Raw genomic sequence first — 144,179 nt, 5'->3', positions numbered from 1 at the left:
ATTATTATTATTATTATTATTATTATTATTATTATTATTATTATTATTTCCCAGACCACTAATAAATGAATCTACCTGGCTGCCTACTGTGTTATACAAATGAAAACGTTATCAACGTGGCTATGATTCAGGATCTGCTTTTATTTTTTTATATGAACGTCATATAAAAGCATATAGCCTAAGTATGTGGTTGAAAATTGAGCAAGTTATGTTTATTTAGAATTGTAATCAGTAATCAGAATCAGTAAGATGGCCGCCACGTAGCGACGTCGCTCTCCATTGGCCAGCAGCGCGGGTGAGTCATGAGCTCATGCGTGAGCTGCTTTCTCATTGGCCGAATTTCCATGTAGAGTCTTTCAAACCCTCACTCTCCAGGCTAACTGTGAGACGCAGACGTGTTGTTTTCTGACTGAGAGAGATTGACAAACCGTCCCACAACTGCATTTTTTTGGATTTTCATCTTATCTACTCCGTATAGTATTGTTTTGGTGTTTCTTGTGTGCTTTTGTCTTTTATTTTTATCGTATATACTCCGTATATTGTTTGTTGTGCTTTTGTTTTTTTGGTGTGTGTGCTTTCCCCGTTCACAGGACAAGATTTGAAGGTATGATAAACTCCTTTCTTAATCATCAGTTAAAAGAGTTTCATTGGTATGAAATTAATGTAACAATGAATGCTAACTACACAGCACCACGTGTGAAATATGCCACAACAACACAACACCATTTCAGCGACTCGGCTGTTTCTTCTTAAAACATCATTGTAATTGAACACTGTTTCTGCGTTTTATTACCCCCCCATGTTGCATGAACAACGCAACCGGCTGTTTCTTCTTAAACCTCATTTAAGAGCAACATCACACACACGCGCAACCAACACCATTTCAGCGTGCTGAACGACACACGGGTGTTTCGTCTTACAACATTATGCAATTAAACACAGCTTCTGCTTATTATCCTCCCACACACACGAACAACAACGTTTATACTCCGCAGCACGACGGTGTCGCCAGAGTGTAGAGTAGGAGAGTAGCGACACGCTTTGATCTGCCGCACAGCGTGTGCATATGGGCTATAGTTCCAAACATTACTCCTATGGCTGGAACTATCCCATTGAGATAGAATGAGCACTTCCGCATTCCATCGTTACAATGGGAGTCCATGCTAGTGTGGCCACTCTTACCATATTACTCTCGGCACCCGCTTTGCGGCGAGATCAAAGCGTGTCGCTACTCTCCTACTCTACACTCTGGCGACACCGTCGTGCTGCGGAGTATAAACGTTGTTGTTCGTGTGTGTGGGAGGATAATAAGCAGAAGCTGTGTTTAATTGCATAATGTTGTAAGACGAAACACCCGTGTGTCGTTCAGCTATTTTAGGCGTGCGTTAATAGCAGACCCCAACTCGCGTGTTGTGAGCTTATGGATCTGCTATGCTTTTCAAAAGGTTTTACTGATGGATGTATCCATATAATCTAATAAGGGTCTTCAATGTTTTTTCATGTCAAGGACCCCTTAGGGCCCATTCATACTCCTATTTTACCGCTGTAGTGCCGAAATTATTTCGGCTCAGAAATGTTCAGTAGCACCGAAGAGCCGACTTTAGGACGGTACCCCCCCCCCCCCCCCCCCCCCATATAGGAGTATGAATCGCGCCAATATGTTGAGAGAGTCTCAGACATCACGCAGGGTGAGGGACCCCCACTGGCCACTACATGGGCTATTATATTATAAAACTGTTCCTGATTAAACTGGACATTCTTCTTTGACGGCACTAGTGTAAAACATAATGTAAATGTTTTGTGTTTATTTGTTTCATGTTTTCTATTCACATGTTGAATTTATGTTAGTATTAATGAATGATATTTAATCTCTTAAACCCTCAATACTAAATTGACTGTTGGAAAATAAAAGGAAAATAAAAAGGGTTCCTATCGCACCATATTTGGCAGCCCCAACTTTGAGGACCCTATCGGTCCCGGACCCTCTGTTGTAGACCAGTGATGCAAATAGCCAGCATCCTGCTGCTACATCATTAAGGCTCATACATAGTCTGGATTTTCGGTGGTGAGGTGACCACCGAACTACAACATGACGTGAAGAGCAAACCACCGCTCCAGCCCTTCTCTCTGTTTTTACTCGCCACCGCTCAATGTTATTTCAGCTCCGGTGTTCAGCTCACCACCGGAGCGGTGGTCACCTCACCACCGAAAATCCAGACTATGAATGAGCCTTTAGACTCACTAAATTGAGAGGACGCAATCATGTCGCCCTCCGGGGTCCTGGTATGCATGCTGTACTGTACTGCTGTGGTTCTCAAACCTTTTCATGCACAGACCGCACATTTGAAAAGATATGCCAGGGCAGGGACCCCCATATGAGAATATTTTATGGCTCTAGCAGTGATTCTCATTTAATGGCATTTCTATCTCTGGGACACATCTATATTGTAAAACCAATGTTGATGTACAAAACTGACCCATTAGGGTCCATGTGGTTCCATTTGTACATTCTGAGTTAGACAAGGATCCGTTTGGTTCCTGTCTTATCATTTAGCTGTGGACTCCCTGGAACTCCCTCAAGGACCCCTGGGAGTCCCCGGACCCCACTTTGACACCCACTGCAGTGCTGTACACTGTCCATGTGCACCAAAAACAGCCGATCTACAATATCAGGCACCAAATCTATGCACCACACTGTGAATCTCGTGCTGCCATATGTTGTACGCTTGTAGATTGGCTATTTTTGGCTATTCTAGAATGTGAATGCTGAAACTGTCAAATACCAAATATATATATTTTTCATGAACAATTCACAGCTGCTGACAGCCATTCCACTTCTACGCAGACATCTGGAGACGCTGGTCCCGTAGACGCTCTACATTATACTGAGGTTTGTGTGATATTGATTAAACATTTCGGCTATTTTTCCTGACATGTACACCACGCATGGATGAAAGTCAACTCCATATTGACCCGGATGGGGTCAAAATGAGATCTACAAGCTCGCGACCTTGCAGATCTGCAAATTGGATGCCCCAATTTTTCAACAGCAACCTGTTATAGTGCCACCTAGCCCCTTTTAGCACCCTCGGTTAGCTTTTCTGAATTTTAGACGTCGCTACCCTAGGGTCCCTGACAGCTTATTCCACCCTCCATAGGATGCAGATGTACATACACTGTTCACTGAGAGCGGTGGCGCCGCTTGAGTGTTGGTGAGATGTTTCAAAGATGCATAAAACAGCTATAGGAGACCGCCGCAACATGTAAGAAATGGCATTAACCGCCGATGCCGTTAAGTATTTTTTATCTTTTTTTTTTTAAAGTTTTGGCTTCTCTGAAATCCTCTCTTCCTCACTTCCCATGTCCCGCCTCCCACGACACAACAGCATTATAAACATCCTGTATGTCCTGTATGTCAGAGGCAGTAACTAGGACGTGCAGCTAGCCAGTCGGCGCTCGGGAGGCGGTACAATGGGAAGTCAATAAGTAAGTCAAGGAAGAGAGAGGAGAGAGAAGTTCAGCGAAGCAAAACTTAAAAAAAAGATTAAAAATACTTAACAGCATCGGCGGTTAATACCATTTCATACACATTGCGGCAGTTTCCTATAGCTGTTATGCATCTTTGAAACATCTCACCAACACTCAAGCGGTGCCGCCGCTCTCCGTGAACAGAGCGTATGTACATCTGCATCCTATGGAGGGTGGAATAAGCTGTCAGGGACCCTAGGGTACCGCATCCAAACTTCAGAAAAGGTAACCGAGGGTCCCGAAAGGGGCTAGAGTGCATGCACTAGGAAGAGGAAGAAGTGCCATTTTCAACATCGCTCATGGTCCTGCTATAACTGGCCCATTCAAGTTTTACCTAGAACTGCACCGATCTGTGTAAAACTTTGTATGCACACTCTGTAGAGGCCAAGGAAAACAAAACATTGAAATGCATTTATTACTCCTTCAGATTTTACCCAAATCTCACGCATATCGGTACACATTATCTCTATAGTCATGTGATCAAGACGGGTCTTTTCAGGAGTGGCCTGTTTTGTACAAAATGCTGCAAATCATTATCGCAGCGTTAGATTGCAGTGAAACTGCACGCATATTCCCACTAGGCTGAGGAAGAAATGCTACTTGACATTTTTGTAAAAAACAATCTTATCCTGGTGGAGACCTGTGCCCCGAGGGGCGCTTTTTGTAGTTTACAACTGAATTACTTATAGACGTGGTAAACCTCCATATCCAGAAAATCTTCACCAACAATGGCCAATCTACAAGATCACGCAGCGACACTTTCTAAGCTTTAACATTTTTTTATTTACAGCTGGTGACCTCCAGTTCCACTGCTCGACAGACGTCCTGGTCCAGTGGATAAGTTACCAGTCTACTGTACTCGCACAGGTTTGTCACTTTTAATATTTCTCTTGACGTGCACAACACAATGCTGTAATGTTGGCATATGAGCACTGTTTTGCTATCAAGCCATTGTCAGTTAATGCGGTGTCGTCACTTTAGCAAGACGGTCTAATGATTCTGTACCTACTAGCTTCCATGTGGATGTTGAACGTCACATGTCAGTCTATGATTCAAGTCAACTATATTTGGGCAATGTTCCAGGCCAATCTAATTTGTCAGTTTTAATGATCCCAACCTGATCTTTTTGCTAAAGAGCTGGACCCCATCTGAAAATATGTTGTTCCAGAGACTCTCCAGAAGCAAATATTTGAGTTAAAAACGTTTGCTCTGAAAGATATATTCAAAGATGGCAGATCTACAAGCTCGTAGCGTGGGACTTGGTGCCGCACTATGAGCTTGTAGATGTGCTATTTTCCAACAGCTAACGTATAACAATGCTTAAAACACAAGCTTGTAGATCTGCTATGAGGTGTCATCACTTCACAAGACGGGGTCTAATGATGCTGTAGCTTCCATGTAGTCCGGCAGCAGACAGGCTTCTTTTGTTTAAAGTGGGAGATTTGGTATAGTAAGCAGCCATCGCCACTTGCCCAAATGTGCTGACCTCATCACATTTGTCATGACGTCTATGGCTGTTTTTAGCCCAAGGAGTGTATTTTGTGCAAATCTAATGCTTGGAATGGATTCAGAATCATGAAAACCCCCTAGTTTGACATGTCACATGCTACTTAAAACCTCTTAAGCCCAAATCCCCCGCCGGCGGGGGCAGCGGCTGTCTACCTCATGAACAGCTCTCAGCGGGTAAATGGGTCTGGTCAAGGTCTCATCTGAAAATATGTTGTTCCAGAGACCCCCAGAAGCAAATATTTGAGTTAAAAATGTTCGCTCTGAAAGAATATATTTTCATTTTTCAAAAATAGCAGATCTACAAGCTTGTAGCGTGAACGTGGTGCCGCGCTGCGAGCTTGTAGATCTGCTATTTTTCAACAGCTAAAGTATAACATAATGCTTAAAACACCAAAAGAGGTTCCCACTTCCCATCCTGAATGGGTTAATGATCCCAACCTGATGTTCTGTTTGCTAAAGAGCTGGACATTCACAGAGACCACTGTTACTGAACGAACACTCTGTATCAATGGTTACTAATATCATTTGAGCTGTTTTTACCAGCAGCTTTGCAAAAGCGGCTGGTTAATATGTCTAGGTGTAAAACTTGCAACCGGGAGACTAACACCGCTAGTCTTGCTGCGGAGTGGGTTGCCAAGTCCGCATATTTCAAAAGCGCACAAAAATTACCTTTCAACACACTACTTACACACACAACAAATCACTCACAATTCACGGACCTGGCAACACTGCATCTAGTCTCTCCATTGGCTCCAACACACACGCACGCACGCCTGGAAGCCACCGCCCACTCCACAAAGTGTGATCTCGCCTACTAGCTCCACTAGAGAAACAGCGGGCTGGAGGACGAGGACTTGGCACATCACGACTTTGCTTATTCCTTCTAAATGTCTTTATATAAAATATAGCTAACTCATCAAATCTCTTAGTTACATCAATATTGTTCTTCGCCAATAGTTTGTTTGTGCCAACAATTATACAGTTCGCATTGGCCATTTAGACTGCCAGCCACATTCCCAGGCATTTCCCATGATCACGGTGGTTTGACCCAGAGCCATCTAATAGAAGAGTTACAATATTGAGGGGGCAGAAACCGAGCGCTCGAGCACTGTTCATGCAGCCTGAACTTAACAGTTTCGCTTGACAAACAGCAGTTACTTTTGAAAGCTTGATGCTACACAGACCATGCTAATGGATGCTAAAGCTAATGTTGATAGCCTGACTGTGTGTACGCACGTGTGTGTGTTGAGTTTATGCTTTCAGCATATTTTCCCTCTTCTATGGATAAACCAAGCATTCTCCCATGTTAAGACTATTTAAAACTTGAAAATCACTAAAGCAGTGGTTCTGCACCTGTGGTCTGGGGACCACCAGTGGTCCTTGAAGGGGTTCCAGGTAATCCCCAGCTAAATGATGGAGAGTTAGTAACCAAATTAACCTTTAACTCTTGAGAGTGTAACATTAAACCATCTGGGTCCATTTGGTTCAATTTCACTCTCAACAGTTGAATAATTGTTGAAAACATCTGCATTACTTACGTTATTTACTAGAAGTCTACACAATTTGAGAATGTAGAAAACATGTTATTTTGAGCAACATTGCCCTGTTAAATCTCCTAATGGTACCAACATCAATACAGTTCTTTAGTTTGGGTCTGGAAGGCTAAATGTCATCAAATGGTGGTCTGTGGCTCAAATGCAGAATAAATAATGGACCTTGATATGAAAAATCTTGACAACCACTGACTTAATAGAGAGGGAGAGACGAAGAGCGTTCTGACTACGTTCAAGACTGTTGCATCCCCACTCAAAATGTGCTGGTGTCAACTCTCTTCCATTCTCTGGTTTACTTAACATTTACACAATCTTCAGTAAACATGCTTATATATTGCTTCACTCCAATTGTACTTTTCCACTGTTATCTTAAAGACGAGAGAATGTCACATTAGACAAAATGGTGGTTGTTGCAGCCATAATGGCATGAAGGATAGATGTATATCGATTATCAAAACAAGCACCATACATACAAATACAGATGTTAATTTGATGACACACCAAAAATGCACATTATATATATATATATATATATATATATATATATATATATATATATATATATATATATATATATATATAGCACTCATTCTTGAGATGAGGGACAAAAGTGGAAAAAACATGTCCCACACATAAGAGCCTTTATGTTAAAAATAAATTAATTCATACAAATAAAAGCACTTGCAAAGTTAAATGTAATACAGTTGTGTATTCTTATGCCATTAATTTCATTATATATTTTTTCATATGCCATCTGAATTAGTTAAAAGCAGGCACTGTACCCAAAAAGGCCTGTATTTAGCCTGTCCCCAGCAAGTTGTCACAATTTCAAACTGCCAAAAAAGTGTCTAATACTGTCACAATCACATAAATATACATACTAAATGAAAGTAGATTGTCAACAACATAGCAAACAATATACACAGTTAATTTATATTTTAAATTAAATATCTCATATCAAATGTGTGTCTCCGTCAACTCAGTCAGGTTTTTTAAAAGTCTTAAATTAATCAAAAAATATTGTCGACAGATTTAGCCTGAATACTCCTTTTCCAAGTCCTGTTTATATTTGTTGCAACAGTGGAGCACCTGGTCTGACAAGCATTCAATTGTTTGATATTTTAAACAAACAATGTTTATCAATGTGGTCACAGCTTTTTACATGTCAACTCCGTCAGGACATTATTATGATCTTTGTTAAGAATTCCAAAATAATGTTTAGTATTTTAGTTTAGGGTTAGGTTTAGCTAACAACTGAAGAAAAAACTAAATGGCTAAATTGTACTACAGAGGGTTAAGATGAAAACAAATGCCCTTTTGTCAACTCCGTCAGACGTCAACTCCGTCAGGTTTTGTGTCTGATGGAGTTGACATGTATGGAGTTGACAAGTGTTCCCAAAACGATAAAATTATAGTTTTTGAATAATGGGAAGTATTCTAATTTGGCAGACAGTTAGAGCATGCCTTAAGGAACATTTTTGGCTATAGGGCCATCACAGATTTGTCTCGTGGTGACCATGGCAGCCATTTTCCAAAATGGCCGCCACCTGATGTTATTTTACAATAACTCAAGTTCTACACCACCTAGGATCTTGATTCTGGTGACTAATATTACATTTTCAAGGGTGAGGGATACAGTGGTACAATTTAGATTTTCCCTGTGACCATGGCAGCCATTTTTCGAAATGGCCGCCACCTGCTGTTTTACCAATAATTCAAGTTATAGACCAGCTAGGATCTTGATTCTGGTGACTAATCAATGTAATCATACATTTTAAAAGATGAGGAATACAGTGGTACTATTTAGATTTGTCCTGTGACCATGGCAGCCATTTTTCAAAATGGCCACCAACCTGCTGTTATTTTACCAATAACTCAACCACCAAGGATCTTGGATCTGGCGACTAATCATTACATTTTCAAGGATGAACTTTGCCCAAATGTGCTGACCTCATCACATCTGTGATGATGGCTATGGCCGTTTTTTAGCTCAAGGAGTGTTTTTCGTGCAAAACTAATGCTTGGACTGGATTCAGAATCATGAAAACCCCCTCGTTTGACATGCCACATGCTACTTAAAGCATAATGAAATTTATAACATTTAGCCTTATATTGGTTGTTGATGGTACCCAACTTTCAGCAGCTGTCAAAAATGCCCCTAGGGTGGTTCAATAGAAACCAATGTGGGATATGTTAGTAGACACCTTTTACAAACAAGGAAGTTCTTGGTAAGAAATGTATTCCCAGATTTGACATTATTCTGATAATATTCCCTGACTAATTGGTAAAATAATAGAAGGTCCGCCATTTTTTAAAATGGCTGCCATTGTCACTGGATAAATCTAAATAGTACTACTGTATTCCTCATCCTTGACAATGTAGTATTAGTCACCAGAATCAAAATCCTAGGTGGTGTAGAACTTGTGTTATTGGGAAATAACAAAGTTGGCGGCCATTTTGAAAAATGCCTACCATGGTCACAGGACAAATCTAAATAGTACCATGTATCCCACATCCTTGAAAATGTATGATTAGTCACCAGAATCAAGATCCTAGGTGGTGTAGAACTTGAGTTATTGTAAAGTAACAGCAGGTGGTGGCCATTTTGAAAAATGGCTGCCATGGTCACAGGGCAAATCTAAATAGTACCACTGTATTCCTCATCCCTCAAATGTGGGATTAGTTACCAGAATCAAGATCCTAGGTGGTCTAGAACCTAAATCAGTTCAACTTGTCAACTCCGTCAGACGTTGGTCACATGATGTTTTTGTTAATTTCCAAAGAAATAGATGATTCAATGTCAAATATTTTGTGCTTATGTATTGAAACACCAACTGAAATACTACGTAATGATGCTTTTTATTTTTTTAACATGGTTTTTATGTTATAATGAAAGTAAAGGTTGAAAATGAAGGACTTGAGAAATGGGATATTTCATAATAGTGTGATATTGGAATAAAACAATATTAAATTAATTGTATTACTTAACTTGACTACTAAAAGCCATAAGATAACTGAGGACTTTATAGTATTGTTGAAATGATCAAATTAAAATAAAAGGGATTTTAGTGTGTCTGACGGAGTTGACATAAATCGGTTATAAAGTGCATAAATGTCCCATTTTAGAAAGATGTTATGCGAAAAACCTGTTCCTTCTCAAGATTGGTAGTTGAGACCTGTGTCTACAAATACATCCCTTTCATTTTAATGGTTCTTAAAAAAAAAAAATCTGATTTGAAAAAGGTTTTGTCCCTTATCTCAAGAATGAGTGATATATATATACACACACACACACACACACGGTATATGGAGCAATTCCAGGGTATACACTTTTACTACTTAAGACAAACACTTTCACCCAAAACACGTCTGAAATATATATATATCTTTTTTACTGCTTACAGGTCTGAACGGCTACACCATTGAGTGACTTCATATTTAACGGTAAGTAAGTTCATTCTTGTTTAGAGTTAGACTGCATATATTTAACGGTAAGTTAATTCTTGGTTAGTCTTTAAAAGTTTAGATCTAGTCATTTTGTCACATAACATTGTGACATCATGCCTCGTCCCAGTCCGAAATCTGTCGCTGCAAAGAAAAGCCGGGCTGCTAATGCTGCTAAGGCGAACCGTTCACCAAACGGTAGCGCTACAGTAAAGCAAGTCAATGCAGAGAAACGGCAGACAATTGCTCCACTCATGAAGCCTTCTCCAAAAAAAGCTCTGCATCATGAAGTTCATGAACAAGACGGCGGTGTGCAGGCCATGGACCTTTCCAACAGGGACCCTGTACAAGAACCATGCATTCCACCACCCTCTGTGATATCTGTTCAAGCATCCAGAAGTCAGGCTCATCGTTCATATAACAAAATGTCAAGAAATCATCAGTGCACATGCATGGCTCTCACATTTCTGGCACACCAATATGAGGGACTTGACTTGAAGAAGGATGATCTGAACAAGATACTGGACATGGGTGACCGTCTGTATAGAACAACAATCAATAGACTAAAAAGACTGAATCAGTTTCAAAGCCTCTTCCTGACGATGGAGGAAACGCCTCTCAATGTGGAAACGGAACACAATCGCTACTCTGTGATCAAATCGAATGTGGAGACGGGATACATGAGAGAAGCAGGGGATACTAGACGGCAGCATTGGTTGCTGAATCTTCATGCAAGACTCCAGTGTTTGTCTGCAGGTGTGACACATGCACTGCTAACTGTATCGCCATACACAATTGCTGTATTTAGAGACGCGTCTGGAAGATATGGAATGTTTGACTCACACAGCAGAAATGCTGATGGCCTACCTTTACCTCCGTGGAGAGGAGGAACAGCAGTAATGATGACCTTCACTCATTTGGATGATCTGGTTGCTAAAATTGACCATCTAAATGCCAGCGTACATTCCATACCGATTGACAGAATGCTGTTTGACTTCATGCCAGTGACATTTGTACGGACAAATGCCCCATCACCCCATGTAGAGACAAATGCCCCGTCACCCTCAACTAGCAGACATGAAACAAACACTGGGCCGTCAGGCATTTCATCACCCACACAAGTGAGGTCCAACACTTCATCTGACACTTTTCACAAACTGAACAAACGCCGGCGACAGAAACTGAGAAGAACAGATTCACAGAAACCAACAACTCGGAAAAACACAATTGAAGATATTAGGGCCAGGAAGAAGGAATATATCAGGAAGTACAGGGCAAAGAGGTGCATCATAGATACAGAATTCAGGGCTAAGCAAAAAGGATACAACAGCGCATACTTCAGAAGCAAATACAGCAAACAGCTGGATTTCAGAGCGAAGGAACTGCAGAAGCACAGGGACAGGTACAAGACAGATGAGGTGTTCAGAGTGAAGCACAAGGCATATTACAACAGTAGGTACAATACAGATGAGAAGTTCAGGGCGAAGCGCAAGGCATTTAGCAAGGCATATGTCAACAGGAGGTTCCATGTAGATGAGGAGTTCAGGGAAAAGGTCAGGAAACACATGAAGTTTTACATGGCCCACAAATGCAAAACAGACGCGTTCTTCAAGATGCGCCGTGACATGCGCCAAGCCTTGAAGTTAAAAAGAAGGTACATGGAGTTATGTCGAGTGCAGCTCAGACTGCGCGTTGAAGACAACAAGAGGCGAGTAGAAGATAGGCGCGTTGAAAAGGAAGCAAGGAAAGCTTTACAAGAAAAGCAGCTCCAAGACTGCTGTATAGCGAAATTCCACGCAGACATAGAAGATGGACCAACATTTGTGTGCACAACGTGCCACCGGGCGCTGTTCTCTGGTCAAGTGGACCCTTGTCATCGGGAAAAGTACAAGACAAACCCTGACGTAGTTGCAGCATGCTTGACTGGAAAATACGTTCATTTCTGTGACGATGAATGCGGAGGCCCAGAAGAGTGCACTGTACCCAAAGAAAGACATAGAGAGTGGATATGTAAATGCTGTCACAGAATTGTACTAGCAGGAAGAATGCCAGACATAGCTGTTGCAAACAACTTGGAGCTAGCAGCCATTCCTCCAGAGCTTTGCCAACTGAATGTTCTGGAAAGACAAATGACAGCATTAGACATCCCATTTGCCAAGATTCTCACTCTCCCTAAAGGCAAACAAGGAGCTGTACATGGTGCTGTGGTGTGTGTACCATCAAACGTGGAAACCACCATAAACGCCTTACCCAGAAGGCTCGACTCATCTGGTTTGTACAGAGTGAAGCTGAAGCGACGTCTGCGGTACAAAGGCCATCATTTGTTTCACACTGTCAATGTGAGGAATGTAGTTTTGGCTCTGAGGAAACTCATCGAGACACACCCCGACTACAGGAACATCACAATCCGAGACGAGGACGACATCAGTGGTGAAGCTGTGGTAGACCCGCTTGAAGAACTACCCGCTTCTGAACAGACGGCCACAGACGACGGCATGGACAGTTGTGATGAGGCCGAAATGATGGAAGTGGCTGATTCTACGGAAGCTCTCGACTCATCACGGACAGTGGATCAGCATCCACCCAGTGCTGAGGATGAGCAAGATGTGCTGAGACCTGGACATGGCCTAGACAGTTGCCTGCAACCGGACGACATTGGGCAGGACATGATGACATATGGAGATGGCATATTCACCATAGCCCCAGCGGAAGGAAACAAGCCTGTCAGCTACAGCACAGTCCCTAACCTCGAAGCAAAGGCCTTCCCGACATTGTTTCCCACTGGAGAGAACACGTTTGATCGGAAGAGAAGGGTCAAACTGTCCCCAAGCAGGTACTTCAACGCGAGACTTTTCGGTGTTGACGCACGTTTTGCAAGAGACCAAACCTATCTCTTCTTTGCACAGTTTGTCTCAGAGACACACTTGGCAAAAAACACCATCTCAATCCAATTGAGAAAAGGCAAACCCAAAACCAAAGATGGTCGCCGGATCAACAACAAGATGTTGCAGAACAAGTCTGAAGTCGAGCGACTGGTCAAAAACCGCGACGCAACAAGATTCATGTCGCCAATGAGGGGGACTCCAGCTTACTGGCAGAAGACCATGTTGGATTTGTTTGCCATGGTCCGTCAGATAGGTCCACCCACCTTCTTTTTGACCATAAGTGCTGCAGAGTTCAGATGGCCGGAGGTTATAAAGGCAATCAAAGCACAGCAAGGCCAAATAGTGGACTTCGACAAGCTGGACTGGAATGACAAATGCGACATCCTCAGAAGCAATGCAGTGACGACCATGCGCATGTTTGACAAGCGAGTTAGTTCGTATTATAGAAACGTGCTGTTTGATAAGGAGGCTCTTCCAATTGGACGCGTCATCGATTGGTTCCATCGCGTGGAATATCAAGCACGAGGGTCCCCACATTTGCATTGTTTAATGTGGATAGCCGACGCCCCCGTATATGGAGAAGACTCAGACGAGAAGATTTGCGAGTTTGCAGACCGCTACATTAACTGCCAGCTGCCTGATCCGAACGAAGATCCCATACTCTACAAAATTGTCACAGAGGTTCAGATGCACAGCAGAAACCATACCAAATCGTGTAGGAAAGGTCGCAAGACATGCAGGTTTGGATTCCCAAAACCACCAGTGGACAAAACGTGGATCACAAACCCGACGCCAGTTGATCCAATTCAGGAAGAACTTGAAAAAGATTTGGATGATGGCGCAACGGCTGGAAATGATGCAGCAAATAAGAGTGCAAGAAAGGAGGCAAAGGACGGTGCAAAAGGCTTAGGCAAAAAACGGACGGCACAGACGCAAGCTTCTATGGCCAAACTCAAACCACTGTTTGATATGCTGATTGATGGCACATCAGAAGTGACTGACCTAGCGGACTTGCTGGCAAAGTGCAATTTGACTCGGGAAGAGTACAATGCCTCTCTTCAAGACATGAGGAAGACACATGTCCTCTTGATGAAGCGTGGAGTGAAGGACGGCTTTGTGAATAACTACAACCCAGTTTTGCTGAAGGCCTGGAATGCGAACATGGATATCCAGTTTGTCCTGGACCACTATGTCTGCATCTCCTACATGCTGTCCTACATATCCAAGGCCGAAAGTGAGATGGGCGAACTTCTCAAGCAAGTAGTGGTTGGAATAGACCCCACGAAAGTGAGCGAGAGAGATGCAATGAACCAACTGGTTCACTCCTATGTCAAAAACAGACAGGTTAGTGCACAGGAGGCAGTCGCCCGGACTTGCAGTTTGCATTTGAAGAAATGCTCCCGGCAAGTTATCTTCCTCCCCACGGATGACAATGCCATGAGAATGAGCCTCCCGCTCAGCACGCTGCAGAAAAGACCAGACGATTCAGAACACGTATGGATGACAGGATGTCTGGACAGATACAATGCCAGACCCAAATCCCCCGAGTTTGACAACATGTGTCTAGCTGAATTTGCATCCGACTACAGGGTTGTGTACGGTGATGAAGCTAAACAGCGGGATTGCGTAAAGCTCGCCGACAACATGGGAACCATGAGGAAGCGCAAAAAGGTTGGCTACCCCGCAGTCATCAGATATGCGAAATTTTCGGAACAGAAGGAACCCGAAAAATACTATGGCACCCTGCTTAAAGTCTACCTTCCCCATCGCTACCAAACATCGCTGAAAACCGAAACCTTCCCCTCCTACACAGAGTTCTACCACAACGCGTCTGTGAGATTACCTGGAACAGATGAGGTTTGGGGAGCCAATATAATTGTTGCTAGGAACAGGAAGAAGTTCGAGAAACACAGTGAATCGATCGAAGAAGCCATGGAGGAGTTCCTGAAGAATGGCCCTGCTGAAGACGCGTGGGCCGACATTGCAGCAGAAAATGAGCTCGATCGATTGGAATGTCTTGCCCAACAAGATGAAATTCCGCTGGATGATGAGGAACGAGACGACGTGCCAGAGTTCAGTGCTCAAGACGTGCCTAATATTACACATGTTGCTGTATCGGCCCCACAGGTGAGCCTGGATCATCTGCTCACTATGTGTCGAAACCTCAACCAGACACAAGCCTCCATCTTTCACTCTGTACGTGACTGGTGCTTGAAGAGCGTGAACGAGCAGAACCCCGACCCGTTCTTTTACTTTGTCACTGGAGGTGCTGGAACTGGCAAATCACACCTGATAAGGTGCGTCTACGGTGAAGGAACAAGAATTCTCCGTCGACTCCCCAGACTGTTTGAAGACACTGATCCATCTACGCCCACAGTGCTGCTGTCTGCGTTCACTGGAACTGCAGCATACAACATCTCAGGGAACACTCTGCACTCCCTGTTGAAGTTGCCAAGAAGCCTCAAACCCCCCTACACAGGCTTGGGAAATAGATTGGATGACATGCGAGCGAAGCTGGGGAATGCGCAGATCATCGTCATTGATGAGGTGTCGATGATTTCCAAAGACTTGTTTGCCTTCGTCCACTGGAGACTGCAAGAGATTAAAGGCAGCAAGATGCCATTCGGAGGCATGTCTGTGCTTGCAGTAGGTGACTTTCACCAGCTCCCTCCAACGTCACAAGGGAAACCGCTCTGCGTGCTCGAGGAATGCAAACCGGACCTTTTGCACGAACACTTTCAGATGATCACGTTGACGGAGATCATGCGACAGAAAGATGATGTGCCCTACGCAGAACTTCTCAATCGGCTGAGAGTCAAAGGGAAGAAGGATCCGCTGAGTGTTGCAGACAAAGATCTTCTTGCTCAGAGAGTGACTGAGCATCACCTTTGTCCCAAGGATGTTGTGCACATCTTCGCAACCAACAAAGAAGTTGCGGCACACAACAACAAGTCCTTGTCTGAGCTCCACACCCACATCGTTGACATACCTGCAGAAGACTACAGGAGAGATGAGCGGAATCACCAGATGACTCGTCTTAACAGAGCCTGTACAGGACAGCAAAAGGACCTTCTTGACAATTTGCAAGTTGCAGAAGGCGCCCCTGTCATGATCATCAGGAACATAGATGTGGAAGATGGCCTTGTCAACGGGACATTTGGCAAGATCGATAGTGTCGAGTATCTGGTGAACCAGGACGGCACTACGGTAGCCAAGCTTTGGCTTCTGCTAGACAAGCCTGATGCCGGGCTGAAATATCGCAGAACTACACCTGGCGCTAAGCAAGTGCACATCATAAGGGTGGAGGAATACCTGAGTGACCAGAAAGTGATTCGCAGGCAATTTCCCATCAAGTTGGCATATGCTTGCACAGCTCACAAAGTCCAAGGCATGACTACGCAATCCGCCGTGGTTTCCCTGAAACGGATCTTCCAACCAGGCATGGCCTACGTTGCCCTCAGTAGGACAACGTCATTGCAAGGATTGCACATCATCGACTTTGATGAGAAGAAAATCTACGCTGATCCGGAAATCACAGCCGCCCTGGAATCCATGAAGACCGCCTCACTGGACAGTGTCATGCCACTGTTGCATTTTCGAGAGAAGATGGGCCAAGCGCAAACGCTGACGATTGTCCATCACAACACGCAAAGCTTACGGGCTCACATTCAGGACATCAGGCAACATCACGAATTTCCACTTGCAGATGTCCTGTGCTTGACAGAAACCCATCTCACTGGCTCTGTTGTGGATGACGGTCTGCAATTGGATGGGTACACCATGTTCAGCCGCAACAGACACGTGTCATACGCAAGCAACCCTGACCGTGCAGAACAGAACGGCGGAGGTGTGGCTGTGTATGTGAAGGACCATTTCCAGGCTAGTGAAAGGCGGAACATTTTCAATGTGACAAACATGGAGTTTGTGTTCGTCAAGATCGAGTCCCCTGTCAAGCTTCTGATCGCTGCGGTGTACAGACCACCACGTTACGGTGACCCGTTCCTGGACAACCTGAAGGCCCTCCTGGACGGCTTAGAAATTATGGACCACCATCCCATCGTACTCTGTGGAGATTTTAATGAAGATCTACTTCAAGGGCCCACTTTTGGTGGGCCCATAAGCAGGCTGCTAGACTCCAGAGGATATGCACAACTCATCAAGGAGGCGACCACAGACAAGAACACGCTGTTGGATCACATGTACATCTCCAGACCACAGCAATGTCTACAGTCTGGAGTGCTGCGTACTTACTACAGCTACCACAATCCTGTGTATTGCGTATTATCCTCCGAACATGAGTAGTGAAGCCACACGATTCTCTGGTGTCCGATGAGAAAATATGATTGATTGATTGATTGGTGGGGGGGATTCAAGTTCAGCTCCATTCATTTGTTTGATTTCCTTGGAGGAGCTGCGTTGGGTCCCCAAGTCGGCTCAGTGGCCGTACCTTGAGTTGGCTGTGTGGCCGTGACCGTCTCTTGTGTTGTCCTTGCGTTGGGTCCCCAAGTCGGCTCAGTGGCTGTACCTTGAGTTGGCTGTGTGGCCGTGACCATTTCTTGTGTTGGGTCCCCAAGTCGGCTCAGTGGCCGTACCTTGAGTTGGCTGTGTGTCCGTGACCATTTCTTGTGTTGTCCTTGTGTTGGGTCCCCAAGTCGGCTCAGTGGCCGTACCTTGAGTTGGCTGTGTGGCCGTGACCGTCTCTTGTATTGTCCTTGCGTTGGGTCCCCAAGTCGGCTCAGTGGCCGTACCTTGAGTTGGCTGTGTGGCCGTGACCGTCTCTTGTGTTGTCCTTGCGTTGGGTCCCCAAGTCGGCTCAGTGGCCATACCTTGAGTTGGCTGTGTGGCCGCGACCGTCTCTTGTGTTGTCCTTGCGTCCGTGTTTGAGGGATTCCGATTTTACAGGGGCCAGTTTCGAATTGCAGCCGTCCGTAAGTGCCCTTTGAGAGCGGTTTTGAAGGAGTCAAGGGATTCGCATGTCTTAATGACTGTTGGTAGGGCGTACCACATTTTGGTGGCATAGGAGCGAGAATAATAATAATAACCACCGCAACACGTTTCATCTGACACGCTCCACAGACATGTTTTCGCACCGGTTATGTTCTTCATAGCCAGACGGTGACCATGCTCTGGTGTCCGATGAGAAAATATAATAATGATAACCACCGCAACACGTTTCATCTGACACGCTCCACAGACATGTTTTCGCACCGGTTATGTTCTTCATAGCCAGACGGTGACCATGCTCTGGTGTCCGATGAGAAAATATAATGATAACCACCGCAACACGTTTCATCTGACACGCTCCACAGACATGTTTTCGCACCGGTTATGTTCTTCATAGCCAGACGGTGACCATGCTCTGGTGTCCGATGAGAAAATATAATAATAATAACCACCGCAACACGTTTCATCTGACACGCTCCACAGACATGTTTTCGCACCGGTTATGTTCTTCATAGCCAGACGGTGACCATGCTCTGGTGTCCGATGAGAAAATATAATGATAACCACCGCAACACGTTTCATCTGACACGCTCCACAGACATGTTTTCGCACCGGTTATGTTCTTCATAGCCAGACGGTGACCATGCTCTGGTGTCCGATGAGAAAATATAATAATGATAACCACCGCAACACGTTTCATCTGACACGCTCCACAGACATGTTTTCGCACCGGTTATGTTCTTCATAGCCAGACGGTGACCATGCTCTGGTGTCCGATGAGAAAATATAATAATGATAACCACCGCAACACGTTTCATCTGACACGCTCCACAGACATGTTTTCGCACCGGTTATGTTCTTCATAGCCAGACGGTGACCATGCTCTGGTGTCCGATGAGAAAATATAATAATGATAACCACCGCAACACGTTTCATCTGACACGCTCCACAGACATGTTTTCGCACCGGTTATGTTCTTCATAGCCAGACGGTGACCATGCTCTGGTGTCCGATGAGAAAATATAATAATGATAACCACCGCAACACGTTTCATCTGACACGCTCCACAGACATGTTTTCGCACCGGTTATGTTCTTCATAGCCACACGGTGACCATGCTCTGGTGTCCGATGAGAAAATATAATGGTAATAATAATCTTTATTTATAGTAGTGGGATAATGTGGTCCCTTTTCCTGGTGTTTGTTACAATTCTGGCTGCTGCGTTTTGGATTAGTTGTAGATGGTCTATACAGGGTCCTCCAATGAGAGGAAAGGTCTGACTCTTGCGATGTTTCTTAGGTGGTAAAAATATATTTTTGTGACATTACTAATGTGCTTTTCAAGGTTTAACTCGTGGTCTAGAATAACACCCAGGTTTTTCACAGTTGTTTAACCTGTGAGGACAAGTTTCCGAATGTATTATTATTGACCTTGTGATGGTAAATGTAAGATTTGAGAGTATTGTATTATATGTATTGTATGGTTTCAATAAATCAATCAATACTGTAATGTTTGTTTTGACCTTGTGATAAGTTTTTTTGACGTTGTGATGTTAAATGTGCTATATCAATAAAGATTTGACTTGAGAGTATATTTCATATTATGGCCTTGATTTGTGTTTAACACTTTTGCTTTTCAGGAGTAGATAGTAAGTATTTATATTTATGTGAATGCTGAATCGTTTGCATTTGTTAGAAAACTAACACTTCTTTCTCTGTTTTTCAGAAGCCGTTGAGTGATTCTGCAGTGCTGACAGTGTTTGATTTTTTTTGCCTTTAACCTTTTCTACTTTTCAGGATTTTCTTTTTGTTAATTGCATTCCATTTAGGTTGCAGCTCATGAACCTGTAGTAGTCAATTTGTATAAACTCCCATAATATCATCCCTGAATTTAATATAACACACACCCCCCACACAACACCATAAAATGATTATCTCTAACAAATACTTAACACCATTTTTCATTGTATACTGCTTGTTCATGAGCCACTACCTTATATTTGCATGTTCATGTCATAATGTTTTTACTCACCTTTTGTTTTTAGGGCTGTAACACTTTATTGGACTAAAGTAGTTTGGGAGATTAATAATCATAATAACATGGTTAAAATAATTCTAAACTTTAAATAATGTATTAATAAAATAATGGCTTAACAGAATACATACTTATTTCTTTAAAAAAAATCCTATTTGAAAATTGTAGACAAATAAATGACCTTTAAATAGGCTTAAGTGCTTAATTATACTAATACATTTTCTCAATATAGTTGCAACCCTATAGTTTTACCTATCTTTCAGAAAGTTAGATTTATTAGCTTGTTTGTAGAATATATTTTCCAGGAGCTTGCTTGATCGCCTTTTTAACAAAGGGGTCGGTGCAAGAATTTTTCCCTGTGCACTCCTAAATTGGCTGAAATAGGAGGCAGGTTTTTTGCTTCACTCTGGAAAATGTTTAATTCAGTAAAAGGTTAGAATATAACTTGATAATAGTAGTAATAATAACCATGATAACGTCTAACATAAAATATCGGTTTACTGGCATTATAATACTTACCATTATATATAACTATAATTTGCCTATATATATATATATATATATATATATATAATCTTAAATACAACCATATATATATATATATATATATATATATAAAATAAAAGTACAAATAATACATTTTTGTTAATAAACATTTTAAACTATATCTGCTGTGCTTTGTCTCTACTTATTTTTACTATGTGTTTGAAATGTGAAGTTTGGTAATTGTTTTGTCTAAATATTTACAATGAATACAGATGTGTTTTGGGTTCTTTTGAAATTACTATTCACAATCGGAAGGGTTCATCAAAACTGAAGCTGAACAAAAATGTTAACTTTGGAATAAATGCTATGTCATTATTGCATAAGCCCATACACACAAAGTATAACCCTATACAAAATGAATTACAAGGTAATTCATATATTCTCAAGCTGGAAAAATAAAGTACTTAATCTTTTAGTCATACATTACTACAGGTATTTTCTCACTGGTAATGGCTGACATGCTTTTATTGTGAATGTTACCAGATGTGTGTATATTATGATTCATGCTACGAACAGAAGACATGGTACAAGAAAACTTCTGATATGTTAACCAATTACTATATAAACAGGGTACAGTCTTATTTACCCACAACACTAATTCACATGAGAACAATACGGTTCGAAATTTGTATTTTGAGACCTACAATGAACATGAGTAAACATGTTCATTGATTTGCCTTTTCAAATAATATTACTGCATTCAGTGCATTGGTCCATATAAGAATCACTATTTGACACTGAAATGGTCGAGGACAGTTGCTGAATGCTGGAACAAGACATCCTTTACTATGTGTGAAATGGTGGAGCTCTTCTTAATGTGGTCAATTTAGGCAGAACAATGAGCGACACCAGTAGATCTTGGACACTGTCTCTGTCCGTCGGTATGACAACCTTGTAAAGTAATTTTGTGTACTAAATACATTTCAATAAAAGAAGAAATCACACCGATTTTGAAATAAACATCAATAGGAGAGCAATCCCCTTGCCCATGCATCTGACAGTGCAGACATGAACTACCTCCAGCACTGAGGTGGGGATGGAGGAGGTGATTGGATGCTGACTAAAAGGACAAGATGACAGGCAAGAAGCAGGGATATTTGAAACAATGGTGGAACCCGATCGCTGATTGGATGGCTACAGATTGGGTAGTAGAATTTGATTTGTTAGTATAGTGCTCACTGACAGCATGGGAAAACATGAAAGCATGATTAAGAAATTACTGGGAGGGTCCTATATTGGGGATTGAGGCAACCACACTCTGCAATTTTTTAAAATTGCGACCTTTCTAGTTCACCTCTGTAGAGGTGAAAAAAAGGGAATACAGTCACCCATCCGTGTGTAAAGTAATGCAGGAAAACACTAATCTGGAAATTTGCTGCACTAACTTTGTGAAGCAGTCTGTCAAGTGCATATAACAGTATTTGGCCACTGTCAGTCAGCAGGTACAGTATATGTTTTCTGGGGACAGAAGGTTGTCAGAGGTTGTGTCGTACATTTCAAACCATGCTGCTTGAAATGCCTCTTGGTTCTGTTTCTAAGAGTGGGAGTCCAGGCGGCAGTGTGAAGAATGGCATGCCATAGTGGGTAAATGTCACCGACAGACTTCTGTTCCATATCTGGAGAAAAAACTAAAAACTGTTCTTTTAGTTCACCTACGTCTACTAACGATGGCAGTCGACACTTTTTCCTCATTGGCTGCCTCTAGGCTACCTCTAAGCCAATAGGGGCGGCTGTGGCTCAGGAGGTAGAGCAGGTCGTCCAATGATCCATGGGTCGGCGGATCGAATCCCGGCTCCTCCTGTCCACATGTCGAAGTGTTCTTGGGCAAGACACTGAACCCTACATTGCCTCCAATGAGTCGGTCGGTGTGAGCTTGCCACCATTGGTGTGTGAATGTGGGAAGTGAGGACGCTGGCGTCGACTGTTCGCCGCTTCACCTCCCAATGTATGAATGAATGAACCATTGTAAGCGCTTTGAGTAGGCACGTAGTGCATAGAAAAGCGCCATACAAATGCAATTCATTATTATTATTAAGACTTATCCAAACAAAACCATAGTCTGAACGGCATAAAATCCATACACTGAGCGCCGCAACGTGAAGCCGTGAGCTGAGGCAGAGGCTGAGGCACACAAACTGATTAGTAGATGTTCATAAACGAGAGCTTGCTGCAGCTGCCAATTATGACTGAGTCATTCTGAGACAACATACAGAGTAAAATATGGTTGGTTGGTGTTGTTGATGTACATGTGAAATACATGGACTGTTTATCATATAGGATTACAACTTTACACCAAAGGCCTATACATTTCATAATTTCCGTATGGCATTTCTTTGTAACTCTCTGAAAAGGAACACAATGACACTACAGACCTCATTCCACATGATTGACACGGTGTGAACATGGGAAAATGGTCTGCAAATTATTTTCTGTTCATACTGCACACAAATAATCCCACGTCATGTTGATGGATCAATTTCTAACCATGAATAGTCTCGGGAGAAACTCTCTGAAACGACGCTCCTTTGTCCATTCGTAGCTTTGAAACACTATTACAGAGAATATAGAAATTGTGCTCGTTTCAAGAACATACAGTACCATTATGTCACTTAACGAAGTGAAAATGAAGGTTTCAGATACATGTCTGCATCACTTACCATTCCCCTCATTCTTATTTCTGTCAAGGCAAGCACCACACACACACACACACACACACACACACACACACACACACACACACACACACACACACACACACACACACACACACACACACACACACACACACACACACACACACACAATAGTGAAAATAGCAGATCTAGAAACACACACAATGTGTCCCGCTGTGATGCGGTGTGAGCTTGTAGAAATTCACTATTTTAAGATTTTTGACTATAATGACATTACAACATTTGCAATTTCGATATATATATTATATATATATATTTTTTTAATATATTTTTTTATAATAGATTCAATCAATTAGTTATATTAACTGTTGCACCTCTACAACACTTCTAGTAGGGGGTAATACCGTCATGAAATGGCTAAAATCGTTACGCGGTGGATAAAAGCACCACATTTGGTACACGCACTCTTTAGGGTGTATCTCACCATCTCAGAAGGGGTGCCCGCATTTTTAAACACATTAAAGGCTTTTTTTAGGGGAAAATCCAAAATGGCCGCCAGAAATGACCTATTATACCTAAATGTGATATAATTCTGAAATGTTGACTGATTGTGCCAAGTATAACCTTCACATTTATAGTTATTAGACTAATATTAAAATATTTGGCAAAAAGAACCCCTGACAAATGTCTTAAATATGTTTTAAACAACTTTAAATGCCAAAAATGTACTTAAAAACCACTCGGAATGAGATGACCTTCCACATTAATCCCTTTCCGAGTGATATATTGTCAATGCCAAAAATATATAATTGTTTTTAAAAACTTTTAAAAGACCATATGAATGATTACCAATAGATAATATATTGTAAAAATCTTCATATGACCAGAGATAAGCCCTCTATTGGGGCACAACTCCTATCATCAAAAAATGGCCAAATCGTTACGCGATACAATCGATACAAGCATGACAATCGATACACTCGATACAAGCATGACATTTGGTACAGATGTCCCTTGGGTCATCCTAAATCATCCTAGAAGGGGTGCCCAAAAAAATCTTTAACAGGAAGTGAGTTATGTAAAAGATTCAAAATGGCCACCTAAACTGTTGACAGTTGACTCAAAAGACACCAAAATAATCTCCAAAAAGCATACAATTTGGCACACATGTCCCTTGGGTCACCCTAAGACATCCTAGAAGGGGTGCCAAAAACAATCTTGAATAGGAAGTGAATTATTGACAAAATTGAAAATGGCCGCCTACAGTGTTATTGGTGATTGACTCAAAAAGCCTATAGAATCTCATAGAAGCATACAATTCAGCACATATGTCCCTTGGATCATCCAAAGACATCCTAGAAGGGGTGCCCAAAGGAATCCGAAACAGAAAGTGAGTTATTGACTAAATTGAAAATGGCCACCTACAGTGTTGTCGATTGTCTCAAAAGACGACTAAAGAATCTCGAAAAAGCATACAATGTGGCACACATGTCCCTTTGGTTATCCTAAAACATCCTAGAAGGGGTGCCCAAAATAATCTGAAACAGCAAGTGAGTTATTGACTAAATTTAAAATTGCCGCTTACCCTACGCTGTTGACAGATGAAAAGTGAGTTTTTTGCTAAATTCAAAATAACAGAGACATCATAAAAGCGTATAGTGCTCGTTCCTAAAAGGGATTATTTGTTTGTTTGCATTTGTTTATTAAACCTTTTAGGAAGGGGCCATGTTGAAGAAATTCTAAATGGCTGTTTAAACGGTTGACAACTGCAGTCTGTATAACCTGGTACATTTACACTACATCATCATATTTATTTATTTGTCTTTACTTTACTCTTTGAATCTTCTTTATTCATCTAACTGCATATCTTTATCTATTTTACTCAGCATCTTTATCTTACTCTGAATATTGTTATTTTACTCTCTCCATACAAGCAACACATCTTGTACACGCACTCTTTAGGGTGTATCTCACCATCTTAGAAGGGGTGCCCATTAAAGGCTTTTTTTTAAAGGAAAGGAAAGGAAAAATCCAAAATTACCTATTACCAAAATTACCTATTATTTATAAAAGGTGTTGAAGAAATTAGAAGAAATTCTAAATGGATGTTTAAACTGTTGACAACTGCAGAATGTATAACCTGGCGTATTATGTTTAAATTTACACTACATCAGCATATTTATTTCCTCTTCTTTACTTTACTCTTTGAATCTTGATTCATCTAACTCTACTCAGCATCTTATCTTACTCTGCATATTGTTATTTTACTCTCTGCATCTTAGTTATTTTGCACTCATCTTGTTGCTTATGTTGGACTCTATCTTCTTATTTATTTTCTTCTAGCAACTGTGTGCCATTTTGCAACTACCAGCACATTGACATAATGCTGTGCAAGGTAACCCAGCATCCTGGCACCGTCTTTCTCAAGAGTGAATAAAAGTGTCCACAAATCAGCAACTTTAATCCGTCCATATTTCAGACCAAAAGCTTGTGTGGGAGGAATGTTTTCCATTGAGAGACATTTTTGAGCAAACAGGTCCTTCCTTAGATCATTAACATTTTCAATGTCAGTTGTCTTGCCATACAGAACACATGTGCATATTTCAAGCACTGCAAAACTGTTTGATTCCTGCCTAAGCACTTCAAAAGGATTAACCATCAGTTTTCTTTTGTATCACATGCTTTAGGTGGCCATTTTCAATTTAGTCAATAACTCACTTCCTGTATCAGATAATTTGTGGTACCTCTTCTAGGATGTCTTAGGATGACCCAAGGGACACGTGTACCAAATATTATGGTTTTTGGAGATTCTTGGTGTCTTTTGAGTCAATCGACAACACTCTAGGCGGCCATTTTCAATTTTGTCAATAACTTACTTCCTGTTTCAGATTTCTTTGGGCACCCCTTCTAGGATGTCTTAGGATGACCCAAGGGGCATGTGTACCAAATATTATGGTTTTTGGAGATTCTTGGTGTCTTTTGAGTCAACTGTCAACAGTTTAGGTGCCATTTTGAATTTTGTCAATAACTCACTTCCTGTTTAAGATTATTTTGGGCACCCCTTCTAAGATGTCTTAGGATGACCCAAGGGACATGTGTACGAAATATTATGGTTTTTGGAGATTCTCTTGTTGTCTTTTGAGTCAACTGTCAACAGTTTAGGTGGCCATTTTGAATTTTGTCAATAACTCACCTCCTGTTTAAGATTTGTTTGGGCACCCCTTCTGGGATGTTTTAGGATGACCCAAGGGACATGTGTACGAAATATTATGGTTTTTGGAGATTCTCTTCTTGTCTTTTGAGTCAACTGTCAACAGTTTAGGTGGCCATTTTGAATTTTGTCAATAACTCACTTCCTGTTTAAGATTTTTTTGGGCACCCCTTCTGGGATGTTTTAGGATGACCCAAGGGACATGTGTACGAAATATTATGTTTTTTGGAGATTCTCTTGTTGTCTTTTGAGTCAACTGTCAACAGTTTAGGTGGCCATTTTGAATTTTGTCAATAACTCACTTCCTGTTTAAGATTTTTTTGGGCACCCCTTCTGGGATGTTTTAGGATGACCCAAGGGACATGTGTACGAAATATTATGGTTTTTGGAGATTCTCTTCTTGTCTTTTGAGTCAACTGTCAACAGTTTAGGTGGCCATTTTGAATTTTGTCAATAACTCACTTCCTGTTTAAGATTTTTTTGGGCACCCCTTCTGGGATGTTTTAGGATGACCCAAGGGACATGTGTACGAAATATTATGGTTTTTGGAGATTCTCTTGTTGTCTTTTGAGTCAACTGTCAACAGTTTAGGTGGCCATTTTGAATTTTGTCAATAACTCACTTCCAGCTTAGCATGCTGCTTGGCTAATTCAGGTAACCATCAATGGCGGAGCCATCTACGGCAAGTATAACTGTATTCCATTTGTTGCAATAAATGGTTACATATATCTATGTGTGTGTTCCTGACTGCTCAGTATTATTCTTGTTATAGACAGACCTTATGCCTTTTGGCACATACTATGTAACAATCTGAAGAACCCTTAAAGGTCTATCAAACCTCTTTTACAGAGTATTGGGTTGTCACGGTAGCAGTAGCCATGGCTACGGGGCCTAATCAGACATGGCTCTGCAGTGACTTCAGAAAGAGTGAGTGAGTGATAGAGAAAGAAAGAGAGACGAGGAGGGCTAAGTCTGCTCTCACACAATATTCCACTAGACTCTCAAGTTTAGATGGGGGTTGTATCTGCCTTTATTCGCTCTATCTATTGTTTTCTAAAGACTTATATTTGAGGCACTTGCAGCTTGATTTTGAAAAGACAGCAAGTAAAGAGAAAAGAAAGACAGCTGGGGCGACATGTTCCAAGGTGATCTAGATTCGAAGCCAGGACACCATGACTATTAGATTCAATAACCAGGCTGTATTAAATTGTTTGTTCTTTGTTGTTTTTTTAATAGGAGAGTGGGCTGTTCAACCCTCTTGTGTACTCTTTTTATTTACAGAGACAGATGTTAACAAAGCTGAGAGGGAGGCAGCAGATAGGCGGCACAGGAGAGTAGACTGGTGGGATTCCATTAAACTCACTGCCTCTCAGCGTTTAGTGAATAAAGGATATCGGCAAAACAGACGGATACACACCCTTTCCCCAAAGAAAAGGGGAAAAGTGTCAATGTTTTTGCACACAGTATTTTATCCCCCATCAGCATTGAAAGCAATAGAATACACCCGCACACTGTGTATTTGCTCGGTACATGAGTATTTTCTTATTTTAATGAAGCAATCAGCATAGAATAGTAAAAAAAAAAACTCCCGCTGACCCTATTGAACGCTAAACTCACCATAACGTGGTCGCATATGGCTGTGTTATAGGAGCCTTGATCCCTGCCAAATGTCCCAGCCTGTCTCCTTGGCTGGATGCCCAGGGAGTGCAGGGAACAGGATGGATGCATCGGCAAAACTAGCCCAAGGAAAGGTTAAGCCCCCCGCACGCACGCATGCTCGCACACGCACGCACACGCACACACACACACACACACACACACACACACACACACACACACGCACACGGTTGGTCTTCGTAATTTGTACTGTACGTCAATTAAGGCCAAAACACTAAGGCTCAACCATGCTCGTGGTAGTGTAATGGTTAAGGACCACCCTGACTTCCCAAACATAATTCTATTACTTTGAGTATTGGTTTCCCTAGATGCATTAAAACACTTCACACTGACCTCATTGAATGTTACACCCACATAACATGGTCGCGTATGGCTCTGTGATGGGAGCCCTAATCTCAGCCAACTCCCCCAGTCTGTCTCTGGCTGGCTGCCCAGGGAGGGCAGGGCCTAGGGATGGATAGATGCATAGGGCCCTATCAAGCTCTCTGGTGCCCAGATGGCCCACTGCCTCAACAGGCGCGCAGCCAGGAGGCGGGTGGCGCCCTGACGTCAGGCTGCAGCCAGGAGGCGGGTGGCGCCCTGACGTCAGGCTGCAGCCAGGAGGCGGGTGGCGCCCTGACGTCAGGCTGCAGCCAGGAGGCGGGTGGCGCCCTGACGTCAGGCTGCAGCCAGGAGGCGGGTGGCGCCCTGACGTCAGGCTGCAATCGGACATGCCGACTTTCATTTACTTCCCCATGCCTCAACACCTGTGGACAAAGTGGGGAAAAGAGTAAGACATTACAAGGGTTTTGTTTCCAGCGTGTGTGTGTGTGTGTGTGTGTGTGTGTGTGTGTGTGTGTGTGTGTGTGTGTGTGTGTGTGTGTGTGTGTGTCTGTCGGTCGTTGATGGTACACGTCGACGTCACACATGCTGCATTCGTAATTGGATTAATTCATGAAATGGGTAACACATGACAGTCTGGATGCAATCTAATCATAGAGCAGTTACCAATTTGTATTGAACTACAACATGGGGTGAAGCATCATTGGGTGTCGTGAGTGCCAGCCTCCCATGACTAACGATCAGAAGAACGTCTTCTCTGACATTCATACCAACACGGCTAATGTGATCAGTGGGCTTGTTAATTATAACAGAGTAAACACACCTCTCTTGTTTTCTGTCGCTTACAATGACACTGATTTAGCATTTTAGCGCTATAACAGGTCAATATGGAAAATGAATGTGTGGTAGAGCCTTGGCCTCAGGAGTGTGCATGCAAACTTGCAAAGTTTCACACCGTTCGGTCCAACAGTGCTGGAGATTAGCTTCTCACTGATGGACACACACACACGGACGGACGGACAGTCGGACGGACGTACGCAAAAACATAACAAAATTGAATAATATGAAAATAAACCTAAGCCCAAGAAGGGATGGGGGGCAAACCAGTGCCCAAGAAGGGATGCCCCAGCAGCACTCTCACTGACTATACAGGCCAGTTCCGCCGACGTTGCATCTCATGTAATGAAGATCTTTGAGAGAATGGTCCCGCTGAAGCACCTGAAAACCCTGGTGAGTGACTCCCTGGATCCCTTCAGAGGTTCTCAGTGAGTGGAATAGAGAGCACGTAACACTGGCGATCCCCAAGGAGCCGTTGCTGTCATCTTGTCTGTTCACCCTCTACAGTGCAGAGGGTGAACAGAAAAGATGACAGCTTCCTTGGAGAGCACCAGTGTAGTCTACACCTTGTAGAAATGCTACCCCAACACTCTGCCTGTTATATACTGCCTGTCAGAACTCGGCTACGTTCTGAATGTTAGACCCTGCGCTCTCAGAGTCCTAACAGGATCTGTTTATTTGAATCAATCTCTGACGTCATTTATCGTGGATATTCAGTTTCAGTTTTTCATTTCCTGAAAAATTAACATTTTGTAGTTAGCTGGTTTCTGCCCGACAGCAGACATAGACAGTATAGCTTAAGTTTTGCATTCTATTTAAAGCGGTACAATATGTCTTTATATTTTACATGTATAATTGTGTATGCATTCCCTTTGTAGTTCAAATTTAACTGCCGCCAGTTTTCTGACTGGAACACGCTTGCTGGGGAGTCGAGTTGCCGTGAGGGGACATTCTATTCTGCTAAAACCCTCTTCTACTTAAGCTGATAATCATATCAGTTTTAGCGGGAATTATAGTAAAGCTACACAAATCCGTTTAGATATAATTCTACGTTTGAGTCACATTTTTGATGAAGCTTTTTACTTGTATTGTTGTTTACCCAAACAAATCTCCCCATTACCCAGAATCCCTCTAGGCTTGGATCGTGCACGCACGCACACACGCACACACACACACACACACACACACACACACACACACACGAGTGAACCAAACAAAAGTAAAAATCAGACGACATTATAATGCTGGCAAATCAACTGATGCAAGGAAATAACTTTTCCAGCCGGAGTCTTGTTTCCAATGTATCACAGTAAGTGCACTTCTGACTCTCAGACCATGTAATTCAGCTGTCCACGATGGTACAACATCACAGTCTGAAAACATGTCATTTTGACTTTTAACTGCATTATGTATTACCACACAGCGTGACTGGTTGCCTGACCTATTTCCTTAGAGTTTTCAGTTAATAGATTGCCAACAGCATGAATTCTACAATAGTGGTTCTGAACTCCAGCCCTAGTGATAGCAAATTAGCAGATCTACAAGCTTACAAGAAATCTCAATGTGATGCTTTGTGAGCTTGTAGATCGGCTAAGTTCTGTTAAACGCTTTTCGATTATTCATTTAACAAGTAATCAATAGAATAATGGTCTAACACAACAAAATAATCAATAGTTAAAGCTCTGCTGGTTTTCTATAGCATTCCAATCAGGGATTCATTTAGACCAGTGGTTTTCAACCTTCTTCATACCAAGGCCCATTAATTATTCAGCATTGAGCCATGGACCACCATTTGAAGAGATGTTGCCTCGCAGACCCAAATTGGATACAATTTTGTCCACAATTCCATGCTGTATTGATGTTGGTACCATTAGGAGAGATAACAGGCAATCGTTGATCAAGATAACAATTGTTCTACATTCTCTAATCGTGTATAGACTTCTTGTAAATTAAGTAATAGAGATGTTTTAACAATATTTTAACTCCTGAGAGCGTACAATTACCCTCTCAAGAGTTAAAGATCTATAAGGGTTAAGGGTCCATTTGGTTACCAACTCACTATCACTTAGTTGGTGGACCACCTGGAACCCCCTCAAACCACTGATTTAGACCTGAGACACCATGTAGTGTAAATGCACCTGGCTGCCCTCAGTAGCCTACTCTGGGTCCTGGAGTTGTGAGCCTGTGACCTGTTCTAGAATGCAGCGCAGCCACAGTGGAGCTGTGCCATTGTGGCTTCAAAGCCTCTTGGTTTGGAAGTGATTCGCTAATGGGCTTTTCTGTTCCATTATAGGGTCCTAAAAAGCAAAAAAGACCAACGGGAAATGAGCTTATTGTGTCGCCAATGTGGTTCACTTATGAAACGGACAATCCCTGCATGCAATCAGCGAGGTACTCAGCCGCTCATGTTGAGCAATAACAGATTATTCCCTGAGACACCTTTTTATGCTATTTATGCTTTGTGATGTTTTGTGATTTCTAGTATTTCTCCCTTTTTAGTGTTTTTTAAAGGAGAATTCCATGCTAGAAGACTTTCTTACCTTTCTTTGTAGTTGTTACGTCCCCACCAAAGAGGTCCAGGTGTTTTTTTATATAAAAATATAACTCCTTATAGGCTATTTCCCCTACCATAAGCCCTCAATGAATTGCATTGAATGGAATGGGAATTGAATGGGGCTATGGGGTGTTGTGCTAATTCGCTTATTTCCATCGAAATAAGTAGTAAAGTCTGCCGCTTGGGATATTATTTACATTATGAAGAGAGGATATATACAAAAAAATCACACCCGTGTGAACTGAGTGGTGCAAGGTCTTATATAGCCTGATCAGCTGTGGTCTGACGTAATGTCAGTGACCATAGTAACCATGCTCATTTTTTTGGTACAAACACGGGTACAAAGCCAGTTGTCTGAGTGGTTTACACCACTCAAAAATAATAATTTTGAGCGATGGAAATAAGCGAATTAGCACAACACCCCATAGCCCAATTCAATTCCCATTCAATTCAATGCAATTCATTTAGGACTTATGGTAGGGGAAATAGCCAATAGGGAGGTTTTGCACAAAATAACACATGGACCTCTTTGGTGGGGACGTAACAACTACAAATAAAGGTAAGAAAGCCTTCTAGCATGGAATTCTCCTTTAACCATCTTGTGTTGTGTTTCTATCTATATATCTATCTATCTATCTATCTATCTGGACTAATCTCCAACATACACAGACATACTACCAAGTGAACCAAGATGGCTGACGGATTGAGCCTATTGTCAAGGACTTACCACCGGACTGGGCCGGGCCAGGGCAGCGGGCTTCAGCAGAGGCCCAGTAGCTGACATCAGACTGGCTCTAGGGTTCAGCAGGGACTCTGTAGAAACACACCAGCTACCGTCAGGCTGGCTCTAGGGTTCAGCAGGGACTCTGTAGAAACACACCAGCTACCGTCAGGCTGGCTCTAGGGTTCAGCAGGGACTCTGTAAACACACCAGCTACCGTCAGGCTGGCTCTAGGGTTCAGCAGGGACTCTGTAGAAACACACCAGCTACCGTCAGGCTGGCTCTAGGGTTCAGCAGGGACTCTGTAGAAACACCAGCTACCGTCAGGCTGGCTCTAGGGTTCAGCAGGGACTCTGTAAACACACCAGCTACCGTCAGGCTGGCTCTAGGGTTCAGCAGGGACTCTGTAAACACACCAGCTACCGTCAGGCTGGCTCTAGGGTTCAGCAGGGACTCTGTAGAAACACACCAGCTACCGTCAGGCTGGCTCCAGGCTGCAGCAGGGACTCTGTAGAAACACACCAGCTACCGTCAGGCTGGCTCTAGGGTTCAGCAGGGACTCTGTAGAAACACACCAGCTACCGTCAGGCTGGCTCTAGGGTTCAGCAGGGACTCTGTAGAAACACACCAGCTACCGTCAGGCTGGCTCTAGGGTTCAGCAGGGACTCTGTAGAAACCCAACAGCTACCGTCAGGCTGGCTCTAGGGTTCAGCAGGGACTCTGTAGAAACACACCAGCTACCGTCAGGATGGCTCCAGGGTTCAGCAGGGACTCTGTAAACACACCAGCTACCGTCAGGCTGGCTCTAGGGTTCAGCAGGGACTCTGTAGAAACACACCAGCTACCGTCAGGCTGGCTCTAGGGTTCAGCAGGGACTCTGTAGAAACACACCAGCTACCGTCAGGCTGGCTCTAGGGTTCAGCAGGGACTCTGTAGAAACACACCAGCTACCGTCAGGCTGGCTCTAGGGTTCAGCAGGGACTCTGTAGAAACCCAACAGCTACCGTCAGGCTGGCTCTAGGGTTCAGCAGGGACTCTGTAGAAACACACCAGCTACCGTCAGGATGGCTCCAGGGTTCAGCAGGGACTCTGTAAACACACCAGCTACCGTCAGGCTGGCTCTAGGGTTCAGCAGGGACTCTGTAGAAACACACCAGCTACCGTCAGGCTGGCTCCAGGCTGCAGCAGGGACTCTGTAGAAACCCAGCAGCTACTGTCAGGCTGGCTCTAGGGTTCAGCAGAAGCCAGCTACCACCAGGTAGGCCCCAGGCTTCAGCAGAGAAGCAGAAAGATAAAAGCAAACTGGCAACAAGCACTGTGGGTATTGTGTGCATTTCATGTGAGTCTCTCTGTGTGTGTGTGTGTGTGTGTGTGTGTGTGTGTGTGTGTGTGTGTACTGGTTGCATAATGTACTCAGTACTGTATGTGTGAATGTGTCATCCAGACAGACCGTCAGACACACACACACACACTAGCTGTGGATTTAGGTACAGAGACAGGGCATGGGATCAATAAACAAGAGGTAGCTTTCATCCGCCTCGGTAGAAGGAATCCCCTGAAACCACACTAAGAGGGAAAAGGGGGGAGGTTACAAAGCTCCGAGTTCCTTTAGGGAATCGGCTTCTGCCATCGCAACATTTCTTCATTAAACCTCCCATCCCCCCCGCCGGAAAATATTGCAAGGCGTTGCAATTTCTACCTCCTTCTGCACTTTTACTGCAAAAGAGCATCGATGTCCTTTTAATGGAACGACAGTGGCCGCGGTGTTTTTAAACAAATTGTCTCAATTTTACAGCCACGAGAAGAAGGGACTGAATGTCAAGGTTTACAGGTGTGTGTGTGTGTGTGTGTGTGTGTGTGTGTGCACATAAATGCGTAAAGGAGAAAGAGTGTGACAGTAATATGCCTGTAATGAAATTGCATAAAAAAGCACAAACACAGACATCACCACAACAATGATAAAATCAACATTTATTATAAAAATACAATCGATAGTGTTACAAGTAGGATAATTATTCAAAATGACCATCAGAATTCAAGACACGAAAGAAGTCAACAGAGGAAGTGTGTGCCATTACATTCATATGGAACTAATTGAGTCAGACAAATCACACAGAATAGAAGGACAATGTGATTGAGCTTGAGAGCACAAAGGATGGGATATAAAAATAGATAAGGACATGGGGTTCCGTCTCAGACAGGAAATGTAGGAGATGGACCGAGTTGTCATTCACACATCACAGTCATTATCCGTTCCTCTCAGTACCTCCCAGCCCCACACACACACACACACACAGTCACACACACACACTTAGACCCTCTATATAACACTGAGGGTTTGGACAGACCCAGAATCAGCGGGGTGAAAGGAGGTCATTAATTGCCTCGCTGACGGACAAATCACCTCTAGTACCCCATTGACGTACCCATGAACCTAAGCACACATTCTCTTTTTTCTGTGCACGCACGCACGCACGCACGCACGCACGCACGCACGCACGCACGCACGCACGCACGCACGCACGCACGCACGCACGCACACGTTGCTAAAGGGTTGCCATGACAACTCTTTTGAGTTCCCTGTGTGCGTGCGTGCGTGCGTGCATGCGTGAATAGGGACGGGTGGGCGTCATTGGTACAATTCAGCGGGATCTCGCAGAGAAAAACACTTTCTTGCCTAAAATCTCTCAGATCCGATGACATTCACAAGCTGGCTATAGCTGGTGGGCTATTCTTCTAACATCATGCAGCTGTGGCTGTTGAGATGACTGCAGACACTGCTGGGCCCCATGATGGTGTAGCAGTGAAGAGCCACATGTCTTTTTACCGATATGATGGGGCCCTGCTGGTCTCAAATGAAAACCTGACAGGCTTTCCCTACTCTTCCTAGGGCTCTGGGTCTTGAGCGCAAACATTTCCTAGGGTTCTTTTCTTGGATATGAAAAGAACACTCTTCCCAGGGCACAAACACAAACTCATCCTAGGGGTTTAGAGCATAACATAAACTTGTCACAGGGTTTTAGCGCATGAACACGAACACTAACTTCCTAAGATTCTAGGGCTTGACCACAAAATACTAGGGGTTTAGGCTGCATACTGCAGCAGGGTATACAGTACAGTAGGCTACATCAATAGCCAGGATATACATGGGTACACACCGGGTATAAGGGCAGGTAGTCAGGTGGATATACATGGGTACACACCAGGTATAAGGGCAGGTAGTCAGGTATCTACCTACTAAGTAAGGTACACATGACAATACACATGTTCAGTAGGTGAGCTTGCATAGTATGGTTCAAATATTACACCAGTTGGCACAAAACAAACTGGCTATAGTATCATTAAAGGTGATTCAGGAAAACATCCTCTACGTGGTACACTACAGACATTGCGGGAGGTTCAATAAACAACATTCCTGATCCTGAATCCAACGAGACAGCAGACATTCAATAGAGGCCCAGAACCAGTCAGCAATAGTCGAATAGTAGCCTCGGTCCCAGGCTTACTTTTCTGGTCGAATAGTGGGTAACCTTGAGTAGGTTACGAGTAAGTGTCCTACATACAGGTAAATAGATACAGGTCCCGACCTCCTGTTTTTAGTTTCAACAGTGAGTCATCCTTGCGAAGAGGTAGTGTATTTATGGTTTAGCACTCAACTGGTTATTTAGTTTATTCGTGGTAAATCTGTTCCAACAAAGAACATGGAGGAGTGGAGGAGTTGGAGGAGTGATATGACCACCATTGGGAGTCAGTGTAATTTCACTGCCTGGTCTTTTTAATCGTCTATTTCAATACCTCACCGTATTAAACGACTGTTTGCATAAAAATTTACATACAGATCTAACAAAACACTATTGTCTGCGAAGAATCCCTGATCCCACGTGAATAACACTTTTCAAATCTGCCCGGAATGAAAATAGCTGAATAGCCCTGACGAACAATCACAGACCATTCCTTCCAATCTCGTGTTGTCACTGGTCCAATATGGCAGCACGTTCCCTCACAAATCACTCCTAACCACCCTACTCTACACATTCTGTAAACGGCCTCTGATGACAGCTCACTCTGTCGCCTTTGTTCAGACCCAACTAGAGAGATACCAGCTGTTGGGTAATCAAGGAAAATAGGTAATTATTGCAAGAACATTCGCTAGTGCCAAAATCGATTGTAAATCTTCAACTCAATTCACAGTTTATATTGCCGCCATCAAGGTTTTGACCCCCCGTGGGGGATCAAGTTGACAACTGATTTAATCACTGCTCAAATATACATTCCTCAAATCCGCTAGTGTCTGATTGTGCCCTGCTGAAAAGGAAACAGCTGCTTAAATTATCCCTTATTTCTCCCCATCCTCATCCTAATAAAAAGGGGAAATCTAAAACGGTAAACGTAGTCCTAGTTACCACAACAGAATCATGGAGGGACACAGGAAAAACAGGTCACCAAATGGCTACTCCAGCACTCCGGCTCCTCCTCCTCCCGGTGCTGTGGACAGTGCCTACTCAGGCCTACTGAAGCAGCTTGTGGAGGTCAGCGTCCATACCGCCGGCGCTCAGCTGCTCCAGGCTGTAGTAGCGGTGGACCACGGCCTCTGCGGTCACCACCACCACCCTCAGCCCGTGCGTGTCCTCGCCCAGTTGGCAGCCGATGGCTGAGCTCACCACCATGTCCAGCCCGTCGTGGAGGCCCCCCGCATTGCGGTGGTAGTGGCCGGAGAAGACCGCCTTGACGCCTGCGAGTGAGAGAGAGAAAGAGAGAGAGAGAGAGAGTTAAACCCATTTAGATTTGATTCTACACGTCTTCTAAATCAGTAGTCTCAAACCGCACCGCGCCAAGGACCCCATCTGAATTTTTTTTGTGCCAGGGACCTGGCCTGGCCTGGCCTGGCCTTGCCAAGTCATAGAAGAGACTCTCCATCAGTCATTTCCACTGCTTAGTTCAATCAAGGGGCCAGTGAGGCTATTCAACGTTGAAGCTCTCCTCCCTAGTGGTAGGAGGAGGGACCTCAGGCGGACCCGTGGATTCATGACCGGGAAACCCCGTGCAGCTGGGCTTTAACATTGAGCGCTCGGTTGCACTTCCGCATTTGACCACCAAAATGTGGTGGTCAAATGCGGAAGTAGACGTTCTGAGACGGTACTTCCGGCAGTCTTCCGGGTGCTTCAAAACGCCACTGAGCAACTTCCACTGACATGAATAGCTGGGGGGGCGGAGCTTCGCGCCAGTTCAGTCTCTATCCTTTTATATACTCTATGAGTTCAATGAGTTGAAAGTGTTCTTTTCAACCAAGACAGGATGTCAGCGTTAATTGACTAGAGTTTAAAGGGGGAGAGACAAGAGGAGAATAAAATGGTAATCAATATCAGAAATATAATAATCCTGATAAAAGATATATCAGAGTGGCTTCGTGATATAATGTCCTGTCTCGAGTTGGAGATGTTAAGGTTTTCAATTGCCGGCTCTGAGAAAAAGTTTTACAAGACCTGGGGCCCATTTATGACATTCTACCACAACACACAAACTGCATAGTGTGCCGTGCCTATGCCTCGGCCAACGCCAAACCACAACAGAAACAAAATCTGCTCTATGAAAAATCTGCTTTTTTATTTTATTATATTTTTATTTTTTGTAATGTATGCATGTATTTTGTGTATGTGTGTATATATATATATATATCTATTTTATTTCCTCCAGACTGTTCCGACTATCCTTGGGATTGTGGGTGGGGGGAGGGTGGGATAGGGGATTGAGTTTTATTTTTATATTTTATATATCTGTCTAATACTTGCCCCTGGGCTACTGTCGAAAAACCTGAATAAAAAGATTTTGAAAAGAAAGAAAAGATATATCAGGATAAATTAAAAAAAAATGTAATGGAAACATTTATGGAAAACAAAACGACATCATAGAAAGCAGTGTACAAAGATGCTAACGCACACCAAAGTCCTTGTAGCGGTGCCGGCACACGGGAGAGAACTACACGCCAATAGCCAGAGTGCCAATATTTTATTAGGACGTAGCAAGTAAGACAAATGAATCCAACGTTGTCAGTTAAGCCTTCATCAGGGAAGATGAAGGCAGCACATAAATGCAGTACTCTCATTGAGGCCTGCATAGTGCATACCTGGATATCAAGGGAGCACTTTTTGAGGGGCGCTAGCCCCTCCTATATACAGGTTTAATGTTTGCTTTTCCTTAAACAAACATTAAAAACGCCATTGAAAGTTTAATGTTTGTTTTGTCCATGTTTGTTTTGTCTGATAATTACGTTCATAAAAGATGTATATATACACATTGGTAGCGATGTTGGAAGATAACAGCGCTTATTACACAGGTGTGATTTTTAAGTTCAGCACTGCCCCCTATCCTCTCCACCGCCCGCACTGCTCCTGGTGTAAAGACTAAGTTCAGCACTGGCCCCTATCCTCTCCACCGCCCACACTGCTCCTGGTGTAAAGACTAAGTTCAGCACTGGCCCCTATCCTCTCCACCGCCCACACTGCTCCTGGTGTAAAGACTAAGTTCAGCACTGGCCCCTATCCTCTCCACCGCCCACACTGCTCCTGGTGTAAAGACTAAGTTCAGCACTGCCCCCTATCCTCTCCACCGCCCGCACTGCTCCTGGTGTAAAGACTAAGTTCAGCACTGGCCCCTATCCTCTCCACCGCCCACACTGCTCCTGGTGTAAAGACTAAGTTCAGCACTGCCCCCTATCCTCTCCACCGCCCGCACTGCTCCTGGTGTAAAGACTAAGTTCAGCAATGCCCCCTATCCTCTCCACCGCCCTCACTGCTCCTGGTGTAAAGACTAAGTTCAGCACTGCCCCCTATCCTCTCCACCGCCCTCACTGCTCCTGGTGTAAAGACTAAGTTCAGCACTACCCCCTATCCTCTCCACAGCCCACACTGCTCCTGGTGTAAAGACTAAGTTCAGCACTACCCCCTATCCTCTCCACAGCCCACACTGCTCCTGGTGTAAAGACTAAGGCCCAGGCCACACTACTCTGGATCTTTTGCAAAACGGATATTTTCGTCCTCCGTTTTAGAAAGAATCCCTGGCCATACGACAGAGATATCTGAGTCCACACCCAAACGCAGAAACGCATTGAACACAGGATAAAATCACTGCAGTAGCAGGTTTCAATTGTAGGCTATATTATATTTGATTTTATATTTACACTTATGAGGTGCCACTGCCAATCATATTTGTTAATGAAGGAATAAGTACTGCATTTTAAAAGCCACCTAAATTGTGAGTGGAAGTGGAACATGTTTCTTTCATTGTCTGTCAGCATGTCACACTATGTGCATAAATCTCCAGATCCCGACTCTCGACTTTTCTCTCCATATAATTTAAAAATGAATGACACTTTACCATTGCTCTGGCGACTTGGCAAGTCCTGCACAGAAAATAATAGCAGAGTCAGACCTATAGAAGTGTCCACAACCAGTTGTGAGCTTGTAGAGTGGCTATATTTTCGAGCTGTATAATAAATGTCACGTTATAATGTAGGCTAATACAAGTTCACGCGCACATTGTCAGCATGTAGGCACGTCACATGCAGTCAATGGTGCGCCCTTAATTACCTAAACATGAGAGAGATGTGCCATATATGCGCGCCGCACGCACGATGCGATTCCATTCACACCTCTCTCTCTCTCTCTCTGCACCCTCTCTCTCTCTCTCCTCGCATGACCATGACCATGAAATGGAGAGCAAAATACAGCACGATATAGTTTCACATGCGGCTATGCACACACCACGCATAGACTTGTGGTGTAGGCTACTGCACAATGGCATTTGGCCTGGGTCCTTATTGGTAGGTTAATATCCACAGTTTATCTGTAGCGGTCCGCAATTAGTTAGTTATTTCTAACTAATTGCGCGTTTTTCATCGCTAGAAATGCCAAAACGCGCCGATGCGTGTTTTTCATCGCTAGAAATGCCAAAACGCGGCGATGCGCGTTTTTCATCGATAGAAATGCCAAAACGCGACGATGCGCGTTTTTCAACGCTAGAAATGCCAAAACGCGACTGGTCCATACTATAGTATCATACTATAGTATAGTATCATATAGTATCATATAGTATCATACTATAGTATGGACTATAGTATGGACCATACTATAGTATGGTCCATACTATAGTATGGTCCATACAGTATGGTCCATACTACAGTATGGACCATACTATAGTATGGTCCATACTATAGTATAGTAGAGAGACTGTGTACCAATTTGCGTGATGTTTGGACAAAATCTGTAGGTGTACTGTCCAAAAACTTGTTTTGCACAAAGCGGCCTCCTGGTGGCGCTATAACAGGCCGTTTCCAAAAACCTCCGTTTGAGTGGCCGAAAACGCCGTTTGCGTGTGGCTGAAAGGCCCAAACGCACAAAGAAATGTGCGTTTTGCAAAATATCCATATACGTGTAGCCTGGGCCTAAGTTCAGCACTGTCTGCCCCCTATCCTCTCCACCGCCCGCACTGCTCCTGGTGTAAAGACTAAGTGCAGCACTGTGTTCCATTAGGCATGATGTACCTGTCATTCTGTCTGCAGATGCATATGTTACAACAACGCAGCGCTATGCAAAGCGACCCTTAATCCATTGAGACCTGGAACACATCCATGTCACGTTAGCGTTAGCGTTTTAAACATTATGTTATAATTTAGCTATTGAAAAATAGCAGATCTACAAGCTCATAGCGCGCCACCGAGTGGCGCGCTATGAACTTGTAGGTCTGCTATTTTTGAAAAATCGTTAAAATGTGCCTCAAATTTTTCCGAAAATTGTCATGATTTAGATTTTTTTTTTTTTTACATTTCGACGTCAGGCCTGAATGGGTTAAAGGCAGTGGTCGGCTCCACGCAGAATAGCAATGCCTTCGTATTAGCTCTATCTCAATGCTTAATGAGAATGTCACATTAAGAAAGCCTCTTAAATTCACAGACAGACAGATGGAGGGGGAGAAAAGTAGAGAAGAGTCCATACTAAAAGTAAAGAGAGAGGAAACAATTAAGAGGCAGCAGTGGCTTTATTTGTGACTGAGCCAATGGACTGATGATCTCACCTCTCTTGGTGATCTCTGTGATCTCTGTCTCAGCTATTTAAACTCACTGGACGTAGAGGTGGTTTGGCTGCCATTTTTTAAAGACAGTTTTAAATGCAGACAAATGCCAGTAGAGGATTACTCAACTTTTGAAGTCCAACTTTTAATGATGTCCGTTTCCCAGATAGTTTAAAACAAGTGGGTTGCGCACATCCAATCCCTCGCTGGTGCTGGACAATAGGTTGATATACAGTGTAGAAGACAGAGACGTCCGCAAACTCCGCACACAGCTCAGCTCCACAGTGTTTTATTTATTTAAAACGCCAACATTTCAAAGACACAACATTTCGGCCATATCTGCCCACAGCCCTCCTATGAGACAGACTAGTAGTAGCAAAGGGCACCTACGGACGGCTGCAATTCGAAACTGGCCCCCAAAAAACCGGACTTTTACCGGGGCACCGGAAGTTGTTGTGAATGTCTGTGTAGCAGCTAACAATAGCCACACCACTCTAGAGTCGATCGACAACAACGGGAGGTAAGAATAAATCTATCGCGACTAGCGTCTGGACAGCGGAGCGCCGTCTAACACAGGATATTTTTTCATAATTAGACGGGATGATTTAGATCGCGAGTTGTGAACGTTTTAAGATTTTCGTTTTCGTCCGCTAAACAGGCAGGGAACATTTTCGATGACGTGTCACTGTTGTGCAACACCGAGGATTGGGCAACAAGCGCTCCTAGGCTGTGGAGCGATGCGACCGGTTTTGATATCATTAATCTCCGTCCCATTTAGCAATCTCCGTCCTGGGCACTTGACCTTGAACTTGAACTTGACGGTGATCTCAGTCTGGGGCCCTTAAACTGTTAACAGTCTTTGTATTGAGTTGTGCTTGAAATGTACTGTAATTCTGCAAACTGTTAATAAATATTTCAATCAATCAAAAAAGCAGAAGTGAGTGTCAATTGTGTTAAGATTTTAAGATTTTAGTTGATTCAAAGACATTTGATTTGTGCTGTGCAGTACCATTCGCTCCAAACCACATACCATTCGCTCCAAACCACATACACATACAAACCACAAAGTTGATTAATCCATTGCGCAGGAAATAAAGAACGGATTGCAATAATATAACATTCTCTATAATCAGTAACATGCATTTCTGTTCTTTTTTACCAAATACTCCAATATACCTGTATATACCGTGATGATATTATCTGGTTGTAACGATTCCCCCCCCCCCCCCACAAATTTACACAAATTAAATTTGCATTGTGATCACTAAATGACTCATAGTTTTTTCTTGTCTTCATAGTATTTTCATTACATGATGTTATTTTATTGTTGAGCAATAAGGGATAGGACTAGATACGTTTTTAACTTTTCGAACATCGAGTACAACATGTATTTGTTTTCATATTTCTTATCTTAAGTGTATTGTTTATTCGATGTATTTTATTGTATTTTAAAAGTGTCCGAATTAAACAAATTATTCATTCAAAAGGTAGCCTGTGCATCGGTCTTCCCAGATATCTGCACAATAAAGGCAAGGAACACAGCACCACCCCTTCCCTGTTTCCACTCTCTCCTAGAAGTTATGTACATTTCATTACTATTACTGCCACAATGTCAGCATCGTACAATTGCTCTGAATCGTCAAATATGACTCTTGCGCAGAATTGCGCTGCACCAGAATACAAATATGACCCACATTTATATGAATAGTCAGAAAGACATGAGGACAGCGGTGGCACACCCTGAACTGTTGAATAATGAATCAAATACAGATGCAAATGGGTGATCTGGGAACTGTACTGTATGTGCACCTAGAGTACTGTATGCTCAGGATTAATTAATTTGCAGTCAAACCCTGTGGGCTGTGGTTATACTGTGTGAGTAAGGGCAGCACGGCATGAAGACCACCCTGCTGTGCGCTGAGGGTGGGCCTGAAGCGATATAATTTGGAGCACTTCCACCATTTTTTACACAAAGCTGACTCATACAAATAGAGTGGGCTTCACGGGTAGGTAGTTTGTGTGTGTGTGCGACTGTGTGCGTGTGTGTGTGCGAATGATCTCATGACCTGGGAACCTCACAAGCTAGCCAAGGGGGGCTTCCACATCGTTTTCTATCTTTAGGTTTTAATAACGTCAGCTTTACTATATATATATGCTCTAATTTACATTATGTTAAGTTCTGCGGTTCCTCAGTTGAGTCCAGCAGATGAAAACACAAACTAATATACAGTACAACAGAAGCAAAAGAGAAGAGGGAGAAAAAACTATCATTTGATGATCACTAAATGACTCACTCGGTGACGTGGAAGGGGGTGAAACATCGGTTACAGTAGTCTTCATGCGAACGCTGCCTGTGACTTCTTTGTAACCCCAATGTGTGTGGTGTGTGTGTGAGAGAAGGGAATTTAGGTCTGTAATTATCACGAGAACTGAAGGACTGCGTGAACCAGCTGAAACGAAGCTCAAAGTACTTGGATGGATTTTCTTTTACCTCTAACGAACCCCCACCGAGAACTGTGCAATTACACTTTTTGAGGGCCGCTAGCCCCTCCAATGCATGGCTTTCCGAAATTACACCATGTAGCAGCCAAGTCTATGGACTTTTAATGTTTGTTTAGAGCACTAAATGACGACGTGAGACTTCATATGGCCGATATAAATACAACTCATAAGTAATTTAATTTCATACAATAACACAATGCATTCATGTCTCGTGGAGGACGATGAAGATGATGGTGTGACACCACTAAAGCATTTACTTTTTGAGGGGCAATATCCCCTCCTATGTCCAGCTTTTAGTGTGTGTGTGTGTGTGTGTGTGTGTGTGTGTGGCAGACCCCTGAGCCATCGGATGGGAAACGCAAGGTTCCCAGTTCAAACCTGGGCTCCCCCAGAGTTAGTGTCGAAGTGTCTTTGAGCAAGACACTGAACCCCTAATTGCTCCCGATGTGCAGGTTGGTGCCTTGCATGGTTTTTTCCGGCATTGGTGTGTGAATGTGTGTGTGAATGGGTGAATGTAATGCACAATCTCTGTAAAGCGCCTTGGATAAAGGCGCTACATTGCGTAACACAAAGATTGAAGGCGAAGGTGAGGACGCAAATTCATGAGATGATGTATGACTATGATGATGTACGATAAGAGCGCCCCTCACTTCACACAGGAATTGCAATTACACTTTTTGAGGACTGCTAGCCCCTCCAATGCATGGATTTCCGAAATTACGCCATGTAGCAGCCAAGTCTATGGACTTTTAATGTTTGTTTAGAGCACTAAATGACGACGTGAGACTTCATATGGCCGACATAACTACAAGTAATTTAATTTCATACAATAATACAATGCATTCATGTCTCGTGGAGGACGATGAAGATGATGGTGTGACACCACTAAAGCACGAGAAGGACATTTACTTTTTGAGGGGCAATATCCCCTCCTATGTCCAGCTTTTAGTGTGTGTGTGTGTGTGTGTGTGTGTGTGTGTGTGTGTGTGTGTGTGTGTGTGTGTGTGTGTGTGTGTGTGTGTAAACAAAAATGTTGTCCTAACAGAAACATTAAATGCCATTGACAATGAATGGACAATTTTGAGTGTTTGTGTAAACACACAAGCCACTGGGGTGGCAGACCCCTGAGCCATCGGATGGGAACTGCAAGGTTCCCAGTTCAAACATGGGCTCCCCCAGAGTTAGTGTCGAAGTGTCTTTGAGCAAGACACTGAACCCCTAATTGCTCCCGATGTGCAGGTTGGTTAGCCTGGCTAATAAGCCAGACTCAAATCACACTGTCGTGTGGTATTTGAGTCTGGAGATGCTGTGTATGGATCTTGTTTCCGGGCGGGTTCAAACATTTTCTCTTTGACGCAATTGGTCAGAGCTACTGTCAGTCAAAGGTCTCAAGCATTGAACGTCACTGTACCAAAGCCCGCCCATATTGCATACCGTGTCCCGATTGGCCACACCAGTTCTCTGGTGTAGGAAATGGGCGTACAATTGAGCCTCTCCAGACCGTAATCCGCCGGCAGGCAATTTTTTTTGGCCAACGGCTGATTCGGTCTGGCTTATTAGCCAGGCTACAGGTTGGTGCCTTGCATGGTTTTTTCCGGCATTGGTGTGTGAATGTGTGTGTGAATGGGTGAATGTAATGCACAATCTCTGTAAAGCGCCTTGGATAAAGGCGCTACATTGAAAAACATTGAAGACAAAGGTGAGGACGCAAATTCATGAGATGATGTATGACTATGATGATGTACGATGATAAGAGCGCCCCTCACTTCACACAGGGTGTGATTTTATTATTTATTTCTCAATTATCCATGACCATGCCACCCCACAAATCAGCATGACCCCCCCCACCTTGTGATGTCATGGGGCAGTCACAGTGGGCGCCCCTCACTTCACACAAGTGTGATTTTTATATCCACACTCAAAACTCCTCCTGTGTGCCTTGTCAAGAAGTAGGTAAATAAATTGAAACAGTGCAAAATAATGCATCTGGATTTTCTTTTAGACATTAGGAACATTAGGAACGTAAGTAACATAATTTATTTCATAACATAACAAAAACTGAGTACTTGAAAGGCCATAAACCATGGAAACTCCTGTCATATTGATTACAGTGTCCCCCCACAGGGGATGAGGCAAGGTTGTGTTATATCTGCACTATACTCTTTAACCCATTTGACCTGAGATCAGATTCTAAAAATGTCTTCTACATTCTGACAGTTTTCTGAAAAAGCTATGTTTCTATGTCAGTCGTTCTTGTGCGCTATGAGCTTGTAGATCTGCTATTTTTCAATAGCTAAAGCATAACATAATGCTAACACCAAAAGGGGTTCCCGCCCAAAATGGGTTAATTTAGTCATAGACTCTGCAAAAAGAGCTGGGTGAAAGAAGATGGGAGAAATGGATAGAGTATTTAGCTGGGGGGGCGGATATGGAGTGAATATGGGCTGTGTCTTTCCGGTTGTCAATGAATCCAAAAGTCTGTAATATGTATTGTTGTTGCTGTACATCCCATGACCTCATTTGTTTGAGGTCCCATGACCTGTTTGTTTTTATTTTTATTCTGTTTCTTCTGTTGATGTTTTTTGTTTTAATGTATGCCTTGTCTGTCTTTTGTGTCTCGTGCATATTAAAAAATTCAAAAAATAAAGAGTTTAAAAAAAAAAAAAAAGTCATAGACTGCGTGATGAGAAGAACCACCGAAGACAACGGGCATCAGATGGACTCTCTTCTCACAATTGGAAGATCTCGCCTTGGCAGACGACTTGGCTTTGGTCTCTCACACATACCAACTAGCAAAGCTAGTAGGACTGAAGATAAACCAGCATGTTGGAGAACGACAGAAAATGATCTCAACAAACTGTCAGCCTTTCACACCAAAGGCCCCAAACCATATCCAAACAACGTCTTCGTAGCCTGTGTAAACAAGACAACATGATATGATAAGGTGGTGGAATTGGATTGGGCATGTAATCCAGAGAGAGCAGAACAACATCACCCAAACTGCCCTTCACTGTACAGTTGGGTGCCACCGATATTGTCCCTTATCATTTGACCCATTTAGGCCTGACCTCAACATTTTAAAAAATCCTTCTAAATCCTCCAGTTGTCTGAAATAAATATTTTCACGATTTTTCAAAAATAGCAGACCTACAAGCTCGTAGCGCGCCACTCGGTGGCGCGCTATGAGCTTGTAGATCTGCTATTTTTCAATAGCTAAATTATAACAATGTTTAAAACACCAAAAGGGGTTCCCGCCCAAAATGGGTTAACTGTCCTTTTGCGCAGATCACGCAAACCTCAGCAAAAAGAAAAGGACAATATCGATGGCCTCCAACTGTACATTGGCCCAGAACATACAGGAGTGCAGATCCTTTGTTGCTGCCCTACATGCCAGCTGGCATAAAAGGCAGTAAGTAAGTAAGTAAGAGGCGGACATCAAGTCAACATGTGAGCTTGGAGATTTTGTGGGGAAAAAAGTAGTAGACCGATGGTTCCCCAGTTATTTTTTTGTATCTCTAGGAATCAAATCTACACTGTAAAATCCATCCATCCATCCATCTTCAACCGCTTATCCGTAGTCAGGTAGCAGGGGCAACAGCTCCACCAGAGAGCTCCAGACGTCCCTCTCCAGAGCAACATTAGTAACTTCCTCCTGGGGGAGCCCAAGGCATTCCAAGGCCAGTGTGGTGATGTAATCCCTCCATCTCATCCTTGGTCTGCCCCGGGGTCTCCTCCCAGTGGGACGTGCATCAAGGACCTCCCTAGGAAGACGCTCGAGAGGCATCCTAACCAGATGCCCAAACCACCTAGGCTGGCTCCTTTCCAGGCGAAGAAGCAGCGATTCTACTCAGAGTCTCTCTCGTGTGACTGAACTTCTCACCCAACTCTAAGGGAGATGCCAGCCACCCGTCGGAGAAAACTTATTTCGGCCGTATTCGCAAACCTTATTCTTTCGGTCATGACCCACACTTCATGACGATAGGTGAGAGTAGGAACGAAGATTGCTCGGTAGACAGAGAGCTCAACCGTCTGGGCACCTAGGCTGCTGACTCCCGATCCCGACGGCCTTTGCCACGTGTCTTCCCCCCATCTCTCTCCCTATTTCCTGTCAGTCTACTTTGAACCTATCAATAAAGGCAGAAAAAGCCACAAAAAAAGAAAATCGTCGTAAAAGTGTGTAAAAAAAGATTTATTTAGCCCCATGTTCAAATGCCCCCGCCCCCCTGTCAAAAATAGCTAAAACGAAAGAAAGCAAAATTTACACTCATCTTTTACTTTCTCTAATAACAACCTAAAACCTTGGTTGAAAAAAACTAAAGTTGTCCTTTAAACTCCTTCATCTGGAAACTCCTTCATTTCCTACTTGGACTGCACAATCCATCGGTTTCCTGCTGAGAACCACGACACTCTGCCACGACTTCGCCTCGAGATCCTGTCCATGAAAATCACAAACAGGATAGGTGACAATGCGCAGCCCTGGCGAAGGTCAACCCCAACCGTAAAAACAAATCCGACTTACTCCCGAGCACACGGACACAGCTCTCGCTTTGGGTGTACAGAGATTGGATGGCCCTCAATAAGGTCCCCCTCACCCCAAACTCCTGCAGTACCTCCCACAGAACCTCCCAGGGGACCCGGTCATATGCCTTCTCCAAATCCACAAAACACATGTATACCGGATATGCATACTTCCAGGCCTTCTCCAGGATCCCTGCAAAAGTATAGATCTGATCAGTTGTTCCACGGCCAGGACGGAATCCACATTGCTCCTCCTGAATCTGAGGTTTGACTATCGGCCGGACCCTTCTTTCCAGTACCTTGGCGTAAACTTTCCCAGGGAGGCTGAGTAATGTGATACCTCTGTAATTGGCACACACCCTCTGATCCCCCTTTCTAAAAAGTTGGACCACCACCCTGGTCTGTCACTCCTTCGGCACGGTCCCAGACTTCCACGCAACTGTAAAATCCTCTGTTAATTTGACTCAGCGTGTACAAATGGATTTGGTTGCATTTGTACAAAATCCATAAGCCTGTAAGCATTATTATGTATTCAAAATGTGTCAGACCACAGAATAATTATGTTATAAACCACTCATACAAATTAAAATTATATTATTAAAAAAAATAAAAAGTCCAGACTTGGCTGCCATGTGACATCACAATGAAACGCCAGGGCTCCTCAAAAGTCAATCAAAAACCTAAACATAAAGACATCGTTGTCGTGTTATCTATGCAGTGCTTGGAAGTGGCATGCTGTATGTCAGTGATTTTCAAACTTTGAGCGGTGCTAACCGCTCCAATTTGTGGCTCCATGTGTGTTTATTTATTCCCCCCTGCAAGACAGAACTCAACTGTATTTCTATTTATCAGGATGACCGACTTATGGGCAGTCCCTACGAAAACTATACCTAATGTGGCAAAATGATGCCTAAAGTTGCAAAATTATGCCCGATAAAAAAAAAGTAGTGTAGTAGAGAGTGGGAATCGATCCCATGTTATTGTGACTGGAAGTCTAACACTGAGCATAGCACGCCACTGAGGCAGCCGGCAGAATCGGGTTTCGGTAGTGATTTGAATGTCATGTTGGTGGACAGGCGGGAGAATCATTGCCCAATGAAATGCTGCCCTCAGAAATCACATCTCCGGTGTGCACGGCCCAGCACATCGTCCGAGGTGAAATTCCCTTCCTCCAGGACGTGAATGCCAATTAGATGTGCCGTGTAGTCAAGGCTAAGCAGATCATCACACACTTCCCCTCAGCCAAAATCTGTCCACGCTGCTATAAGCCAAGAGATATCACAACATCAAATGCCTTAACAAAAAGACTACAGGATTGTTTCTATGGCCATCGAGCTGCTGAATAGGCATGTCAGTCATATAAGCTCCCATTACACAGGCACTAACACTTCACTGCCTGTTTGTGTACACATGTTTATATTCGATACAGTTTTGAGGTTTTATTATAAGTAACTGCAATTCCTGGGAAGCTAGTACAAAAAAAGAATTCCACCCACACATTTACACCTGTAATCGTGTGATGTAATTACTTTAAGGGCTGGATCTGCTTCTCGACCCCCTCCCACCTACTGTATGCTGAATATATCAAGGGCATAAGGTAGCCTAAGGGAAGTGAGCCGGGCTAACGTGCCTAAAGTCTAGTTGGTGTATAGGGATCTCATTAGCAGATGTTAAGTCACCGCTGCTCAGGGAATGAAGAGACAATCTAGTTGGAAACCACCAGCTACTGTAGCTCTCTCATGGAAGGCTGGCTATGCAGATCTTTAACTTAATTACCAACATCGTCTCTGACCCTATTTTTTAACACCCTGGCCTGCGCTGCTTCCACTGTAGGCTACAGTACAGTACAGACCTTAACTTAATTACTTATCGTCTCCGACCCTATTTTTGAGTGGTGCAACCACTCCAAGGAACAGCAATGTCCGTGTTAATGTGACTATGTGTGTGACTATGTGACTATGAGTACCAGTAGGGGCAAAAGTGGCGCTGTTGTGCCAGAAACAAAGAGAGAGATAGTGCTGCACTGTTGCCTGCTAATGAGAGAGAGAGAGAGGGGGGAGGGGGGGGGGGGGGGGGAGTTGCACACGGGTGTGATTTTTAACATCCTGTGCTGCTTCCACTGTACAGTGTAGAGAGACCTTGAGCATGTACAGTGTTTCTCCGAGGCCTCCCCTTAAGGCAGTTGTGGAACAGTAAAACCGTTTCGTTGTCACTCTTACAGCATGTTTCCTCACTGCCACTGGTAAGCACCCTGTAACCAAAAATTGCATGCAAAGGTCTCTCGGGGTCACTTTGCTGGGCTTTTAGCGAAGCCATTTGAGAGACACAATCTGACAGTGGATCGGTGACAACACCATACAATGTAGCGCAATCCATAATTCATCTGAGCATGTCTGTTGCAAAGCGACATCGTTATGCATTGTCTAGAGATCGTACCACTAAAAATGGGCTCTTTCGTTGAAAAAAAAAGATGGGGGGAAGAAAGAAAACGGCAACAAAATTCACAAGGGTCTTCTCTAGAGCAAAAAAGAGAATTTCAATCTCACCAATATTGTGTGCATGAAAAGAATATAAACAATATGACGACAAAAGGGACGACAGCAAAATAAAGAGAATAGCAGAGGTGAAAAACAAATCACTTAATCCATTGAGACCTGGAACGCATCCATGTCACGTTAGCGTTTAACCACATTAACCATTAACCCATTTTGGGGCGGGAACCCCTTTTGGTGTTTTAAACATTGTTATAATTTAGCTATTGAAAAATAGCAGATCTACAAGTTCATAGCGCGCCACCGAGTGGCGCGCTATGAACTTGTAGGTCTGCTATTTTTGAAAAATCGTTAAAATGTGCCTCAAATCTTTCAGAAAATTGTCATGATTTAGAAAACTTTTTTTTTTTAATTTCCACGTCAGGCCTGAATGGGTTAAAGATCTAAAAATAAAAGAAAATATCTGATTAAATTGTGCTAGTACAATATTGTGACAGAAAGGAAGTCAGGCAAGGACTCTCAAACTGGAGGGATATGTGATGCATCATAATGTAGATCCTATTTCCACTTCTTTCCTTTTTTAAAGGTACCCGGTAAGTGATTTTCTTTGGTTAAAATAAGTGTTAAATAGCTCCATATTGTGATAGTCTCCATGTCTCTCCAGCTTTTTATTAAAGAGAAAATGCATTTTCAGGTCGGGATAACAATTTTATCCAATCAGGATAGAGAACTCAGTCAGGATACAAGGGGAATTATAAGTGATGACTTATTAAAGAGAAAATGCATTTTCAGGTCGGGATAACAATTTGATCCAATCAGGATAGAGAACTCAGTCAGGATACAAGGGGAATTAGAAGTGATGACTCAAAGAAATGAGCAGACAAAATTGGAACTGGAACACAAGCTGATAAATGAAATTTTGTCACCTATCTGAAAATGTATTTTCTGTTTATTAAAGATCAGGCAGGGAGACCCCTGTTATTGAACACTCTATAGCAATGAGTACTAATCGGCATATAATATAATGATTTGACCTTTTAACACAAAAAAAACATTTTGTTTAATAAAAATCACCCGTGTGAAGGGAGTGGTGCAACTCCGTATGTGTGTGGGGGAAGGGGGGATGGGGAGTTCCAGACCCACAGGAACGCACCCAGGGTGCCGGCCCGAATTCCGGCGAGCCGCCCCGCGTCCGAAACGGTTGAGAAATGACAGTTACCGGATGGGGGTCCCTCTACTGTACCCTGTACTGTACTGTACTGTACTGTACTGTACTGTACTGTACTGTACTGTACTGTACTGTACTGTACTGTACTGTACTGTACTGTCACTGTGCACCCACCCACCCAGCCAGCCACCCACACACATAGCTCCGTAAGGGAGAGGGTTGCACCACTCAAAAATATCACTTACCCTACCTTTAAATATACATTACATTTACATAGGCTTGTAAAAAAAAGGTTAAAGCTCTACATTCTGAAATTAAAAATCATATATAGTGTTTGTTCATCAACAGGGGTCTCTCCAGCTCTAAACAGGAAATCAGGAGAGAGTACTCATTTATAAGCTTTTTTCTTTTTTTTAAACCATTATTAACCAGTAACTAAAACACATTGAGACTGAGGCCTGGGCTACACTACACCTATATATGAAACTGATAAATAAGTGAAGATTTTCAAAAATATACAGATCAGTGGATCTGTGTAGTCATGCGAAACGGAGCTTGGAGCTTGCACAGATCAGTTTATCTGTGTAGTCACACGAAAAGATGAAATTACCTACCTATAGGTTCCATCCTGGAGGCTAATCTTTCCGGTGATAAAATGGCCACCAACGTAATCAAAAAAAGTCAATCAAAGAACAAGATTCCTTTACAGGATCTCCTCACTGGTCAACAAAAACACCTTGAAGACCACTCTTGGTACCACAGCACCTCAAAAGGCCCTTAAAACAAGGCTCCAGACCTCCCAAAACAAACTGGTCAGGCTCCTACTTGGCCTCACCCCCCGAACCCACCTCACCCCTGCCCACTTTGACAGGCTGGAATGGCTTAGGGTTGACGACAGTACAGCATCTTGCAATGGGTCTGGTCCACAAGATTCGATACACCACCAAGATACTCATGTACCTGTCGAAATACTTCCTTAATGTTAACGAAGTCCACACCCACAACACCAGAGGGAGTGCAACAAACCATGTACAACCCAGATTCGGCACAAACAAGGGACTAAATTATTTTCGCTCCTATGCCACCAAAATGTGGAACGCCCTACCAACAGTCATTAAGACATGGGAATCCCTTGACTCCTTCAAAACCGATCTCAAAGGGCACCTACGGACGGCTGCAATTCGAAACTGGCCCCCGTAAAATCTGAATCCCCCCCACCGCCGTCCCCTTTTTTCCCCTCACTGTATATGTTTCTTTTCCCTTTTTACCCCTCCTTTATGATGAATTCCTGTTCTGTTCTTTGACTATATAGTAGTGTCTATCTGTACGTCTCTAAATGTTTTGATGAATTGAACATGGTGGACCCTCTTGTAAACAAGTGTAATGCTTAATTGGGTCGTCCACTCACAGTTAACAGTCTTTGTATTGAGTTTGTGCTTGAAATGTACTGTAATTCTGCAAACTGTTAATAAATATTTCAATCAATCAATCAATGCAAAACGGAGCTTGCGCCTGCATGAAAACTACACGGATATCTATCCGATTATTCATGTTTTTGTATCACTGTTAACAACTTTAAAACGTATCATATGTTGCATCAACTGCACCACTTCACCAGCGAGCAAAGGCTCTGCTCTGCTGCATCCAATAATAAATAATATCACCAGTCCAGTGCGGACTGGTGATTTCTTTTGTAGGCTATTGGTGCCGAGTGCGAAGCTTGAACAATAGGTTAATTGCGGACCGCTACAGAGAAACTGTGGATATTAACCTACCAATAAGGACCCAGGCCAAATGCCATTGCGCAGTACACCAACAAACAAGTCTATGCGTGGTGTGTGCACTGCATAGCCATGTGAAACTATTCTCGTGCCGTATTTTGCTCTCCGTTTCATGGTCATGGAGGGGGAGAGAAATAGAGAGAGACAGGGTGCAGAGAGAGAGAGGTGTGAATGCAATCGCATCAAATAGCGTGGTTGGTGAGAAAGTATACAGTGGGTCATATCCAGTCGCAAAGCACGCCGTGCGCATATATAGCACATCGCTCTCCTGTTTAGGTAATAAAGAGCGCACCCGGGGCGCCCGCTGGCCAAGTGGTCCAGGCGCATGCCACATATAGGCTGTAGCCTGACAGCGCGTCGCGTGTCCGAGTCCCGTTCATGACGACCTTTGCTGCATGTCTCTCCCCTTCTCTCTCTCCCTCTTTCCTGTCTATCTTCACTTGATACTATCAATAAAGGCAGAAAAGCCAAAAACAAATCTTTAAAAAAAATTAAAATAAAGGGCGCACCCTTGACTGCATTTTGTTGTCACTGTGCCTGCATGCCGACCATGTGCCCTTGTGAACCTTTATTAGCCTAAGAACGAAAATACATCGCTTGGATGCACCTGGGACGTATCCTCAGTGATGTATCCCATCACTGACCCAGACCATGAGGTCATCTGGGTTCTCGCGAACATCATACCCCTCACTCGGGTGACCCAGCCGGGCTGATCAAGTCCCAACTTCCCAGTATAGCTACCCTCGATCAGACCCACTAGGGAAAGACCAGGGACACACAATCCGTTGGATCCACTCCGGAACTACTCTGCCAGGACTGGGAGGTACAATTCTGGCATGTGGAGGGACTAGGCTCTGTGGGTTGACTCCTGTCCGGGCCCCTCCTACGTCTCACCAGGTCCACTCCAGCTCTCACCAGGAGTACCGCCAGGACCTGTGCGTTGCACCAGACTCCAAGTAGCCTACATTATAACGTGATTTATTATACACCTGTGTAAATATAAAATCAAATATAATATAGCCTACAATTGAAACCTGCTACTGCAGTGATTTTCTCCTGTGTTCAATGTGTTTCTGCATGTGTCGTATGGGCAGGGATATTTTTTTAATACGAAAATATCCGTTTTGCAAAAGATCCATATACAGTAGGTATAGCCCAGTCTCTTTTGCAAGTGGGAACTGGCCAAGAGGCAGAAACAAAATTACACTTCAAAGCTACATCGTACAGTACATGTCAACAATAGCCAATAATACATCCATGACAATACCTCAAGAATCCAATACATTATTTACAACGAAATAGTAAACTAACAATAACCGGGCACAAGAAAATTGTGCACAGAGCAAACACACAAAGTACATTATGGACAGGAAAAAATAAATATATGGGCCTATGCAAAGGCCCACAGTAGTTTACTAAGCTGGAGAGATGGGGAGTGTGATGACCCATCCTGGTTGTGTTTGCTGTTAATACTGTTCTCTGTTCATGTGCAGGAGGAGGGGACCAGCCTGCAGGGGTGTGTCTAGATGATGAGGCACACCTGACTCCAATTTGGCTCAGGAGTATTTAAGCAGGCTGGTCAAGGCCATTCTCCCTCTCTCCCCTGCCAAGGAACATTGTTTGCTCTTTACTACTTTGGGTTAGTTTTGACCTTAGTTACTGCACTTGCACATACATTACACTTTCACACATCCACACAGGCACTACACTACTGATTCAACTGATGACTCACACCCCACGTTACAGTAAAGTATTCTTTGTTTTGATTAAGTTTATAATAAATACCTGTTTTTGGCATTTACTCCTGTGTGTCGTCTCCCATGTTTGTCATGGTTAAGTCCGTTCATGACAAGATGGGGGCTCGCCGCTCTAGCTAAGTTTGTTGGTAGATATGGTTGTTATCTCCGAGTGGAGTTTTTTTCTATCAATTGTTTTGATGAACTTAAGCTTTGTTTGTTTGTTTGGGAAACAAATTGTTTGGGGGACACACATAGGAGTTGGTATTTTGTTTTTGGGGGGGGGAGAGCATTAAGAACCTTTTCGTTTTTCTTGTATTCTCTCTGTGTGCAGGTTTGATGTTTTAAAGTGCTTAGTCCTTGGGGTTCCAACTCCCATATAGCTTTTGAACAGTGGGTCTCCATATGGGACTCACTGTTTTTATTTTCTGGGTTTAGACTGTGTTCCACACAAGCTGGAATGCGGTGGTACCACTGAGAGGCCCTTGTTGGAGGGGGGGACTCGGGAGGGCCACTGAAGACTAGGGTGGAGACAGTCAGTCAGATTTTGTAGGCAGTTTAGGTAGGGGAGTTGGGCTCTGGGGTCTTTTGCTACTTTTGGTTAAAGCCTGTGCACAGTTTTTTTTGTTTGTTTTTTTTGAAAAAAAAAAGGAAATATGAGTTCAGTTGAAGAATTTGTTCAGGCTCCATCTGTGGAGCTGCTGGATAGATGCACAAAAGAGCAGCTATTAAAGATAGCAGAACACTACAACATTCCTGTCCGGCCTACACAGTCAAAAGTTAGGGTAAAAATAGTTCTGATCGACTGTTTGGTGGAAAAGGATGTATTATCAGAGGAGGCGGTCCCATCGGAGGATGAGAACCCAATTGAATTGAGGTCTGGTAAAACCTTTTCTTTTTCTTCAGGGCAATTAACTTTTGAACAACAAAAGGAATTGCTTCAAATTAAACTTGAACATGAGAAAATTAAACTTCAACATGAGAAAGAGATTGAAGAGATGAAGCAAAGAACTGAATTGAAAAGGTTGGAACTGGAGCAAGAAAAGTTTAACATGAGTGCTCATGAAGCCAAGCAGTTTAATGTTGGTTCTAACCTACAATTACTTCCCAAGTTTTCAGAAAAAGATCCGGATTTGTTCTTTTCCCTGTTTGAACGTGTGGCAGATGCCAGGAATTGGTCTGATGGTGAGCGCACTCTACTGCTTCAATGTGTCCTCACAGGTAAGGCCCAGGAGGCCTATGCTTCTTTATCAGTGATGGATAGTCAAAGATATGAGGTTGTTAAAGGAGCAGTGTTACGTGCATACGAGTTAGTAGCCGAAGCCTACAGACAACGTTTTAGGAATTGGAGAAAAGAGGAACACCAAACATATGTGGAATTTGTAAGAGATATGTTAGTCCAGTTTAACAGGTGGTGCGTAGCATCAGAGGTTAAAACCTTTAATGGGCTTCGTGAGTTGGTTACTCTGGAACAATTCAAAAACTGTGTGCCAGTTAACATTGCTACGTATATAACTGAGAGGAAAGTGAAAACCCCCCAAGAGGCAGCCATTTTGGCTGACGAATACTGTTTAACACACAGAAGTGTAGTTGGTGACTGTATGTCTCAGTCTGGTGGTTCCCTTCGTACAGGAAAGTGGTTTGGGGGGCAGGGGGATTCAAGTCTTTCCAAGTCTGAACATGGTTCCGGGAAACAGGACGATGCTAATGTTTGTCATTTTTGCCATAAAAGTGGACATTGGAAAAAAAATTGTTTTGCTCTTAAAGCTAAGGAGAAGATGTTAAGTGGTGCACCAATCAAACCATCCGCGTTGGCTGCACCGGCAGTTCCCTCACCGCAGCTAATGGTTAACATGGAAGGTGTTTCTGATATCAGGTGTTCCACTGGGGGTGACCATAACGCTGAGTACACAGCATTCCTTTCGGAGGGTTTTGTATCACTGCCTGGTGGAAAGGCAGTTAAAGTTAACATCTTGAGAGATACAGGGGCATTACATACTTATGTCCGTCACAACGTCATTCCATTCTCCTCCATTTCAGACACAGGCGATGTCATTTTAATGCGAGGTATGGGTATGCAGGTAATTCCGGTACCCCTACATAGAATGAACATTGTCTGTGGGTTGGTCAGTGGGGAGGTGGTGGTGGGAGTCCGTCCTGAGTTACCAGTGGAAGGGGTGGATATAATCCTTGGAAATGATTTGGCTGGGGATAAAGTGTGGGCTGAGGCTAAATCTCCAAATGTGGTTACCCAGGTCCCATTACAGTCTTACACAAGTACCCACCCAGGGGAAACTGAGGTTTTTCCGGCATGTGCCGTAACTCGCGCTATGAGGAAAAAGGATGAGTCTGCTGAAGAGGGAAAAGAGGGTGCAAAAGTGTTGTCAATACCTGTACCTCTTCAGTCCATTTCAATTACGGAGTTAGTTCAAGAGCAGAAAGCGGATACTTCCGTGAGTGTTCTGTTTGACTCTGTGTCCCCTGCAGAAGAGATGGATGCTGCAGCACAGGGTTATTTTGTGATTAATGAAGTACTCTTGCGTAAATGGTGTGTTCAAGGAGAGACTGGCGTGGGGGAGCCCATTTTGCAAGTTGTGGTGCCTACCAAATTCAGAGAAATGGTGTTGAAAAGCTCCCATGATGGAATAGCTGGGCACATGGGGGTTAGGAAAACATACAGTCGCATCCTGCAACATTTCTTTTGGCCACGTTTGAAGAAGGATGTATCGGCCTTTATAAAAACCTGCCACACTTGCCAACTGACGGGTAAGCCCAACCAGTCCATAAATCCAGCACCGTTGTGTCCTATTCCAGCGTTAGCTCAACCATTTGAGTATTTGATTATGGACTGTGTAGGGCCTCTACCTCCTTCGAAATCTGGTTGCCAATACTTATTGACACTGATGTGCCAGGCTACTCGGTATCCAGCAGCTTATGCGCTACGGTCTATTACAACAAAAAATGTGTTGAAGGCCTTGACTCAATTCATTTCAGTCTTTGGCATTCCGAAGGTCATTCAGACTGATCGTGGGTCAAATTTTTGCTCGCATATGTTTGCACAGGTCATGAAGCAGCTTCAGATTAAACACATACTGGCATCAGCCTATCACCCTGAAAGTCAAGGGGCTCTGGAACGTTTTCACCAAACTCTGAAGTCACTTATGCGGGCTTATTGTATAGAGCTTACTCGGGACTGGGAAGAGGGTCTGCCTTGGTTGTTGCTGGCTGCAAGAGAAGTGGTACAAGAGAGTACTGGATTCAGTCCTAATGACTTGGTTTTTGGACATTCAGTGCGTGGACCTTTGGCAATTTTAAAAAGTGGTTGCAAACAGTCTGAACCTCCCAAGAATTTGATAGAGTATGTGAATGGGTTTAGGCACCGTCTGTATATGGCCGGGCAAATGGCAAAACGTAATCTAGCGCAATCGCAAAAGAAAATGAAATCCCTGTTTGATCGTAAGGCAAAACACAGACAGTTCAGTCCTGGAGATCAAGTGATGGTTTTGATGCCAATGGTGAATTCTCCATTTCAGGCGCGCTTTACTGGTCCACTGACAGTGAAAAAGCAAGTCTCTGACCTGGACTATTTGATTGTGATGCCTAAGGGAAAGTCTAGGGTGTGTCATGTGAATCTGTTGAAACCATACTGTGCTCGGGTGTCGGCGTCTCAAAACTCCAGTGACGTCCCTTGCGTTGAGCCTTCATTGTGCGTAGGCACGGTTGGGTTTTCTTCAGTGGGGGAGGTTCAGGGAGGGGGAGATTGGCCGGCAGATGAGGCTGTGTTACAAGTACGCCTGAACAACTCTGAAGCATTAAAAGCTTTACCCAAAGTACTTGGACACTTGGATGAGACAAAAATGAAGGAGTTGGTCTCTATGGTTAATAGCTATCCTTTGCTATTTTCAGATACACCATCACAGACACATCTGATAGAACACGATATTGATATTGGAGATGCAAAGCCAATTAAGCAGCGATTTTATCGTGTTTCTCCCGAAAAAAGAGCCCATCTGGATAAGGAGGTAAACTACATGCTAGATAACAATTTGGCAGAACCCTCCAATTCTAGTTGGGCCTCTCCATGTCTCTTGGTTAAAAAACCTGATTCCACTTTTCGACCTTGCACCGATTTTAGAAAAGTCAACAGTGTTACAAAACCTGACTCCTTCCCATTACCACGCATGGAAGACTGTGTGGACCAGGTGGGGTCCGCCAAGTTTGTGAGTAAGTTTGACTTGCTTAAGGGATACTGGCAGGTCCCATTGAGCCCTAGGGCCCAGGAGATAAGTGCTTTCATAACACCTGCCGGTCTGTATTCCTACAAGGTAATGCCGTTTGGTTTACGTAATGCTCCAGCCACTTTCCAACGGCTGATGAACATTGTGGTGTCAGGTTTGTCGGGTTGTGCTGTGTACCTCGATGACGTCGTCATTTTTAGTGACACTTGGGAGGAACATGTACAGAGGATACGTGCACTGTTTGACAGGCTGGCGTGGGCACGGTTGACTGTAAATCTGGCTAAGTGTGAATTTGCCAGAGCTACTGTTACATACTTAGGCAAGGTTGTGGGTCAGGGTCAAGTGCGCACTGTGGAGGCTAAAGTGGCAGCCATCAGGAAATTCCCAATTCCATTAACAAAGAAGGAGTTAATGCGTTTTTTGGGAATGATAGGCTACTACCGAAGTTTCTGTAGAAACTTTTCTTCAGTGGTGGCACCTCTTACTGATCTTCTGAAGTCCAAAGTAAAGTTCATTTGGTCAGATAAGGCGCAGGATGCTTTTGATAATGTAAGAGCTCTTCTGTGTTCTTCACCTGTTTTGGCAGCACCTCAATTTGACAAATGCTTTTTGTTGCAGGTAGATGCCAGTTATGTGGGTACAGGAGCCGTCTTGTTACAAGCTGATGATAATGGGGTTGAGAAACCACTAGGTTTCTTTTCTAAAAAGTTCAATGCCTATCAGGTAAATTATTCAGTCATTGAGAAAGAGGCCTTGGCCTTAGTATGGGGGTTACAGCATTTTGATGTGTATATTAGCACTGGGAGTCCTCTGGTGGTGTACACAGATCATAATCCCCTTACCTTCCTACGTTCCTTGCAAAACCCAAACCAGCGTTTGATGAGGTGGGCATTGTTTTTGCAGCCATACCATTTGGACATCCGGCATATAAAAGGCCATGAAAATGTAATGGCTGACGCTCTGTCGCGTGCATTCTAGGGTATCAAGGTTGCAGAGGTGATGATTGGAAGGATGGGTCAGGTATCTGTATAATTGATGGGTAACTGTAAAGTTAAAGTAAAAGTTACGGAGTACCTGCTTGGTCTCCGATCTTATGGGGGGGGGTGTGATGACCCATCCTGGTTGTGTTTGCTGTTAATACTGTTCTCTGTTCATGTGCAGGAGGAGGGGACCAGCCTGCAGGGGTGTGTCTAGATGATGAGGCACACCTGACTCCAATTTGGCTCAGGAGTATTTAAGCAGGCTGGTCAAGGCCATTCTCCCTCTCTCCCCTGCCAAGGAACATTGTTTGCTCTTTACTACTTTGGGTTAGTTTTGACCTTAGTTACTGCACTTGCACATACATTACACTTTCACACATCCACACAGGCACTACACTACTGATTCAACTGATGACTCACACCCCACGTTACAGTAAAGTATTCTTTGTTTTGATTAAGTTTATAATAAATACCTGTTTTTGGCATTTACTCCTGTGTGTCGTCTCCCATGTTTGTCATGGTTAAGTCCGTTCATGACAGGAGACCTCTTTTACTTAGCAAACACTCTATAGCAATTATTAACCAAATAAATAAATAATGACTCAGTGAACATAAAACAAATGCCTTTGTGAAAATAATACAATACAAAAGCAAGACAGCCAAACAGAAACTGGAACATAGAAGCAAAGAGCATTCTATTCCCAGGCAAAGATCCCACAAAAGTCGAGAAGTAGTTGAAATTCCGCAAAGACCCCGCTAAAGTCGACATAACAACAGCCAAGCTATAGGAGGGTATAAATACAACCTGGCAGCATCATTTAGCGAACAAAAGGAGATGCAGGAGGAAGTGATTGGCGACGATCAAGAGACTTGCGGGGAGCCGTAATGGGGGAGATTGTGTGGCTGATTAGAGGTCCTACTCACATTGTCATTAAAGCTATTAGTCAGCGGCATGGCAGGCTCACTAGCGAGGGGGAAAAGCCTAATGGAGGCATGAGGTGACAGGTTGACAGACAGAATGAGGAAACAGCTGAATTACGTAGGGATGTGTTGGACAAAGGCTTTTGCAGGGGCAGTCAACCTAGTGCCAGGGTCCCGATTACATCACATCCTGTGCATTGAAATGAAAATAGAAAAAAGTGCACCCTTCGGGGCACTTTGCCCTTTCTCACATGAAGGCCCCCCCCCCCAATACCTCCCTGAGACTGCTGGGCAGCCTCCCAACTGTCCCCATTACCTTTGAAGGTAATCTATATAGATCATGTACATATATTGTACAGATGTAGTAAGCGATGCAGAATTATGTATGAAATTAAAAGGTTGTGGGAGAATTTGTTATGTCTGAAATTTCAGACATGTTTTAACCCGTTTTTATATGGAGTGTACTTTCATATCTTTATATCTTTTATGTCTTGTCTTTGTTTTGTTTGTTTGTTTGTTGCACTTGAACAATGACAATAAAGAGTTATTATTTTAAGATGTATTTGCACATACACCTAGCTTGCGTTTTTTTGTGCGTTTAGCAGATCCGAAATCGCAAAACGTCCTTGCACACTGGGAGAGAAATCTAGTAGAAACAGTAAAGTAGTTATAGTACGAGTGCAATGTGAATTATTTAAATTAGTTGCAATGTTTTCGCAGAACAAAATCAACCCCTGAATTTACCATGATCCGCAATTTATATAATAATCAATTTTTTATATGTTATTTGGATGACCAGACGGATTATTAAAAAACCTTGAACGATTACTATTGCAATTTCTTTTTGATTGACTGGCCTAATAGTGACGGCAGGATGCCACCCAAACAAACATTATCCTGCTAGCCTAATGCAGATTTGATTACGCCTCAGCTCCCTGTTTGTATGTGCATCATCAGAGAGATGTGGAGAGAGAGATAGCCGCCACCTCGATTTCATATAATTTGCTTCAAGCCAGAGAATAAAAGTAGAGACCGAGCAGAGGGGCTGTTTTGGCTGTTGGCTGGGGGGGCAAAGGGAAGGGAGGGTGGCTTATCTGGCTCGTCAATGTGTGTTCAGAGAGTGTGAAATAGCAGTATCAAATATAGCAGCGGATTGGTGAGCCCTCCCTTAAACACGCACCTATTCTTTTGCCATGCTTCACTGCGTCCCACACACACGCACGCACGCACGCACGCACGCACGCACGCACGCACGCACGCACACGTCATGCTTCACTGCACCCCCCACAATCACCTCTTCATGGCCCCCCCCCCCACACACACACACACACACACACACACAACTAATCCTTGGTCCATACGTGGCCTCACGTACGTATGTACAAACAAATAAATAAATAAATAACCTCGCTGCACATAATAACTTCACATCTTGTTTTCTGCTTTTGTGGAAATCCCATTTACCTGTCAGCCATTCAAAGTGACGCTGACTCCTTTGTGCTTTTTCCTTGCGATAAAGACTCCCACCTTGGGACCAAGCCTCTCGCTGCGCTGACAAACCGTGTGTGTGTGTGTGTGTGTGTGTGTGTGTGTGTGTGTGTGTGTGTGTGTGTGTGTGTGTGTGTGTGTGTGTGTGTGTGTGTGTGTGTGTGGGGAGTGGTGGTGGCAGTGGAGGGGAAGCGTGTTCAGCAAATACCCAGAGTAAGCAGTCAAGAGAAATAAATACATATTGAAAGCAACAGAGGAAAATGTACACAGTCAAATTGAATTCAGGGCAGTGTGTGTGTGTGCGTGCGTGTGTGTGTGTGTGTGTGTGTGTGTGTGTGTGTGTGTGTGTGTGTGTGTGTGTGTGTGTGTGTGTGTGTGTGTGTGTGTGTGTGTGTGTGTGTGTGTGTGTGTGTGTGCGTGCGTGCGTGCGTGCGTGCGTGTGTGCGTGGGGAGGGGGGTAGTTGTAGGTGGAAATTGCACAACAAGGACTTGGGGGAATCCCGTCGAGAACACATCTGTGTAGCCTACTTTCTTATTTACATGTTTACCGCTTTTGCCTGGGCTGTGCTCATCTTAATTAACCAATGGCTCTATTTGAATATTCTGAAACTGTAATCATTCAGCGTTATTAAAATGCTAATAGTGCTCGGAGACGCTGTGCCACCACAAAAATAAAGAAAATGTCTCTCAGCGTCTCATCGTGTTTGATGTAGACCCATGCTGCTCTCCTTCCTTCCTTCGATCCTTTCTTCCATCCCTTGCTCTTTCCTTTCAATCTGCCCTGCCCTCTGCCTTGATCTCTTCCCCTCGTGCTTTCATCCGTCATTTTCTGGCTAAAAGACTGGAGGCTTAATTGTGAGTGGAGTGTCCATCCTACATATCAGTGACCATGATGTCAATGTTAAAGGAGAATTCCATGCTAGAAGGCTGTCTTACCTTTATTTGTAGTCGTCCCCACCAAAGAGGTCCAGGTGTTATTTTGTGCAAAATTGCATTATTGGCTATTTCCCCTAAGATAAACCCTCTTTGTGCTAATTCGCTTATTTTCATCAAAATAAGTAGTAAATTGTGCCGCTTGGGATACTATTTACATTATGAAGAGAGGATATATACAATGCAATTCATTTTATGGTAGGGGAAATAGCCAATAATGCGCTTTTGCACAAAATAACACCTGGACCTCTTTGGTGGGGACGTAACACCTACAAATAAAGGTAAGAAAGCCTTCTAGCATGGAATTATCCGTTAAGGTAGTTTCTTCTTCAAGGCTCTGTACACTGTACATAAAATAGAGAAAGACAAAGAGATACTGTACAGTGTACAGTATCTCTGCGTCTTTCTCTATTTTTTATTCTCTCATCTCTTGCTTTCCTCTCTCTCTCTCCCCCAATATTAGAGTGTCATGTTTCTATTTGTTTGCATCTCTCGGTCTACCTCGCCTCCATCACTATGTCTGTATTTTTGTCACATTTCTCTCTCCGACAGAAATGACAAACTAAGCTCTGAGCAAATAAGCCACCACGTCGGTGGCACAGCAGTGAAAATTGCATGTGTACACGTATTACAGACAGCTTGTGTTCGTTCGTAATGTCTGTGTTTTAGTTTGTATTGTGCCTGTGTGTGACTTTGCATGCGTGCTTCAGAAGGCGGGTTGTCATTGTCATTAATTATTCTATTGCTGGCTAGCAGTTTTATGAAGTTCCCAATGCCACCATACGCATTCACTTTAAGAGAAGGAGTTTTCCCACCCCCCCGCCCCCCACACACACACTCACTACACACACTTTAGTATCATTGGCACAAGCACACACTGTTTACCTTTCGTCAGAAGTGTTTACATGGCAGGATCGACGCAGTAAAAAAGCACAAATGAAATCCGAAATTTGGATGGCAGAAGATTCACCAAGGACAGCTCTCCTAGATTCCGAATTATGGACGTTTGAAAATCCATCTTTCAACTGCTTTAAACGGTGATTATATTTTCCCTCCCATAGCTGGAGCGGTGGGGCATTGCCATAGCAACCGGACTATGTTAAAAGTGGGGCTCAACCATTATTTACATGTTTGGATCCATATTTATACGGACCTGGCTTATAAATCTGCTAGCATCCTCTAGTGGCGGGTCCGTATATATACAGACTTAGCAAAAAAAAAGAATTAAAGTAAAGGCTTGGCAAATAATTGTCAAGGGGAGAGAGTATGTTTTGCACTCCGTCCGTGTGTGTGTCCGTCCGTCCGTCCTTCCTTGCTTCCGTCCGTCCGTTACCAGCTAATCTCCGCCACCGTTGGCCCGATCCATGCCAAACTTTGCGCACACACACACACTCCCTGGATGCCAACGACGAACCTCTGCCCCAAATATTCAGGCTGTTATAGCCTGTTATAGCGCCACCATGAGGCCGATTTAGGCAAAACACATTTCTGTAGATTACTCGTACACATTTTATCCATGCATCACACAATTCAGTATACACTATCTCCATAGTCATGTGATCAACTAGGATCTGCACCATTTCCCATCTTCCATCCTGATTGGCTAAGATTGGCTTCCAAAGCTCACATGATTGGTCCGTTTCGGACCAATCATGAAATTATACACGCACATTTCCACTAGGCTGAGGACGACATGCCACAATTTTTTCCCCAAATCAGCCTCACGGTGGCACTATAACAGGCCAATTCCTGTTTTTAGTATAACTGCATCAATCTGTATACAACTTATGTATGCGCACTCCCTAGAGGCCATGGAAAAACATTGTCCCTGCATCACTCCACATCTGCCGGTTATAGCGCCACCATGAGGCCGATTTCTGCAAAACATATTGCTTATTTTAGTCGCACAGATTTCATCCAAATGTCACGCAAATCAGTACACATGATCTCTGTAGTCATGTTTTCAGGAGTGGCCCATTTTGTACAAAATGCTGCACATGTCCTGCTCATCCAGAATTCTATCCTCATGCTATGAGTGATCTGGCTCTGCATTTCCTCAACAAAATGAAGAAAATTGTTGCAAAAAATTAACAAACAAAAAAACATTTATATTACTCCTAAACATTTTGCCAAACATCTCACACAGTCCTATCCTCCTGGTGCCCAGAAGGGCACTTTTTCTAGTTCATTATGAGTTGCTGGCTGTGGATAATTTGCATGACAGAGCGAGATACAAAACGATACAGCGGTCCGAGACCTCTCGCCGGCCCATAACTCATAAATCTCTTTCACCCGTCGGTCTCCATGCAGCAGCACCCTCCATTGCTTTGCCCTCCTCTACAACATAACCGCACGTTGCGGTTGTACAATTACAGCACAGTAACAAGCAATCATACTTTTCTCGATACTGTGATTACGATTATTAGTCATGATTATTAATTCTGATTTAGATTTGGGGGATAACCAAATCATGTAATTGCTTTTTTTCCCCCCACTTTCTTTTACTCCAGCGAGGATAGAGAATTAAACTGAGTCCTTCAATATTGCCAAGAGGCTGCGATTATTAATTAATTGAAGACTATTGAAGACCAGATTAATTAAAAGAAAAAACCTCGGTTAATTGTGCCACCCTAACACACACCCACACAGAAAACTGGCCAAGTTCATCTACATTGCAGTAACAGGGTCAAAGCAGGTTCAGTAGTGCTTTGTTGTCACTTTGTCATCCATCTGTTAACGTATTAGCATTGTTGACTGGGTCCCACTTATGCCCACATGGCCACATCTACAAATCTATATCTGCCTTGTGCATGTGATAACATGTCCTTGGGAATGCATTCTGCAGTCTTGATTATGCAGGTCACAATGTACATCACATCTCCTACAGAGAGAGGACATCCTCCATAATAGAAGAAAAAGGACATTAGAGGACAGAGAAACATCTTTAGAAGGTTAGAAGGCTGCTGTTGAACGTATGTATCTTTACTTAAGCCAGTTATTGAGTCAACATAAATTGTGCACGTTTTAGGCAAATAAAAAGCAAAGTGGTATTGGGTTTTCTAGTTCCCATGGCCAACTCCTTGGGTTATCTTAGTTGCACCTTGCCTGAAGCACATTTCTGTGACTTTCCCTGACATGGTTCTCTGGTGTTGGCCTACGCCTGTTGCTCCTCCCTAACATGCTGGTTGGCACTGATCAGGCGACATTCTCTTAAGTGGTCACCTACCATCGAAGATGCACTGGACCTTTTCATTGAAAAGACCGTTATCCTTCATCTGCCACATGGCACCTGATCTCTGAACAACTCAAGATCAACAAGATCTCTGAACAACTCAGTTAAGCATAGGCATTATTGATACAGCTTTTGTGTTAATTGTGGCTCTGAATTACCCAGAGCACTGCAGGATTAGATTACTAAAGCTTTTCTGCAAGATCTACCGGCTCTCACACAGCCCTCACAGACGTATATCTGCCAGGCAGGCCTGCTGATGGCATCAATAATTCATAAGAAGAGGAGAATGACAAAACCCTCGCTTTACAAAAGTCCAGTCCCGCCCTGAAACCTCGAAGGAACAGGAGGTGCTACGATTCCACCACAGTCATGCAATGTTAAAAAAGACTCAGGAAGCATGCATACCCTTTGAGGAGTGGTACAATGATGCAGCTTATGGATGTCACACATTAAATCACTTCGGACACTGGGAGTTAATGCCACATCCTGACAAGGATCAAGTGGAAACCAAGACAAGAATACCGGTACCTCAGTCAATTAAACAGTATGAGATGGTGTGATGTGCACAACTGTTGTAAGTCCCCCACGGACTCTGCCGCGGTACCACGTCCTCAGCCAAAAGCACAATGACATGTACAACTGCTGCTCTGCTAGTTCCACTAGTGCAATAATTCATCACCAGCCCCAACCTCTGACAGTAAGAGAGCGGGGGGGGAAGATTGGGATGGAGCGAGCAACAAGAATGAGATGGAGAGAAAAAGATTGAGAGAGAGGAGAGTGCAAGAGAAAAAGAGAGAGGCTAGGAGGAAAGAAAAGCAAGCGTGAGGGAAAGCGATAGAAAGAAAAGCGTGAGCATTATTCACCCCCCTCATCATTAACACAATGGGGTTAAAGGCTTATCTACTGCCTGTTATCGAATCCCCCGTGGCTGATGAATGTGTCTTCAGCTACGAACAGAGCAGGACCCTCACAGATACACAACCAGAGCGAGAGAGAGAGACAGAGGGAGAGAGACCGAGAGAGAGAGTGAGAGAGAGAGTGAGAGAGAGACAGAGGGAGAGAGACCGAGAGAGAGAGTGAGAGAGAGACAGAGGGAGAGAGACCAAGAGAGAGAGTGAGAGAGAGAGAGAGATAGCAAGGAAGGGAGGGAGGAGAGGATAAAAGAGAGAATCAGAGTTGAAGGAGAATGAAGAGAGACCAGAGCAACACATTTTCTTACAGGGCTTAATTAGCCATGTACTATACTGTACTACTGTGCAGCCGATAGCTATGCCAGAAAAGTGCTTTCCTGTTTATTATCATTATTATTACTGTATTTTTATCAATACAAAAAATGGTATTGAATGCTATCGAAGAAAGGTTGAAAGTGTGTCATGTTTGTGTGTACACGTACCGTATATACGTATAGTCATTCAGTTTCTGTATGTTAAGGCAATGGGGACCTAATTACTGTCATCCATCTATGAGGAAAGGCATTGGAAACAAGGAGGGTAGCTGAGCATATGGCTGGGAATCCTGCTGTTTTTTGTTTTGTTTTTACAACTCCCTATTTTGGGAATGTTGAAAAAACTAAAAATAATAGTCCCTTTATCTCCTAACCCTAATCCTTATCTCAGGTAAATCAAAAAGACTTGGTTGCCCACCACCTCTGAAAGAACGCCCAGGCCCAGGTGCGTAACTACTGTGACGACACAGACAACGCAATAGCGCTGGAGCCCAGAGGCATTTGGCCCACCCGTGCCGTCAGCAAAATGCAATTATAAATACATACAGAGATGCAATGACAGTCGAGTTGATCAAAGTTTGGCGGAGCCCAGTGGTGGCTGCTGCTAGCACACACGTGCCCCGCCCCCCAACAGCTCTGGTGGAGTGTGTCAGCTATAAGGCTAATGACGTGGAGGAAGTCAGAAGAGCTGCTCTGTTCACAATCACAGAAGGTACTGTACATTCACAACTAGGTTACTGTACAGTGCCCCGCTATTTAAGAAACAAAAAGTACTTTGGGCTTGTTTACACAGGCTGCTGCTGCTCTGTTCACAATCGTGTGCAGTGCCCCGCTCTTTATAAACCAAAACGCTGTTTGAGCTGTTTTCGAGCTTGTCAATCAGCTATTTTCAGCCAAAGCTTTCCCCACCATAACAGAAAACTGAAAATTCACTAGTATTTAGTAGGGGTGAAATTATGACCAATATCCGATCTCCGATTATTTGCAGGGTTATATCTGCCGATACAGATTCTGACCGATTCCGATATTATACAGAGGACCACAATGGAAACAAGCTTAGGCCCTAGGGGCTTGGCCCAAAGCCTATTAATAAAGTATTCAATCAATCAATAAATAGCATACTCTTGTATCTGTGTCTGTTTCACAACTGAATGACTACTGAACGACATGAGTACACAAATTAAATGTAGATTTTAATTTTTTTTTTGCTGGTGAAAACCGATTAAATAATCTGTATCATTTCGAGACTGTTCCGATTTGGCGAATTCCGATTATGCTACCGATTAATTGTGCATCACTAGTATTTAGCCCTGAGGGACTCCGGTTACCCATAAGGGTTTATGTTATGTGGTTAAACAAAGCGTGTTTGGGTCCCTTTCTTTGCTCCAGAGGGATGGACAGTGTCAGGCCATGGGGGTGTCTGGTATAGGAGTTGAGTAGGCAGTCAACATTTCCCAGGCCTTCTCTGTGACAAGCCAGGGGAAGACTAATTGGTGTCACACCCATCCCCTTGCGCAGCTGCTGAGTCGCGATAACATATACACGCTGACAATATATCACCTTATTTTATGCAAACGAATGCATCGCTGCATTCAAATGTAAAGGTACACGCATGCGCGTGCATGCGCGCAGGCACACACTTAAGCATGAACAGGAAAAACTGTGGGGGGAAAAAATAAGTACAAAAAAAGAACACTAAACACAAACACATTCACACAAGCCTATAAAAGATTAAAATGTCTCACGGAGGGAAATTCAATTAAATGTTATTATTTGTCTGCAGGGGCCTGTGTTCTCCATTCCCATTACATGTTGCTGGAGCGTGTGTGTACGTATACATCTCTGCACAAACTGTGTGTGTGTGTGTGTGGGGGGGGGGGGGGGGGGGGGGGGGGAATCCCAGCAACAGCAATAACCACCTCACAAATGCTGATCCAAATCCCCTGGGTAGTCAACCAATTCCAGCGAAAAACCTGAGAAATGGGGATATAAGGACTGAGCCACACACGGCTGGGCCTCAACGCCACGTCGCATGACTGATTTGATACAAAAAATGTCTGTCTGTCTACAAGGTCCAGGTGTTCCATTTCAGAGGTGCCGTCTGTGGGGGTGAGAATTACACACCATTCAGGCCTGTCATTACTGCCCCACATCTGTCTGCCTCTGCTCACACCCCACCCTAATTGACAAGGGAATCATCACACTGTGAAATCCTGAGTGTTCATTTAACTAAGGGTCCATTTGGTTTTCACCTGTGTACACTTTAAGATTTTTACAAAGGGTGGCAGCCGGTGCAGCGTTTAATTATTTCACCCTTAGGGCTAATTCCTCTCAAAAGGGGTTCAAGGAGTGAGAGGACCGTTGGCAGCCAGTACAAAACGAGAAGCAAGACCTTGCAAACCCCCCCATTATCATCAATGCTTAATTCATACTCCAGCAGTTCAGCTGAGGACTCTCTCACCTTGCATTGAATTGCAGTGTAGTCTCTGAAGACTTTTGCTCAGCCATTAGTAAATTAAAAGAAAGTGAGAATCTATGTGTTTTAACCATCCGGGGTGATGTTCTCTTTTAGTTATGTTTTTAATTCACGTTCATTCCATAAGGTGTACAGTTGGAGGCCATCGATATTGTCCTTTTCTTTTTGCTGAGGTTTGCGTGATCTGCGCAAAAGGACAGTTAACCCATTTTGGGCGGGAACCCCTTTTGGTGTTTTAAACATTATGTTATAATTTAGCTATTGAAAAATAGCAGATCTACAAGCTCATAGCGCGCCACCGAGTGGCGCGCTACGAGCTTGTAGATCTGCTATTTTTGAAAAATCGTGAAAATATTTATTTCAGAAAACTGGAGGATTTAGAAGGATTTTTTAAAATTTTGAGGTCAGGCCTAAATGGGTCAAATGATAAGGGACAATATCGGTGGCACCCAACTGTACATGTTGAAGTTGTGGCAGGTGGGCGGCAGCAACAAGGCAGGTTGATAACATGGCACAACGTGCTGCATTATTGGCCCAAATATGAAAGCGAGAGACACAAAGACAGACAGTCAGACAGAGACATAGATGGATACATCTATATACAGTTGGGTGCCACCGATATTGTCCCTTATCATTTGACCCATTTAGGCCTGACCTCAAAATTTTAAAAAATCCTTCTAAATCCTCCAGTTTTCTGAAATAAATATTTTCACGATTTTTCAAAAATAGCAGATCTACAAGCTCAAACAAAAGAAAAGGACAATATCGATGGCCTCCAACTGTATGCTATCTAGAAGTAGAACAATTCAATTGTAAGTGGCTGTAGGGTCAGGGTAATATGGCTCGGATGTAATGGTCTGTATTGATCAATGACGCACAGACGTATTACAGAAGTAGAACATCTGGAGGGTGAAAGGATCAAAGCTTCCGCTGCGAGGACACATTCAACATCCAGAAGAGGAAGTTGGATGAGGGGTGGGGTGCATTACACATGAATAACCCAATGTGTGGGTGGGAGGAATAGGGGGGGGGGGATGTACGTAGGCATAGCCAAGTTATAATACACATCCAAGAGAGACGTCATTCTCCAAGGATGAAAAGAGAGACGGGCAAACGAAAGCTCAATATTATCCCTCTCTCTCAATGTTCAAGAACACATTACTTCCTCTTCTCTCATTGGTTTTTCCACTCTAACAAGCACACTATATGCATCCGTCCACCCAGCAGGACCACGGAGGTATATCTTTACATGCATGCCCCGGAGGGGAGATCCCAGCATGTTCCACACATCTCTGTCTCTCCTTCCATTTCACCAATAACCGCAGGCCTGAAAACATCTCTTTTCATGAAGTTCAATATTCTCCTTACAAACGCTACTCGATCCAAGAGTATACAGTTGGGTGCCACCGATATTGTCCCTTATCATTTCACCCATTTAGGCCTGACCTCAAAATTTTAAAAAATCCTTCTAAATCCTCCAGTTTTCTGAAATAAATATTTTCACGATTTTTCAAAAATCGTGAAAATCGTAGCACGCCACCGAGTGGCGTGCTACGAGCTTGTAGGTCTGCTATTTTTCAATAGCTAAATTATAACATAATGTTTAAAACACCAAAAGGGGTTCCCGCCCAAAATGGGTTAACTGTCCTTTTGCGCAGATCACGCAAACCTCAGCAAAAAGAAAAGGACAATATCGATGGCCTCCAACTCTATAGTGTGTTCTACGACATTATGTGGATGTGGATTAGGCGTCTAAAATAAGTCTAAATGGCAGTCAAAAAATGGGTTATAAAATGGTCCAAAAATGTTTTTTAGCAGTCTAGGCTTAGATTAAACATTGAAACTTTGTTGTTTCAAAGTCTATATATGGTCTATATAAACGTTTAAAAAACTGCTAATCAACGTCTAAGACCTTAGACCTCTAAAAAACTTATTATAACGCATTTTTAGACCAGTTATTATAACCCATTGTTAGACAGACCCATCTAATAGCCGACTATTGCTCAGTTGGGTATGTCTGCTTGTGCATGAGGGTATGCAACTAAACAAAAACAATGTGTAATACAAAACAAGTTAAAAGTGCAACTGTTCTTGTAACAGCACCTAACACCTTCTAAATCCTCCAGTTTTCTGAAATAAATATTTTCACGATTTTTCAAAAATAGCAGACCTACAAGCTCGTAGCGCGCCACTCGGTGGCGCGCTATGAGCTTGTAGATCTGCTATTTTTCAATAGCTAAATTATAACATAATGTTTAAAACACCAAAAGGGGTTCCCGCCCAAAATGGGTTAACTGTCCTTTTGCGCAGATCACGCAAACCTCAGCAAAAAGAAAAGGACAATATCGATGGCCTCCAACTGTACTCAACTCTTGCTATGTTCTCAGGTGACTAATGGACCTTTCGGTAAGCGCTTAGTAGCAGGGCCGCGTGCTCCACCTCCATATTGTAAACACTGACATGTGCATGTGCGCACCTACTGGAAAAGGAATAAAAAGAAAATGCCCCAAACGTCCTGGGTACCTATGAAGTACTGTTGCAGGACGCCCAACGGCAACGTTTCACCATGGCGTTATTATAGTATGGATGTTCTTGATATGAATACTTCTATTCCTCTTTGGAAAACCGGCGACATATCACGGTCCTCAGTGTAGGAGCAGCAAGCGTGTCCTGCTTAGCAACAGTAACGGGGGAGGGGCGGGAGCGGGGTGGCGCTTACCGAAAGGTCCATTATGTCACAATTTGCACACCTGAAGAGGAAATCTTAAGCTGTTACGTTGGGCTTGTTTATCTGTAAAGACAGACCGATTAATCAGACCGGTCTGATTGATTAATCGAACCGATGCCGATTAATCTAAAAACAACTAGAATCGGCCGATACCGATGTGTTTGCCGATTAATCTCCCATCACTACTTAAAAGTTAGAAGAACCCCCCCCCCCCTCTCAATAAACTCAAACTACACCACCAACTATCTTTCCATCTGTTTTGATAAAGGAAAAAATATATTATATAATATAACGTGATGTTGGGCTGCCCTCTCGATTCAGTGGTGATTTGTTTTTAATCCTGTGCGCTGGCTTTCACAACATAATCATGTTCATTACATCAACTTAATGACTATAATGCAAATTATAACATGTGCATAAACAGAATGTCGACCCATATAAATGATACGCTCACAACTACATGTAATTACAATATTGAAAACTCCATCACATTTAACTTGTATGTAAAGTTGGCTGATCTCTTTGTTCAAATCAATACATAATCTCCCCTCCCTTTTAAAAAAGAAAAAAGAAAATACTGCGGCATTGTTGTACTCACACAAAATACAATCACCATAATTGTTACATGTCTCCATCTTGAGGAGGCTACGGGGCATGTTTTTAATGTAAAATGCCATGTTCATGAATGGAACATCGTAATTAGCATAACATCATAATTGTCCATGTTGAAGGGAAGACATTGACAGACCAGAGCTTCCCTCGGTCCTCCTCTTGGGTCTCAGTAGAGAGCAACCCCTCTCTACTGAGACCCTCCTCTTGGGTCTCAGTAGAGAGCAACCCCACAGAAATAGAATCCAAAAGATAGTACGCACAATACAAAATGCTACAGGTGCTGAACAAAAAGACACATACAGCTACATCCTGTAGTCTGTGTTTAGATTTGTTTACCCTTTTTGCAATGTAATATTGTGTTTGTTTTGCAGCCTTACCCTCGACTTCCTTAAAGTATTTTAACTTAACAGTTGGCCTTAGTGCCACTATTAGCTCTATTCTATGAGTTCTTGGCTTGGGCGGCGGTGGCTCAGGGGTAGAGTGCCTGGATGGTAACCGAAAGGTTGCCAGTTCGAACCCGGGCTCCCCCAGAGTTACTGTCGAAAGTGTCCTTGAGCAAGACACTGAACCCCTAATTGCTCCCGATGTGCTAGTTGGTGCCTTGCATGGTTTCTGCTGCCATCGGTGTATGAATGTGTGTGTGAATGGGTGAATGTAATGCACAATCTCTGTAAAGCGCCTTGGATAAAGGCGCTATATAAATGCACCATTTACCATTTTTGACAGTACTCTGCTCAGCCTTACTCTGTAGATGTGGTGGGTGTGTCAGTTTAATTACCCTCATTGCAAAAACGGCTTGTTCATTGTCAACTCGCCCCTATGCTGTGTATATACCACACCTACTTTGTTGTTGTACCCATACCTGACGAAGACCCGTTTGTGGTCAAAACGTTGTCATCCTAATTAACCCATTTTGGGCGGGAACCCCTTTGTGTTTTAAACATTGTTATAATTTAGCTATTGAAAAATAGCAGATCTACAAGCTCATAGCGCGCCACCGAGTGGCGCGCTACGAGCTTGTAGGTCTGCTATTTTTGAAAAATCGTGAAAATATTTATTTCAGAAAACTGGAGGATTTAGAATATTTTTTTTCAATTTTGAGGTCAGGCCTGAATGGGTTAAAACTACGTCTGGGAGCTGCAGCTGTGCGGACTGCCTTCCTTCTTTTTCCAGCAAACCCACAGGACCTACTGTGTACTGTACGGTACAGTAGATAAGAGTGTATCATTACAGCTGCAGATCGCAGTTATGCATGCGATGGGACTGGGTGGTCAGCAGCACCACCGCTGATACCGAATACCAAAACCGCAATCAAATCCCTCCATTCCGACACACTATTGGCATCAGCTGCACGCACGCACGCACGCACACACACAGTCTTACAGACCCAAACATACACATATCTCGCACCGTACAGTACTGTACTTCCTGCGGTACACAGTGCTGCCTGCACGTGAGCCGTAGCATGTCAGTGGTCAATAATTAACCAGCATGCATGAGCATGCCCTGGCCCTATACGTACGGTGAGAATTTATCATTACCGACAGGATACGTGTAAAAGACGAGACGTGTGAAGATGAGGAGAGGGAGAACAGGGCTTTGGGCATGTTCCGGATGGAGCGCTACATGCATACAGTAATATTAACCTCGGTGGCCCCAAGCATGTCGGAAACGCCTGTACGCACTCGCTCTTAACCCATTCAGGCCTGACGTCGAAATAAAAAAAACGTTCGCTCTGAAAGAATATATATTCAAAGATTTGTGCCGCATTTTTACGATTTTTCAAAAATAGCAGACCTACAAGTTCATAGCGCGCCACTCGGTGGCGCGCTATGAGCTTGTAGATCTGCTATTTTTCAATAGCTAAAGTATAACATAATGCTTAGTTAAAACGCCAAAAGGGGTTCCCGTCCAAAATGGGTTAAATGTTTAACCAGCGCTCCAGAGGAAGAACGAGGGAGGAGCAGTGATCCATTATGTGCGAGAGAGAGAGAGAGAGAGAGAGAGAGAGAGAGAGAGAAAGAGAGAGAGAGAGAGAGAGATCACGACAGGCCATAGCGGTTAAGTGCATGTTGAAATAGTGGCTGGATCATTCAATTAATGCTATCTCTCAGCCTCGCCAGTCACCTTGCTTCGTGTTGGAAAAGCACAGCACTTTCCAAGATGTCCTGTCAATCAAGTGCCGTGGTTGGGAGTTGGCCAGCAGGCCTGAGAGTGTGTGATGTATTTGTGTTCAGGGAGTTAGTTTGTCTCCCATATCCCACGTAGCAGCCTCCTGCCTTTAACACTGGCTGGCTGTACGGTTTTCCATACAGCCAGAGCTTTGATTCATTCAATTAGGGGGTTTGTTTGTGTGTGCGTGCGTGCGTGCGTGCGTGCGTGCGTGCGTGCGTGCGTGCGTGCGTGCGTGCGTGCTTGCGTGCGTGCGTGCGTGCGTGCGTGCGTGCGTGCGTGCGTGCGTGCGTGCGCCAATGATGCCAAAAGCATGATGTAATCTAAATCTATGGCGTTTTACTTATTCCAGATTCAACCTCGAGGTCATCAGCGACATTCAGGACACCATTACAGCGGTGGGCGGTTCAGCCTATTTGTATGGATTATCTGAGTGAGTGTCATATATATTATATTATTATATTTATAACTGCAATCTCAACTGTAATGATACGCACTGTAAACGAGATAGATGTACAGTACATGCCCCATTTTGTTGGGTTCTCTCTCCACTGAGACCACGATGGGAGCAGGAAATCTCTTTTTATTACAGTAATTAAATGTAGTGCTGAGATTATTGTTCATATGGGCTGACATTCTGCTTATGCATAATGGTAATTGTCCTTAGTCGTTAAGCTGAGACTCCTATTGACCACAGACTACAATGATTACAGCCACAAGATAAAACAGGAAGAAGAAAAAAAATAGAACAAAAGAATATCCACCATTATCTGGATGCTCAAATCATGGGCTGACTGTCTTCTCTTCCATCTAAATGTTCCTGCTGCTCACTGCTTCATCCCCTCCTGGCCATGGAGGGTCATAGAAAACGATGCTGTGTAGGAAACCCGCCTATCTAACTCTAGCGTGCGTGTAGTGACTGTAGTCTAGTCTGACCTGGAGGCATGCGTTACGAGAGCCTGGCTGTGATGATCACTGCCGCATTATGAGTCACGCCGGGATCATGTTGTGACTATAATGTTCCTATCAGATAGCATCGTAATCAGCGGGGGGTTAACCCCTTTTGACCTGAGATCAGATTCTAAAAATGTCTTCTACATCCCGACAGTTTTCTGAAAAAGCTATGTTTCTATGTCAGTGGGTCTTCGATTTTTCAAAAAATAGCAGACCTACAAGCTCGTAGCGCGCCACTCGGTGGCGCGCTATGAGCTTGTAGATCTGCTATTTTTCAATAGCTAAAGCATAACATAATGCTTGAATGCATAAACACCAAAAGGGGTTCCCGCCCAGAATGGGTTAATGCCAGGGGCAGAGGACAAATACACCGCGTCGAGAGGGCTGCCCAACACCACGTGACATCGATTTGGATGACACATGGAATTACGGCGGTTTACTGGAGGGGATTATAGATACATTTATGATTTCCTCGAGAGATTTCCTCTTCTGTTACTTTGTAGGTTAAAACATATGCAAATTATGAGACATCCTGATAACATGGCGAGAGATTCAGTGGGTGTTAAAGTTACAAGAACGACGGCAGAAAACTATTCTGGTTTTCACCACATAATAGACGAGGAGGGGGATATACACTTGGAGACTTGCAGCTCTAAACATGAACATATATTTGGTAATATCAATTCTGATATACTGTAAAATGCGTGATGTTATGTAACTAGCATACACATGGATGATGGAGTTCTCACTGTTTAAGAGGCACTGCACTTTTGTTCCTTTGAAAGACTAACAGATTTGACAGTCTGATGTTGCTATATGCATGTACTGATTTGGTTCAACTGTATAATTCATTCAAGAAATCCAATTACAATTTCGGCATTTAGCAGATGCACTTATCCAGAGCGACTCACGATAAACAAGGTAATTAATCCAGCGCTTATCTTGATTTCCCTCCACTCCGTGGCTCCGCTCAGTGCTCGGATAAAAAAAGAGAAAAAGAAATAAAGAAACAAAAGCTGTGTTGTAATTGGCTGCAAACTTTGCTGCCATTTGGAGGCCGGTGTCCAGAAACAATTGCATTGTTTTGACACAAATACAATACACCCCCTTTAACCCATTTTGACCGGAGATCAGATTCTAAAAATGTCTTCTACATCCTGACAGTTTTCTGAAAAAGCTATGTTTCTGTATCCATGCACTATCCATATGTCATTGGTACCTCGATTTTTCAAAAATAGCAGAGCTACAAGCTCGTAGCGCGCCACTCGGTGGCGCGCTATGAGCTTGTAGATCTGCTATTTTTCAATAGCTAAAGCATAACATAATGCTAACACCAAAATGGGTTAATCAGTGTAGAGACAATAGATCATGGGCTACACCTATGAGCCCTTCATGTGGATGCAATGTGTACCATGGACAGCAACTATGTTGCAAAACACACACCATCCCAGTTTCCCCGTTTACAAATGCGGACCTTTTTGAAAGTCTGCCACACGTTCCAGTCCAAATGTGTTCGCTCACGTGCACTGCCTGGAACTGGCTGATAAAAGTAAGTCTCCAGCAGCAAAACCCCATATCTACAGAACTGGGCAATGGTAGCATTTCTCTCTTTCTTTCTTTGTTTTGGGAAACAAATGTACTATCTTGAAAAGTTACTCATTGGAGCTTTAATGAAATTATTCACCCAAGGTGGACAATACAGATATATTATAAAAAAACAAAAACAAACAGTGAAACAAGAAACAGAGGGCAGAGAGAGGGTGGAAACTGTAAAGGACACAAGTCCCCGTCCGGAATCAAACCCATTATCTGGTCGCCTACGAGCACATCACCCAACTACTGTTTTTTTGTTTTTAAGCTCCTCACCTGCGTTCTTGAACCTTTCCAGCAGGCTGCGTCTGACATCCTTCTGCAGGTTGAAGTAGTCATCCTCTTCGTCGTGGCTCTTCAAGTAGAGCGGGATGTGCTGGAACACCAGGACGTGTTTGGGTTTGGGCTCCTGAATGGACACACACACACACACACACACACACACACACACACACACACACACACACCACAGAGATCAATAGCTTCAGGCGGTAATTCAATTCTGACCCACTCTACCGAAATGACTGAGCAAGACGCTCCCGAAACTCAATAATAAGGTACACAGTGTTTTTTGGCAACTTCTGTCATGTTTTTGGCAGAGCAGGTCACTGTTGTGGCACAGGAGCAGACGGTGGCCATCATCCATAATGCACAGTCTAGACGTCTATGTCTGAAGAAGTCAACAATTCATCCCAGACCAGGATGTTCTCATTATTTTGTTATCTATCTTCAAGGTAACATAGAAGATCAGCATGAAAACAGAGCGTGTTGTGTAATGTGTATGCAACAGGCGAGAACACCCACAATTAATTGTATTTCCTCTCCCGTGTAACTGTTGCACACTTATGTTGTTATTGTTGCGTCTTTTGCATGATGAAATAGAATCTGAAATCAAAATGCAGAAATACAGAGCAATCGACAAGCATGCCCCTGAATCTTACCGTTGCTGTAGAGGAGGAGGCTTTTTGTAGCTGCTCCTCCAGCCATTGATCCTGTGACTCCTTCAGGTCGGGACAGCCCGACGAGTCGTAGAACAGCTGCGAGTTCAGCACTAGGCACAGGACCCCACCCACCTGGGACATGCAGGAGAGAAATTAAACGAGAGGGCTTGTCACGGAAATGCTTGTGGGTTACACGCACGCACGCACGCACGCACGCACGCACGCACGCACGCACGCACGCACGCACGCACGCACGCACGCACGCACGCACACACGCACACACACACACACACACACGTAATTCAATAGCCTCTCCCAAATCTGAATAACCACTGAGCAGTGTGGGGTGAGGAGATTGCAAAAATTCTCCTAAGTGACCCTGTGACCTCGATTTAATTAACACATTTCCCATGCGAGCGCGTGGGGTCATGCGGATCGCAGAAAGCAGGCAGGTGAATAGCAAATGCTGATGGCTGACCCACGCCGCACATACTGTACAATACATCCCATGGGCCCGCATCCCCACCTCACACCAACGCTCCCTCCCTGTGCCCTCGCTCACCCAGAAGCTGAAGAAATGGTCACCCCAGGCTTGGCAGTACTGCTCCACAGTGTGCGGCGTCGGGGCGTTGCCCAGATCGTGGTTCCCACTGACAAACACCAGCGGAATGGCTGGGTCAATCCCCCGCAAGGCCTCCTTCAAGCCTTGCTCCTGGGCCGCCCTGAAGGGGGTGCCTAAGGGCATAGAAGAAGAGGCGATTATAGTGCATTAAACCTATGCTTAACATTTTCTCTAAATCTGAACTTTTTACTGATTATGGTGTAGTGCTTTTATCATTTTAAAGCAGCACTAGCTTTCCTCTTAACAGCACTAGCTTTCCTCGTAAGCTAGCTGAGATGAAGGTGAATCCGATTTTGATTAGAAGGTATTAGGCCACAACAGGTGAGATTTAACTTGGCGCTCTCTGATAAGGCAGTAAGCAGTACAGGGGCCCCCCAGGGGACTGTTAGTTCCTCCCTTTCGTTTACCCTATACACAAATGGCTGTTAGCTCACAACCCAATCAGTGTGTAGTCAAGTTCTCTGACGACACATGTTATCCTAAAGCCCAAACCACACCAAAGGGTCGGGTTGGGACAAAACGTTTTTTTTAAGGTAAACCACACCAATGCAACTCATTGAGTTGCAATGAGTTACATTGGTGTGGTCTACTTTCCCTGCCAAAATGGCAGGGAAGATCATGGGTATGTCTACACCTCCCATCACCCCCCAGATCATCTTTGAGCAGGCCACCATTGGGCAGGTTAAGAAAATTGTGTCTGACCCCTCCCATGTACTACCCTGAGTATAGGAGTATGTACTTTGTCCCTCTGTCAATCACACTCCTTAACCGAGTCCTTGCAGAGGACAGACAGTAGAAGGTTTTGAGGAGATGCTAAAGTGCTGCTCTCTCTTTTTGCACTAGGTACAGTATGTCTGCTTTTTGGAGTGAGATCTTACAAATACTTTATAGAATGCTAGATGTGAGGATACCATTGGATCCAAAACTCTGCATATTGGGATTGTACCCGGTAACCCTGGTTACACCAAGGAATAAACAAATCCTTATAGATATGTCACTACTCCAAGCAAAGCGCACAATTGCTCTAACATGGAAAAATACTCAGAGACCACGAGCGAGTCAATGGCTCAGGGAAATGACCAGCTGTTGTGCTATGGAAAGGATAACTTATATTTTGAAGAAAAAAAGTGAAATGAAGTCTGGGGACCCTTCACCCAACTCTTAACGAATGTTGATGTGTTGAATATGCTTCGTAATGATAATGGAAATACCTCATAACACTGTAGTGATCTTATGGACTCTCTCGGACACTGATACATCTCACCTGTGAGGACCTATACTCTCACCTATACTCGAATAACAGCCTGTCTAGAGGGTGACATGTAATATCTGGGAGACGGCAAATGCTGTGGTTCTGTTCGAGCAATAGTTAGGTTCAATAGGTTCAGAGTGCTGGGGAGAGAGGAGAAGGCAAACTGCAGTGGGTTCAGAGTGCTGAGGAGAGAGGAGAACAAGTGTTTTTTTACAAGCCTCTCAAAGTTCATCATGACTACTGAGGTCAGTGCTACTGGGCAGTAGTTGTTCCAACCAGATGGGGTTGGTCCTCCTTTATATATATATATATATTTTAGTTTTCAATTCCAAGTGTTCTTTGCAATCTTTTTTTCAGCACCTTTTTTGGCCCATAACCCCAGACACAAGTTTTATATGCTACGGGCATATTGATTGGACCAAGGTTTCTGATTGGGGAAAAATATATATTTTTGGCACAAACTTGTCCACCAGTGTTATGAAACCGGTGGACAACCGGAGACGCTGACATCACTTCTGGAATTCTATTGGACTGGGATCCGCTCAGAATTCTGACGGCGCATTAAGGGCCTTTCAAACGGGAAGAGAGGAACGCAGGTGTTGTTGCCTGGATCAACGACAGGTCTCCTCCAGGTCGGCTACAGGTCTGGATCAACGACAGGTCTCCTCCAGGTCTGCTCAAGAGGGGCGCAACAACGCAAGCGTAAAAAAAAGCGAAACTGTATCCAGGTCTGGTGACCTGGATACAGTGTACACGAAACAAGCACGCACGCAACAAATTCACGGGACCACGCTCACGTAAATACGCTTGCGTTGTCGCACCGCGACTGCTCCCCAGTGCTCCGCACAAAAACGCAGGTCTCATTGAAAATGAACTATAGAGGCTTGTTATATCGCTTCACTTTTGAAAGGCCCTTTAGTTCGACAACATGGCTTGGCGTGCGGTTAGGGTTAGGGACAGGGTTAGTAATGTGGCGAGTTGGACCAACGTGCCGTCGGAATAATAACACTGACCCCGTTGGAATGCGTTGGTAAAATGTGGCATGATTTTCTTTACATTAGTTCTTTTAAAGATCCCTAAAATCTCATCATGAGCTAGGGCTGCCCTAGTGTAGTGGTTAGAGCATATGCCTTTCATGCGGAAGGTTGTGGTTGTTCAAACGCGGCCTGGGGTCGACGTCAGCAAGGGCAATGCGGTCGCAACGGGTTCCTAACGCCAATTCAAATAGGTTCAGATCTGAGCCAAGTCTCCTGAGGAGGCGCGTCTGAAGCCTGTCCTGGACGGGGTATCTGGACATAGAATCAAATCCAATCTCATCATGCAGCTACAGAGTTTAGCTCTTGTGGAAGATAGGATGGGTGGCTGATTATAGATAAACAGTACACACACACAAGGTTTAAACGTGTAACATGGACTTACAATATAGCTGTGGCAACTTAGCAGGCCATGTCATTATTGTACTCAACAGTGTGGCCAAAATAAAAAATAAAAAAATGCAATATAATAAGCAACAAGCAAAGACTCAATACAAATAGCATAATGGAAAAATAAATAAATAATTAATAATAAAAATAAAGTGAACTGACATGAGAAGCAGTGAGAATCAAAAGTATTCATAATTTAGAGTATGTATCAAACAAATCTATCAGCCACGCTGTGAAGTTAGCCTTTCTCTCTGAATTGTAAAATAATTACACAGAATAATAAAAGAAGAAAAAGGGTGGGGGGGGGGGGGCTTTTCTTTTATTATTCTGTGTAATTATTTTACTGGCCTAGTTTTGAAAAGAGTGGCTTCCTTTAGATGTTTGGACAGGCTAAGAGCCTTTTACAGCAGAACAGCTTATGCATAACAGAGACACAGTTATTACAGAACGAGAGAGAGACAAGAAATCACCTGTCTCTCTTAACCTAAATGGGACAACATTGCATTCAAACTCCCCGCCTTCTGTATCATAAACCAGTAAATCTACCATGCTATCATCAATATCTGTATTCAAGATAGAAAGCGATTATACTAATGTTATGACTAACACTGTAGTCACTGTTTAGCTTTTGGTATGAATCGGAAATTTATATGAAAGTGAAAATGCTTTACAAAAAAAAAAAAGCTAGTAGAGTAGTACAGTTTGGATAAGCCGGTAATGCGTAGTGGCATTTTAAGCGTCATTCCCATTCTGGAGTGCCTTTATTAACATTTGGCCAGTCCTCTCGGGAACTAATGGAACGGAACAGAATCCTGATGGAAACCATGGCGACAGCTGGGACCTCGGCCATCTGGACTCATTATTCCAATCAACAAATATTTGACCAGTAGTAGTACCACTATTACATGCAAACAAAGTCTCCCCAAACGAATCAAGCTAGTGGAGCGGGTGTTCACTAGATGTAGGAGTGTTCCAGGTGATACTGTTGCAGACAGGCTAATTGGCCCCTGTACATCAAGAACAAAAGAAAGGCTTAACTTGATTGTCCTCGTCTTTTCTGTTTTTATCCCTTAGCTTTTAGTGAATATTTATTTTCTAATAAAGTTGTTTTTATTTTATTGCAAATATTTTAATGTAAAGTGTCTTTGGGAACTCAGAAAAGCGCTATATAAGTTTGAGATGTTATGATGATTATTATTATTTTCTCTCAATATAGCAGTGGTGTGCTGATTTCAACTTACTGTATAAATAGTAGAGTAAGAGGTGTGTACTACTGATTGCCCTCTTTAGAATGTTTAGTCATTGCACAGGCAAAACGGAAATTGCCGAAAGCATAAGCAGAACTGTAAAGGGTAACTGCGGTGCCCATATCTCCACCAGGATGAGTGTCTTAGCCAGGGCTGGGTAAGTCCTAAAGGCAGAGGCGGATTTACCGTTGGGCTAGGGTGGGCTGAAGCCCGGGGCCCCCCAAAAAAAAAAAAAAATTATAAAATTGTAGAGTGAAATCCAATTCAAGTGAAATGTGTGTATTGTTATTGTATTTAGTTGTATTATGGTTAAACCATTGAGAGCTACTGCCTGCCTGCCTCTCTTTTTAGGGGCCTGGGTACCCCAAAATGAAAACAAAATAGCCCAAAAAAAAATCGGCCTCGGCGGCTGCGCCGCTCGGCCAACTCGCCCCAAGGGGGGCCCTCAAATTTGCTCCAGCCCGGGGACCCTCAGCAAGGTAAATCCGGCTCTGCCTAAAGGGTAACTGCGGTGCCCATATCTCCACCAGGATGAGTGTCTTAGCCAGGGCTGGGTAAGTCGTGGGTTGCAGCCGTGGCCAATCAATGTCACACAAGTCTCTGAGTAAGCGTAGACAGACATAAGGTGGAATTCTTGTTAGTCTATTTTCCACCGCTTAGTAATATGCTTAATTTCAGCGGGTCCTCTTGTCTGATCCGAGGTCGTTAGAGTCGGTAGGGGTCAGGAATGACTTAAATAAACACTACGAAAATGAGTTGTGATTATTTTACTTCGAACTTTTATTTTGGTGATGCCGTATTCATACAGGTTGATGATTTTATTGGGGCTGAAAAATCGACCTAAATCGCCTGGTTCTAATCATGCTCTGTGTGCATATACACAGTACTCAAAACACAAACAGCAATTTAAATTAATGCGAATTAATCACATGAAATAAATGCTCCCGGTGTGTACAGACCTTTTCAGTGCAGCATGGTTGGAGAATCTGACAGGCATCCAAACATACTGTTGTATACAGCCACAAATAAATGCAACAATATGTAAACTATTTAAAAAAAAATCTATTTTGTAAAGGTCTACATTGAGCACTGTGTATCATTTAACTCCAACATAAATAGGTTTGTAATTAAGAGGTGACATATCAAGCAATTTAAAACAAACGACAGATTTGCAATGTAGGTTAGATGCAAAATCAGACACCTATTTAACCACTTAAAACATATACTTACTTTGTTGACCAGAGTCCAGAGGGCTCTATACACCTATATATACACCTTTTTCCCTCTCCACCAAATTTGTTCATAGAAAATAGCTTATGTACAACCTTGTGAGATTGTAGATCGTTTATATTCGTTGAATGTTTGCCTCAGAATAGAGATGCTATGCTAGGGTTCATGTGGTAAAGAGGCAGAGGATGTGAGCGGAACGGAGTGGGGGTCAAATGCTGATCCTCACTGCCGATCCTCACAGGCTGTTGTCACGCTCGCTATCCACTCATGTTGACCGCCCTTGACCAGGCATAGCAACATCAGCCATGACAAGACTTGCCAGAGTATGGAGAAGCAACACCATCAGCTTCCCAATGAAGGTCAGACTGTACAAGTGACTTGTACTCTCCACCCTACTCTATGGTTGCGAGCGCTGGACAGTGGACACACACAGCGGAGACTGAGTGCAGGATACAGTCCTTCGAAAACAAGTGCTATAGAAGGATGCTACATAAATCATAGAACACCGGACAAACGATTACGTTAGACAGATAGTCACCACCCATGCTGGAGAACAGAATGGTTGGCCTCTACTCTCAACAGTAAAGCGTCACAAACTGGCCTGGTATGGTCATGTTACAATGCATACCTCGCTGTCAAAGACCATCCTACAGGGGTGGTCTTTAAGGGCGGCTGTGGCCCTGGGTCGGCGGTTCGAATCCCGGCTCCTCCTATCCACATGTCGAAGTGTCCCTACATTGCCTCCAATGAGTTGGTCGGTGTGAGCTCGCCGCCATTGGTGTGTGAATGTGGGAAGTGAGGACGCTGGCGTCGACTGTTCGCCGCTTCACCTCCCAATGTATGAATGAATGAACCATTGTAAAGCGCTTTGAGCACTTGGAAAGGCACTATAAAAATGCAATTCATTATTAAATACATGTTTGTCACTAGCAGCTCAACTCAAATAGCCTCAAAGAGTTGTGGCAGCTGCCGTTCACCGAAAGGACCTGGCAGAAACAGGAGTGCCACACACCACACATCGTCCTTCAGCCCTTCAGCCCTTCTGCCCGTTTGCTTCACTGCCAGCTCGCTACCCGTGAGCCACCAGCTCACATGACGCACCCATGAATCATCCCTCTGCCGCCACAGACCTCAGACCGAGCCACGGTCGTACCCAAACCCCATCAATCTGAGTTTGAGACACCTCGCTTCAGATAAACGGAGGTCGCCTCTAAGGTGGGACACTCGCTGCCGCTTGACCCTGTTGAGGTGAAAAGTGACAGCCGTGTTAGTACAATATTCCCCGGCGGCTCAGAGGAACATGGCACAACTGTGTTTGTGAAGCGAGTGCTCGTTTTGCTTCGCCTCAACTGTGAGGCAGCTGCATGAGGATTGATCTGTTACCTCAGGTCAAGCTACCTTTGTTTTGAACAGAAGAATGTTCACATTGAGTTGTCAAGTGTTCTGTTCCATGGTGCACGGCTTGGCTCATCTTTCATCTGTTTATCTCTGTGCTTGTTATGGCGCCAGGTTGGCTTGAGGCAGATATTTTGCCAACAGGACGGACAATTGCTGCGGTGAGCTGGCAACTAAAGGGTGGCAGGAATCACATATTTGGCACTCACCACCGCTGCCCTTGAGCAAGGCCTTGAGCAAGGCACCCAAATAACTGCTCCTTGGCTCTGAATTGTGATGGATGTGTGCTTTGCCACACCTAAATTGCCTTTGTCTAGCTTAACAATATAAAGTAATAAAGTAATCTTGTCTTTCCTTGTCCTTTCCAAAGACATAAAACATCCAAGCACAATAATACCCACTCTCTGTAGGCTTGACTCAAAGTTGTGGATGATTTCCAAAGCCATTTGGCTATTATATGCCATTATAATACCTTGATCAGTTTGCGCTGAGGCCACCCAACATGGCCCTCCTCTCACTCACACATTTTCTAAAGCCAAACGATGGGATATTGAAATAGACAGGAATCTCCTAAATCTATGACCCGCAGTGGAGGAGGAAAGCGTTAATGCTGATGTTGTGCTGATGTGGCAGAGGCCTGAACTTCGTGATGGTGTGCTTAGTTGAGATGAAGTAGCGTAAACTCTCCTCTACCCGCGGCATTCCTCTCAGTCTGCTCTCTGCCCTGCTCCTAAGCTGTCCTCAGCCCCCACAGGAGCCTATTAGGAGTACTCCCCATTGGATAGCAGTCCTATCACTCATACACACACACGTACGTGCACACTCACGGCACGCATAATCAATATACAATGCATTATGTCGCCATTCGTGCAGAAAACAAATTCCCCGTCTGATGTCTCTCCTTCAAACTCGTTTCTCCTCTGTGCCCAAGCGTCGCAATTCCTCTGAGAGACCAGCATGGAGACCCACTTTATCTGGCAATTAGGGGGCTTCCACGGTTGTGGAGAGAGGGTGAGAGCTAGTTCTAGGACAACCTCCTTGTCACCTTCGGGAGGTTGCCGAACGCATAAACATACACACATTCAGTGATAATACTGTACGCACGTGCCTCATGCACATGTGTGCGCATGAGGATATGCACACATAAACCGTACCTTCCACTTCACCTGCACACATGCAGTAAAGCACATGTATGGGTGCGCGCACGCACGCACGCACGCACGCACGCACGCACGCACGCACACACACACACACACACACACACACACACACACACACACACACACACACACACACACACACACACACACACACACACACACACACACACACACACACACACACACACACACACACACACACACACACACACACACACACACACACACACACACACACACACACACACACACACACACACACACACACCTTTCCAACAGTGGAACACGAGTACACATGCACATGCGTGCGCACATGACACACACTATACACGATTTGCCACGCTGTATCATCACCCCACCCCAACTCAGGCCCCATAGGGACAGGGCTGCGATGCTTTGTAGTGCTCATTAGGAGAGCGTTAGGGCCAGCATGCTTCTCTAATCTTATCACAGCCCTCCATCTCTCCTCTTCGTCATGCCCCCCCACCCTCCCTCCCAAGACTAAGGGGAAGAAACAAGAGAGAGAGAGAGAGAGCTGAAGGAGGTCCTTGAGATGAGAGGGCATCTCCTGGGGGTAAAGCTTGGAGCTAAGCAGTAAGCAGGGACGGGGTGGGGATCACGGAGCTGTCTGTCAATAATGAGCCTGGATAATACCCCCCTGCCCCCACCCCCAGCTCACATCCAGAGAGCAGTTTCATAATGGGGGGGTGGCCCACTGGAACACCATGACTGGAGGTAAAATGAAACCTTGCGGCATCAAAGTATCACCGGCTATAGGGCCTATCAGTGCGCCCACCTGCCTGTGTGTTAGCGTGTGCTAGTGCAATGCTTCCAATCACTAGACACGGTATATCTGCCCGCTCGTAGCCTTTGCTTTGATAAAGGAGAAGGATGTATTGATCCAACACTGAATCCCTTATAGCTCAATTTCCCTTCTTGCAAGCTCTTTTTACATCAAAGTATGCCCATGTGAATGCACAGAGCTGATTGTGGTCCAGTCTCAGCTGGACCACAATCAGCTCTGTGCATTCACATGGGCATACTTTGATGTAAAAAGAGCTTGCAAGAAGGGAAATTCTTGCAAGCTCTAGATAGGCGTGCACCTATCTACTGTACATCGATGGCATTGCAGTGGAACAGGCCTGCGACAACATCGACTCTATTGCCTTCCGGCACCTGAAGAAGTTCAGAGTGAGCCTCCTCAGATCATTCTACAGCAGCACCATCCAGAGTGTTCTGACCAGCGGCACCACTCCCTGGTTGAGGAACTCCACCGCCGCGGAACCCAAAGCACTGCAGAGAGTGGTGCAAACAGCACAGAGCATCGTCATGGGAGGGGAGCTTCCCCCCTCCAGGAAATACACAAGAGACGTTGTGTGGCTGAAAGTATCATCAGGGACATTCACCACAACAGCCTGTTCAATCCACGGCCGCACCCACGGCCAGGCAAGCATTGCCGGAGCATCGGGAGCAGTACCACTGTCCACCAGACTCTTAACAGTTTTTACTCGTCACCAATTAGCCCTTCGCTAATCCCCACCCCAAAAAGCGAATGTCCAATGCCAATCCAAATAATTTAGCAACCGTTGCTATGCAAGACAAGCTTTCGACACCTCATAGCTGTCAATGTTATTTTGCATGGCTGTGCTAGTGCATGCTCTTCCAATCACTAGCCACGGTATACAGTATCTGCCCGCACGTATAAGCCTCTGCTTTGATAAAGGACAAGGATGTATTGATCTAACGCTGAATCCCTTATAGCTCCATTTCCCTTCTTGCAAGCTCTTTTTACATCAAAGGATAGCATGCATGCCCACGTGAATGCACAGAGCTGATTGTGGACGTTAGAATGTCCACACGTCATAGGGAATCTAACCGACGCATGCATTGGACGTGTGTACACACGTCCTAACACATCCTCAATGATATCAGGCGAGGGGAGAATATTCGATTTTTTTTCCTTTTGTCGGACTCTCGGCCACCGTACTTCACTCTTCAGTCATATTAGCTTACCATGTTAGCGCGGCAGAAAGAATGCCTCGTATCTGCTCATCTAGGGCGCTCTCCGTGGTTTTGATCTGATGGATATACTAGCGCTTCATTTCTGCTCCTCATCTGTGTCAGCGGTGGCCGAACGGATAGCGGAGCGGTCTTGATACCGGAAGGTCGCCAGTTCGAATCAGCTGTCCGACACGTTAAAATTACCACCGCTGAAGTGCCCTTGAACAAGGCATTGAACCACTACGATGAAATGTGTTCTATGAGCAGGGCCTGGCTGGAAACAAGTTCTTGAGCTTAGCCCAGATACCCTGGGTAAATATAGTAATCATCAATCATCATCATCATCTGCCTCTCATTCAAAATATGAACTAGTCGACCTTGTTGGTACTAGTTGACTAGTTGATTTTTTGTTGTATGCCTCAAGATCAGGTAGATTATAGTTATAGACACCAATGTACACAGTTTTTAAATGTACAAATATATATATATATATATATTATTTTTTTTACACAATAGGTAGTTAAACAACTAGTCGACTAGTAAACTAGGCAACTAGTCAACTAGTAAAAATGACTAGAAGTGAATGCTTTGGCGTGCACCTATCTACATCGATGGTGTTGCAGTGGATCAGGTCTGCAACATCGACGCTTGCTTCCGGCACCTGAAGAAGTTCAGAGTGAGCCTCCTCAGAGCATTCTACAGCAGCACCAATTAGCCCTTCGCTAAACCCACGCCAAAAAGCGATTGTCCAATGCCAATCCAAATAGTTTAGTAACCGTTGCTATGCAAGACAAGCTTTCGTCACCTCTGTCAATGTAATTTTGCATGGCTGTGTTGTTGAACACTATACACAGCTTAACGTCGGAAGAGTTACACGACTGACCCACCCAGGTGATGGCAATAATACTAATGACCGTAGTCTTACCGTGCAATATGAAAACTCCCGTTGGGCGGTCGTTAAAGTTGGATTGGATATCGTTTCTCCCTCTGTCATTTCCTCTTATTTCTAGTTTATTTAAATAATGGCATGCACATTTTGTCCAGTGCATAGCCTACTGCAGGCCTGGCCGACTAGATTTAGAAGACATTTTGATGCTCTTGCTACTGAAATGATTGATTATTTATATGGAGAAATCCCATCATTTAACATGCATCTCAATGGGTGAGAAGGAAAGCTTGCCCTGTCTCCTCGCTGCTAACGTGCCTATTGGACAAGGACAGCTTGGGGAGGGACTTAGCGAAGGGATAATTAGACTGCTGAACAAGAGCCAAAACTGGTGACTGCACAGACTGAACTGACTTATGTTTTAATAGGGACCTTTTGTATTTTTGTACATACATTCATGAACTATTTATTTATTATGCGCTCACAATAATTGTATCATGCAGATTAGTCTTATTATGCACTTTATGCTATCCCCTCTATCCTTTTAACTGCAATGATGATTAGATTCTGCACACGCACGCGTGCTGCAATGATGAGCCTGCACAAACAAGTGTTTCACCCACCTAACTTGTATTGTGATGTGACGCGCTCTTGCACGCGCTCTTGCACGCACGCACGCGCACACAGTTAAAATATACCGTATTGTGCCGAATATAAGGCGACTATGATTATAAGACGACCTCCATTTTTCAATACTCATTTGTGGAAAAAGAACATCAAATGTAAAATAGTCTAGTCCCCGATTATAATACGACCCCGTCTTATATTCAGCACAATAGAGCACCGAAGTCTGACGTCACTTTCAGTAGAGGGCACCAACACACAGGTTCATGTATTTTTTTATTTGCATTGAAATCTCCATAGGGCGATTTTAGGTCGCTTCATATAAGAACTGTGTTTGAAAAATAAACCGACCAACCCGGCCTTTCTGTCAGGGGAGTGGCTGTGCGTCGTTAATGATGTCCATTCATATTTGATACAGCCAGTTTCTAGAGAAAATGGAATTAATGTGACCGCAAAAGCCTTGAAACTACATATGAAGGCAATGTCGCTGCTAATATACGTCACGCCCAGCTGTCAACACATTGCGTTCCTGAGATTTCAGTCGATGCTTCATATCCATATGAGTGAAAAGGCCGGGGTGATTTTCAAACACAGTTCTTATATGAGGCGATCTAAAATCCCCCTATGGAGATTACAATGCAAATAAAAAGTACATGAACCTGTGGACTGACGCCCTCTACTGACAGTAGAAGGCAGTGACGTCAGGACTTCGGTGCTCTATAGGGTATGCTACATTAAACCGTGTTAAGGGATGGCAGCTATACTTACTAAAGACAACAGACAGAAGCAGAGAGAGGATGGAATTGCTTACAGAAAGACTAGGGGGGACACAATAATATGAATACGATAAAGACAGCCAAATGGCCAGTGAGAAAGGCGAGAGAGCATGCAGGAAGAAATAAACAGAATGAGAGACGACAGGGAAATAGAGAGCGAAGAAGCACATGCGAGAACCACACGTGTGTGTGCGCGAGACAGAGAGGATCAGTGACCAATTTCCTGTCAGCAACAGGCAGCAGTGTTGACGATGCCATTTGACAAGCCAGTTCCGCCCGGCTCATTCTGGGCAGTAAATAAACACTTATAGTCCCACATGAATGTTCGTGAGCTGAGAACATACGCACGCACGCACCCACGCGCACGCGCACACGCACGCGCACACACACACACACACACACACACACACACACACACACACACACACACACACACACACACACACACACACACACACACACACACACACACACACACACACACACACACACACACACACACACACACACCTTGGATAAGGCAGGGGAAACAAAATATCTGTTTCTTTTACTCCCTGCCTCAACACACGGGCGCCGGGCGGCTATGTTATAATAAAATATGGCTTTCTTTTGGCTCAATCGCAGAGTCCCCTCTCTCCCTCTCTGCCTGCCTGCCTGCCTGCCTGCCTGCCTCTGGCCTGAGTGCCTGCCATGCATGCGAGTGGCGTACCTGCGCATGTGAGTCTTACAAGCTACGGCGGGGCACTCACTGATCAACTCCGAAAAAACTAAACATGCAGACTTGAACCAGTCAATAGTTGAATTTTTCAAGAAAAAATATGTGTCAGACATTTTACAACTGGATGATGATGCTCGGTTTGCTCACACTGAATCCACGGAGACAGCAGACACAGAACATGTCCCCAAACACTGAGGTGGTTGTTGTTGTTTTGTTTGATTCAACATACTGTAGAGTGCCACCGAAAAATAGCTTCCAATAGCTGCTTGTTATTTTGCGTTGAGCACATATCCCCAAATACTCCCATGTGAAACCTGGTATATTCTTCGTCGTACGACGTCTTGCATGCTGAAAATAGCAAATTTACAAGCTCACAACGCGTCGCGTCCACCACACGTTGTGAGCTTGTAGATCAGCTATTTTCAGCACGTGGAAATATGCAGGCTGAGACGTTCAGAAACATCAGCTTTCACATGTTGGGGCTTCATTCCATATAAAGACGGAAGCAATTAAAGTGGGCAGGGATTACGTATTCGGTGGTATTTCACATTGCAAAAGGGTGCAGGAAGAGTGGGCGCGTAAACATTGTGGGCACCTCAGTGTTAACCCATTCAGGCCTGACGTCGAAATTTAAAAAAAAAAAAGTTTTCTAAATCATTACAATTTTCGGAAAGATTTGAGGCACATTAACGATTTTTCAAAAATAGCAGACCTACAAGTTCATAGCGCGCCACTCGGTGGCGCGCTATGAGCTTGTAGATCTGCTATTTTTCAATAGCTAAATTATAACATAATGTTTAAAACGCTAACGCTAACGTGACATGGATGCGTTCCAGGTCTCAATGGATTAAATATCCTTATTGGCCATGTTGAGGTTGAATAATGAACATGCCCATGCAGAAGGTAAGGGGTGTGTGACGTGTGTCTCATTTCTGTTTCATATTGCCAAATGATAATAACGATATGGAAAAATGCACTATAGGTTAATTCTAATAATTTCCTATAGAATTTTATGTTTATTTAATGCCCAGGTAGGTAGCTTATAAAAACACACATAACACGTGTGTGTGTGTGTGTGTGTGTGTGTGTGTGTGTGTGTGTGTGTGTGTGTGTGTGTGTGTGTGTGTGTGTGTGTGTGTGTGTGAAAAAGTGAAAAAAGTGTGTGTGAGAAAAAGTGAAAAAAGTGTGTGTGAAAAAAGTGTGTGTGTGAAAAAGATGGTGCTACCTAATTTGTGGTGGCGCTACCAACTGAAAAGGTAGGTGGCAACAGTGCTACCTGTGGAAAAAGTTAGTCTGGAGCCCTGTACATTCCATGAATAAACATGGTAAATACAGATATCCATCTATAGTAGACACACATATATACTGTAATACACCACATACAGTATACTATGTATGTACAGTACCATATGTGCCTGGTAGGACACCATCACAGCAATGGTGTGTGTGTGTGTGTGTGTGTGTGTGTGTGTGTGTGTGTGTGTGTGTGTGTGTGTGTGTGTGTGTGTCAGACGTGAGGCGTAATGGAGATGGCACACACAACTTTCCCCCGTTGGGGGTGACAGCAACGATGGATGGCCTGGGCAGCCACGGTGTCTTTTTTTAAAAAAAAGGCCCCCGAAGCCTGCCGGTTTATAAATGCCCCCCTGACGGGCAGCATCTGCAGTCCCCAGTGCGCGTGTGAATGGTGTAAACCCGGGGCCTTGCAGGCATTCTCTGTGAACTACACATGCTACTGATCAGGCAGGGAAAGGCCAGGGAGCATGCAGGAGAGAGATTGAGAAAAGACACAGACAGACCGACAGACCGACAGACCGACAGAGGCATATAGATAGATGGAGTAAGTTGAAAGAGAACCAGAATGGTGCTTTCAGGAAGATAAGGATATGTGACCCTCTTGAGAAAGACTAGAGAAGCGACAATACCGGTATGTTGACTTTTGACTCCTGCCCAAATTGACTAAAAACATTGAAATTTAAAACATATACATAAATGTAATAAAACATACATATATGTACTGTATGTCAGGTCGCGTATGTACAACATGAGTTACGTGCTGCAAATTTAACATAGGAGTGTGATGTGGGGTTAATGACAACTACAAGAAAAAAACGGTGCATTGCAAAATATGCAGTGTAAAGTTTGTGCATCACGCTCTCTATCCGCGATGCTACATCACACGATGGCGCGTGGTGAGCTTGATGTGCTATTTCCATCAAGTCATACCTTCACAGTATAAATCAAGACCGTGTTACCAATGACAAAATTGGTGTATAAATCAGTCACTGTGTGCAAGCACTCACGGATGGATTATGATAGCAGCAATACTTCCAATCTGATGACACCTTTAAAGAAGGCATCACCCCATTGTGTCCAAAACTTACAGCGCAAGGAGGAAAGAGGCGAGTAGGAACGTTTATAGTAAAACATACTGTATGCAGCCCGATGCTTTGGCTGTGGGCACTGGGCATCAACAGTGGGTGTAGATAAAAATAACTTTGCAGATGATTAGATTAGGCTTTAACCAGGTTGAGGCACAAACCGTCAAGATGTACAACCAATGAGTTAAGTTGGGTAAATCATACTCTCACTGAACTCAGTCAGGAGAAAAGCAAAAACATATTCCCCTCGAGAAAGGCTGTGTTGTTTTAGTTATTTTTTCTATTTCCTTCCCAATTTTGAAATAGCCAAATACCCCATGTGTACCACATTCTGTGTCACTGCCAACCCCTAATATTGGCCTGGGGAAGGGGTAAACAACCACATGCCTCATGGAGTCAACAGAAGCGTCCTTTCTCCTAACAGTAAGGAGTTTAACTGGGAGGGAGGTACTGCTGACAGTAAGCAACGGTGGTGGGAAAGTCGTGCCATCAGGAAGACCACTTGAATTTATCAAAAATCTAGATTTTTGAGTGGCCACTAATCACAATGAAAGTAAAAGAATTGAAGACCAGAAAGGTATTTCTTTTGGTATTCAGACAGCCAGCAATGAGTAGAACGCTCCGAAAAAAATGTAGTCTCTGTGACACATCTAGGGGCCACAATCTGCATTCAAAGATGATCCTAGAAGCTTTGTCATTGGTCGGGGAAAAAAATGGTCGCAATGACTAACCATTTAGGAAGTAGACAGGCAAATCGACCAAAGCTTCTAGGAAAATCTTTGAATGCAGATTGCAGCCCCTAGATGACAAGACAAGTTATTTTGGGAGCGTTTTACCCATTGCTGGCTGAGTGAATACAAAAAAGGGGAAAAAAAGAAAAGGTCATTACATTTTGACATATTGCTTATAGCAGCTTTAAGTAGACAAACAGGAAGAAAAGAGGAAGGTAGTAGACTAAGTAGAGTCTCCCTTTTGACCGATACCTGTCCATTCAAACTCTAGTCTAGACGGACCCGCAGCCGCCGAAAAATAGAGTTCTCATCTGGCCCAAAAATTAAGGCCCAGCCCGACCTGGGCCCTCATCAAACCCTGTACACTCAAGACACTGCCCCCGCTGCCACCCTTAGATCTCCATATATGGAGCTGACCTGTTCTGTATTTAATATTTTTATTACGTTTTTTCAAATAAAGAGACAAAAAGGAATTAAAAAAGGAAGAGAGTGTACAGACAAAAAAGAACACGGCATGATTTCATTCAGAACGAGTCATTACAATAAGTTACACTGCTAGAGTGTGTATGAAGAGTGGAGCTAAATACTGAGTAGGTTCAGTGTGACATTTGAGCAAGGTGAATGGCTGCCAACATAACATAGAAGTTGCTTGAATTGTACATCATATCATAGCATATGTAGTATACAAGTAAGTTCAGTTAACCAAGTCTTGTAGTGAGGTACAACAACTGATTTCCAGAGTCAATCACTTTGTTTGCAATTACTATACCACATACATCATTGTATTTTGTACAGAAACATTGTGATTTGACAGAATTTGAGAAGAACCAAAAAGTGCGGTCTCTGGGTCAGGTTCAAACACACATCCATAAACATCAGAAAACCATTTAAATATACTGTATCACACCAAAATGTATATAGTTTTGGGCATGTCCAAAAGAGGTGGATCAGGGTAAATTTGTTTTCGAGTAATGGAGTCTATGTACTGTATAACTTTAAATGATTGAAGTTGAATATTAACAGAACAAGACCGAATTCTGCGAATAACCTCCTCCCAGACCCAATCTGCATATATCTAGTTATTCCTGCCAAGCATTTTTCAAAGAGTGTGTCCCAAAGCTGATTTGTTCAAAGAGTGTATTTATCACTTTAGAGATTAACTTTTTTTAAGCTGACCTGTTCTGACATTCCATTTGTTGATCTGACCCCCATGCCAAAGCGTCAGTGCTCGCCCAGCAGTCTGCCGTCAACCAGGCGGATGAGTGCACACCCTTTAGGGCGAGGTCGCTTCTCGCCCTCAGGGCGTCTTACTGATACTATGAATGAGCTCAATTTAAATATGTGCTGTGTATGAGTAGATCTAGAACATTTGGGTAATAGTTTTAAAAACAATGACACGTGCATCACATTATAGTTGAAAAGTGCTCTACTGTAATGTGCACAATGTTGCAATCCAGTCCAATCTTTATCACGGCAGAGTTAAACATGTAAACAGAGATACAAGAGAGAGGAATGAGAGGCTTTCCTGCTGACTTTTCTCTTTGTATCCATTGCTTGAGGCCTTGCAGATAGGCCTCATGCTAGCACCCTAATTGTCATGCAAAAGGCAGTCTGCGTTGGTTAGCAGCTCGCAGCTCTTTCTTTGCACTGAACATTAGCAGCACATCTTGTTACTTTTGTGTGCCGTTGTTATCAAATTAAGCAGCTGGACATGAAGCCAGTGTCCACTATGTCTTAGCCACTCATTTAATTAGCTTCACCAAAGGCACCTGTTGGCTGCTAATGTGACTCCAATGCGTGTATAAATCTATGCCCCACATAAATATTCAATTTAGCTATGACTCTTTAAGAAATAATTCATTGCATCATGACATTTCTAATTTCACCATGATTTGATTTAATTATTTTGATGTGCATTATTTATCAAAATTTACACACAGTATATTTCCAAATAACAGCCCGTACTCAAATAACGCCCAATAACAGCCCAGCCCAGCCCAATCCAATAAAGAAATGGCGGTGCCTCTTGGAAGCTGTCATTTTAAATGGTAATACTCGGTAGGAAATTGTAGTCCTCAGTAGGAGATCAGAGTGGGAGATTGCAAGAATCGGGTGTATTAACCCATCAGAGATCAGATGTCTTCTACATCCTGACAGTTTTCTGAAAAAGCTATGTTTCTATGTCAGTCGTTCTTCGATTTTTCAAAAATAGCAGACCTACAAGCTCGTAGCGCGCCACTCGATGGCGCGCTATGAGCTTGTAGATCTGCTATTTTGCAACAGCTAAAGCATAACATAATGCTAACACCAAAAGGGGTTCCCGCCCAAAATGGGTTAAAAATGAATCCTCTGTGTTAAATTAACAATGAGAGTGTAACACATAAACAATAATTGTGTTACACAAGAATTGTTTTTATATCCTTGTGTTGCAGAAAAAAGGAAAAACATTGAGCAACCGTGTATCCTACAATACGTTAAACACACTTCAAGCAGAATGGGAAAATATCACCAGCAGGAATGGTTCCGTGTCTGAGGTTGCATGTTTCCTCAGGCAGGTAATAAAGCACTGTTTCGGATTTGCTTCCACGCTCCATTCTCCTCTCTTCCATGAAGGAAGATGTCTTGTTAGACTTTCTTTCTTGTTTATTCCAGGACTGGGCAGTGCACTCCCCAAACATACTCTTTGAGATAGAAAATGGGAAAGCTTAAGGTGCTTGCAAACAGATTTCGACTGTCTTATGTAAACGATTCATTGTGCAAAATGTAAAATTGCGATTTTCTATATTTTTAGACTGTGCAAGTTGAATTGATTCTACCTGTGACATTGTGCGACAAAATTACAGCTAGCTGGTGGATGTTGAAGTAATGTCATACCTTGAGAAAAAAACAGGACAGGAGGTCCGGTGTTAACATGGCAGGTGTCAGCAATAATTGCTGACCTGTATGTACTGTAATGCAACAGCGCATGTGCAAATTGGTGAGGCACGAGCAAAGTGGGCTACAATGTATTCATGCTTGTTATTAAATTTGTAAATGACCAGTAAGACGCCCTAAGGGCAAGAAGCGCGCATCTGCCTGGGTGACGGCATGGAATGAATTATGTACTGGCCATATATGGAACGTGACTTGAGTGTTCGGGAAATGCAGGTTTTCATAGTAAACTGCGACCTCGCAATTAAACTTAAAAAACATGAATAATGGTCATCCCTATGCCATTGTCTTTGTACAACCAACCATCAAATAATACTTTAACATTTATTTTTACATTTAAATATTGAATATGTCCCAGGAGCCACAGGAACCTTACCCAGGGGCCGGATTTTGTGTATGTATGTTTTGTGTATTGTGTATGAGTGTATGTCCTTGATGTTGTTGCTATGTACAATATATACTGTAGCAACATACATGTTTTGTAATTTTTGAATAAATATTTGAAGTTTTTCAGAAAACTTTAGAAGGCATTTTCTTTAGAATCAGCTAAAAGAAAAGTCTAAATGGGTTAACCCATTTAGACCTGAGGACGCATGTGTGTCATATTATAGCTTTAAACCCATTCTGGGCGGGAACCCCTTTTGGTGTTTTAACTAAGCATTATGTTATACTTTAGCTATTGAAAAATAGCAGATCTACAAGCTCATAGCGCGCCACCGAGTGGCGCGCTATGAACTTGTAGATCTGCTATTTTTGAAAAATCGTAAAAATGCGGCACAAATCTTTGAATATATATTCTTTCAGAGCGAACGTTTTTTTTATTTCGACGTCAGGCCTGAATGGGTTAACAGATAGTCTGCCCTTGCGCCCAATAACTCAACGTCAGAGAGGATAACACTACCGGAGTAGATTTATCATAAGAATAGATGAAACAATACATTGCTCCAGGAGTGTAGGCTAAGCACATTACTTACAAGCTAAAGTCATATATCAAAAAGTCTTCATATGCCCATTGGCTGCCTATAGCCTACAGTATATTCTGCAACAGAACCCTTTTCCAAAGCTAGAGCTTGCCTTTTATTTAAACAGCTCAGAGGCATCCAGGTTCATAGATAAACATCACATGCTGTCACTGTAAGTTCAGTTGTTTACCAATTGGGCATTTCTATTAGAGACAAGGAAGAAAGAACAATAATATTTTACCTTCATTCTTGCCTTTGTATTTTTCCTGTTTTGTAGCTGAACACAAGTTACCCAACACATTACAGGCCTTTGTGTTGTTAAACACATCAACAAATACTTAAATTCACGTTGATTCCATGTGCGACTGCAATCACAATCTTTTTGAGGCATTTAGAAACCTTCTTTAGGTTAGGACATGGGAGAGAGACAGGAAGAGGTACAGTTGGAGGCCATCGATATTGTCCTTTTCTTTTTGCTGAGGTTTGCGTGATCTGCGCAAAAGGACAGTTAAAACCCATTTTGGGCGGGAACCCCTTTTGGTGTTTTAAACATTATGTTATAATTTAGCTATTGAAAAATAGCAGATCTACAAGCTCATAGCGCGCCACCGAGTGGCGCGCTACGAGCTTGTAGGTCTGCTATTTTTGAAAAATCGTGAAAATATTTATTTCAGAAAACTGGATGGGTAAAATGATAAGGGACAATATCGGTGGCACCCAACTGTAGTGATGGCATGTGACACAGATCATGAACTGTGAGATTTACCGGTACATTCAAATACTGGTTGGTTATCTACTAAAGTGCCTGGCAACAACCAGCGTTACACACATAGCTCATTGTGAAACAGAATTAGAAACATTGCAACATACCCTGGTGTTCAAGGGCCATTTCAATTAAAGTTATTTTACACAGGCGTATTAACCCATTTAGGCCTGACGTCGAAATTTAAAAAATGTCTTCTAAATCCTCCAGTTTTCAAAAATAGCAGACCTACAAGCTCATAGCGCGCCACCGAGCGCGCTATGAGCTTGTAGATCTGCTATTTTTCAATAGCTAAATTATAACATAATGTTTAAAACACCAAAAGGGGTTCCCGCCCAAAATGGGTTAAGGCTAAGAAGTTCGAACATATTCAACAGAGGAAAAGTGTGTCATCTAGTACTGTAGGTTGTGACGACTCCATGCAAACGATAACATTCAGATCCCAGCCATGCCTTCACACACCCATGAACCTAAGCAAAGATAACTATTGTGTATTGTATTGCAGGCTGGTGTTTCATAGCTACAGAAGAAGATAATTCTGTAACTAAAATAGAGTTACAGAATGTTTTTATTATAGCCCGTGTCTCCTCCGTAGATCAAAACGTTCATCAGTAGGTACGGCATCTGATTGTGTCTAAGAATAGCAAGAAAGTCAGGTTCTGCTTTTCATAGATAAATATCAGCTGCTCTTATGAGGGAGTGGGTCGTTTATAGATTTACAGGGCAGGGATGTGAAGCATACTGATATGTTAAGTTAACATTCAAATTATATTCAAAGTTAGGGATGTGCCGATGAGACATTTTGGCCGACATCGATATCCGATATAATTAATTGCTGTTATGGCCGATAACCCATATTACCGATGTCAATATGATCTCATTCTGTATTGAAAAATTATAATAATTTTGTCCATTCTGAAAAATACATGTAACAGGGTGTCTGCACTGCAGGCTTAGGCAAGTCAGATTTAACTTTAATACCTTTATATTTAATATTGTGAGCTTAGCTTATAGATCTGTTCAAGCTGTTACTTTGGGCTTGTGTATCTGTAAAGACAGACCGATTAATCGGACCGATTCATTAATCGTTCTGATTGATTAATCGAACCGATGCCGATTAATCTAAAGACAACTCAAATCAGCCGATACCGATGTGTTTGCCGATTAATCTCCCATCACTGATTCAAACCTACCAAGACAAGATATTGGACAATGGCTGCTGGAACAACATCATGCAGCCATTGTAGAAGGTATTCAGAGATCTATTATAAAACTGCAACTGGATTAAAAAAATAAAATAAAAAAACAAACAGTGATAGACAGTCTACTACAGTGGTCACCAGTGAGTGTTCTGCATTAGACAGAAATCATGTCTCTCACCAAAGCAGATTTCTGGATAACTCTGGTTGTTAAACTAGTTCATACTGTCTTTATTCTACTATCTATGGAGGGCGTTCAGAACTTCAGACATCATTTAGGGATTCAAACAATTCCTCTTACTGTAGGGAATGGAAATAAGATGACACAGTACTTCATGCAAGCCTTTGATGCAGTGAATTTGCGGGGATTTCCACATTAAAAACAGCTGTACGGTATTTTGTAAGAGCCCAGTGTCCATGTACTGTAACTGACCCTGGACTAATACTTTATCTCCTCACAGAGTATATTAATTAGATTAGGACAATGTCCGCAGGGGGAGGCAGGATAAATTAATCATTATACTACAGACATTTTATATTCCCTTTAACCCATTTAGGCCTGACCTCGAAATTTAAAAAAATCTTCTAAATCCTCCAGTTTTCTGAAATAAATATTTTCACGATTTTTCAAAAATAGCAGACCTACAAGCTCGTAGCGCGCCACTCGGTGGCGCGCTATGAGCTTGTAGATCTGCTATTTTTTAATAGCTAAATTATAACATAATGTTTAAAACACCAAAAGGGGATCCCGCCCAAAATGGGTTAAAGACAGATTGGGTATCGGACAGGCATGTGTCAGACTGTCAGCTACAGTAGTGAGAGAGTCTGGGGTAGAATGTACAACAGTAATACTGTAATACTCTGGTTCACTGGTTCTAAACGTCTGGTCAAGGTACTGTACAACCAGCGGCCCAAATGGACGCTTATGGGTCTGTAAATCCATTTGGGTCAATTTGTACACTCTCAGAGTTAAATTAACACTAGCCTGATGCATATCAAACTGGGGGTCCTTGAAAATAATACGGTTGAGAATCGCTGCTTTAGCTCGTTCATTCGTCTCATTAGTTTATTTTTCTATGGAGCACATACAGCCTTGATGATTTGTGCTTGTACTGTTATGCTCGAATGTCTCAACAGGTTAATCTGCTTTATAGTCACTGATTAGCTAGGTGTATTGATTTCTGTAGATCAACATAACCCAGATGCTGTCGCAGGTGTTTTCAGGTTAACAATAATCAATTCTGCCTTCCGGCACACACAAATTACTTCTACATCTGAAAAATAGAATGCGTAGTGCGTAGTCGTGGCTGATTTCAGACACAACCAGAGAATATCTGACGCACAGGCAGCAGATCTGCAGAATAACTATCAGACAGTCAGGTACATTAGCTGACACAGACATGTACAGTTGGAGGCCATTGATATTGTCCTTTTCTTTTTGCTGAGGTTTGCGTGATCTGCGCAAAAGGACAGTTAACCCATTTTGGGCGGGAACCCCTTTTGGTGTTTTAAACATTATGTTATAATTTAGCTATTGAAAAATAGCAGATCTACAAGCTCATAGCGCGCCACCGAGTGGCGCGCTACGAGCTTGTAGGTCTGCTATTTTTGAAAAATCGTGAAAATATTTATTTCAGAAAACTGGAGGATTTAGAAGGATTTTTTTAAATTTTGAGGTCAGGCCTAAATGGGTCAAATGATAAGGGACAATATCGGTGGCACCCAACTGTAGACAGTGTTTTGTTCCTACTCTACCTGGCATGGCATGCACCAGGTCTCCACACAGCGCCATGAACCGGGGCCTGGGGTTGAGCTGATTGACAGCCGCCACGGCCTGCTTGGTGAGCTGGATCTCCTCCTCCCACTCGTCCCCTCCACCATCACAGTCTCCCTCACTCCAGGCCTTCATCAGACCCAGCTGGGGGTCCGCGGCCACGATGAAGCAGAACGGTCCCTTCCACACCCTCTCCGCATCTGGAAAGCGGGAGGAATAAATTAGTTGGATAAACACATTCGGATCTACAGGAAAGAGGAGATTTCTGCTTCATCTTAACCCATTTACTGTAGGCCTGACATCAAACATTTTAAAAAAATCTTCTAAATCCTCCAGTTTTCTGAAATAAATATTGTCATGATTTTTCAAAAATAGCAGACCTACAAGCTCGTAGCGCGCCACTCGGTGGCGCGCTATGAGTTTGTAGATCTGCTATTTTTCAATAGCTAAATTATAACAATGTTTAAAACACCAAAAAGGGTTCCCGCCCAAAATGGGTTAAGTAGTTTTCTGTGAGGTTGATCTTTTGTTTGTTTAGAGTCTATGGATTTTACAAGCACTTGTTTAGAGCACTTTAACTAAAAGTAGTGAGAGAAATCAATTCAAGAAACGAGGCACACCTCACTCCAAACAAGTGTTTTATTTTATTTTAAGTTCAGCACACTGCTTTTATTTTATTTTATTTGTAGTCATATTGTACTAGTAATAGTTGTATTAGTATAAATAGTAGTAGTAGCAGTAGTACAGTCAGTAGTAGTACAGTAGTAGTATTGCTAATAATTCAGAGGGAACACTCACCATGTGCAATATGGTGGAATAACTCCCTGGGGCAATGTGGGGCACTGTATATGATCAAAGGATTCCCTTTGATATAAAACATCTTCAGTCCAAATCCTCAACACACAATTTCTACCTTGGAATGGACTCGAGCCAAGAAGAAACAAAGATTCCTTCCCCCAGCCTTGGCTTTGAAAAGCAGTCTGACATCCCACTACTCTCTTTTAACCCATTTAGGACCGAGGACGATTTTTGCCCCGCCTGAATGGGTTAAAGAAAGAATGTTTCTCATTCAAACCATACTCTTTGTTGTAGCTACAATGTAATGGTACACCAATAGTGAACGCTACTGGGTATGTAGCCTGGGACCCATACCATTTTCGGGTTTCTGATCCGGTCGGGAGCGGATGATAACTTACGTCATGTTGTTACTGGTTTGTAGTCATCCAACCACCAAACCGGAATCAGAATTACCCAAAATAATTCCCTGTGAATAGGGCATCATCCTTTTAGGGCCTACCTACCCAATAAAAGCTTTGATGCGGCGTATGATTCCGACAAGTTTCTTCAAGTACTTCTTGGAATAGTTTGTTTGGTATATCCATCTTTTATTCCAACTCGTAGCGACTGGCGAGACTAAAAACAAACGGGGGGGGGGACCAAAACAAAGCAACGCCAGAACCACCTTACCGGAATACGATTTTATTAATTTTTATCATCTGGTCTAGACCACGCCTAGACCGGATCACACTTATTTCCCCCTCTAATCACCCTAATCATTGCTATAGATTAATTGTATCTGATTTGAGCTACTGAAGTTTAGAAGCATATATATTTGTGACGCGTTGTAAGCTTGTAGATCAGCTATTTCCGCATTTTGTTTTACCTTTTACAAAAAAAAGTATAAAGATAATAATGAATATGTCTGTAATTTCTTTGTATATTTCACTTATTTGTCATATCTGCACTGGGCTTTGTTTGATTACCAGGCAAACAGAAATATATTCTTTATTCATGCGTTCCAATGTTCCAATGTTCATTGCCAAAAACACAATTCAATCGTTAATCGCAATTATTTGTGTGACAATTAATCATCAACTTAAATTTGTAATCGTGACAGCCTACATGTCCTACATGTCAGAGTAATTGCTGACACGAACAAGTGTTTTAAATGGTAAATGGTGCATTTATATAGCGCCTTTATCCAAGGCGCTTTACAGAGATTGTGCATTACATTCACCCATTCACACACACATTCATACACCGATGGCAGCGGAAACCATGCAAGGCACCAACCAGCACATCAGGAGCAATTAGGGGTTCAGAGTCTTGCTCAAGGACACTTCGACACCAACTCTGGGGGAGCCTGGGTTCATACTGGCAACCTTACGGTTACCATACAGCCACTCTACCCCTGAGCCACCGCCATGATCCATAATACATAATCCAGCAGTACGGAATAACATTACAAAATCAATTTGCATATTCAATATTTAGCATTTTCTTACAAAAAGTATAATAAAATAAAATAAAATAAACGCTCTTCGGTGCTACTCAGAAAACTGAGTAGCAGCTGAAAAAATCAGTACACATTATTACTTTGGAGTCATGTGATCAAGATGTATCAGTTAAAATCTTCCATGTTCCATTTAGATTGGCTACGAATCCCTGCGATCGACTTCCACATTTTGCGGAGATCTGCACTTCGAGAAGCGCACTTTAAAAAATATATAATTCAATTAATATTCAAATATTGAACCATCATTTGACAGGCCTAGTTCACCATGAGTGTGTGAATGCATGCATGTGTATGTGTGTGTGAGCGAGAGAAAGACAGTGAGACAAGCACAAAGCCACAGATATGTAGACACTACACACACTCACAAATCCCCCCTACTTGCACACAGCGGGGAATTCTAGCTGATCCGCATCCTCGGCGCTTAACATGCTCTCCATGTCTCTCTCCTCATGTGCTGATGATAATTCTTTCCTCCAGAGAAACTCGGGCAAAGAATCAAAAGCAAAGAGAGAGAGAGAGAGAGAGAGAGAGAGAGAGAGAGAGGGGGGGGGGGGGGGGGGGGAGGACCCCACTCTGGAAAACCAGATGAGTAAAGCTGATAAAAGAGGTTTCTGTCCAGCTCGCCTACAGTTTTGATCTTAAGTAATGACTGCAAAGTACTTACTGTAGGTCAGGGCTCGAAATCATAAATGGTCCACTGGTCCAGATTCTCCGGACATACAAGAGCGCCCCTCATTTCACAAGGGTGTGATTTTTTTAATTGACGTTTTCAGGCCTGAAACAGAGCTTCTTAATACGGCACAGTTGAGAAGCACGAGGGACAGATGTCAGATCGATATATTGATGATCTCAGATTGACATGGAGACAGCCATACTGTATATCAGGGTTCCCCAATAGGCGGCCCGCGGGCCATTTGCGGCCCGCAGAGCGCCCCCTTGCGGCCCGTGGAAGAATTTCAAAAATATATATATATATATATATATATATTATTATTTTTTGGGAGGGGGTCCCAGATATAAATGGCATTAAATGGGGGTCAGTAGCCTATGCATGTCAAACTGGGCATCCTTTTCAAATGGGGTCTTGCCCTGAAAATGAATTTTCAGGGCAAGACCTCGACCTCACGCGTGCGGACTCGGCCCCCAGCCTGGTACCCTAGTCAAAATATGGCCCTTGAGGAAAATTAATTGGGGAACCCTGCTGTATATGGAGTGTGTCATGAGGCGTGACGTGTCACGAGGCATTACCATATATGGAGGCGTCACGTGACACGACACGACTGGCGGGAAATGTAGGCTTTCATAGCAACTTGAGATAATCTATTGATTCCGTTATAAAACTCTTTTTATCTTGTTTCTTTGTCTTATTTTGTCATTTCTGATCAGTATGTTCTGTGATGTTTTTTGTTGTCTTAAGTTATTTTCTTATACTTTATGATCCGTTTTAATTTATTTATTGTTTTTATATAGACTAATACATGCAAAGTGCATGTAATGTAAACGGCGAGGTTCTCTTATAAGCCCTCCTAAGGTTTCTTACCTCACTGGCACAACACTATTCTGACAGCTTTCCTATGAAAGTAGCAGTATACTATGTATATGTATAGGATTCCTGTTGTGCAAATCAATAAATCAATCAATACTAGTTTGAAACAAAAAGCCCACAAAGAGCACCTTCTTGTAGATAATGATATGCCTTTACATGTTTAAACTGCTATAGCACACAGCTCCAAAATACACCGCCATCTCCGAGTCCAAATTATGTCAGAGAGCGCTGATTCTGAATTCTCATTACCTTGTGTATCATCCTCTGTGGAGTGTCAGTACTGTATGTTGTGATAATGAATGCATAGAGCTTTAGTTGCAGACCAGTGGGTGAGTCACGTACCAATTTAAGGCACGAGGCGGGCACGGAATGGAAAAACAAACAAACAAAAGACGTGGGTGATAGTGTCTAGTAGGTCAAGTGCTACACACTCACACACCACACCACTGACCAACAGCCCTGCCTTCTCATATTCATAGCAGCAGGATTTTGTGTGACGAGGCAGAATGCACCAAATTAACCATATGCATAGCTGGGGCGCATTTATGTGAGATAGTCTTTTAGTAACGTTTTTACTGATATCATAACTATGCCATCAGATTGGTTAAAAAGTTGGCGAATGTTCCTGGTATAGTGGTCACAGTGGCGTGGTCACTTAATGAATTTCACAACCCTATCAAAACCCTTAGGTGAGGTTATTTTAGCTTAGGTCAATTCAACAAACACCACTAGGTCATTAAACTCATTCAATTTGAGGTTTAGTAAGAGGTGTTTTTTGTTAAAAAGTCTCTCCAACTATTTAGTAAACAGATAATTTCATCCAAATCAGGACAGAGACACCTGCAAATAATTTACACTTATCGTATATGCCTGATTGCCTGTGTTCGAGTTCCAATTGTGTTTGCAATTTCTTTTGTTAGTTTCATACTTCCATTTTCACTTGTTTATCCTGAATTGATTAGATTGGCATCATAACCTGAAAATGAAATTTCTGTTTACTAAAGAGCTGGAGAGATGGAGAGACACCTACTGAACAAACACTCTACACGCTATCGGAATATAACAATATTTAACACTAACAAAACAACATTATCACTTAAATCACATTTTATTTGTACCAGTGGAAGCCACGTGATAACCATATTTAAATGTGGATGAAATGTGGAAGAAATTGTTTCAACATACAGGGATGCACCGATATAAAAATGACTGGCAGACTGCAAATGTTACTTTTATCAGCCAATACTGATATACTGCTAAATATTTCTCTTTGGACAAGGCTATTGGACTCAAAAGGTTTCTCCAACATACCTTTAACTCCAGCAGCTCAACACAATACTTTCTGAATTTGGTCTCCGCTCACACATCTATTTATCTATAACAAAACAGCAACCACCTTTGTACAGATTATGCCCTCACTTGTGTGAGGGGATTTGTATTCAAACTACACACTAAACGTGCACTCTGCAGGCATACAACTTAGTGAACATTGTATGCCAGTGTGTTCATATATTGCTGTATGTTATTGTTTGCATGTGTGCTTGCACGTTTGTGCACTTTCAATGTACACAAACGTGCAAGGATGCAAGCACAACTGCACATACAGGAATAGTATAACGATTTATCAGCCATCTTCTTTGTAGACGCCTGCAACAAGCGACACGATTTGTCAAGCTTTCATAAAGCTCCTACATATTCTGTGTGTGTGTGGGGGGGGGGGGGGACTCTCAGAGCTTTGTGTTAGGCTGAACACACCCTGCAGTACAGCATCCAATCTTGCGCTCTCTCTCCAGTCAGTTGTATGAACTATTTCAGAGACCAACTTTGAACAAGAGAGCGCGTGAGAGAGAAGAAAAAATAAATGACTTGAAAAGGAGCTTCCAAAGCTCCCATGACAGGAGATAAGAAATGGCAGCTTTGTGTGGCTTCATCTGGGCAAGTACAGTACAACTTCAAAGATAAATCACAGAGATTTCTCAGGTGGCAGATGGTGCATTCAAAACAATACTAATCATCATTCATTCGAGTCAAATGCACAGGGGGCTTGTTTTCAAAGAAAATAACGTAACACTGGAAAAAGTGAATTTCTCCGCCTGAAAAGCCCTTATGCAATCAACTTTCCCCAATACAGGCACTGGCAACACTGACAAGAGGTAAAGCAATCAATGAATCAATGAGTTGATGAGGGTAAGAGTGCATCGCTTAATGTGATTATCACGCTTGGAATCCTGAAATACCTTTTGCTGTCGGGCTTTGCAGTATTCTTTATCTGTGATAGATCTACAGGAAATCTGTTGCACTACTATGCTCAACTTGCTCTGGGTCTCTACAGCAAAGATACTAGGACCGCAACTACTCCAAACAAAGCTATTATTATTCTTGATGAAACAGAATAGCCTTTGGCTCTAGATAGTATCAATGTTAATATACATCTATACCCTACATTGTACAAGGATGAATATAGATCTAGTTGGCTAGCCAGCGAGTTTAGCCACAAAGTGGGTGTCAGTTGGCGGTGTCAGTGGGCAGTGTCAGCTGCGGACGCGCAGATATGCCCATATACGGACTGGACAGTCATGATGCATTGTCAAATGTCAATGCAATAACCCCAGCAATGACAATAAGCATCACATTATCAGCCCAAATACCTGGTCAACCTGGGCATCCGAGAACTATAGCCCCTCCTATATTCAGCTATTAGTGTAGATTTTCGTCTTATACAAATATCCAATTCCCATTGACAGTGAATAGAGAATTGTACGTCATAGTGTCTGAGCAAATTGGCTTAGTGTCTATTTTACGTCATGATGACATAATAATAAGAGCACACCTCGCTTCACACGGGTGTGATTTTAAAATGTTATTTAATATTTACATTGCTTTTATAAACGGGGTGAACCAAATACATAATCTTTTGTTATGACCTGTAAGGCCTAATATTTCTACAATTGCTACAAACCCTGTGGATAACCAATCATTTTGGGCGTAATCAAGAAGTTTAAGGGTCGGTTTAGGTCTAATAATGATGTTCACATCATGTATACTGTTTTTGGGGGGTTTTTTGTCCATTTTCCAAAGCATACATTTATTTTTTATTTTTTCGTTTTAATTCGTATTTTGTTTTTAGAATCATAATCTGGGTGAAATTAATGTTTGTGCATCGTTTACATTTTGGAAAGTAAATGTAACATTGAGGAGCCCACAATGTTTAGGTGCCCACTCTACTTGTATCCATACTGGGTAACAGAACGTGAACACGCCGTATTGTGTTGTCAAAACAAAGCCTAGGAAGCACACGTGGTACGAAAGGACATGGGGGCAGGTCATTTTTCTTTGGTTAGGTTTTAGGGTAGGAATCTAGGATATATTTGTACACTTGTTTGTAACGTCGTAGATGAATGAATTATAGGTGCAGTATATATGCAAGTATAGGTGCAGTTCTTTTACATGAAACATATTGCAATTTTAAAAAAATGTAAAAACTATAAACAAAGTATCTGAAATGCTCTTCATTCATTACAGACAGTATTACAGAAATACGCGGAGGTTGGTCGTGTGAGAAAGAAGGTTCACATGACACTTGATTTTTGTAAACAAAAAGAAAACAATTATTGTCCAGACAGTGCAGAGACGCATAGAAATAAGACAAAGAAGGATTATTATTATTATGCACGTCTGAACGCAACCAGTAACAACAGTGTTGAAGAAACAGCTAGACCACAGTGCATAGAGGGGAACAGTGCGTTAGGCTAGCTTTAGCGTCAGAAGCTAACAGTCAAGAGTCAGCTACCTTCGTCCAGTCCGCAGAAAGTTCGGTTTTTGGCCTTCAGGAAGATGTCTTGTTCACTCCCGGTCCCGGACATATTTGTTATCACGTTGTCCAAAACCAACGGCTTTTATTCATGTAACACTTTTCAAATAGTACTGGCGTTCGGATTTCTAACTTGTTTCTTGTTGTGCTGCTGTGTCGAGTGTCGAACTCGCTATATCGGTGATCGACTAGAGTGCCTGTTTAACTAAAGTCCAGATTGCAAATCTGTGTCGGTTGTTTTTTGCAAATACTTGTATATCTGACACATTGTTTAATCTTTATATACCTGAGATGATGATATGAGATATAGCCTACTTTATTAATCCCCAAAGGGAAACTGAGACGTTACAGCATAATGTGACACAGTACACGGTATAAATAAAACTAAAGCTACTGGACAAACAAAACAAACACTATCCTACAGTTTGCTACCATATTAGTGAGGCCGCGGCGTACTACAAAAGAAAGAAAGAAAGAAATTAAGAAAGAAAGAAAGAAAGAAAGAAAGAAAGAAAGAAAGAAAGAAAGAAAGAAAGAAAGAAAGAAATAAATAATTGATCATTATTATTATAATATAATAATATATTAGTAGTATATTATAATAATATAATATACAGTTAAAAGTTCATTTAGCAAAATAATATTTTTTCATAATTAGTAGACTGTTTAGGCTACCCATACCCAATCCGTTTTTTCTTGTGGTTATTATTGCCTCCCCCCACCCGGTTGTCATGGCGGTCGGGGATTTGTGGGCTTTTCAGAACCTTGGACAGAGAGGCAGGGCTCTTCAGCACCTGGACAGTTACAGCTGTTTTGGGGCTTTATCAGAACCTTGGACAGAGGCAGGGTCGGGATGTTCAGCACCCTGGACAACCTGTTGCCTTTATCAGAACTTTGGACAGAGGCAGGGGTGTTCAGAGTTCAGCCCTGGACAGTTACAGCCGTTTGTGGGCTTTATTCGAACCTTGGGCAGAGGCAGAGCTGTTTAAGCACCCTGGACAGTAATGCAATTGTTTTTGCCTGCATGGTTCATTCATTGGTTAAGGTTAACACGCTACCCATGAGACTGGTGCTGAATGGCATGTTGTAATCCAGATTGGTTTTGCCCCAATTTACTACCAAACTATTTCAGTTGTTGCCTTTTCAATTAGGCTACAGTATTTGACAAACACATTCATGCCATTGACATTCATAAAGCAAAGAACAACCTTTTTATGGCACTATCTCATATGTCATCACTGCATGATGTTTCAATGATGACGTTTTCCTTGATATGAACTGAAGCAAATCCCTTCCCATGCACCTGTTCAAACAAGGGGATATATTGTAGATGCATAGGCTCAATTTATGTAACTTAAATAGCACTTTATGTATATATGGCACTCTATAGATAGTTTTCTTTAGATAGATATTCCACTGTTAGGTTCTTAAAGGACCACTTCACCACTTTTCAACATCTCTTCATATAATTGGTCCTCACTAATGTTCATGATAAAACACCACCATTTTTTCCTACTCAGTCTGTTTCTCATAGGAGGGCTTTGGGCAGTTCGGACACCCGTCCACCAGTGACATCATCATTAGGCAGATTTTTTTTTAAACAAGATTTGTTTTAAAATATATTTAGATTGTTATTATCGTGAGAACGATGGCTTCAACTTTTGCATTGCAACTTTTCAGGAAAAGAAAGCCTGCTGTTTCTATTAGCTTGGATTCACCATCGATGATGTCACTGGTGGACGGGTTTCTGAACTGCCCACAGCCTTCCTATGAGACACAGACTGAGTAGAAAAAAATGGTGGTATTTTATCATGAACATTAGTTAGGACCAATTATAGGAAGAGAAGTTGAAAAGTGGTGAAGTGGTCCTTTAAGCTTACGTATAGGATTCATGATGACTATTTTTAAGTTTGTATGTATTACCATGCATGTTTTTTATCTTGCTTACTGTAAATCACTCTGGATTAAGAGCGTCTACTAAATGCCTAAATTGTAAATTGTATAGATAATCATAATATATTTAACATTTTACATGACCTGTAATTTCAACAATATAGGAGTATAGGTGTGTCCCTGTATACATAATGCAGAATAAAAATGCACCATGTTTAAAATTAGTTGCAGGTATAGCCTACAGTAGGCCTATAGTAGTAATGTTTTAGGCTACTGATGATGATTTTTGGCTGGGGACCCCCAGAAATGCTTTGGCCATGTCTCGTGAGTCGTGAACCCCGCCCCACCCACCCTCCTCAACAAACTGACTGCAAAAATAACCTTAATAATAGAGAAAATATATCATAAATTAATACTGAAACCATTGTGTGGCCTGTCTCTTTTGTTTGTGAAAAGTCTCAGGGCCCATGGGGTTTCTGGTTTGGTTGATATTATTTATTTTACATCTTTCAATAGTTTTAATAGCAATTAACTTTCAAATGGATTACCACTATTTGCAAAATAACATCAATCTCATTTGGTTTTATCGCTGTCCTTGTAATTTTGGACAAGAATATGGCGGTTGTGGAAATCTTAATCCTTTCAAAAACAGAAATCATTGAAATCTTTAAAAGCGTGCCATGCCTCCGGATGCAAACATCTGGGGGAAGCGCCTGTTTTCCAGATTTTCGCCTCTGTCCCTGGAAGAGTGCGCTTGCGGCAATATAAGCTTCTTATGGATTTCTATAACAAAGACAGCCTACGCCTAGAACTGCATGAAGTGGAAAAAAAAGAATCTCCCACGTTTTTCTTAGACAGCTAAAATGAACATTTGTGTGCATGCATTTTAGAGAGGATTATCATCTGATGTCACGATAGTCTCTCACTCACTCATTCGCAATCCTTCTTTCCTCCCCCTGTTCTCTCTCTCTCTCTCTCTCTCTCTCTCTCTCTCTCTCTCTCTCTCTCTCTCTCTCTCCGCGCACCCCTGATTATTTTATGCGCTCTCTCGTCGTTGGTGCGGTTTACTTCTGCCTCTACTGTCGTGCGCAAGAGCGCGCCGATGGATATATGAAGTGATGCACTTCACTCACAATTGGAGACTATAATGCGTTTTTGAAAGGACATATAGCCTACATATGCGCACGATTCGGGAATGCGAAGTCACTTGGAAAACGGTAATTGAGGTAACAGCAACAGTTTAATGCATGAAAAGTCGACCCAATGCTTTGTATAATTGTACGTCTTTGGATGAGGACACGTTATTCGTGAAGATGCTTATCGCCGCGGATGGCGGTGCGCTGCCGTTTGGACGCATGTTTCTGGACTTTTCATAATATCTACGCCGTGCGCTTTTCTTTCCTCCGAGTCCTTTCCCTTTCCGCGCGAAGTTGAACGGGGGAAGAGAGCACAATGAGAGGGAAATACTTTCTCCTCGGCTACTTGTTGGTCAAAGTTATGGCCCTCGTGTGCAAGGCTGACGGCGAGCCGGGGCTACTAGGCGGATTCGTCATGATCGCCACCTCCAACGGATCCAGGGAGGAGGAGAGCGTGGAGGAGGACGTCGAGGACAAATGTCGGGGCTACTACGACGTGATGGGCCAGTGGGATCCGCCGTTCATCTGCAAGACGGGGAACTATCTGTACTGCTGCGGCACCTGTGGCTTCCGCTTCTGCTGCTCCATCAAGCGCTCGCGGCTGGATCAGAGCATCTGTAAGAACTACGATACCCCGGTGTGGATGAAGACCGGACAAACTCCCTTCAAGAAGATCAAGCAGATGCACGACACCACCAAAGACAAAACGAACTTGATCGTTTATATCATATGTGGAGTAGTGGCCGTCATGGCCCTTGTGGGGATTTTCACTAAACTGGGTCTGGAAAAGGCTCACCGCCCCCAGAGAGAGAACATGTCCAGGTGAGAGTCTCTATATCTCTCTCCCTTCCTCCACCCCTCCCGTAGCTCCCTCAGTATAGTAGTAGTAGTAGCCTGCCCTCAGCCCTACAGTATAGCACTATAGGCTGCAATCTGATGATACGTGGTGTTCTGTTGTTCATACCCACACAGAAATATATAATTACTGAATTAAATGGGGCTGACAGGCTGGCAACAATAAGTGACACCATTACCAGTAAACATGAAACCAAATCTGCACAATTTGTGTCATCCTGTCAATGGCTGGGTGCAGTGTTATAAAATTATAGACAGGCTTGTTTCCAAAACACCAGGACCTATAAACATTACCTATAAATAGAGGTTGCTCTGAAATGTTAGCCTATTTTATTAGAAAAGCTGTCTCGTCAATATTGTCCGAGTCAAGCAAGCTGTTTAAATGTCATACTGGAATGCAACTATACTTGCGTATAGGGCAGGCTAATCTATAATTATATGAAAATGGCCATGATATCCATAATAATTACAGCACAAGGAGGACCAGATCTCGCCATAATGGGGGGAATCCCAATATTTTCCACTTTGTGACACAAGCCAGACAGTAAAGGAGATGCTGGGAAGCAGTGCAGACCTGCTGAATAATTAAACTAAGCAAGATAAGCACAATTCTCACTGTCTGTATTTGCTGCCTAGTAACAAATATCTCCCTCCTTATCTTTTCTTTCTCTACTCTGTCTCCCCTTCACTGTATCTCCCTCTCCTCTTTCTGATTATCTCCCTCGCTCCATTGTTTCTTTCTGTTCTCTTTCATCACCCTCCCCACATTATCTTTCTATTTCTCCCCCTCCCCTTCTCTCTGTATTGTTCACAGGGCCGTGGCCAGCGTGCTGCAGGGTGGCTGCCCAGGTGAGCAATTTGGGGGGAAATGACGAAAAGGCAGAGGAGGATGTAGGCTACTGTATGGCAGCTCAGTGTTACTTTCTGGGGACGTCCATTTCTTTTGTATCAAGCATTTTATGTGTATATCTGCATGGGTACCTGATGGTCCAATGTTGGTCCAATGTCTGTGTGAATTGTGCATAACAGATCACAGGCAGATCTTTGGGGCTGCAGTGGAGAGTGGAGAGTTAGGGGTAAAACTGCCTATAGAATCTGGAGTGTTCTTTCTTTGTGTAATGGAAGCGGTTCCCATGTTTCCATCAAGTCACTGGCATTGATGTCATGTCACAGATTAACGGTTCAAAACGGAATTGACAGCATAAGGGCTAAAGATTAGTGTCTGAACGCTTCCCTTGGTCTCCTCTTGCTCTGGAGAGAAAACACTGAACGTCCAGCAAGGGTTTCTCAACCACTGGGCAGGGCAGTTGTTCTGTTCTCTAACACCTTCAGTAGAGGATTTGGGGGGGTAGCCAACGTCATGCATGGTACAATTCTCAGGTCTCAGTAAACCAGTCGAGAGCCACTGAAAGATCAGCTGGTGCTGTAGTCTTCTCACTGTGGAAATACAAGACAACTGGGAAGTGTTCATCTCTTTCTCTAGCCAATTGTGTCATTGAACCCTAGTCAAGAAACGGTATGAAACGGTGAACAGTCACATAAGTGCAGTGCAAAGAGAACAAAGTGCTTCAAAGACACTAGGACACGTAGTAAGTAAACATCAAACCTATACATCTGTCTAAACAACATGCTATCTTTAGCCTAAGTGGACCATAAACATACAGTACAGTACAGAGTACAGCACCATGCATTCTATGCAGGCTTTCGCTGTTTGTTTCAAATGTCAGCATGTTTTTTTTTATCTCACACTGGCCAGATATCCCACAGTTTCATAATGGCAGAAAAGCGAAGAGGAGATCCGCCGCCTCCCTTCAGAGCTCTTCAAATTCAGCGGTTATTCAACGTTTTATTTCAGTCCATGCCCACATAATTTGTAAGATGAGGAAAGAGAGAGACAGGCAGAGAGAGAGAGAGAGAGAGAGAGAGAGAGACAGACAGACAGACAGACAGACAGACAGACAGACAGACAGACAGACAGACAGACAGACAGACAGACAGACAGACAGACAGACAGACAGACAGACAGACAGACAGACAGACAGACAGACAGACAGACACAGAGAGAGAGAGCGAGAGAGAGATAGAGATAGAGATAGAGATAGAGATAGAGATAGAGATAGAGATAGAGATAGAGAGAGAGAGAGAGAGAGAGAGAGAGAGGAAGAACATGGTAAAATACAGAGCTGTGAATGCCAGCTATTTCTGTTTGCGTCCCGTGGGCTACAGTGGTAATGTTCTGGTTAGGCTTTGTATTTTCTCACACAAAAAAAAAGATCAAACAACTCAGAACACACAGACAGACACATTGCACTGTGTATATATACATTCATGGAAATAAATAAAAGGGGGTAAAGAAATCAGGCAAGTCTTAACACATGCATACTAACTCAAGGCTCATGGGCACACGTACGCATGGCATGCGCGTGCACACCGACACGCACATGCATGGACATGCGCGCGCGCACACACACACACACACACACACACACACACACACACACACACACACACACACACACACACACACACACACACACACACACACACACACACACACACACACACACACACACACACACACAGTATAATCTCAGGCAGTACAAAGTGTTCAGATCCTTTACCAGATTGCATCACCCCCTTGCTTTGCTTTGTTGCTTTCTCGTGTGCTCATTTCCTCCAAAATGGCAACAGATAACACAATAAATACAGAAGGAAAATGTAGCTTTAAAATGATGTATTTTCATCTTTTCAGTGCAGCTGACACACTCATTTTGTCTGAAGGAGATTTGGCGTATAATTCCCCGGGACTGCAGTCAAATCTCTTGGCAGTGGGCACCTCCTTCATTTTGGGAGGTTGTGTGAGTCTTGTGTAATTTATATCTATAGGGTTGTGTTGACGAAGACAGTGACTTGTGAGTACAATCATTTGACATAATTCCGCTCCATTGTGCGATACACGGCAAACAAGGGTAATCACACCATTGTGTCTCAAAACAAGCCAGGTCTCCTATTCCTCTACGCCTGCACTCAAGACAGTATCGTAAGGTCAAGTGAGACAAACTTATAGTTAAAGTTATCTGTGTTTGCCGTGTGGCTGGATTATAAATATGGACATGCCCTTCAGCGCAAGCTGGTGTTGTTAGGCAGCGGTTGATGTCAGCACAAATTGCTGAGAGAGCTTGATCAGTGAGAGAGAGAGAGAGAGAGAGAGAGAGAGAGAGAGAGAGAGAGAGTAAGAGATGAAGGATAGAGGTTTTGTGTGTGGCGTTAGACCAGAGCTCGATCAGCAAAAGAGAGGGGGAGAAAGAGAGAGAGGGCAAGTGAGAGGGGGAGAAGACACTCAAATTCACCTATGCAAATAACCTGATAGAATTGCTGATAAAAGTGATGATGTTTCATGTTTAGTTATCAATGGAAGCATAAATAGCAAACTATCAATATTGGTATTGGCCAGTGTTTCTCTAGTCAATATTGGCCCATAGTTCTCCATTTCTGCTCATTTCAGTGTTTATCACAGCTCTGGGGAACGAGGGTTACTATCACCGATTGTCTGAAATGTATAATGGTATAGATGATACAGCAGCATTTCCATATTGATTATGCTGGTAGAGAAGAGATGAGGTAACCTTGTTTAGCATGAAGCACTCTGAATACATCCACTGACTGATGGTATCATCAGCATTATCATGAAAGCAGATCTCGTGAGAAGAGGGGAGGAAAGGTTGTGTTCAACAGCGGTGTTCATTTTGGCTACACAGGTTAGGGTTGTTTCTCCGCGTTAGAAAATCAAAGGGCCGTGGCTGATTTTGTTTTCTGCATGAGCTTTTAAAATAAAAAATATCATTCATGCATTCTGTTGTTCTGCCCCTTCCTGCCATGCAGGTATATTATGTGTTTCAATGCAGTTGTTGGGCCATCCTTCTGGGGTTTGTATTTTGATATATTTTGTTGTGCTTGTTTTGAGTTGAAATGGTACCATAGCCCTTTTTTGTCCAGCAGCACAAACAACCTAAATTAAACATGATCCAATAAATAAGGTCTATCCTAAAGTTATCCAGCTAGAGGAATGATATTGAGAAGAGAAGAGAAGAGAAGAGAAGAGAAGAGAAGAGAAGAGAAGAGAAGAGAAGAGAAGAGAAGAGAAGAGAAGAGAAGAGAAGAGAAGAGAAGTGTCACCTATGACAACCAGGAAGGACAACTCTGTGGAATAGTAATTATTACCACCGATGTGGAACCTGCCCAAACCCAACCCTCTAATCCCAGAGTTTGTGGGTAATCATGTGGAATGTTATTAACCTCTATGATCTGACAGGATCCTCCTGGGAGCCCTCTGATTGGTTTACAGGTACCCTCCATTGGCCAAGGAGGCGATTCATCACACAGAGAGAGAAAGAGGTTGAGAGAGAAAAGAGGGACACGCTATTGTTGTGCTAAGAGATTGACAGAATATAAATAGAATGAGAGAGGCAGGTTAGTATTTCATAGAGAGCGCTGCCTGTGGGAAGGATATACAGTAAGTAAGAGGTGGAGAAGAGAAGTAATTACAGTGTAAAGACCAATGCTGGGGTGAATGGGAACACTGCACGTGTGCGCACACTCACGCAGCAAGCATGCGTGTGTGCACAATCTCACACACACACACACACACACACACACACACACACACACACACACACACACACACACACACACACACACACACACACACACACACACACACACACACACACACACACACACACACACACACACACACACACCAGCAGAAGCAGAGTTTGCTCAGGTGTAGTGAACGGATGATCTATTTTAAGTGCAAAAGGCGTATTGATTATAGCTTATGGCGAGATTGCCCTATTACCAACATCTGTGAATCAGGTCTGGCTGGAGGCCTCCCCTGGCTTATATAGGAGGTGGAAATCCCTTTGGGACTCCTGTGACTCCTGTGCCACACATGGAGAAAAAAAACCTATTTATTTGTCTGCGAAGCAAACAAGGAAGACCCCAGCTGCTATAGCATTCATATTCATTTGCTATTCATATTCACATTTTTGCTTGATGCAATGTTTACTGAAGCGTAGCGAAACAACTAGCAGAGCCTCGGTTCCCGGCATCTAGGTTTCTCTGCATGATGAAAACCCTCAACCCTCATCACATATCGCTCACAGAACATTATCAATTAGTAATACAAACCACATTGAATGATGTGGATGCACATGGCAACAGCGTGGCTCCAATATGCATCTTGGATTTCATCCTGCAAGCCTGTGACACTCCCTATCTGAAAATACAGGATTTGTGTTGTCAAAATGTTTCAAAAGTATTCACAATTGCAGGTTTTTTTAATAGCTAATCTACAAACTCACAACAGCATGTGAGGTTGTAGATTGGCTATTTTCACTAGCTGATGTATATAGAATGATTGTGGTTAAACTAATGTTAAAGCTATATTGACTAATGTAGCTGGGGACCCCCTGGAATCTCCTCAAGGACCCCAGGCAGCATGGCCCCTATGGTGCCACTCTGTAAAAAGAGGTGATGTTTTGTTAGGACTCTGTATATACGGTATAGGAGCTTAACTATGAAGCTGTCCTTCGTGTCCAATGATGACACTTGCTCCATGCAGGGGACAGAAGGGCCACAGGGGTGTTGGACTGACGGGCACCATTGACACTTGGAGGCCAAAGCGAGAGCCACACAAACAGAATAGTTGAGCCTCCCACCACCAACGGTCTCAAAACCAAGAGATTATATGTTGGAATCCTTCAAGAGACAAGAATGCTGTGGCGATGTGCTTTCAGAATCAAAGAGCACAGAGACACAAAGGACGGGGAGAATGGAGACAGGAAAGAGAGACAGAGACAGAGAGATACAGAGAGGGGGATGAAAGAGAAGGAACAAGAGAGTTGGAGAAAGAAGAGGGGTAGAACAAGAGGAAGAGAGAGGGGTGCAGTGACAGTCAGTACAATGTCAGCAGGCGACAGATATTCCTGGTTACATTGAGGCTGACTGGAGCAAAGCTTTAATGTCTGAAGGACAGTAGAGCTTTGGTTTCTTTCTCTAGTACAATTTTGTGATTTTGTTTCAAACGCACAATGGATGAGTGAGTTGGCCACTTGGCCATGTGATTTTTATTCAACTTAAAAGTGCAGTATACATTTTAAAAATCACACCCGTGTGAACTGAGTGGTGTAAGGTTTTTCCCACCCTCTTTAAAGATCTTTGGTTTCAAGGGTCTCAAAGACTGAATGTCCTTTAGGTCTGATTCTGGTAGGGTCGTCTTCTGATGTGATGATTTGTGACCATGAAGTTGATTCAGCTGGAGTTTTTGTCCGATGTGAGGTATTATATAAGGTAAGGTATTATATAGCCTGATCAGCTCTGATCTGACGTAATGAAATCACACCTGGATGTGATTTCACAACTGGCTGTTTTTGCGCAGAGAAAATGACCACGGTTGCTACGGTCATCCAGTTCACCCGGGTGTGATTTAATTACGTCAGAAATTATTTTGAACATAGCAACCATGCTCATTTTTTTCTGCACACAAAAGCCAGTTGTAGGAGTGGTTTACACCACTCAAAAAGTAGCACTCATTGGAATGCAAATCTCTGCTAGAACAAATGTTGTGTTGTCATCATGATTATTTGTTGTTAGCCAGATCATATGTGGCCTTGAATTGAACGCCTCTCTCTCTCTCTCTCTCTCTTGTAGTAGATCCCATGCCATGGTGGATGGAGAGTGCATGTTAGTTCCACTCCATATCTTTTCAGACACATATCCCATAACCTGGAGCTAATCTGCAATTAGAAATTCACAAGGTTAACATAGTCGTCATTGACCAGCTGGCTGTTTGAAATGTCACGCTGATCAGTCTGATACACACACATGTGCACGCACACACAATTCTGAAAAACCTTTATCACATGACCCCAGAGATAATATGTATAATATGTCAGTTTTGGACAACATCTGTAGGACTAGTAGCAAAAAGTGTGTTTTAAAGAAACAGAAAATATAATCTGGCACAAACAGGGCCTGTAAATTCCATCATAATCCAAGGAAAAAAGATGCGCCACTATGAGGATGGACGCATGGACAAACAAGTACGGATGGACAAGGGTGAAACATATTAGTCTCGATCACGAGATGCATTTGAATACTTGCAGTATAGTCTGAGGTAACATATACTACAGGCAGCATGATTCCCAATACATACACAAGTCCAGCAGCAGTCTGGGTCTTGGGGAATGGAGTTGAGAATGACAGGTCTATTGGACAAAGCAGAATTAGTTCTGAAGAGGCTTCTGCGAATGCAGTTATCTGGTGAATAACTGCTGTTTTGTGGATTATTGCAAAGGGTTTCTCCTCAGTTTGTTGTGAGATGCCAATTATTTGTGCCTTTACTACTACTTTTCTACTGTGCACTGTAGGAGAGCACTAGTTGGAGAAAAGTGACATACAATTCTGTATCATGACTCAATTTGAATTTACCATTAGACTTAATTACCTCTCGTGCAGTTATAATCTTTCTAAACATGCAAAGATGGGAAGGATGACATTTTAATAGGTATTTTGCTTCTGAGACTACTGGCATGAAGAAAAGCAATGTCTGCAAGACACTACTACTATTGTCTGAGTGAGTGTGCGTGCGTGAGTGTGTGACTCAGCGTGAGTGTGCGTGTGCGTGCATACGAGTTGGGACTTCAATTGGGAAAATATTCAGGTTAGGATAGGACCCATTATCCAGGTAGGGATAATGGGTGGGGGGAAAAAATGGGTGGAAAAAGAAAAAAAAAGCAATTTACTAAATTGCCGTCCTGGTTGACTAATGGAGGAATGAAGGGAAAACAGCGCCCCCTAAAGTCACAGATCACTGAACTAAAGCTTAGAAGTCCATTTTCTCTGCTTGGTCTTTTTTCCACTACTCCTGCAAGACATTTTTCTATAAGCCATATCTCCAAAACTGGTGGGTCAAACTGAACAACCAATGTCAATTTGAAGCTATGATTCCCTGCTTTCATATGACATGAAAAAACGAAAATTCAAAAAGATCCAATGGCAGTCCTTCGATCAAATCTAGTCACAAATGTTGATGTCCTCAAAACCCCACTTTTTTTAGAGTGCTGCATTTGCCTTGCTATAAAAGGTTGACCACCAGAAATAATATCTATGACCCATAGACCAATTATTTGTTTACAAACATTGGGTCTGGGCGCACGGGTGACTGTTTCATGTAATCAATTCCCAACAGATCTCAAAACCTGTTGTTTTGGGGAGCGCTGGTTTCAGTCCATTCAACTTCCTCTTGTGAGTTGGCTAGTGAGATGCACCCTAGGAGACATTTATACTTCAAAGCGCAACAGTGTTGCGCACAGAGAACAGCTGATATACAAGCTCACATCGCATCACAGATGCGACTGTTGTGAGCATAGAGGTCTTCGTGCGCGACACCATCACGGGACGAAGCATAAATTATACTTGATGGGCTGCAGGTGCGCGTGAAGCCATGGACAACCAGGCTCTGCTGCCGTGTTCATGAGCGCACCTCCCGTTCTTATGACAGCGACTGGAGGTGTGGTTTTGAGGACAACTGTTTTGAATTGCTATTATTGCACAACAGAAACCAATGATTATATATTTCAAGGGCGAGAGATCACAATACAAATCCTAATCATTCTTCCTCCACACTGGGAGAAAAACAGCATCTGAAAGTTTGATGGGGCATTTTTTACACGTGAATGCAGTTAGAACTTTTCCATTGCATCTTATGAGAGGAAGGGTTCTTGTGCTGCCGCTATGCGTGCGCATCCTGTTTCTCATGACGTCGTCTCTTAAGGCGTCTATTAGGAACACATCCAATATGGCCGCCTCAATATTGGCCCCAATCAGAAAATAGCTGGGAACCAGCTGGGCTAGAAATTCAAACTTGGTGTCTATTTAATGGTTTCAGGGCATGAGAAACTCAATGGAATACTTATCTTTATGATTGGGTGTGTCTGGACTTTTAACACGACTTTTGGCGGGAATTCTTCAAAAAATAATGGCGCTACAGTGCCAGCAGATTTTACTCTGAAAAGACCCGCCTTCCGATACCCCCCAAAACCGGGAGGCATAATCTTCCGTTCTTACCTCACGCTGTCACAAATAAGGTCTATGGGGAGAAAAATAATAAAAAATAGGCCTAATATTAAAAAAAAAAAAAAGATTTTTAATTCCTGGATTAAATTAAATGAAATAAAGATTTTCACCTTCTGGCAGAGGCGGTATTTTGAGATTAAAACGGATTCTCGATTCTTAGATTGGGCTAATTTGTATAGTCCTAAAGATTAAGTTGTTGGCAAGTCTGGGTGCATGTCTCTGTTTATATTGTTAGTTTATTAAAATGTCGTCTTTAAGATATATAGAATATATATCTATATTATCTGAGGGGAAATAGCCTATAGCCTATTATGTATGACTGCAGCCATATTGACAGCATAGAAATGAAAGCTCAAACTGACCAAATGTGTTCATATCGCTTAAAAAGCAGACTTTTTGTCATGCATAACAGTCAGTTGTCACTGTAAAACAAGTAAAACTCATTTCCGGGTGGCGTCCATCTTGGAAATATGCAAATTAAAGGTCCAGACACCCCAATCAGAAAGATACTGTAAGTATTTCATTGAGTTTCTCATGCGCTGAAACCATGAATATACACCAAGTTTGCATTTCTAGCCCATCTGGTTCAAAAGTTATCGCCAAAGCTATTTTCTGATAGGGGCCAATATGGCAGCCATATTGGATTTCCAGCAGAAAGTTGACCGGGTAGGAAATTGTTTGATGTGTATGGGGATGTGTAAATTGCATGTACGCATGTGTCATTGTCTGTATACTGTAGACATATGCATACAAGCGTGCAGGCATGCCAAGTAGGCTCCTGTCAATTGCACGCCTGCAACGCTGAGCCAGTCCATCGTTAAAAACTAGGTGACTATGTGACCTCGTCTTCCTGCGCTGTCATCCGACCCTCCGTGTGTCACATCACATTGCGGAGTGGTCGGACAGATGCGGGAGAAGGGGGGGGGGGGGGACTGGCAGGCGGTGTCTCTCTCCACCAGAGCCAGAGAGCAGTGAGTTAGTTACATCTCCGGGGATTTGGTCACAGTCATGACTCGTGACCCTTTTTCAATCTCAACTTACATTTTACATTTGAGAGTTTTCAGAAGAAGATACAATGTGACTTATACAGTATCACCAATGTTCAAACTGGCAGTTAGATAAGCTGAATTAGCAGCCCTGGGGTGATCTCAAGCCATGCAACTTATAAGACAAGCCTGTATTCACAGTGGGGGCACAGAGGGAGACTAAGCAATGTGCCCTAAGTCACCAGCCACTTCATTTCACCTGACAATAAGGAGTTTCATGGAGGGGTAGTAGTAATAGTTCTTCTCCTTGCTGAACAGGCACCTTGACCATCCCTTAGGAGTTGCTAGTGCAGTGACAGAGATTGCCCTTTCTGCCCGGCTTCCCACATTCAATCATGGCCAATTGTGTTCATGGAAACACCTGGCAAAACCAGAGGCACGATTAGAATCCCCAGTGACGGTTGTGGGCAGTAACTTTACCCCTGCGGCCAACCAAGGGCCATTCACTCTTTTTTAGCAATTCCTGAGCAAGAACTGTGTGTAATATTTGTTGATATGTATTCACAGTCCACGTAGTCATGGCCATTTTGTAAGGAAACATTGTTATTGCTACAATGCTAAACACTAGTGGGTCACATATTATACGTCTTCCGAAGACGTATGTGACCCGGCCACTCTACCAAATTCAGTCTGATTTAGCTGAAAACATATCTTGTGTGATAGCCACTATATGGAAAAACAATACATAATTGTATGAGAGCTTTCTTGTCATCTTATAAGCTGCCCCTACCAATGAGTCACCCTATATTTGCAAGGTCCAAAACTCTTCTTTACTTTCACACAGCAAGTAAATTATGAACGCTGGGACTTTGTTTTACTGTAACCCTATGAAATGAACAAAACGGTCAGTCCATCCATCTGTCCTCATCGATTTCTCAATCTGAACTTGCACGTGGACATTGACCTTTGCAGGGATCAAGGAAGTCGATTTCTTTTTACTTTTCCAAATGTTTACTGTTAATTTGCATTTTTGCCACGGGGTCTATATAGTTGCAGAGTGCAGACATGGTTCCATACCTTGGATGGATGGCAATGCCGTTGTGTTCATGGCATCTGTAGTCACTGTGGCGGTCCAAACATCCGGATGGATGGTGCGTGCTAAACCTGGCGGTAAAAAATCTCCAAATTAGTTCCAGTAACAGTTGAGTGAGTTCTGTAGTGTAAGTCCCATGTGGTCCCTCATGTTCAGACCAGCAAGACAGCACCTCCTGCTCTCTCTCTCTCTCTCTCTCTCTCTAATTGTCTTAATGTGAGTCCTCTCGTCAGCCAAGGGACACCATTAGGTTCCTGTTTATGAGGGCTCCGGGGCTGCCCAGCCGGTTCACATCGACCAGCTGTAGACATGCTCTCTGTTTTAGGCACAGAGGGAGGCCAGGCAGACAAAGCAATGAGCCCCGAGAGGAGTAAGGAGCAGTTGAAGTGAGCATAGAGAGAGAATGTGGGACAGCAGGAGAGATGTCAGGTAAAGTGCAGGGAGAGGGGAGAGAAGGTGGAGAGGCATAGAACATAATGAATAAATGAGAGAGAAGTGAGGTAGATGGAAAGTATGAGGGAGAGAAAGAGGGGGAGAGGCTAGAAGAGAGGAGAGTGAGAGAGACAAAGGAGAAACAGGAGAAGCCAAGGGGATGGCGAAGGGAAATCTGCTATGATGCTGTGACTTTGTTAGAGCAGGTGCAGCATTAGTAGTATCACTGAGCAATCCACTACAGTAAATTGTTCATTCATCCAATTACAATTACAATTTAGGCATTTCACACTGTTATCCACAGCGACTTTACAATAAGCAAAATACTCAGATAGATGTACAGATAGATCTGTAGATCTGCAAGCTCACAACACGTGATGTGACACGTAGATATTTTTGTGAGTGTGTTTGTGTGTGTGTACCCCATAGCGATGATTTGATTGGCTGATTGATGGAATTGAGGATAAAAATCACACCCGTGTGAAGTGAGGTGCGCTAATATATTAAAGTCTAACTCATGTTGATTAGGTGATGTAATGGTGATGTAAAACAAACGGTGCCAACACAAACATTAAATACCATAACAATAAAGAGACAATATGACGTAATGAGGGACAATATGATGTAATATTTCCCTTCCTTGTCAATGGCGTTTTTAAAACAAACATTGAACTAAAAACAAACATTAAACCTGTATATAGGAGGGCTCTCAAAAATTGAGGTGAAAAGTGATTGGCCGGAATGTAATGATGTATGATGATAAGAGCGCCCCTAGTAATATTAATATATTACTATATTACTTTAAAATTAAGGTAATAAGTAATAAGAAATATATTCCAAATATAAAGTAATAGACCCAACTGACAAAGTATATGGCTTAAGTGGTTAACACGCCGGATTTCACAGTGTATAATTATAAACTATTTCAGCATGCAAGGTTATTTAATGTCATGGCAAACAGGCAAATGTTTGTGTTGACACTGTCAGTAAAGTCAATCTCGTCTCTTCTGGTGGAAGAATGGTTACCAGTTGTTAAAAGGAACCATGTTGTGGTAAAATAAATGATTACCCTATAATCAACATCAAGCAATGCCCGGGCTGCCGGGTAAATATTTGTTTAGTCATATTTAGTCATAATGGCAAGGAGGAAATAACATTTGATCAGTGCAGCCAACGTGGTGGCCATGTTTGACATGCTGAGTAAATTCCACAGCGAGGTCGCACGCAGTTCAGAGCGCAGTTGCACTTCTGCTTGCACTGATTGGCCAGTTTGACTGTTATCATCCCTTGTGGTTAACAGTTCTATCAACCCAGGGGGTTATCAGACATCCCTCTCCTCTTCCCCTCTTTCATCAATCCCCTCTCCCAGGGCAAAGAAAGGCTGAGTGATGGAAGATTATCACTGGCATTTGTTGTTACCCAAGATTATCCAACCAAGGGTATAAGGCGTAACCATAGCCTTACTTATAAATGCCAGTGTCGCTTCAGCATTTAATTCTGCAGCACCCATATGTGGTGGCCTATTTCCGGACATATTTATTGACATGCTTGAGTTCCTTTGGCAGCAAGGTTGCTTACAGTGACAGTTGAGTGTGTCTCGGCAGTTCGCACATTCTCTGTCTTTTCAACACTCCCCTCACCCAGGGGCAGGGCAAATAAAGGCTGGGAATGTGATTAAGAGAGATATGTCACCTCTTCCACCCACATTTCCTCTTGTTTGAATCTGAACATCCGACAGTACCATCATCACCCAGCGATGAGTCCTTTAGCTTGAGTTGTCAGAAAAGAGATTAAATCCTCCAACATGGTGACGTGTCTCTCGTTAGCCACTGCTAATGACTCTCCAAATGTTCAACAGTAGTCCACTGTACTACTGGTTTTAACATGTTTCTGGCCTGGTCTCGTTTCCTATCTGTTCTGTTCCCATACTGTATGTAATTTTCCATCTTGTCATAGTGATGTTGTAATGAAAGAGGCAGTGGGGATGGTGCATATCTTAACTTCTAATCAGCCAAATGCCGGCCTCTCATTTCACCTCCTCGTGAATATTAATCACTTCATTTACTCTTAGGAAGCCACATCTCTCATTTGACAGGTAATTACGCATGATTGTGTGTGATGTGTTGTGTGCGGACAATTGTGTACGTGTGTGCACATCACTTGACAAATGTGTTGGCCTGCACATGCGTGTGCATGAGTGCATTTCTAAACATGCACTTGCTAGCCCATTCAAATGTGTTGGCCTGCACATGCGTGTGCATGAGTGCATTTCTAAACATGCACTTGCTAGCCCCTTCACTTGTTCAAGCGCTCACTTGGAACAGGCCTGCACACGTGCGCACATATCGGGTGCGTATTTAACTTGTCGAGGGCATCACTCCAATATCACATCCATCCATCTCCATTTATTTGGGTCTCATTTACAGTTGACTCCCAGTAATGATACCACCAGTCGGTTTAAGCAGACACGCCTCCCATCTGTATATTGGAACAGGTGCTTTGTAATTATAATTAACTGCTACACTGACTTCCTCCAAATCGATCGTTCAGATTAATGAGTTGAGCCTTTTTCAAATATTGGTACTATTCCCCCCTAATATAATTCCTACTAAAAAGTCAAAGTCATCCACGAAAAACAAAATGAAAGCTTGTAAACATTATGTTTCAAAGTCGATGGCTTGCAGGCTTAGTGCAGTCAAGGGTTACACATTTCACGTGGCTGGCAAAAGAACGTGGATAATTACGCACTCTAAATGATAAGAAAAGCCTGTGTGGTCGTGTTTACGTTGCCCTCACTCTAAGAGGGCTACTGAAATACAGTAGTATAGTGCTCCTTTATAGCTGTAACAGTCTCCCTGTCAGAGATACAGTGGACCGAGCCAAATCTCCAAGCACCATTATCTATTTAACCCCCCCGCCCCCCCACACCTCTTCAGCATGCAGCTGTGTAACACTGTAGGAAATCCCCTGTAATCCGCAACCATTGTTATACAGTTCCCCCTTTCACTCGGTTCCTAATAGGGAGGAAATACAGCCTTAATCTTCCATTTTACATACAATATCAGTATATATTCTTGCAGCACTGCTGACAGTGTTTCACACTGCATTCAGTAGCAGTCAGTCACGGACCCTGGCAGACTGTCCTCTTTCAGAGTTGCGTCAAAGCTGATTTTCCTGCCCGCCATCAGTATGGAAGCTGAACTGCGTCGCCGCGTGCTGGGCAGTCATTTCTCAACATACAAACGTGCTGTGAGGCCTTGGCTCTATAAAGGGAACAGACTGTTTTTTGGGACACAAAGGCCAAAGCAACAGACTCGTCTCCCCAAGACGCCGAAAGGTGTCAAAGGCCCTTACCCTTCACCACCAGTCAGTCAGTCAGTCAGTCTGTCCTCTCTATTCTCCGTTCCCTAAATCCTTTGCCTTGTGGAATACGTCGGCATGCAGGTCCCCCCCTTTCATGCTCCTTGAGGCATGCATGTGGGTAAGGAAAGCAGATTTCCTCAGAATGCCACCAGCAATGGCAAGACCCCGCAGCATAGAGAGAGAAAGAGAGACAGAGAGAGAGAAAGGTATGATAGGGGGAGGGAGAGAGAGGAAGAGAGGGAGAGCAGAGCCTTCACTGTGCCCCGCTTGTCTGCCTGTACCTCCCCTACATCCTCACTTGCCGTCACCCTCGACATGGGCCAGTTTCTTTGGGGGAGATGTTTTTTTCCTTTCTCTCTCTCTCTCTCTCTCTCTCTGCCTGAAGGTGTCAGTATGGCATGGCATGCTTTGCAGCCCTGCCCTGAGGACAGAAGGATATTGGCACCCCTGCCAACAATCGCTCCAACCCTCCACTACACACACACACACACACACACACACACACACACACACACACACACACACACACACACACACACACACACACACACACACACACACACACACACACACACACACACACACACACACACACACACACACACAGTATGTGCTGGACATACAGTACGCAGCTTGGCTGCTCGACCACCCACCCACAACACTCTGTCTTATCTACACACACACTCCACACACCACACATGTATGTACCCACCCCTGCTGAGAGCTGGCTGATGGATGGGGTGGTAGTACGGGGGCATGTGGCTGGGTGAAGTGCGTCACAATCCTAGGCTCTTGCTCCAACAGATCTACTGCCTGTCCGCTTCATAGCTAGCTACCTACCAGACTGGAACGCCTCAGAGGGAAGGGAAAAAAACAGCAAAAAAAACAGAACAGAGAGAGAAAGAATTAGCTGTTTTCCACTTCCCTCTCTGCTTGCCTCCTGCTTTTGGGACCCGCTTTCGCTGTTGCTGGGATTTTCTTTCTTCCCTTCATCTTTGTTGGTTGTTATCTTTCCATCATTTGGTTTCCATGACTAGTCTGAGTAGCTTCCAGCTCACTGCTGACGTTGGAGGTTTTACATTGTGGGGGTGGATCTCAAAAGGAAAATAATAATAATCTGTTATGAAGTTTATGTTTTGTTGATGTGAAGGTGATTTGTTTACTTGACATATACTAACTTGACACATACGCCTATTACCACATACCAGTAATATATTTTCTATTTGTAGAGCCATTCTCACTGTAATATTGACTGATGTATTTCAAGCGTCACAATTTGTCCGTGGTTGTGCAAGGTAATTTGGAATGGAGATCTTCACATGTAGCTATTCATGAGAAGCTTGGAGATTTGCTGGAAATGCACTCAGCTGTATAGCTTAGTACTGACTCAGAGTCAGGAATGACACAGTTGGCATCTTTAACTGACAGAGGAATGATCTTGCTTGAAGGAGAGAGAATGCAGGTGGTGGGGGAGGGGGGGGGGGGGGGGTTCAAGGGAGGATTTCCCTCAGGGAAACGTTAGACGTCTTTCTGTATTTCACCCCCATGTAACCTGCCATCTGAAATGAATGCAGACAGACAGATAGACACACAGTGGAATCAAAGTAGGGAGCCAAGGTGAGCACTTTCATTGAATACAGAATGTACTGCCAGCAGGTCTTTCAACCAACCTTGTTTTAAAGCTCAAAGTCATAACTGGATAAAAGCTTTGTCAAGTACTACTTGTTTTCTGTTCTATACCTCTGACCGCTGCCCCTGGGATGCCATGCCGCTGCTACTGTAGTAACCTCCATAGATAAATAATAAATACATAGACACTGCATTGGTCACTGGAGTATCATATGGCATAATGCCACTGCAAGACATATGCCTGAGTCGTGTAAGTAGGTGAGACGCTTCTGTTTTATAATCACTGCTCAAGGTTCAAGGTTCCATACAACAGCTACAGTCTAGTGTCAAATACTCTGTGTAAAGAACTAAGTGCATGCAGGTTAAAACCAACATCTCTAAACAACTACTGAAAGTGCAAGATCTCAGGTGCAAAAATGCAGAAAGCCTTGGACATATGGCCATATAGTCTGGGCCTTGTATTGTTCAGTGTCTATTCATGAATCTGATGGCGGAAAAGAAGAACGTGTTCCATAGTCTCTGTGTGCGGCTGGCAAGGCTGCTGTTATTATCTATGAAAGATATGGTGTAGGGAGTGTGTGTGTGTGTGTGTGTGTGTGTGTGTGTGTGTGTGTGTGTGTGTGTGTGTGTGTGTGTGTGTGTGTGTGTGTGTGTGTGTGTGTGTGTGTGTGGGTGTAAACCGACATTCAGTTGAGAATTCAGCGAGTTATGATGATTTCAGCACTTGCGTCCATAGATATTTGATGCATTGCTCCAAAGAGCAACCAATGCAGTACGTGTAACGTATAAACAGTATGGCAACATCTACCAAATACCCGTTCTCATTTTAAATGCATACCTTTTGCTATATTTATGTCTAGTGTACACACTACTCCTACTCCAGAATATAAATTTAGTCTGGACAGGCGGAAACAAAGATTTCGTAATGAGACACCACTTCCCTTTTCAAAAAAACAAAACATCTTGAACACCAGTGATTAATTCAACAAGGATAATAAATTACCTGTAGGCATTGCTGAGCTTTGTTGTCTATAGGCATACTAGCTGCAGTTGTGCCTACATGCACAGGAGACAAGGTATTCATTTTGTGATTTGTAACAATTCAAGCAACCAGCGTAGCTCATGTTACAATGACACAATGCATGTCCAATTTCTGTGGCTTCATCATCCTTCATTTTCATTTGTGCATTTCATATACTGTATGCTACTTTGATATTTTATGTATTATGTATTTTTAATAATTATGTAATAAGGTGGGCAAAATAAGCTTCGGCTTCAGCCCATACCTTTTCGGCTAAATAGTAATTGACTAAGTGTACTGTAAATTGCTCAACAACTGTTTTGTTTTTGTTTTTAAATGACAGAAATAAAATAAACGAACTAACTAACTAATTAACTATCTAAGTATCTGAAACACTTTAGTCACACCGTCGTGGGTCAGAACCTTGGCTCGAGTCTGACTATCAGACTGACAGTCTGCGCAGTTGAGTATGCTCCATGACTCATCATGTTAATTTAATTTAGAGTAGGTTGTTTCTATGCCCTTTCATTGGCTGCTGCATTTAGCCTTTTAATATCTTTTAGTCAGATCACATGCAGCATCATAGCTGTGTGTGTGCGTGGCGTGCGTGCATCCGTGGGCGTGTGAGTGCACTCACACAGCAGCTTAAAGAGTTTTACAAATGCTTAGCTTATTGAAAAAAAAAATTGTAGTGTCAAACAGTGGATTATCTACCTATATGTGGTTGGGATGGATGCAGTCAGTCTTTATTCAGTTATTCACCAAGTCCTTTATCACTCCTATAAGCTTCCCTTGTGTCTTGTGACTCATTTACATTTTAGTCATTTCACTGATGCTCTTATCCTGTAACCACTTGGCTACTGAGCAGGTAAGGGTTTCTTGCCCAAGGACACTTAAAACAACACAGATGCAGTAGTGATTTGAACTATAGGGACTTTTTCATTATGGGATGGTTATTCAAAACACTTACCATACCAGCTTGCCACCCCAAGGCAGTTGTACCCTTCTTGCATATTAATTATTGTATCCAAATGCCAAAGAAAACTCCATTGCACTACACTGACAATTTATTTTTTTAAGAATAACTGATTGGAAGGTTAGAGTACACAGGAATTTGGTTCTCAACTCCAGCTTTGAAGTTTTGAGGATCCGGCTTGTGTGAGTTTTCTATTTGACTTTGTAGAATCAACATGGTCTTTAAGGTCTGAAGTCTCGGAACTATAGTCCCTGAACTGCAAGTGATACAACAAACAAACACACATCATGACAGTGTTGAGAACAAGTGCTGTCATCCACCACCACTAGCCTGAATGTGTGTGCTTCAGTACATGTGTATGCAATCTCTCAACCTCGGAACCATCGACAAAAAAAGGCCCGCCCGCTTCCACTTGTAGAGACCGGATGTCGGCCGCTCGCTCTCCTTTATCGATCCACTTCTGGTCACACACGACTTTGTTTACATTCCTATACACGTTGTAACGGGAGTTTCCGACAGATTTAGCTGCAGAGCTCTGAATCTGTGCAGAGCTCTCACTCTGTCTTGGGAGATTAGTGTGTCTGTAATGTGAAGGTGAACTCAGAAATGTGTGAGTTCACCACTTCACCTTCACCTGCATATGATCACCACCTATAATCACCTGAGAAAAATCCCACCTTGGAGACATATTGCAGAAGACATATTGTAGAAGTAAATTAAGGGCCTATTGTAGGGAGAGAGACAGAGCGAGTCAGGTGTGAGTGCGTGCGTGCGTGCGTGCGTGCGTGCGTGCGTGCGTGCGTGCGTGCGTGCGTGCGTGCGTGCGTGCGTGCGTGCGAGAGAGAGCGAGAGAGAGCGAGAGAGAGCGAGAGAGGTGAGAGGTAGTCGTCCAGAGGGAGAGGTACCTTTTAGATGCCAACGTCAGATTCAGCGTAGGCACTAGGCAGCTATTGAATTTGTTACTCTCTGGAATCCTGGGGAATGGAAGACGAGAGAGAGAGAGAGAGAGAGAGAGAGAGAGAGAGAGAGAGAGAGAGAGAGAGAGAGATAGGTTACAGAGTGGAATCACATCACTGAGAGTATGTAGTGTAGCGTAGTGTGTGTGTGTGTGTGTGTGTGTGTGTGTGTGTGTGTGTGTGTGTGTGTGTGTGTGTGTGTGTGTGTGTGTGAGAGAGAGAGAGAAAGACAGAGGGAGAAGGAGCACATAGAGACAGAGCAAGAGCAGAGAGCAAAGCATGCAAAGAAAAAAATGTACGTGAAAGAGACAGAGGCAGAGAGACAGACAGAGAGACAGAGAACAAACATACGAGGGGCCATGAGACTAGAAGACAAGAGTGAGGAAATCCATACTGAGAGAAACATTGATCTCAGACACCTCTCACACTGCTCTCACACAGCTCCTCACAGAGAAAGACACGGAGTGAGAGGAAGAGCCAGAGTGTGAGGGAGAGAGAGAATGCTCCCCCCAAGGCCCTCCTTTCCCCTTCTCACATTGCCAGCATTTCACTGCCGTCAATGGCTCCTATATGGTTGCACAATAGCCCTATACCGCCCGCCATCAAGTAATATCGGCATGGCCCGTTATGCGTCGATTGTACGTAAACATTATTGACACATCAAATGTGTCAGATATGTCAGCCCCCGGCATCATTTTTTATGTTTTCCATGTGGTTGATTCATCATTGATCAGCCGTTCCTTCAGGGCCGTTTGACTGATTTGCCTAATAGACAGACAGTACAATGAGATGGTGATGGACATGGATTGTTTGCGTGATGGATGCATGGAGCTCTGAGTTTTCTTTTGTTCCTGTGCACGGGTTTGTGTGTGCGGCAGCGCGTACGTACAGTATTGTGGGATGTTTCACTCACATAACAAAACATCCCAGAATGTGTGCATGGATGCGTATGGTGTGGATGCGTGACCATGACTACCAACACTTTTTTTCCCCTTGCAGGCTGCTGCTCTGTGCCTGACCTGCATGTCAGCTCGTGAAAGTTATTTCAGTGTCATATTGAATTCTGCCTCACCTAACTGAGGTTATTTGTAGATTAGTCATGTGTGTATTGATTTTAATCAGGAACCTGCAACACAATCTCCCATCAGCTACCCATCATAATGCTCTCTCTCTCTCTCTCTCTCTCTCTCTCTCTCTCACCCCACCTCATGTCTTCTCTCCAATCCTATCTGCTTCTAATGCGCTCTCTCTCTCTCTCTCTCTCTCTCTCTCTCTCTCTCTCTCTCTCTCTCTCTCTCTCTCTCTCTCTCTCACCCCACCTCATGTCTTCTCTCCAATCCTATCTGCTTCTAATGCTGCTTCTAATGCTCTCTCTCTCTCTCTCTCTCTCTCTCTCTCTCTCTCTCTCTCTCTCTCTCACCCCACCTCATGTCTTCTCTCCAATCCTATCTGCTTCTAATGCTGCTTCTAATGCTCTCTCTCTCTCGCTCTCTCTCTCTCTCTCTCTCTCTCTCTCTCTCCAATTCTATCTGCATTTCTCCCACACACCCACTCTATAATTTCTCTTTCTTCCCACCTCTCACAGCAGCCCCTATACCGCTATATATTTTTCTGTCTGTCTCTCCCTCCATTGTGTAATGGACATAACCATCCTATTGATGGTTATGTCAGTCCGTTCCACCCGTCCGTCTGTGACCAACCTTTCTCCCTAGTGGTGGAAAAAGTACTCAAATGTTTTATTTAAGTAAGAATAGTAAGTATCAATACTGCAGTGTATGTATACTCTGTTAAGTAAAAGTCCGGAATTAACACTTATACTGCCACCTGCTGGACGCAGAGCCAACTTCAGACTGCCGAGCCCATTTCAATGCAGCACACGCTGGACCCACATCCTGTTTTGGGCATCCATGTTTAATGCTAAATAAATAGAGTCAATGCTAGAGAGCTAAAATGAAGCCATCCTTGCTCTAGAAAGCGCCAATGTTTCCATCTAGACCACCGGATAATCAGCAAAGACCTCTGAACATCGCTCGTTTTATCCAAACCACGGAGAGCTCCGTAGATTTCGAGTTATTCAGCTTTTTAGTCAGCCTGTATAATGGGAGGTGGACGGCAGCACGGTTGCGCAACCCGGTCTAGGATCGCTAAAGAAGGAAAGGCTAAGCCAAAATAATAATTAAAAAAAAGAAATCAGTGATCCGGTTTGATATCAATAATAAAGCTTATCAGACGGAACATTACGCCAGAAGCAGTTGCTGGTTGGATTCCTTCTGATGCAACGTTTCGCCATGAGCAACTAATTGGACAAAAAATGTACTTGGGAAAAAAAAGTACAAAAGTAGGCTTACTTTATAGGCCTTTATGGATATCGGAACATAGGCCATTAGCGCTTTCTCCCAAACGGTATGTCTAGAAAATGACTGGCTAAATCGCCATGCATGGAATCTGCTATACATCGTCGTGCACCCCAGCGGATGAACGCAAATAATGCTGGTGATCCTGTTGCCTTTCCTCTCTCACCTTTCCTTTCCCAACCGTAGCCCAAAATCTTTCCACACAAGATTCGATACGATCTTGATACCTATAGGGTGCCTATTTGATTTATATTGCGATTCTTAATTATATTGCAATTCTGTGATTCATCGATTGTTAATATTCAATATTATGATCTTTTCCCCAAAATTATTTTTTTAGACATTTTTAGAACATTTGAAAATAATAATAAATAGAAACCATGTTTCTCTGTCTCTCTTGTGTTGTGGTACTGTAGCAGGCTCCCTAAACAGGCAACAGCACAGCTATCAACAGTTAACAGGCCTGAATGATGTATAATTCATTCTATGCAGCAATGCCCACGCAACAGATTAGATTTATGTGTGGCTCTACCTCCTCTGACCTGAAATACAGTATCTGTCTCCTCGCAATGTGCAAGATTGTAATGCATCTCACAACCCTATCCCTCTCCAGGGCCACAACCCTGCCCCTCTCCAGGGCCATGAAAGAAACAACTATTCTAAATACAAAACTACACATATCATTTCTCACTCTTGAGTTGTGTGTCTCAACAATGTGTTGGCCATGTTGGGAGTAACTAGTTACTAACGAGTTACTTTACGTAAAGAAACAACTTTTTGTGGTAACTATTAAGGTAACTAGTTACCCTTTCCCATTCAATGACGCCATTAAAGTTACTGTGTTTTCAATGGGTGAGTTACCCACATTACATAATGCGATCCAAAAGAACCGTCTCCTCCTCCTGCCAGTGCGGAGTCTGTCATGTAAACTGACAGGGTGCGCTGAGTGCACTCCCAAAGTGAAACACATTCCACATGAGAAAGAGAAAGTGGCTTCCACAGGGAATAACGTCATCATAACAAGAGCCTTAAGGTAGAAAGTCTAGTGACGCATGGTTAGGAAAACGCACAAACGCACGCACGCACGCACACACGCACAGTCGCACACACACACACACACACACAACTACAACTAGTTACTTTTAAAAAGTAACTTGCCGGGGGCACGTGGCACAGTCGGTAGTGCTGTCGCCTCACAGCTAAAAGGTCCTGGGTTCGATTCCCGCTGGGTGACGCTGTGGGTGCTGGGGGCGTGTTCCCTCCTCCGTGTCATCAGTGCCCATACCCGAGGCGGGGTTGGCGAAAGGGCCCTTCTGTGGGGAGTTTGCATGTTCTCCCCGTGTCTCCTAGTGTAGGTACCCTCACAAAAACATGCAGTAATCCTGGTCTCTAAAACGACCTCCCCCTGGCCAGCCGGGGTGCCCAATGGAGGGGAAAGGAACTGGTCGGAATAACGTGTTCCTTCCACGCGCTTCGTCCGGCCAGGGAAACTCCCCCTGCCAGGTTGGCAGAGGAAGTGTAGTGCCCAGGATTACATTAGATAATTGGCACTGGGTGAAAACACTGGGTTGCAAAATCGTGGGATAAAAATTATATAAAAAAAAAAAGTAACTTGCCCAACCCTGGCCATATGTAACAGCTAAATTAATGAGAAACAATGCAAAAATTGAGTACCACAGACGAATAACAGTCTAAGTCCACACTATTGATCCATAATATATAAATGATAGATAAGGGTTCAGGACAACAAGGCCTTTTCGTGGAGGGGTCAGTCTGAAATTTGGACTTAGACTGTTTTTCGTCTGTGGTACTCAATTAGTCATCCAACTGCGCATTATTTTAAATTATGAAGGAACTGAAGGGACTTTCCTACTGCAACCACAACCAGTTATTTGGTTTGAGGAATAGTCTAATCTTAATCCAACATATTAAAGGCGTAGTGAAACGGAAATGGTGGACATTTTATTTTGAAGTTTCAGACGGTCTCAAGTTGAAACACCGCTATGAAGTTTCTGAACCAATCAGAGCGTCGCATCCCTTCAGGGGATGGGACGGTAGCTAGGGACGGGTAGCTATGCTACGCAGGACAGCGTGTGGATGTTTGTTTACAAATCAGATAGTCAGCCAGCTTTACCAGTTTACTCTTAATGTGGCTTATTTCTACCCTATAATGTTTTCAGATACATTTTTAGCGTGATGATTAAGTTGAAACCGAGTAATACACTCTCTGGATGTTATCTTGAATGGGAATAAAAACGGAAGATTTCTGTAATCAGTAGCAGCTGTGCAGCCTGTGCTGGACGGATGGAGATAGGAGGAAATAAACTGGTGAGCTTCATTTTTTTGGCTTTTATCGATGTGGGCCTCGACACGTCATCACGCAGCACGTTTTCGTTTTCAGGAAGTAATAAAAAATATTTGTATGGACTTTTGATATAAAAACACACAAAAATTTGAATTTTCCCATTTTTTTGGCATCCATTGTTCGGTATGCCCATATGATGACCACGGATATGGTCTAAAAGTGTGAAAAACGTATTTTTCATTTCACTACACCTTTAATGTAAACATCTGAATGAAAGACAAGTACTTACACCTGCATTATTTGTACTTACATACCACCATAACACTGAGAGTAAATGGAACCAAATTGTATACACTCTCTGAGTTACAGGCCTATAGGAATCGTTGAAGGGAACCGTTATGGATTCGGACCGTTAACCCTATATAGGCATGATCTGTTCATCAACCGGCAAGTCCGGCATGGGTTAATGTTGTTGGGGCGTGAACTACTGAGTTATTAGTGTGGGTCCTCCACTCAGTGGATTCTTTAACACTAGATAGATAGATAGATAGATAGATAGATAGATAGATAGATAGATAGATAGATAGATAGATAGATAGATAGATAGATAGATAGATTACAGAAAATGACATAATTAAAAAAAACACCAAATGGACACAAAAAAGCCTTCGCTTGTTCCCATTGTGGTAGCCTTTTGAGGGCTTTATATTAATATATGACATATACCGAGGCTGCCGGGATTGTTTAATTACCTTTGGAGCATGCGCCTTTGATCCATGAAAATCCGCTTGAAAACACTCCAATGATGATTGTTATTGAGTCGACAAAAAGCTAAGATTGTCCCTATAAACCCTTGTTCACTTTGCATTGGACTCAGTTTCCCAGAAGCCCTTGCAAGCCGGCGGTTGGTTGATTTCCGGTTACGTCATCATACCGCGTCCGCCACGTCACCAGGTCCGTGACAAATCCGCTATTTCTTTTAAATTATTACAAAACGGCGAATTAAACACAAAACAAATAGCGGGTTTAGCGTATTACGCAGTGGGAGAACATGGATTAAATAGCGTGGTACACAGGTTATGCAGTTAACCTGCTAATCAATCTAATCTCCCAGTCTGCCTACCCCCTATCAATATGATATGAAACATTATTGGTACTGACATGCACTCCACACAGTGGAGTTGTAAGCCCTTCATGTTGTGAGGCACTGCTGGTACCCACTATACCCACTGAGCCCACATGCTGCCACTTGAGCTCTTTTAGCATGTCACTGTTGATAGGTACGGCCATTTTATTTATAAACAATTGTTACAAGGTGCTGTACAATAAAATAATAGAATAAAACAAGAACATCACAATCAGAGATAAGCCAACGATAAAATAAGAAACAGAGCAGCAAAAGCAGTACATAGAAATAGATAAAAACAGAACAACAGTACGCAGAAATCAACATAACATAGAAATAATCACTATAGCAAACCAAAATGTTCACGGTACAGATGAGTTTTCAGCACCTTCTTAAAGTTCTCAACAGACTCATTTCTTAAGTAAAGTGGTACATGGTAAAGTCATTCCACGGTAGCCTATAGGTGCAACAAATGCATAAACTCGATCCCCTTTAGTTCGCAGCTTAGTAGCGGGGATAGTGAGAAGGCCTTTGTCAGAAGACCTACGTTGTCTCACATTTACCTTGGGGTGCACCAGTTCAGTTAAATAAATCGGGCCCAACCCATGGAGAGATTGATAAGTAATTAATACATCTGCATGCGGCTTGGTCGGCTGGGGGTGTCCTCCCAGTGGGACGTGCCTCGAGGAGCTCCCTATGGAGACGCCCGAGAGGCATCCTAACCAGATGCCCGAACCACCTAAGCTGGCTCCTTTCCAGGCGAAGAAGCAGTATCTTGCTTGTATTCGCGACCTTATTCTTTCGGTCATGACCATAGGAATGAAGATTGCTCGGTAGACAGAGAGCTTTGCCTTCTGGCTCAGCTCTCTTTTCATCATGTGTGTGTCTCTCCGTGTGTCCGTTACCAGCTAATCTCCGGCACCGTTGGCCCGATCCATGCCAAACTTTGCACACACAGATGCCAACGATGAACCTCTGTCCCAAATTTTCCAGAACGGCCTGTTATAGCGCCACCAGGAGGCCGACTTTTGTAAAACACATTTTTTTTATTTCTCCTCCAGATTTTGTCCAAAAATCCTGCAAATCGCAGTATCTCTATAGTCATGTGCTCAAGACGGATCTGTGCGATATTTCATATTCCATCCTAATTGCACTGCTAAGATGTTGAGTTCTGAGGGGAGCAGTTAGGTGGTCTGTGCGGGTGCGTAGTGTTACGGCCGGGCTCCACCGGGCGCGTCAGCGTCGCGTCTCCGTCACCGTCAGGGAATGTTCCCTTTTTAATCAATGAAGGGTGGCTCCACTGCCCGCGTTGACGGAGACGCGACGCGTGCATTAAAATTGAACCGGTGCGTTTTTTGACGCGACGCAGACGCAACGCGTCCGGTGGAGCCCTGGCGTTAGTCAAACGTCCCAATAAATCCGATAACCCAATATTCCGCCCATAGAACCCTATATCACCAAACCGCGCGCAGAAGCCACACCGGGCCACGTAGTTGGACTAACGCGTGCCCCCCCGCGCCCGGTCTGTGCAAACCGGTGTCCTTCTGATACCCAGGCTGCCTCTATATCCACTCAGCTACTGTCACACCCACAGTGACCTATACTACAGATGTCTAGTAGCCTATATCTGTTGCTATAGCATAATGGTTGAGAGACTCTTATTCCCAGAACATGTACCAGCCTGGCTGGTACATGTTCTGGGAATAAGAGTCACATGTTGCAGCAGGTTTGAGCCGCACCATTTGACAGACAATTGAGCAAACACAGACATCTAAGACCAACCACTTCCATTATAGCCGTAAGAGACTTTCCTCAACCTTTTCTATGGCAAACCCCTGACCATGCTGATTTGTGATTAATTCGAAGCCTCCGTTGGTAAGACGACGGGTCTGACAGTACGCCCCTCTATTGACAGAACCTCCCCCACCACCACCCCCACCAGGGCGGGAACCATGCTGCTCATTGCCGCAACATGTTTGTTTATTCGGTGCATTGTATTTATTTATTTATTTTTAATCAGAGACAAGTTACGAACAGCGCAGGGGAGACGGGTTGATGGTGGTAAAGGAGAGGACTGAGAGAGAGTGAACGGAGGAGGGAGAGATGCTAGTTAACTATTTTTTTAATGGAGCATCATTTTCCTCCCCAGAAGGCAGTGATTGACACTAATTAACCAGCAGATGCTAACAGCCAGAGATCTTAATTAACCAGTTCATATTTATTTCATTTGGGAAGAGGATGAGTAGTGTGTGTGTGTGTGTGTGTGTGTGTGTGTGTGTGTGTGTGTGTGTGTGTGTGTGTGTGTGTGTGTGTGTGTGTGTGTGTGTGTGTGTGTGTGTGTAGGGTGTGGATCTGGAGTCTGGACCAATATAATTGCATTTTGACACATTGTGGGTTTTGCTGTGCAGTGCCATATACAATCCTTCAAACATGGGTGGGGGATTTTCCATATTGGAGATTCCTTGTGACCCAGTTTCTGTTCCAGCTCCCTACTGTACCTCTCCCCCCTCCCCTTGCTTCCTTCCCCTCTCTCCATTCTCCTCCTCCTCACTCCCGTGTCCCCCCTGCGACTCCCCCCTCTCTCCTGCCTTCGCTTGCCTTTCTCCCACTTTCAACCTTCTCCTCGGTCACTCCCTCCCTAGACTACAGTCTGTTCCTCTGCTGCATTCATCAAGAGCACAAGGAGATTTCAATGATCCCCCCCCCCCCCCCCCACACACACACACCCCCTTGTTGCCAATCCCTGTTGCCAAGACACAGAGCAGCACGGAGCAGTGGAGGAAAGACTACAGTATACTCAGAAACTTGCATACTATCGTGCACACATGGCCACAAGAACAAACACATAGTGTAAATAACTGGACCCACACTCACGCACGCACGCACGCACACGCACACGCACGCACACGCACACACACACACACACACACACACACACACACACACACACACACGCATAATCGCATATACGCTTCACACTCTACGAGTGCACCTGCATGTGTTCTTCTCTTTACAAATGGAGCGAAGCAGACCTAC

The 144,179-nt window shown here is 43.3% G+C and overlaps 2 protein-coding genes and 1 long non-coding RNA gene across 4 annotated transcripts; 2 read left to right on the top strand and 1 right to left on the bottom strand.

Moving 5' to 3' along the window:
* The first annotated feature begins 427 nt into the window (after positions 1-427).
* On the top strand, positions 428-4,393 carry LOC306915433. The gene is made up of 3 exons (XR_013788822.1): positions 428-604; positions 2,817-2,890; positions 4,319-4,393. It is a non-coding gene; the product is annotated as an uncharacterized lncRNA (long non-coding RNA).
* Positions 4,394-34,349: 29,956 nt separating this feature from the next.
* cpped1 (calcineurin-like phosphoesterase domain containing 1) lies at positions 34,350-112,047 on the bottom strand. Of its 2 annotated transcripts, XR_013788871.1 has the most exons (7): positions 111,860-112,047; positions 104,209-104,427; positions 80,714-80,886; positions 80,152-80,283; positions 79,487-79,619; positions 34,915-37,130; positions 34,350-34,854 (listed from the first exon to the last, which is right to left on the bottom strand). XR_013788871.1 is itself a non-coding variant. In XM_079493222.1 (6 exons), exons 1-6 carry the CDS (start codon positions 111,930-111,932, stop codon positions 36,907-36,909), a joined length of 954 nt encoding a protein of 317 aa, XP_079349348.1. In that variant the 5' UTR covers positions 111,933-112,047; the 3' UTR covers positions 34,350-36,906. The 2 variants fall into 2 exon arrangements, 1 of the variants encoding a protein (XP_079349348.1); XM_079493222.1 differs by having other exon boundaries at positions 34,350-37,130.
* Positions 112,048-115,225: 3,178 nt separating this feature from the next.
* Positions 115,226-115,735, top strand: shisa9a (shisa family member 9a; the record flags this gene model as incomplete). The annotated part of the gene is made up of 1 exon (XM_079493223.1): positions 115,226-115,735. One exon carries the CDS (start codon positions 115,226-115,228, stop codon positions 115,733-115,735), a length of 510 nt encoding a protein of 169 aa, XP_079349349.1.
* Between the last annotated feature and the right edge of the window lie 28,444 nt (positions 115,736-144,179).

This window comes from Electrona antarctica (genome assembly GCF_951216825.1).
Source record: "Electrona antarctica genome assembly, chromosome: 22".
Taxonomy (NCBI): domain Eukaryota; kingdom Metazoa; phylum Chordata; class Actinopteri; order Myctophiformes; family Myctophidae; genus Electrona; species Electrona antarctica.
The sequence above is the reverse complement of the archived record's forward strand: the minus strand, read 5'-3'. Positions and strand labels throughout refer to the sequence as shown.

Excerpts from the sequence above, each read along its gene's own strand:
- cpped1 (XM_079493222.1), bottom strand. The coding sequence starts at position 111,932 with ATGTCCGGGACCGGGAGTGAACAAGACATCTTCCTGAAGGCCAAAAAC. Across the intron at positions 80,887-104,208 it reads CCTGGTGCATGCCATGCCAG|GCACCCCCTTCAGGGCGGCC; the intron begins GTAGAGTAGGAA and ends CTATGCCCTTAG. Across the intron at positions 80,284-80,713 it reads ACCATTTCTTCAGCTTCTGG|GTGGGTGGGGTCCTGTGCCT; the intron begins GTGAGCGAGGGC and ends TGCATGTCCCAG.